Consider the following 137069-nt stretch of genomic DNA (forward strand, 5'->3'; position numbering starts at 1 on the left):
GTTACATTTACAAAGAGGAATATTTACTTTCAATGAAGGGAAGAAGGGGATGAAGATATGGTAATGGTAATGCTAATACTTTGTTCTTATCAGACCTGGGTAAAAGACGGAATATTATATATTGAAGGATAATTTTTTTTTCTTAATTTATAAAGAGGTAAGAAGGCAAGAGATAAAGATTGAAAGAGAGGATCTTCGAAGGGCATATAAATGAAGAAGAAAAGAGGCCAAGGGATATGACAAGGGAGGGAATAATAAAGATCATTTATATTAACAAATAAGTGGGTAAGACAGTGATTAGGGAGAGACTCATAGATAAACAACTAGGAGGGCAAGGGGAGGAGAAAAGAATGTAGGAGGAGGAAAATAAAGGTGGGACTGAAGAAGGTGTGGGGATTAGGGACGTAGTGGTTAGAGGAAAATTAGATTTCTGGGAGGAATAAGATAAAAAGAGAGATGAAGAAGGAAAAAGTGAAGAAAATTAGAATGGAGGGAAATTCATAACTAATAACTTTAACTTTAAAAGTGAATGAGATAAATTCACTGGACAAAAGAGAAATGGATAGCAGACTGGATTAATAACCTAAGCCCAATAATATATTGTTTACAAAAAACACACTTAAAGATAGGAGACATACCTAGAATAAAAATAGTGATGGAATAAAATATATTATGCTTCAATTGTCAAAAAAAGCAGGAGTAGCAATACAGATTTCAAAGTTGAAGGTGAAATAGATTTAATTAAAAGAGATAAACAGAGACACTACATTACGTTTAAAAGTAGATGATGAAGCATTATCAGTACTAAATGTATATGTAGCAAAATTACAGCATCCAAAATTTTAAAGGAAAAACTAAATGAGTTATGGGTAGAAATAGATAACAAAACTGTAATAGAAAGGGATTTAAACCTTCTGTCCTCAGAATTGGAGAAATGTAACCAAAAACTAAATTGGAAATAATTTAAGGGGACAAACAAAATCTTAGATAAGACAGATATCTGGAGACAATTGTATGGGGATAGATATACCTTTTTCTCAGAGGCACATGGTACTGTTATAAAAAATGACCATATATTAAGATGCAGAATTTTATAATTAAATGCAGAAAAGGAGAAATATTAAATTCATTCTTTTCAAATCATAAGAGATGATGGAAACACAGAATAACATTATTTGGAGACTAAATAACTTAATCTTAAAGAATGAGTAAGTTAAAAAACAAGTCATAAGGGGGTGGCTGGGTGGCTTAGTGGATTGAGAGCCAGACCCAGAAGTGGGAGGTCCTGGGTTCAAATCCGACCTCAGATACTTCCTAGCTGTGTGACCTTGGGCAAGTAGCTTAACTTCCATCACCTAGCCCTTACCCCTCTTCTGCCTTAGAACCAATACCCAGTCTTGATTCTAGGATGGAATATAAGGGTTAAAAAACAAACAAACAACAAATCATACGAGACAACATACCAAAACTTATAGGATGTAGCAAGAGCAGTCACTAGAGGACAACTTATATACTTAAATGCTCATATCAATCAAATAGGTAAAGAACAGATCAATGAATTTGGTATACAATTTTAGAAAATTTGAAAAGGAACAAAATAAAAACTCCTAATTAAATACTAAGTTGGAAATCCTAAAAATTAAAGGTGAGATGAGCAAAATTGAATGTAAGAAAACCAATGAATTAGTAAATAAAAATAAGAGTTGGTTTTATGAAAAATAAACAAATAGATAAACATGTTAGTAATATGACTAAAAAAGAATAGAAAACCAATTCAGTAGCATAAAAAAATGAAAAGAGTTAATTTATCACTAATCAATTTGAAATCAAAACAATTGTTAGGAGTTGGTTTTTTTTCCAATTATATGTTAAAAAGCTTAATAATTTAAGTGAAATGCTTAAATATTTACAAAACATATGTTGCCTAGACTAACAGAGAAAGAAATAGATTATTTAAATAAACCCATTTTAGAAAAAAAAAATTGAACAAGGTATAAATGAGCTTTCTAAGAAAAAATTCACAAGGTGCTGATGGATTTACAAGTAAATTTTATCCAAATTTAAAGATCATCTAATTCCAATATTAAATAAATTATTTAGAACCATTGGCAAAGAAGGAGTCTTACCCAATATCTTTTATGTAACAAATATGTTGCTGGTAACTAAACCAGGAAGAGAAAAAACAGAGAAAGAAAATTATAGGTCAATTTCATTAATGGTGCTAGATTTAAAAGTTCTAAAGAAAATATTAGCCAGGAGACTACAACACTACATCACAAAGATTATACTTTATTACCAAACAGGATTTATGCCAACTATGCAGGGATGGTTTAATATAAGGAATAGTATTAATATAACTGATTACATAAATTAAAAGTAACAAAAATCATAATATTATATCAATAGATGAGTATATGGGACAGAATTGAGTGTGCTATTCTCAAAATGAACATTCAGCTTCTAAAACCTGGATTGTCACATTTTTGCTGCTTGAGGACTCCAGGAAAAGGCTTGGGAGGGATACTAATGAAGGAAAGAAGGGGCAATAAATAGCTCAGTGCTTCACTTAAGTTGGGTTGGAAGCACAGGTGTTTTGATTTCCAATTATGATGGTGGTGGTGGGGTCTGAAAGGAGAGGGGGAAGGAGCCTTGTGTATATATTAACTATTTGCTGCCTAGTCAGTGGGCACTTCTTAGCCCATCATTGGAGTGTTCTCTTTCATGAAGGGGAATAAAAAACTGCCACTTTTTATTCCTACCTTCTGACTGATTTTGTTTATTTGTGAGTGAGACACTTGTATCTCACACAGACTAGTGAGGGAGTACTTGTGCTCATTTTTTTTTTAAATCATAAAAGGATTTCATTCCTGGGTATACTTTATTATGAGCATTAAAGAGATGAGCTCAGGATAAATTTTTTTTTTCCACAAATGCCACATTTAACCAGTTTCTCTCAAATGTTCACTCTCTAAACATATGTAAGGGTTAAATTAGTAGTTTTGACAAAATAAGAGAGTAGCTTTTACTAATTTAAGTTTTAATGAGAATATAGTAGTTATAAATTAATGTTATTCCTTTAAGCCAGAGAAAAGAAAACTTCTAGCAGCTTTTAATAATTAACCCATTTAGTTTAATTAAAATAAAGATAATAAAAGAATATAGTAAAATGAATATAGTAAAGGAGAGAAATATAGGAAAGAGGTAGAGAAAGAAAATTTCCTAATGTCTATATTAGTTATCCTATTACTACCTATAATTACTACCTAAAACTGTCTATATCTACCTATAACTGCCTATAACTACCTATAACTACTGCTAACAACCATTCTACAAATTTCCAAACCAATTCAGCCCAAACAAAACCAACCCAATCAGTGTTTAATCCAACCCCAATTATTTCTGTCAACAAAGGCCAGTCACCTCCCAAAAGGTTTAAGAAAAAAAAAAAGAAAAAAAAACTAACAGCCCACACCAAAAAGGTCTCTAAAGGCTAAAATCAAAAAGCCCTCTCAGTAAGCTCAGGCCCTATATTCCAACAACTAAACGCCAACCACCAACTCAAGCCCAGCAGCCAACTTCCCTGCAACTGTCAGCAATTTCCAGACTTAACTGTCAGCAAGTGACTCCTTTTATAACCTCTTCCAACCTCACTTCCTTTCTCTATGGTTCCTTCTTCCTGTCTCTATGGTTTCTACTTCCTGTCACTGTGGGCTGGTTAATCCCTATATATCTCTATGGTAAGAGGGCCTCCAGATCCCCCATTAAATTAAAAAAGGAATAAAGAATTCCTTTTTACACATAAATATCTGAATAAAGCTTTCCCCAAATTTCTTATAATTTCTCTACTGTGAACTTTCCTTTGAATAGTGAAGTCTATTCTCTCCTAGATATGTTAGTCAAAAGACTACATTTATATGGTGTCTACCATGTTTATTATCTGATTTCTATAAAAATCTGAGGACTGCCTGAATACTCTGGTGCAATCACTGTATACATAGGGTTTCTCTCTTTAGTGGACTTTTTAAGGGTCACTAAAAGTTATTCTTTTTTTTTTTAAACCCTTACCTTCTGTCTTAGAGTCAATACTGTGCATTGGCTCCAAGGCAGAAGAGTGGTAAGGGCTAGGCAATGGTATAAAGATTAAAATTTAGGGGAGACCGAGGCAGGTAGAAATTAGTTTCTCTCTGCAAGGAGTATTATATTTTTTAAAGAGGTTTATTGAAGATTAAGGATTAAAGAAAATACAGGATAAGAAACACGTGGTGCCTAGGCCACAGAGGCCTAGACAAGACCTCACCTACATTATGGAAAGAGCCACGTCTGCCCCAAAACGGAAGTCCAAAAAAAAAGACCTCAAAAGCCTTTGTAATCAGGTTAAATTCCTTCTTGATCTCGGCCCAGGTGAGATTACAAGGCATTCTGGGGAAGTGGAGCAAAGGCTTGTGGGGATTGAAGTCCTGGTTCCAATCCATTTTTACAATGGGGGTCAAGTGACTTGCCCAGGGTCACACAGCTGGGAAATGTCTGAGGCCAGATTTAAACCTAGGACCTCCCGTAAAAGTTATTCTTTGCACAAATCCTTTGCCACCCTGATCTCAAGCACAGGACCTACGGATATCTGTTATAGTGTCACCACTGTTGGCTGAATCTTCTACCACACTGTTCCCAGATCAGGAAAGGGTTTCCCTCTCTTCTGTAGCCTCAGCCACCTTAGGACACTTATGCTCATTTTTGAGTGAGGCACTTGTTATCAATTTTTATCCCCCACATGAAGAAAAAGCATTTGATAAAATACAACACAAATTCTTATTTTAAAAAAAAATCCTTGAAAGCATAAGTATAAATGGATTTTTCCTTAAATTAATAAGAAGTATATACTTAAAACCTTCAGCAAACATCTGTAATGGGGATGTTAGAAACTTTCAGGTGTGAAACAAGAATGCCATTCATCACCAATATTATTTAATATTGTACTATAAATCCTAAAGTAACAATAAGAGAAGAAAAAGAAATCAAAGGAATCAGAATGGGCAAAATGTAACAGAACGATATAACTATATATCTCTTTTCACAGATGATATGACGTATCTCTATAAAAAAATCCAAGAGATTCAACTGAAAAATTAATCAAAACTATCAATAGTTTCAGCAAAGTAGCAGGATATAAAATAAACACATATAATGTCTTATAAGAAGAGATAGGAAGAAATAACCCATTTAAAAATTAACCATAGACAGAATAGAATATGTAGGAATATGTCTTCCAAAACAAATCTGAAACTATAAGAACATAATGGTGAAATACTTTATAAAAGTATTATTTGAATAATTGGAGAAATATTAATTGTTCCTAGGTGGGCAGAACCAATATAATTAAGACAATAATCCTAACTAGATTAAGCTACCTATTCAATGCTATTCTAATTAAATTGTCAAAATATTTATTGAACTAGAAAAAATAATAAAATACATTTGGTCAAGAATATCTAAAGAAATAATGAAAAAATATTGAGGGAGGTTCTGAGAGCTGCTCACAGCTTTAGGGGTCCTCAGTAGGTGAAGTGGCATAGGCAGAAATGAATGACGGAAGACAGTTGTGTGTGTATCAACCTGGGGCCAGGCTTTGCATGGAATGTCTACTTCACTTGGCCCAGGTTTGGTTTTTCTTTTAATACCCATTTTCTTGGTACACAGCTACATTATTTAACATACTTATTCAAATTCAGATAATTGGGTAAGTGACATATTAACTTTTGACAAATCATTTGATTAATATTCTGTGATCTTTCTATACACTTATATTATAACTATTGATTCTGAAAGGATACAGAAAAGTTTTGTACACGATAAATGATTTCATCACAGGTGATTTAATTTTCTCGTTAACCTGTGAGGAGCTTGAGCTTATAAGTAATCAAGGAAAAAGCACTTATTGCCTTTAATAAAAATAGATTATCAATCAGAAATTCTAGAGACAATTAACAATCATAGTAATCAAGAGGAGAGATCAAAGGGGCACTAAAAACACAATTCAGATTTAATATTAGACTTATCATTTATCAAAGTTTAGTTAGGGAGTTTTCCAAGATGGATTTTGGTTAGTAAATCAAGTCACTGAGGCATGACGTACTAAGGCATATTGTACAAGCCTCTCCTTAGGAATGATTTATGTACTGGCTTAAGGGAATTAGTTTCTGTGCATGGGAGTTGGGAATTTCTGAACACAGCTTTTGTGGGCACAGATTTCATTAGGAATTATGTACCTAAGCAAAAGTTAACCCATGATAGTCTTTTGGGTTTGGTTTTGTGAGTCTGATCTCTTGGTGATATTTTGGGAGAATAGTGTGTAAGTATTTTGCTCTAATATTACTTTTTCTGAGACTAGGGAGAGGACAATAATCATATTAAATCCATTATTAAGGGGTATTAATGAGAGAAGTCACACAGAGAGGGCTGAGTGAGTGATTCAATCCTGCCAAGGAGCCACTTTGTGACCCCCTGGCCTCTACATGTGACTGTGTCAAGACAACTTGGCCTGATGGCTCCCTGCATCTCCCCCTTTTTTTTTATTTTTAGTTGACTTCAGTTCGATTTGAACTTGAGGTAGGGTAGAACCTAGGTATGGGCTGATGACTATTGTGCAGTGAGGACTCATTGAATAGGGGAAGGTGCAATGACAGAGATAAGTGCAGTAATACCCAAATAAGGGATGCAATGAAATACTTAGGGTGGCTTAAATTATGGGAAATTAATTGTAGGGCATAAATGCCTGGACATCATACTAGTCAGTAGTCATATTAACAGGAAGCATAATAAAAAATGGTTGTTTGACAACAAATATAGTGATAACAGGAATGGAGGGACTAAGACAATTTGTTAAAATACATCCTGAACAAGAAATTCTAAAAGTCATGGGGGAAAATACATTGTGTAATCAATGCATAGGGAGCTCTGACACAAGCTTGAATGGGTCTGAAATCATTCTTGCCATTAGAGTGCAGTAATACAGCAGGATGGTGAGAAGCAATGAGCTTCCATAAAGAAAAATGAGTAATGGGAGATAAGGGTTTTTCAATGGCAGAAATGGGGGGGGGGAAGGGGTAAGGGCAGCAGTACAATCAGGAGGTGTAAATTCTTGCTTGTCCATTCTTTGTCTTGCTTGGGCTGCAAGTGTCTTAATTTGTCCCCAAGTTGGTAGAGCATCTTGTTGTTTTAGCACAGTCTTTGTATCTGCATTCTTTCAAGTTTGTTGTTGGGGTGAGAGTCGTGGCAAGGACGGGTGAATCTTTCTGGAGTCCAAATGTGTGTGTGAGCACCTGAGGGGAAAACACAAACAGATCCTTGTCCGCAGAAGAGGGCTGGGGGCTACCAGTGATTAATAACAATATTTTTCCAAATGACCTTTTGTCTATGGAGTATATGGGATTCCTGTTTTTAAAATTAATTTTAGTGAGAGCTTTGGACATATATGCTGGTCCATTATCTGTTTTGAGGGTTTGGGAGATACCCATAAATTGGAATACAGAGTATACTGCTTCAGTAGTATGGATAGAAGCAAAACTTAGATTAGAAAATGTATCCACAGATATGTGAATGAAAGAGGAACATGCAAATAAAGAATAATGGGCAATGTCTATCTGCCATAGATAGGTAGGAAGGAGGCCCTTGGGGTTAATGGCAATATTTGATGGACTAGAGATAGTGTGGTTAAAAAGATGGGCAGGATTTAACATCTATTCCAAATAGAAATTAATAACATTCATGAAACTTTAGCTGAATCTTCTTTTATTTTAATCTTCATAGATATTGTTTGTCTGGACTGTCTGATCTTTGTGGTCCAGGTTGCTCCGAATATTCTTTTTATTAAGAAAAATTTTGATAAAACTAGCATATTGTAAAATAAATTCTTCTACCTCAGGATATATAAACATTCCTGAGGTTCTAACTTTAATTTGAAAATTTTTATTATATTTCCCTTGTAAATAGCTAAATTATACTTGTGACATTTAATTGTAAAGCCAATCAGAATCTCAGGAATGCAGGGGAAAAGATTTTGTTTAGAAATATACATGCACAGACCAAACAGCAAACATCAACAAATGCGAGGTACAATAAATGTGGTTATTTCCTTCTTAAAGGACAAAATATTCCACTCATAATCAATAATACTTGAATTCCAATGATTATCATAATTTGGAAATAGGTTGCATGCATGTTCACATAACCTAGCAATTGCTAAAATATTTACCCCAAATAGATATAAGGTTCTCACTAAATTTGCGGCATAAAAGCTTTATCTATGTAAATGTCACTTTAGAGGTGAAAATATGGTGAAAATAGCAGATTTTGAACTACATTATAAAGCAGTAATTATCAAAACTATATGGTACTGGCTAATAGATAGAAAAGTAGATCAGTGGAACAGAATAGACATACAAAAAAGTCATAAAAAGTATAGTAACCTTGCATTTGATAAAGGTAAAGATCCAAGTTTTAGAATGGGAATTAAAAATTTGTTAAAAATTATTAGGAAAACTGGAAAGCAGTTTGGCAGAAACTAGATAGAGATCAATATCTTGCCACTATTTACTAAGATAAGATCAAAGTGGATACATGACCTAAGTATAAGGGGAGATATATGCAAATTAGAAGAAAGGGAACATATTACCTTACATATTACATCAGATTTGTGGATAGAAGAATTTATGAATAAATAAGAGATAGAAAGCATTGTGAAATGTAAAATGGATAATTCTGAATACACTAAATTGCAAAGTTTTATACAAATAAAACTAATGTAGCCAACTTGAAAAGAAAAGCAGTAATTTGGGAAAAAATATTCTAGACAGTTTTTCATATAGAGAAGTCATATCTAAAATATATAGCAACCTTTTTCAAATATTTAAGAATACAAGCCACTGACCAACTGATAAATGGCCAAAAGATATAACAGACAATTTTGTATGAAGAAATCAAAGCTATATAAAAATACTAAATCATGATTGATTAGAAAAATGCAAATCAAAACAACTTTGAGATTTTATCTCACACTTGTCAGATTGGTTAGAATGATAAAAGGGTAAAACGACAAATCAAGGAAAGCTGTCCAGTCCAGTGGTCTCTCTGAGGGTCAGAGGTTTCTCCGTCTAAGTGTGACGATCTGGTAGGTCTAGTAATGGAGATGATAGACATTGTGCCCAGGCCCACGTGCATAGGCATCACACAGTGTTCTGCCATAGCACGGAGGTTCATTTATTATATAGGGTTTCAAGTACACACTTCTTTGGCACACAATCAATTTTCTACATATATGTTTCTATAGAATTCAACAAGAAGACACATAGCCTAAGGAGATAGTCAACGTAATATTGTTGCTATAGATGAATGACATAAACAGGGTGGTCTATGGGTTAGTTCTCCCTGACTTAAGAGAATCATTATTACTTTTGGTCAGCTTTCACAATCAATCACAATTACTTAGGAGATGGATAACAAAATATTTCATAGCTAGGTATAAGGTTAGAGGTGTGAATTTAATGACAGACCATATTTGGGGTTTTCCTCAATTTACAACTTCTATTTTTCTTGTGTTACTTTAAAGCACCTGGCAATGTTGCCTGGTTTCTGTCCTTAAACAGAATTCAGTGGAGTGTGTCTTGAAGGTGATTGATGTTCTTGGCTTGCCTGGCTTGTAGTGGGAGTGAATATAGTTCTGTGGAGAAGGAAAGGAGGGGAGTAATGATCTTTAGGTATTAATTCTGTGAATGTAATCTTTTAAAGGGTAATAACCTAGGGGGATTAAAGTGGGATATATATGTATTGATCCTATAAGTATTTGCTCTAATATTATTTCTCCTGTATTAGGAAGGGAATAATAATCATAACAAGTCCATTAGTAGGGTAAGTTTGAGAGAGAGAAGTCATAGAAGGGGATTAGTGTGGGGCTATGTTCTCAGGGGGCTGCTTTGCAGTTTCCCAGTTTCTCACTGTGACCATGCCAGCTCGTGGGGATCTATTGGCTCCCCACAACAAATGTTAGAGGGGATGGGGAAAAATGGGGACACTAATACACTATTGGTGGAACTGTGAACTGATCCAACCTTTTTGGAGAGTAATCTGGAATTACATTCAAAGAATTATAAAACTCTATGCTTTTTGATATAGCAATACCACTATCAGGATTATTTCCTAAGGTGATCAAGGAAAAAGGAAGAGAAACTATGTGGCCTTAAATATTGATAGAAGTTTTCTTTGTGGTGGCAAAGAACAGGAAATTGAAGGGATGCCCATCAATTGGGCATTGGCTAAACAAGTTAGGGCATACAATTATGTTGGAATACTTGTGCCATAAGAAATAATTAGAAGGTTAATTATGAAAAACATGGAAAGATCTAAATGGAATTATGAAGATCAAAAACAAACAGAGCCAAGAGGATATTATATACAGCAACAAAATTATTGTTGATGAATGATTTATCTAGGTCTATCTTCAGAGAAAGGACTGATAAATAGAAATAAATGACATAGTTTTATATATACATATATCTTTTTGTCAAATGATGTATTCTCTAATTGAGGGAGAAGATGGAGGGAGTTAACTGAATATCTTAATATTTTAAATGTTAGAAACAAATAAAAATGATAATCACAAATACAGTATATACACTCTTCCTAACAGATGGAAGGGATAATCATTATCAGTTCTCTTTTTGAGGAGGGTAAAGGGATTAGATTCATAGTTTAACTTGGTTCCCTTAGAATACACAGACTTAGCAATATGTTGAAAAAGCTCTGTTAGGCTTGAGTTCTCAGGGTTTCCATGTTGAAATGACTGACTGCTGCATCTCACCTCCTGTAGTAGATAGATAATTCTAGGGATGTAATTGATGTATACTAAATAACTAGTGGATCAAGTTTTTCTACCCTTCCTCCCTATACCTCCCATTTCCTCCCTCTTCAATCTCCCTTCCTCCCCTCTTCAGAAACCTTTCAGCTTCCCCTCCCCCTTCTTTCTCCTTTAAGTCACTCAGGGTAAACTATGATGCTTTAGAGGAAATACTCTTTTCTCTTCTTTAACTCAAGTAAGGGTTCATTGGGGAAGACAGGAAAGGATGGAGGATAAGGTAAAAGGGATGGGATTTCCCTATTCTCTAAAATGAGGATTAGGAGGATATTGGGAGAAATTACAATATAGTCACTCTTGTGAAACAGAGTCAGTCAGAGAGATATGAGGACAACTGTATTTTCTTCTTCTTTCAAACTCAAGTCTCAGAGATACAAATAGCTTCTTCTCCACCTCTGCCAAAAGCCCCAAAGCCTAAAGCTTCAGGGTCACCACCATCAGCCACCAGCCAAAAGCCAGAAGCCAAAAGCCCAGTCTAGCTCCGTTCAGCCCTTGGCTTGGCTCCAACTGCTTTCCTGGTAACATTCCAAAAGGAATCCTCATTTGATTGACAGCTTCTTGTCCTCAGCTTTCTGTCTTTCATGTATGTCTTGCAAATTCTCTCCTCCACACTCCAGAAATCCTGGCTCCACTCTCATTGCAATATATAAGAGAACAGCCAAAAATATGGTGAAAAGAAAGAACTACTTTAAAAATATTTTATTTTCTCCAATTACATATAAAAACAATTTTTAACATTCATTTAAAACATCTTTGAATTCCAAATTCTCTTCCTCCCTCATTCCTACCCCTCCAATATCCCTCCCTAAGACTGTGAGCAATCTTATATAGATATTATATATACAATCATGTAAAGTATTTTTCCATGCCAGTCATTTGGGGGAAGAAATCTCAATCAAATAAAAAAAGGCAGAGTAAAATGCAGTATATTTTGGTCTGCATTCAGACTTTGTCAATTTTTTTTTCTGGCAATGTTTGACATTTTTCATCATGTGTCTCTGAGATTGTCTTGGACTACTGTATTTCTGAGAACATAGGTTATTTACAGTTTATAAAAAAATATTGGTGTTACTGTGTACAATGTTCTTCTAGCTCTGCTCATTTTACTTTGCATCAGATCATTTGACTGTTGCATCTTTTGTCACAAAAATATTCCATTATAATTATATAAAACTTGCTCAGCCATTCTCCAACTAAAAATGGACAACCCTTAAATTTCCATTTCTTCACTATCACAAGAAGAGCTGTAATAAATATTTTGTACAAATAGTCACTTTCCCCTTTTTAAAATTTCTTTGGCACATAGACCTAGTAATGGCATTGATGGATCAAAAGGGATGCCATTTTAGAGCCCTTTGGGAAGAGCTCTAAATTGCTCTCCAGAATTGTTGGATCAGATTAATCACCCCATCAAGAGTGTTAGTGTTTTGGTAGAACTGCCTTTTTTATTGTATGTAATTTCTTTTTTAAATAAATATTTATTTTATTCCAGTAATAAATTAAAAAATACATTTTCTAATGTTGCATGTTCCATGTTGTCTCCCTCCCCTCTTCCCTCCCCTCTCTTGGACTTGACAAGCAATTCTACTGGATTATACATGGATTATCACTCATAACCTATTTCCATATTGTTCATTTTTATAAGAGAGTAATGATAGAACTATTTTAAAGGTGAAAAAAGACAATCAAGGAGGCTACTTTCAATCAGACCAGTTAGGTAATACTGTGGATTGTGCTGGGCCTGGGGTTAAGAAGACTCAAATCCTCAAAGAAAAGGGAGTATGAGATTATCTTAGATGTCTCTTAAGGAAACTCTAGGCTGGTCTAGAAGCCAGTTAGAACTAACTAAGGAACAAATGATTGGTTTAAGATTGTGAAAAGAACATGACAAGGCTATATTGTCACCTGATTAGTTGAACTTAAATGCAGATTATATCATGCAAAATGCCAGGCTCCATGAATTAAAAACCAGAATTAAGATTGGGAGTGGAATTATCAACAATTTCATATGTGTGGATAGTAGCCAATTATTGGCAAAAAAAAAATTAATAAGCCTCTTCATCAGGGTGAAAGACATGAGTATAAAAGCTTAAAATTTAGATTATGACAATTAGTTCCATCAAGTGATGGTATATAATGTGAGAAGAAATCAAAACAATTTCAGATTTTATATTCTTGGGTTTAAAGATCACTGCAGATGGCATGAAATTAAAAGCATGCTTGTTCTATGGAAGAAAAGCTTTATCAAATGTTGACAACACTCTAAATAGCAAAGACATCACATTGATGACAAAAGTCCATATAATAAAAGATAAGATTCTTCCCAACATAATGTATGAGTTATACTATAAGCAAAGCTAAGTGATATAGAATAGACATTTTAAAATTGTGGGGCTGGGAAAAACTTTTGAGAGTTCCTTGGACAGAAAGGAGATCAGATCAGGCGATCAAAGAAATTAATTCAGACTACTTTGGAAGGACAAATACTGAAGGTAAAGCTTAAATACTTTGGCCATGTAATGAGAAGATGGGAGGGTCTCTTTGGGAAGACTCTGATGTTGAGAAAGATTGAAGGGACAAAGAGAACAGGATGGCAGAAGAGGAGTAGAATAGATAATGTCATGGAGACAAGGAACATGAGCTTGGGCAGACTTTGGGAGGTAATGGAGGACAGAAGGGCCTAGCATGTTATGATCCATGCAGTCATAAAGAGTTTGACATGTCTGAACAACAAGAACAAAACCTTTATGTACATGGTAGGAGACACAAAGACACCTCGCTTAAACTAGGCTCAAATGAGGCAGGCTCAAAAACTATTTTTCAGTGGTCTTTTGTTCTCTTCTGAGAAATGTTTCTCTACTAGTGTAGTTTTGTGTTTTAAATTAGTTACTTTCTTTTTCAGAACCTCTGTTTCCTTGGAGAGATTTCCTATCACTGAGAGAAAGTGTGATATAGTAGAAATAATATTGGATTTAATTTATTTTTTAAAAAATGATTGATTGATTGATTGATTGATTGATTTTAACCAATTACATATAATGACAGATTTCTACATGAGTTTTCCAAAGCTATGGGACCCAAATTGCCTTTTTTCCTCCTTTCCCTCCCTATTCCTGGAGCTGGCAAGAAATTCAATCTGAGTTATACATGTATCATCATGCAAAACATTTCCAAATTGTTCATTCTTGTAAGTTAATAATCATATAAAACTAAAACCCCAAATAAACAGGTGAAAATTTATTTTTTTTTTCATCTGCATTCAGACTCCAACAGTTCTTTCTCTGGAGGTGGATAGTATTCTTTGTCATAAGCCCCTTAGATTTGTCCTAGATCACTGTATTGCTGAGAGTAACTAAGATTATCACATTTGATCATTCCACAATACTACTGTTACTGTATACAATGTTCTTCTGGTTCTACTTATTTCACTCTCCATCAGGTCTTTCTAGTTCTTTCTGAAATCATTCTGTTCCATCATTTATTATAGCAGAGTTGTATTCCATAATTATCATATACCACAGTTTGTCAAATCAATTCCCAATTGATGAACATCTTTTAAATTTACAGCTCTTTGCCAGCACAAAAAGAATGCTGGATTTAGAGTCACAAGATATGGATTCAAATCTTTGTTCTACTATTTACTATCTAAAAAAGCTTAGGTAAGTCATTTTTTACTCTGTAAACCATTGCTTTTTATCTAGGGCATTGAGGTTTATGAACTTTAAGATATTTTTGAGTTTGAAATCTGTCATCCCCCAATATTTCTCATTTAAACATAATTTCTACCCATTTTTCCTCTTCTAAAATTTGTATTTTTCCTTTGGGGAATTCTAGAGGGTCTTAACTATTTTGCTGTGATATCTTGGGAAACCCAAATTTTGTCTTTTTTATTGAGAATTTTGGAATTTCATTATAAAATAATGCATATGATATGTATTTTGTTTTCCCTGAATTTTCACCCAATTTTGCTCAGCATGAATTTTTCATGCTCTTTCTCTCAGGCTAGGAAGTCCATGAGTCATTTCTTATAACTAGCTACATGTTCTTTTCTTCCATTCCACTGCTACATTTTCCTTCCTACATTTGCTTCCCACAGCAGGGGAAGAATAAAGATCTTATTTCTTGCTGTGAAACAGTGAGGACACAAACCATATTATTTGACATGCAATTTTTTATTGTCAATTATAATGAAATTCAATTTTCAAAATTCATCACATATCCTAAAGGAAGGAAAGATCAATAATAATCTTGAGATTGTCAGAGTCAATTATAAGAATTAAAATAAAAGTAACATATATATTTCTCCTTAGAAATAACCTTCTCTTTTGTGGAAAGGCTAGTGAAAGAAAGAAGCAGTCTAACCTCAGATGTTGAGAAATAGTCCAATATATTTCTTTACAGTCTAGAAAAGATTCTGAATGAAAAATTTTTATTGTTGTTAGAGGAAACATTTCTGCTCTTTGAAATAATATGGAAAAAATTTCTACCTTTCAAATATAACCATATTATAAATCTCTAAGGAAGGACAGTCTCAATTCCACTCAAAAATTGTTGATTTGCCTAAGGTGCTCTAAGGAGTCAAGATTTGGTGATAATGATGAGCTTAAAAAGCATTGAAAATTGAGTCTTGCCTTTACGATCTATACCCATTCTGCCATGGAATAGCATTAGATTGGGAACGTAGTGATGTAAGAACAAATTTGACTTTTTAAGGCCTGAGAATCTAATCAACAAACTTTTTCGCACTGGAGATTATTGCACAAATAAAATATCAATGTAAAACTACAATGCAGTTCCATGAATTGTTTCCTAATGAAGAAAAACTCCATTGTTAAGTCAAGGATTTAATATACTAACTTTGTTTCCTAATGAATAGCAGACTGTATTTAGCTCTTTTTATTTATTACCCACACAATGTCCTAATAAAGAAAGCTATAAGATACAGTACGAAATGGCATAGCTAGAAGAAATCAAAGACAAATAGAAGGAAAATCACAAAATTTTATGTTGAATTGAAGAATGATTTAAAAAGATAATTTTGATTACAGAAGTGTTATGAAAGACATGGTCATGGCTTGTATAATTAATTTTTTCTCTTAATTCAGGGTCAGTTTTAAAATGGCCTTTAATAAGAAAACACCATCAGTGATTTAAGGTATAATCATTGTCAAAAATATATGAAAGAGTGTAAAATGAATAGATGCCCAACCAAAAGTGTTTCCTTTGTCAAAGAAGAATCAGAGAAATATGGTGTGTTTGATTTACTGTGTCTGCCAAACTAAAAGAAGACAATGGATTTGCCTGACGTAGAAGACTTCTGTGACCCAGAACTATGTCCTTTCCCTCCAGAGCTGTCCGATTTCCTCCCTGAGCTGGACCCCTGTCCTCTGTGAGAGGATGACTGCCCTGACTTTGAACCAGGTTTCCCAGAGCTAGAGGAATGACCTGATCTAGAGCCCCTTTGCCTAGAGCCTGAAGACTGACCAGAGCCATAATCTGAGCCATATTCAGAGTCTGAGTCAAAATCAGATCCAGATCCAGAGCCAGAGCCAGAGCCAGAGCCAGAGTCAGAGCCATAGCCAGAATGTGAGCCATGCTGGCCCAAACTGGTGGATTGTTGAGAACTGGAACTATGGCCTCTTCCTCCAGAACTGCTTGACTTGCCACCTGAACTGGTTCCATGCCCATGGCTGCTGGATGACCGCCCTGATCCTGCCCCATCCTTGCCAGAACTGGAGGACTGCTGGGAGCCAGAACTATGTCCTTTCCCTCCAGAGCTGTCTGATTTCCTCCCTGAGCTGGACCCCAGTCCTCTGTGAGAGGATGACTGCCCTGACTTTGAACCATGTTTCCCAGAGCTAGAAGAATGACCTGATCTAGAGCCCCCTTGCCTAGAGCCTGAAGACTGACCTGAGCCATGATCTGAGCCATATTCAGAGCCTGAGTCAGAACCAGATCCAGAGCCAGAGCCAGAGCCAGAGTCAGAGCCATAGCCAGAGTGTGAGCCATGTTGGCCCAAACTGGTGGATTGTTGGGAACTGGAACTATGGCCTCTTCCTCCAGAACTGCTTGACTTGCCACCTGAACTGGATCCATGCCCATGGCTGCTGGATGACCGCCCTGATCCTGCCCCATCCTTGCCAGAACTGGAGGACTGCTGGGAGCCAGAACTATGTCCTTTCCCTCCATAGCTGTCTGATTTCCTCCCTGAGCTGGACCCCTGTCTTCTGTGAGAGGATGACTGCCCTGACTTTGAACCATGTTTCCCAGAGCTAGAAGAATGACCTGATCTAGAGCCCCTTTGCCTAGAGCCTGAAGACTGACCTGAGCCATGATCTGAGACATATTCAGAGTCTGAGTCAAAATCAGATTCAGAGCCAGAGCCAGAGCCAGAGTCAGAGCCATAGCCAGAGTGTGAGCCATGTTGGCCCAAACTGGTGGATTGTTGGGAACTGGAACTATGGCCTCTTCCTCTAGAACTGCTTGACTTGCCACTTGAACTGGATCCATGCCCATGGCTGCTTGATGACTGTCCTGATCCTGACCCATCCTTGACAGAACTGGAGGACTGATGGGAACTGGAACTACCTCCTTTACTTCCATAGCTTCCTGACTTTGTTCTTGAAGGAGATTTAGTTCTTCCTATTGAGGAGGATCTTACTGAGGCAAAAGATGAGGACCATTCCGAAGTGGACTTCTGCCCTTGTCCTTTAGAACTGCTAGATTTGCCACCTGAACTGGTTCCATGCCCATGGCTGCTGGATGACCGCCCTGATCCTGACCCATCCTTGCCAGAACTGGAGGACTGCTGGGAGCCAGAACTATGTCCTTTCCCTCCAGAGCTGTCTGATTTCCTCCCTGAGCTGGACCCCTGTCCTCTGTGAGAGGATGACTGCCCTGACTTTGAACCATGTTTCCCAGAGCTAGAAGAATGACCTGATCTAGAGCCCCCTTGCCTAGAGCCTGAAGACTGACCTGAGCCATGATCTGAGCCATATTCAGAGCCTGAGTCAGAACCAGATCCAGAGTCAGAGCCAGAGCCAGAGTCAGAGCCATAGCCAGAGTGTGAGCCATGTTGGCCCAAACTGGTGGATTGTTGGGAACTGGAACTATGGCCTCTTCCTCCAGAACTGCTTGACTTGCCACCTGAACTGGATCCATGCCCATGGCTGCTGGATGACCGCCCTGATCCTGACCCATCCTTGCCAGAACTGGAGGACTGCTGGGAGCCAGAACTATGTCCTTTCCCTCCAGAGCTGTCTGATTTCCTCCCTGAGCTGGACCCCTGTCCTCTGTGAGAGGATGTCTGCCCTGACTTTGAACCATGTTTCCCAGAGCTAGAGGAATGACCTGATCTAGAGCCCCTTTGCCTAGAGCCTGAAGACTGACCTGAGCCATGATCTGAGACATATTCAGAGTCTGAGTCAAAATCAGATCCAGAGCCAGAGCCAGAGCCAGAGGCAGAGGCAGAGGCAGAGCCAGAGTCAGAGCCATAGCCAGAGTGTGAGCCATGTTGGCCCAATCTGGTGGATTGTTGTGAACTGGAACTATGGCCTCTTCCTCTTGAACTGCTTGACTTGCCACTTGAACTGGATCCATGCCCATGGCTGCTTGATGACCGTCCTGATCCTGACCCATCCTTGACAGAACTGGAGGACTGATGGGAACTGGAACTACCTCCTTTACTTCCAGAGCTTCCTGACTTTGTTCTTGAAGGAGATTTAGTTCTTCCTATTGAGGAGGATCTTACTGAGGCAAAAGATGAGGACCATTCTGAAGTGGACTTCTGCCCTTGTCCTTTAGAACTGCTAGATTTGCCACCTGAACTGGATCCATGCCCATGGCTGCTGGATGACCGCCCTGATCCTGACCCATCCTTGCCAGAACTGGAGGACTGCTGGGAGCCAGAACTATGTCCTTTCCCTCCAGAGCTGTCTGATTTCCTCCCTGAGCTGGACCCCTGTCCTCTGTGAGAGGATGACTGCCCTGACTTTGAACCATGTTTCCCAGAGCTAGAAGAATGACCTGATCTAGAGCCCCCTTGCCTAGAGCCTGAAGACTGACCTGAGCCATGATCTGAGCCATATTCAGAGCCTGAGTCAGAACCGGATCCAGATCCAGAGGCAGAGCCAGAGCCAGAGCCAGAGTCAGAGCCATAGCCAGAGTGTGAGCCATGTTGGCCCAAACTGGTGGATTGTTGGGAACTGGAACTATGGCCTCTTCCTCCAGAACTGCTTGACTTGCCACCTGAACTGGATCCATGCCCATGGCTGCTGGATGACCGCCCTGATCCTGACCCATCCTTGCCAGAACTGGAGGACTGCTGGGAGCCAGAACTATGTCCTTTCCCTCCAGAGCTGTCTGATTTCCTCCCTGAGCTGGACCCCTGTCTTCTGTGAGAGGATGACTGCCCTGACTTTGAACCATGTTTCCCAGAGCTAGAAGAATGACCTGATCTAGAGCCCCTTTGCCTAGAGCCTGAATACTGACCTGAGCCATGATCTGAGACATATTCAGAGTCTGAGTCAAAATCAGATTCAGAGCCAGAGCCAGAGCCAGAGTCAGAGCCATAGCCAGAGTGTGAGCCATGTTGGCCCAAACTGGTGGATTGTTGGGAACTGGAACTATGGCCTCTTCCTCTAGAACTGCTTGACTTGCCACTTGAACTGGATCCATGCCCATGGCTGCTTGATGACCGTCCTGATCCTGACCCATCCTTGACAGAACTGGAGGACTGATGGGAACTGGAACTACCTCCTTTACTTCCAGAGCTTCCTGACTTTGTTCTTGAAGGAGATTTAGTTCTTCCTATTGAGGAGGATCTTACTGAGGCAAAAGATGAGGACCATTCCGAAGTGGACTTCTGTCCTTGTCCTTTAGAACTGCTAGATTTGCCACCTGAACTGGATCCATGCCCATGGCTGCTGGATGACCGCCCTGATCCTGACCCATCCTTGCCAGAACTGGAGGACTGCTGGGAGCCAGAACTATGTCCTTTCCCTCCAGAGCTGTCTGATTTCCTCCCTGAGCTGGACCCCTGTCCTCTGTGAGAGGATGACTGCCCTGACTTTGAACCATGTTTCCCAGAGCTAGAAGAATGACCTGATCTAGAGCCCCCTTGCCTAGAGCCTGAAGACTGACCTGAGCCATGATCTGAGACATATTCAGAGCCTGATTCAGAACCAGAGCCAGAGCCAGAGCCAGAGTCAGAGCCATAGCCAGAGTGTGAGCCATGTTGGCCCAAACTGGTGGATTGTTGGGAACTGGAACTATGGCCTCTTCCTCCAGAACTGCTTGACTTGCCACCTGAACTGGATCCATGCCCATGGCTGCTGGATGACCGCCCTGATCCTGACCCATCCTTGCCAGAACTGGAGGACTGCTGGGAGCCAGAACTATGTCCTTTCCCTCCAGAGCTGTCTGATTTCCTCCCTGAGCTGGACCCCTGTCCTCTGTGAGAGGATGACTGCCCTGACTTTGAACCATGTTTCCCAGAGCTAGAAGAATGACCTGATCTAGAGCCCCCTTGCCTAGAGCCTGAAGACTGACCTGAGCCATGATCTGAGACATATTCAGAGCCTGATTCAGAACCAGAGCCAGAGCCAGAGCCAGAGTCAGAGCCATAGCCAGAGTGTGAGCCATGTTGGCCCAAACTGGTGGATTGTTGGGAACTGGAACTATGGCCTCTTCCTCCAGAACTGCTTGACTTGCCACCTGAACTGGATCCATGCCCATGGCTGCTGGATGACCGCCCTGATCCTGACCCATCCTTGCCAGAACTGGAGGACTGCTGGGAGCCAGAACTATGTCCTTTCCCTCCAGAGCTGTCCGATTTCCTCCCTGAGCTGGACCCCTGTCCTCTGTGAGAAGATGACTGCCCTGACTTTGAACCATGTTTCCCAGAGCTAGAGGAATGACCTGATCTAGAGCCCCTTTGCCTAGAGCCTGAAGACTGACCTGAGCCATGATCTGAGACATATTCAGAGTCTGAGTCAAAATCAGATTCAGAGCCAGAGCCAGAGGCAGAGGCAGAGGCAGAGCCAGAGTCAGAGCCATAGCCAGAGTGTGAGCCATGTTGGCCCAATCTGGTGGATTGTTGTGAACTGGAACTATGGCCTCTTCCTCTTGAACTGCTTGACTTGCCACTTGAACTGGATCCATGCCCATGGCTGCTTGATGACCGTCCTGATCCTGACCTATCCTTGACAGAACTGGAGGACTGATGGGAACTAGAACTACCTCCTTTACTTCCAGAGCTTCCTGACTTTGTTCTTGAAGGAGATTTAGTTCTTCCTATTGAGGAGGATCTTACTGAGGCAAAAGATGAGGACCATTCCGAAGTGGACTTCTGTCCTTGTCCTTTAGAACTGCTAGATTTGCCACCTGAACTGGACCCATGCCCATGGCTGCTGGATGACCGCCCTGATCCTGACCCATCCTTGCCAGAACTGGAGGACTGCTGGGAGCCAGAACTATGTCCTTTCCCTCCAGAGCTGTCTGATTTCCTCCCTGAGCTGGACCCCTGTCCTCTGTGAGAGGATGACTGCCCTGACTTTGAACCATGTTTCCCAGAGCTAGAAGAATGACCTGATCTAGAGCCCCCTTGCCTAGAGCCTGAAGACTGACCTGAGCCATGATCTGAGACATATTCAGAGCCTGATTCAGAACCAGAGCCAGAGCCAGAGCCAGAGTCAGAGCCATAGCCAGAGTGTGAGCCATGTTGGCCCAAACTGGTGGATTGTTGGGAACTGGAACTATGGCCTCTTCCTCCAGAACTGCTTGACTTGCCACCTGAACTGGATCCATGCCCATGGCTGCTGGATGACCGCCCTGATCCTGACCCATCCTTGCCAGAACTGGAGGACTGCTGGGAGCCAGAACTATGTCCTTTCCCTCCAGAGCTGTCTGATTTCCTCCCTGAGCTGGACCCCTGTCCTCTGTGAGAGGATGACTGCCCTGACTTTGAACCATGTTTCCCAGAGCTAGAAGAATGACCTGATCTAGAGCCCCCTTGCCTAGAGCCTGAAGACTGACCTGAGCCATGATCTGAGACATATTCAGAGCCTGATTCAGAACCAGAGCCAGAGCCAGAGCCAGAGTCAGAGCCATAGCCAGAGTGTGAGCCATGTTGGCCCAAACTGGTGGATTGTTGGGAACTGGAACTATGGCCTCTTCCTCCAGAACTGCTTGACTTGCCACCTGAACTGGATCCATGCCCATGGCTGCTGGATGACCGCCCTGATCCTGACCCATCCTTGCCAGAACTGGAGGACTGCTGGGAGCCAGAACTATGTCCTTTCCCTCCAGAGCTGTCTGATTTCCTCCCTGAGCTGGACCCCTGTCCTCTGTGAGAGGATGACTGCCCTGACTTTGAACCATGTTTCCCAGAGCTAGAGGAATGACCTGATCTAGAGCCCCTTTGCCTAGAGCCTGAAGACTGACCTGAGCCATGATCTGAGACATATTCAGAGTCTGAGTCAAAATCAGATTCAGAGCCAGAGCCAGAGGCAGAGGCAGAGGCAGAGCCAGAGTCAGAGCCATAGCCAGAGTGTGAGCCATGTTGGCCCAATCTGGTGGATTGTTGTGAACTGGAACTATGGCCTCTTCCTCTTGAACTGCTTGACTTGCCACTTGAACTGGATCCATGCCCATGGCTGCTTGATGACCGTCCTGATCCTGACCTATCCTTGACAGAACTGGAGGACTGATGGGAACTGGAACTACCTCCTTTACTTCCAGAGCTTCCTGACTTTGTTCTTGAAGGAGATTTAGTTCTTCCTATTGAGGAGGATCTTACTGAGGCAAAAGATGAGGACCATTCTGAAGTGGACTTCTGCCCTTGTCCTTTAGAACTGCTAGATTTGCCACCTGAACTGGTTCCATGCCCATGGCTGCTGGATGACCGCCCTGATCCTGACCCATCCTTACCAGAACTGGAGGACTGCTGGGAGCCAGAACTATGTCCTTTCCCTCCAGAGCTGTCCGATTTCCTCCCTGAGCTGGACCCCTGTCTTCTGTGAGAGGATGACTGCCCTGACTTTGAACCATGTTTCCCAGAGCTAGAAGAATGACCTGATCTAGAGCCCCCTTGCCTAGAGCCTGAAGACTGACCTGAGCCATAATCTGAGCCATATTCAGAGCCTGAGTCAGAACCAGATCCAGAGCCAGAGCCAGAGCCAGAGTCAGAGCCATAGCCAGAGTGTGAGCCATGTTGGCCCAAACTGGTGGATTGTTGGGAACTGGAACTATGGCCTCTTCCTCCAGAACTGCTTGACTTGCCACCTGAACTGGATCCATGCCCATGGCTGCTGGATGACCGCCCTGATCCTGACCCATCCTTGCCAGAACTGGAGGACTGCTGGGAGCCAGAACTATGTCCTTTCCCTCCAGAGCTGTCTGATTTCCTCCCTGAGCTGGACCCCTGTCTTCTGTGAGAGGATGACTGCCCTGACTTTGAACCATGTTTCCCAGAGCTAGAAGAATGACGTGATCTAGAGCCCCCTTGCCTAGAGCCTGAAGACTGACCTGAGCCATGATCTGAGACATATTCAGAGCCTGAGTCAGAACCAGATCCAGATCCAGAGTCAGAGCCAGAGCCAGAGTCAGAGCCATAGCCAGAGTGTGAGCCATGTTGGCCCAAACTGGTGGATTGTTGGGAACTGGAACTATGGCCTCTTCCTCCAGAACTGCTTGACTTGCCACCTGAACTGGATCCATGCCCATGGCTGCTGGATGACCGCCCTGATCCTGACCCATCCTTGCCAGAACTGGAGGACTGCTGGGAGCCAGAACTATGTCCTTTCCCTCCAGAGCTGTCTGATTTCCTCCCTGAGCTGGACCCCTGTCTTCTCTGAGAGGAGGATTGACCTGAGCTTGAGCCCTGTTTCCCAGACCCTGAATCTGACTCTGATCCAGATTCAGGGAGGGCACTATCTTTCCCTTTTCTTGAAGACCCCGAAAAGTCGTAAATTCCCTTTTGTCTTTCAAAAGTCACAAAATGGCACTTTTTTGTACATTCATTTTCTTCTGTATTAAATCCTTTTTTTGGAGCTTTGTTTGATTTATATCTTTTCCCACTCTTTTGAGTTGATTTCTCAGAGTCTGTTTCACTTTCTTCTCTTCCAAGTCTTTTGGAAGGGCTTTTCTCTGAATTATGCCTCTTTCCTTTAGATTTTCTTGGAATGATTCTATATTCATCTTCATCATTCCTTCCTGTATTGCTTGACTCAGTCCTGTGATGTTTCTTCTCTGAGCTCTTTCTCTTTCCTAAGCCCTGAGAATCTTCTCTTCTATGCACACTCTCCCTATCCCTGACTTTCTGCTTTTTCTTCGATTGACCAGTTCTGAAGGTCCCATATTCTTTTTCACTATTCCAAGTTGAATTACTGGAATCTGTGTCCCATCCTTTACCTTCTTCTTCTTCTTCTTGCTCTTCTTCTGATTCATTCTCATCCTCCCCATTATTTTTACTTTGCATGTATTTCCTCTTCAAGGCTTTGTTGAAGGACATTGTTATCTTGAATATCAGCAATAGGAATTCAGGAAAGTCCACTCTCTTATCCCGATCTTGATCCATATTAAGCATGATAACATCCACAGTATCAGGATCTTCTGGATTCTGTTCAAGAGCAAAATGCAGAAAGAAAACCACTGAGTCTCAAATACATCTTCACTAATGGAAGGACTGTCCAATGGTGTTTCGTATTATGCCTAGATGAACTCCAACCAATCTCTGCTACCTCCCATTGTTCTGCTCATTGACACTTGGCATAATGGTTTCAGGGAACAAGCAGCATGAGGGGGTGGTGGGATACTAATGGGTAAGAAATCAAGTGAATATATGACAACTGGTTCTTTTGGAACTTCTAAGAAACAAATAGAAACAGTATGCTATATTTGCATCAAATCTTTGGGGGAATCACCAATCAATAAATTTGATTATCTTTCTTTTCATCTTTTTTTTCTCTCACCCTCTGAAAAATTTTCATTTACAGTTGATAAAATGTTCTCTTCTACAAAGTGATTTGTGTCATTCAACCTCCCCATATGAGTTATTGATTACAAACCTGAAATTCTACCACTACCCATTTTCTGGCTTTCTCTAGAAGTTGTCTTTTCTCCTGTGCATAGTACTGGCTTATTAGTATGAATTAGTTTTGATTAGTTTTCCTAATTACAGGAATAATCACAATAAATAGAACACTGGTTTGTGGAAGTTTGCAATAGGGATGGGATTACTTAAGAAAGGCAGATAAAAATGGTGGACATCACCAGAGAATAAACTTTGCCTGTGTTCCAGTGGAACAAAATCTTTTTCTTCCCGTTCTCAGGCCTGTAGATTTCAATTTTCCAATTCTGTTCTATTGAATTCAATTCAATTCAACTCCATCTCACAAGCATTTACTTAATGTATAGCATAGTTATTGTATTTGTTAATTATTTGTGCTTAAGTTCAGAAAATCTGTGTTCATGTTCCTAACTTTGATACTAACTAACTTTTTGATCATGGGCAAATCACTTAATCATTTTCATCCTCAGCTTCTCATCTATAAAATGGGAGTAATATCTCTAGATGCTAGGTTTTTTTTCTGGAGCAAATAAGATTAGGTTTGTAAAATTCTCTATGCCCTTAAGACTGTCAGAGAACCACTGAATGTCTGCTCTCAAGTAAGGAATTCTCACTTTACTAATTCAGCTTAGAAATTTTACAATACATAGTCCTAGAGAGTTCTCTTTAATTTAGAGGTTGTGACTTGCCCAGGATCATATTGTCTGTATGTGTTAGTAGTGAGAATTGAATACAAATCTTTTTGAGTTCCAGATCAACTCATTATCCAATACCCCACTGGATTATAAGCTAGTTTCAAAACCAGCTTATTATCTACTACCTCACTCAACATCAGATACTATTATTGCTATGCTAAATTCTAGAATGACTTCTAAAGGAGTCAGAGATGGAAAAACAATTATGTGAATCTTTTGCTTCCTAGTTATTAGAAACAAACAACTAGCTATTCAGAGTATACTTTTATTTCATATATTTATACATATAAACACACTTTCATGGTGACCTTTACTATATCCCTGTAAAGTTGGTATTATTCCCCCCTCCCCAATTTTACAAATGAAGAAACTGAGACCGAAATAGGTTAAGTAAGTAACTTGCTCAGGTTTATACAACTTAGTCCCAAAACAGGATTTGATCTAAGTTCTTCCTTCCTCTAGTACTCACCTATTATACCACCCAGCTGAACATAAAAAAATACCAAAGGGAAAGAAAAAGGCCTGCTTGTTGTCATAGACCATTGGATCTAACAGAAAGATCTCACCTTCAGAATAAAGCGCAGTTCATTTTCCAGAAATTTCTTCAGTTCACTTTGGCTCATCGTGTCACACTCCTCGTCTTCACCACAATATTGATAGAAAACATCCAAGATGGTGGTAATGCTTGTCAAGAGTTGAGACATCTTGGTGCACAATTCAGTGAACCTGGATGAGGGAAAATTTGACTGTTATTCTTTTCCTCCTTTAAAAAGTCTCAGTAGTAATCATCAGGAATAATACTCTTGAATTTATTTCTCATCTCATCTCTTTCACCCTGGAAGCAGTCAGTTAGCTGGGACAAGATGGAGTAGGGATGATTCATCCTTATTAATCCAATGAAACCCTCCTAGACATATTAAGCTCCATGTCCTGCAGTAAGCCAGGACTGGAAGGAAATACTACCCTTTTACTAAAAATGGCCTTAAAGGAAAAAGTGAAAAGTAAAAGTAAAATCAAAGCCCCCAGGAGGTGAAGTCAAACCTCCAGTTTATGGTAAGCACATTATGTGCATTTCAACAGTCAGAGCTAGAAAGGACCTTACAGACTGTCTTGTCCTCTATCCTCACTTTACAGATAGGTAGAGTGAGGCTCAGACAATTCAAATGCCATTCTTAAGGGAAGAAGGTGTGCAAAAGGGAAGAAAATAGAATGAGCATTTATAAGGTGCCTACTATGTGCCCAGTTCTGTGCTAAGCTCACTGCAAATATTTTCTTTGATTTTTGCTACAAACTTAAGAGGTAGGTGCTATTATGATCCTTACTTTACAGATGAGGAAACTGAGGCAGATAGAGGTTTAATGACTTGCCCAGGCTCATTCAGCTAGTAAGTTTAAGAATTCAAATTTGAATTAAGGTCTTTCTGATTCTAGGCCCTGTGCTCTCTGCACTATGGCACTATTTAATAGCCTAAGGCCACATATCTAGTAGAAGAGCTAAAACTCTGTTCTTCTAGCTCCATTTTGGAGTTCCTGTACCACTCACCCTAATCCTAGGATTACTTCTGCATAAACCCGAGGTGCCTGAAATCTTAGTAAAACTGAATAGGTCCCCACTTACCTAATTCACCAAAGGAACAAGCAGGAAGAAAATTCAAGCGACCTGCAGGGTACCAAGTGTCTGAGATGCTGGGCTTTTTATACTGTGTTTAATTGTCCATCTTAGGATGGCAACACCCTTTCTGTGGGATGGTCTGATTCATTCTCAACCAAACCCGGTGCCACCTCTCCCTCCACCCTTGTCATCAGGGACCTTTGTTTAGCTAACTGCTTCTCACTTACTCATCTGTGATTACATTAGTAGTTCCCTAATTTGGGGCCAATATTAGCCCCTAGCTACCAGTGTATTGGGACATTTTGCACAAGGACCTCTATGGGTATCATAACTTCTAAGGCAAGGGTCATAGGATTAGAGGATGTAGAACTGGAAAGGACCATAGCAACTTCATAGTCCAATCTCCTAGTTTTCCAAATAAATAAATGACATAAACAAATGAAAAACATTCATTAAGCTCTTACCATGTGGCAAGCCCTGTGCTTGTTACACAAATACAACCACAAAATAGTACGTGCCCTAAGTCAGCTCCTATTCAAATAAGAGGGAACAATACCTAAAGGGGAGTTGTGGCTAAGAAAGGGTGTTATGATCTGGGAAGCCAGTGGGATGGGAGGGGAGCCATAGGAAAATTTCCTGACATGCTTTTGCCAGAAATAATGATAGTATTGATTTGATCATGGTTCCTAGATCAAATAACAGGAAATTGGGTGGAGAAGATATGGTGTGTAGAGAGAGGAAGGTGGAGTTGTGAATTGGACCAACCATTCTGGAGGGCAATTTGGAACTGTGCACAAAGGGCTTAAAAAGAATGCTGGTCCTTTGACCCAGCCATACCACTGCTCAGTTTGTACCCCAAAGAGAAAATAAGGAAAAAGACTTGTACAAAAACATTTATAGCTGCGCTCTTTGTGGTGGGAAAAAATTGGAAAATGAGGGGATGCCCTTCAATTGGGGAATGGCTGAACAAATTGTGGTATATGTTGGTGATGGAATACTATTGTGCTCAAAGGAATAATGAACTGGAGGGATTCCATGTGAACTGGAACGACCTCCAGGAATTGATGCATAGTGAAAGGAGCAGAACCAGGAGAACGTTGTACACAGAAACAGATATATTATGGCACAATTGAATGTAATAATTTTTCTACTAGCAGCAATGCCATGATACAGGACAATTCCGAGGGACTTATGAGAAAGAATGTGTCTACCTCCAGAGAAAGAACTGTGGGAGTAGAAACACAGAAGAAAAACATATGATCGATCACATGGTTCTATGGGGGTATGATTAGGGTTTTGATGTTAAAACCTCACTTTATTGCAAATATTAATAACATGGAAATATGTTTTGAACAATGATACATGTATAACCCAGTGGAATTGCTTGTCAACTCTGGGAGGGAGGAGGAAAGGGTGGGGGGTATCATGAATCATGTAACCATGGAAAAATATTCCAAATAAAAAAAAAGAAAGAAATCACATAGCAAATTATGGCTCTCAATAAGAATCCCAGGGTGATTTTTAGGATGAGACATAAAGCATGGTTTTGCCTAATCTGGGGCACACTAAATATAGCCAGCAAGCTTATTCTAGGATGCTGTTAAATGTTTTTGCATTAATAATCATTGGTGACATTGATTTCCCGAGTTCTGATGGTTACTCCTACCCCATACTCTTACTATGATCATTGAGCCTCTTAGGTGAAGTTATTCTCTCTTTGATTCTAGGTTCTTCCTACCATTTTGGATTCTCGCTGCCTTCCAGTGATCTATACTTTTCCTAGGATGAGATGAAGTCTTGGGAGGTACAATCTTTGCTTGAGATAATTCAGTCTCTTATTATGCTCAAATCAGTCATATGAAATTCATTATAAGGAATCTTTTTTCCAAGAGATCCACAGCCCTTCCCTCCACTCATGATATGGTAGTTATTTTTAATGGCATCTCAACTTCCCCTTCTAGGGTGAGACTTGATTTCTATTTCCTTCAACCCTTGCCTCCACTGATTTTATCTTACTCTCCCAAATTTTCCTTTCTATTGAGATATTAAAAAAAAATTATCTTCTCTTTTTACCACCAAGTCAGGTGGGGATACATCCCCAGATTCCCACTTTTTCCTGTCTCGCATCTTCCAATTATGCAATCCCTTTCATAAAAAATATTGGCTTTCATGGTAACATAGAATTTAGCTCATTAAATACTAATTTACTTCATCATTTCCCCCTTTTCTGATTAATTTAGGTCCTTCTTAAATCTTTAGCCCCTCTTTTTGAACCTTGACAATCACTTTTTAAAAAGTGCTCAAAGGTTTTTTTTTTTGGTTTTGTTTTTTAAAAACCCTTACCTTCCGTCTTGGAGTCAACACTGTGTATTGGCTCCAAGGCAGAAGAGTGGTAAGGGCTAGGCAATGGGGATTAAGTGACTTGCCCAGGGTCACACATTTGGGAAATGTCTGAGGTCATATTTGAACCTAGGACCTCTTGTCTCTAGGCTTGGCTCTCAATCCACTGAGCTACCCTGCTGTCCCCACTCAAAGTTTTTAAAAATTACTAAAACAAAAATGGCTTCAGAAACATGAGGGACTTGATTTCACTCATTACCCTTTTTGGGGATTGTCCTTATTTGCCTCTTATGTTTCTCGTGAGTGCCTTGAATTCAAATGTTTTCTCACCTTCATTTATACTTAGAAATTCTAAACTTTACTAACACCTAATAAAATATATATATATTCTAAAAGAGGAGAGCATTGCACATGAAACCATTACTCTCTAGCTTTGTTTGACTTTTAGGTAGACATAAATTTAATATGTGTCTTTTTAAAAAAAATACACGTAATTTTTAAAATGGTCAAGCATTTTTTTCTTTCCCACTTCCTTCCATTTCAGAAAAGAAAGAAAGTAGGGAAAGAATGAAGGAAAGAGTGGAAACTGGGAATGAAAGAAGGGAAGAAAAAAAGAAGAGAGAGAGAGAAAGGGAAGAAGGAAGGAAAAGGAAGGAAGAAATGGAGGAAACAAAGAGGAGAGTAGGAAGGAAGGAAGGGAAGGAAAGAAGGAAAGGAAAGAAAAAAGGCAGAGGAAGGAAAGCAAGGAAGAAAGAAAGGGAGGGAAAAATGAAGAAAAGGGAAGAGAAAAGAGGGAAAATAAGAGGAAGGAAAGAAAGGGAAGAAGAGAGGAAGGAAAATAAGAAAGAAGGGCAAAGGGATGAAATAAGGAAAAGGAAGGTATAATAATTAAAAATGGATTTGACAAATATTTATGAGTTAAAAACAAATTGTCCTGGTTGCAGTTTATAAAATTAGCTTAAGTAAACAAAACAAAACAAAACAAAAAAACAAAAAAGCCCTGTTAGTAGCGCTTAATAACTTAATTCTAATGTAAATTATGAAAAAGAGAGAAGGACATTAAAGGGGGAAGTAGAAAATATGGTCTAACTAAAAACGCCCTAAATCCTAATCCTAGTGCCTCCAGACCAGGAATGCGAATCCCAATGCGAATTTTACCAGAATCCAAAATCCGAATTAGGAAGCCGAAATCTGAAGAGCAGAAGACGCTGAAAAAAACCCTGTCGAGAACCCTCAGCACACACCGGGCTAAGACTGTCAAGGTCCCAAAATCCACGTGGAAGTTTGATCGCCCCTTCAATTTGGGTCTCACCAGTGTAAGCCTCTTCCTTCAGCTCCAGTTACTAATCCAAAGAGCCTCCGTGGCAGAATCCTCCTCTAGTTAAGTCTCTTCTTTTAGGTCTCACCTTTTATAACCCTTTTCCTCATGTCACTTCCTGTCGCTCCCTCATTTCCCGAGAACCAATCACAGTTTCCCAATTTGCCTAGCCAAAAAAAAAATGGTGGGGGACAGTGTTTATGGTCTTTGGAGGTATGAACTTTTTCTAGTAAGTGACTTGTGAACTCTTACTTTGTGACTTACTGTTAAGTAGGGGTACTTTAAGTTCTTGATTGATTAACTCAAAATAGACAAAGGGAGAGTTTATTCTCTCTTCACAAAGGAAAGATGAAGGGAAGGAAAGAAGGAAGGAAAGAAAGGAAGAAAGGTAAGGAGGCAGGAAAGAAGAAAGAAGAAAAACTAAATTCTAGGATCACATAAAACTAAGCAAAACATTCCCACATTGGTCAGATCCAAAAATGAGTTTATATTGGTCCTATTAATTCATTGTGCTTCTTTCATGAGCTCTGTACCATTCTTCATCATTACTCTGGAATCATGGTGGATAAGTTAGTTTTTTAGTTCTTTGGCACTCACTACAAAAAAGAGATGCCATAAATATTTTCGTATAGATGGGTACTTATAGTTTTTCTTCCATCTGTTTGGATCTAGTAGTGGTATTTCTAGCTAAAGGGCATAAACAGTTTCATCCCCTTTTGGGACATAGCTTCAAATTGCTGGACCAACCCAAATCTCCACCAAAAAAATTCATTCATGTGCTTGTTGATGAATAGTCAGTCCCTTAACATTTTTTTTTCATTTTCCTATTTTGGGAGTCACATTTGTAAATCTGGTGGGTGTGAGATGAAGTCTGAGTCGCTTCAATTCTTGTTTGTTTAATTCTTACTGACTTAAGAGTTAAAAAGTTTGGCTATTGGTAGCTTTTTTGTTTCTTTTTGAGAACTGCTTATAAACTTTGACCACTGGTCTATTTGAGGAGTGCAGGCAGGGAATAAGCATCTGTATAGTATCTACTATATACCAGGCACTATGCTAAGCACTTTACAAATATTATTTCATTTGATCTTCACAATAGTCCTGCAAGGTTGATACTACCATCATCCCTATTTTGCCAACGAGAAAACTGAGAGAAGCAGCTAAGAAGTGACTTGCCTTTTATTATTATTAATAATAAGCTATTAAGTATATAAAACCAAATTTGAACATAAAACTTCTTAATTCCAAGGTCAGTTCTCTATTCTCCCTACCACCTAGTTGCCTTGCAGCTAAAGTATCACTACCATTTACTCAGAAACGCAACAGATACTTTTTTTGTTGTTGATATTCCATTTATGATCATAATTTGGCTTGTCTTTGCAGCGTATGTTACTTTGGATTGCACCTGGAGATTGTATGCTCTTTGGAATAATATATTTAATTAAGTAATAGTGAGCTATTTAAAATAATGTTCTTTCATGGATGATCTTTCTCCTAGCAACTTTCACATTTTGTTGTTTGGTACTAGAATTGTGAAATGTTTACATTATATGATCAGGGTTTTAAGTATCAGGTTTCTCTGGAATTATTCTGAGGATTTGATACAATAGTTATTTTTGTCTATCTTAGAAAGTTATGGTCAATTTTCTTATACTATTCCATGCAGTACAGTTTTGCCATATTCTCTTGGAAGACATATGATTAAATTACTTATTGCAATAGCCCCCTAACTGGTTTCTCTCCTCAAGTCACTCCACATTCCAATTCATCTTGCACAAAGCTGTCAAAGTGATTTTTAATAAATCACATACTTGATCATGTTGTCCCTTTGTCACTAATCAGTAAACTCCAATGGCTCCCTAGGATCAAATATAAACTCCTCTGTTGGGCTATGGAAGCCTTTCACACCCTGATCCCTTCCTATCTTTCCAATTTTCTTACAAAATCCTTTTGCCGCCCATTTTATGGTCAAGTTATGCTAATCTGCTTGCTATCTCTACAGTCAATGTGTCATCACTGGTCTCTATGCCTTTACATTAGCTAACTATTCCTGATACTTTAAATTCTCTCCTTAGAATTCCTACTCTTCCTGAGTGTAACTCCAGGGCTTCATTTTGTAGTATTTTTCCTGGTTTCAACTTGTCACTCCTTACAACTAACACCTTTAACCTAAGGTTACTTTCATGGAACTTTATGTGTATTTTGTACATATGATTTTTCTCCCCATTTGGAATTTAAGGAGCTCAAGGGCCAGGACTACTTTTTGTTTTCCTTTTTAGGGAGAAGGGTGTTATCTTGAGCACTTAGCACAGTGTCTGGCAGATAATAAATCCTTAATAAATACAAACATTACAAATAGAAAAAATATAAATATTTCCTCTGTTGATTGAGCTATATTCTATCTTAAGATCCACAATTATGGCTTTTCTAGAATTTTTGTTCTTTCAATAATGTGGTATAAGACAATGGAATATTTACAAAGAACAATATTTACTTTCAAAGGTAAATCACAAATGTAGTTTATATACATCCCTCCAACAGTTGGGAGGCATAATCCTTTTACCCCTCTATACCAGCTCAGTTTCTGGGGAGGATAAAGGGATAAGGTTTATAGTTTAGCTTGGTTGCCTTAGATCACAGTCTCAGCTCCAAGACCAAAAGGCTCTGGTGGGCTCAAATCCTAGTCATGTAGGCTTCTGAGGATTTTCATGTTGAAAGGATTGGCTTCTGAATCATCTCTCCTGAAATCCTGGCTCCTCCCTGGGTGTAGCAACCAGGAACACAGCCAAAAAGATGATGGAAAGAGAGAACAAATTGACTCAGTGGAATTATTTTCAAAGGTGCAGTTGGCCAATCAATGAGGCTACCCTCATCCACTGCCTCTAGGTGGTCCAGTGGATAGAATGCTGGGACAGAAGTCAGTCAGACTCAAGTTTTCAGAGAGATGGGAATATTAGATGTTCCTTATTGTCTTCTGAATAACTTGTATGTGGGGCAAAAAACAACAGTTAGAATTGAATGTGAAACAATCTATTGGTTTAAGATTGCAAAACGAGGGAGTAGCTGGGTGGCTCAGTGGATTGAGAACCAGGCCTAGAGATGGGAGGTTCTATGTTCAAATCTTGACTCGGAAACTTCCTAGTTGTGTGATCTGAGGCAAGTCACTTAACCCCCATTGCCTAGCTCTTACCACTCTTCTGGCTTGGAACCAATACTTTAGTATTTAATCTAAGACAGAAAGTAAGGGTTAAAAAAATCGCAAAAGGAACATGGCAAAGGCTGTATGTTGTTGCTTGTTTTGTTTAACTTTTATGCAGAGAACATTAGGCAAAATGCCAGAATTTATAAAATAAAAGCAGGATTAAGGTCACTGGGAGAAATCTCAGATATGCAGATAATTCTACTCTTTTCTTGGCAAAAATGAAGAATGAAGAATCTTCTTGAAGAAGAATGTAAAAATTGACTTGAAGCTGTATAAAGGATGAATGGTTTGCAAAAACTGAGAGATGCAAACATCAGAGAGTGATTGACAGGAGCATGTGACTAAGGGTCACATGGGAGCCTGAGGCTTGAGATCTGGGAAAGATTCTAGTCCCAACAGACTTCATCAGAGTTCTCCTGGAAGGACCTGAGGTGGAAGCTTGGAAAGGCTTTCTCCTAAGACCAACAGAAGGAAAGAAATCTTTTGGATCTGGCTGCTGGCAGCTTGAAGATTGAAGATAGACTAACCAACTGAAGATCCTGGCCCATTTGATTGGACTCCTGGTGTGAGAATTTTCTATTGGGGATTTTACTGCTTAGCTTAATAAGATAGGTTTAGATAGTTTATAGATATTAGATGTTAGATAACTAGTATAACTTCCTCCTAAGCCCCTGCTCCTTCCTCCCCTTCCCAACAAATAAATCTTAATTATTTATATGTTCCCTCTTGTTCTTTCCTCACCCAAAATTCCAACATAACAGTTTTGGCAGAAACAGCCAGGGCTGTATGTTAATGAGATTAAAGATAGGGGGGAAAGGCTAGGTTTATTTGTCCGTTTATTATATTAGTATTTTTAAGTATAAAGAGAGCAGTTTTGTGAGAACATTCTACTCTATCTTTAGGTGGCTAGGAGCATAGGGGGTAAACCACATAGAATTCTAAGGGCTTGGCTTGCTCAAGGGGATTGTGAGACTGTACCACAGACCCCCAACAGCCATCTTGGAGTGGCCATCTTGAAAAAAACCTGTTTTTAAAAATTTTGTTTATTTCTTTGTTGTATGTAGAAATTACATTGTGCTAATATTGTATTGTATAAAAATTGAACTATGGAAGCTGACATGTCAGCAAACATGTTTAATAATATGATGATATTATTTCACTGTTATATATATTCCCTATTTTGTATTTGTATCCTTCCCTATCTACTGTCACTAAGTTTTGACATGGATTATATGAAGTCACTGATTGATCTAAAACTGTGTGATGTTATGGCATATGTACCCCTTGCTGTGATCCGTGGGTGTATTTTATACAAGTCTCATGCCTCTGTGTGCCTTTGTGTAAAGTGTCTTAAACATTTAGCAACCTGGTTTAGAATGGATTCCTGACTTAAAACTGATGGTTATACATATGAAATATCAAATGGACACACTGGAGCAATTTATAAACAACATGAATATGAACCAAGGCTGTGTACATGACAACAAAAAAATTAAAAAATAAAGGGAAAAATTAAATAGGCTAGAACAGGAAGAAGCAGCAGGAAGTAAATTTATGTCCACTAAGAGATATGCCAATGGTTAAGCAAAATGATGTACATAAGGTTAAGATGCACAAGAGATTTTCCCTGGAGAACCTTGAATCCGTCAAAAGGAAGACCCCAGATTTCAATGACAAGCCAAATAAAGTAATTTAAAAAATGCCTAGGGCAAATGATTTCTATGATCCTGATTTCAATGATTTTGCCCTATTAATGAAAGACATCTTGACAAAGAGAGAAAGGAACAAGTTTGTGGAGGAAAGAAGAACAGATCCTTTATTACAATCTTGGTCAGAGGACTTAAAGCTAAATACTATAGATGGTGGGGTTTATGATATGTTGGTTGAAGCAAGAGATGCAATCCTAGAGTTTATGAGGAGATATACTAAAAGGTCCAATGCATGGTCAAAATTTGAGGCTATAAAGCAGAAGATCTCTGAAGCTCCTACAGTTTTCCTGGAAAGGATGACCGAGGCAGCTGAAACTCTATTTGGGATGTGTTACAAGGGAATCACTTTAAAAGACTGATATATATTAATTTAAGGTCGCCAAGGAATTCAGCTATGTAATTCCTAAATGAAAACTCAAGTCAGCAGTCAATCTTTTATGGAGTTTAATTACAATAGGAGGAAGAAAGGAATTAGAGATAGAGAGAGAGAAAAGGGAGAGAAGGGAATAGGGCTTAAATACCCCTTCTGTTTAGGCTGGGCCAAAAGGCCCAAGCCCTTAGATAGCTGGGGCAAAGAAAAGAGATCAGTCCCTATTACTCACGTGACCAAAATGGAGAAACAGTCTCAGAGGCCCCCACCTTCAGCTTCCTTCAGAGCAAGCTTCTCAGAGCACACACCAACCACACCGACCAACTTCTCAACCCCCCTCGAGTCTTCAGACCCCCCTATCTTTAAGGAAACCATCCAAGTTCCCTTCCCTCAGTCCTCACATCTACCAATCACTGTCCCTCAATTTCCCTGTGCCAATGGAGGCTCCAGCTCAACCCAGGACCGCCCAGAGGTCTTCTGGCTCTGCACATGTCTGTTGAAGGTCATATTTTCAAATAATTAAATCTTTGATCCTTTGCTACAGCTCTTTCTAAATCCTGTTAACCTGAGTAGGGTAGAGATTGGAATAATCAAATTTTGATCTAGGCTGCAGCCCTTACTCAATCCTGTTAGGACTGAATAGGGTGGAGATTGATTCCAAGTATCTCCATTGTATCAATTCTAAAATCAATCATGACTCAAAGAAATTCCTGTTCTATGCTTAAGCATAGGTCAAAGTCCTTTCCATTGTTCAGCAAAAGGGTTTCTGTCCTAAAGTAATCTTAAGAAGGGAAGAGAAGGAACCTCCCATGCCAATGGGGCTCACATTCCAATAGTCAAGACCCACTATCAATAGGAAATTTTTCAAGTATGAAATTTCCCAATGGTGAAATTTCCAACATTTATAAGTCTAAGAAGTTTTGAGGTTTACAACCCCCCCTGATGATCATTGGGAGACTAGTCTCCCCATTGATCATTTAACATAATCATTTTGTAGTTCTAAATTCACTTCTAACTAAAGATATACACAATATTCAATTTTCTAAGAGAAATTAGAATAGTGAGAGAGGAAATAGAAAAGAAAAGAAAGCAAAACAAATGTTTACTAGGCGCATTGACAGAAAGCCAAATTAGGGGCAGTCCCTTTTGGCATAAATGTGTACAGTTACAATAAATGTTCAATCAAAAGTTCAGTCCAATCAATCACATCCAAAGTTCATTCTTGATCTTCTTGATGAAGTGTAGGTTTTCAGCATCTTTCTGCAACAGTTCATTCTCTGGATATAAAAGTTTCAAGCTTCTTTCTTGAAGATCTTTTCTCGAACAAAATCAAAATCTTTGAATTTTTTATAAAAGTAAAATCTTAAACAAAATTCTTGGATTTTTTATAAAAATACAATCTCAAACAAAAAAATTTAAAAATTCTTAGATTTTAAATTAAAATACAATCCCCCCTGAAGTAAGTATTTTAAAAAAAAATATCAAGTTTAGCTCAGAATGCAATGTTCAGTTATGGAGGTGTATGTGTCAATTATCAAAAGAATAGAAAAATAATAAAAAACATAAGAAAAATTCAAAATAGACCTTGTATAGGTCCAGTTTAAAGTAATTTCTATCCCACAAGTATGTAGGGCAGAATGCAGTAATATTTCACTTAGCCATTTGTAGCCAAGACTACAGGAAGTTGCCATAATATAAGAAGGAAAGAATTAGAATTCTATTTTGATGGGGAAATGTCATTCCCTTGTCTGATTTTTTCCTCAGGGATATAGGGAGCCAGCATGATAGTCAAGCTTTGTACTTGTTTGAGTACTTCGAAAACAGTGTAGATACAAGGAAGTCCTACGACTTAAACATAAGTTCAGCGTCACAACCTCGAGTCTCACTTTAATATTTCATGTGTGCTCTATTGGCACTATTCAGGTTTTGTCTGTGCTCCTTGTTTTTATCCCTTTTCCTGGAATCAGACACAAACATTAATCACAGTCCTATAATATTTTATCAATAAATGGCAGGTTCCCATAGTTTAAAGCTTTTAGGCATATATTGATATTATAGCAAGAGTATATATATTAACTTGTATTACTGCACTGGAAGAAAACACAATTGCACACATCAAAAGGGTCTTTGTAAAGAATGCAGTCCCAAAGGTCAGACAATTTTTTAAATCAAATTACTCCAACTGGGAAGAATTAGATCTTGATGAATTAAGGAGAAAAGCTACATATTTGACAAATGACCTAGAGGATAAAATTGATGAGAGGGATTCCATTGTTGAGGACTTGAAAAGGGAATTAAAGGAAGCTGAAATGAAGGTTAAAGACAGTGAAATTCAAGAAATAAAAGCTGTGGCTGCTTTGAGGTCTGTACAGCCAAGGTATAATAATAATTATAAGCCTAATGAGAGGAGATCAGGTCCTAGGCTTTGTTTCCTTTGTGATCATATTGAACATTTGTACTGGGACTGCAGATTCAGAAATCAGATTAGAAGACAATTAAATAGGAATAATGGGTTTAATAAATACAATAACTGGAGTAATAATAATAATTATTATAATAATAAAAATAGATGCAACAATAATAATAATAATCAAAATAGCTATGCAAATCATTGTCAGAATGCCTGTTGCCAGGGACAACAAGCACTGGATCTCAATACTATGCAGTCATGAGTAAATGCTAGTCATATGAAAATGAATCAAGAAATGAGTGTGGTATAAATGAAAGTGAGTTGAGGATAAATGAAATTTGGAGTAATGAAAATAAAATACATGGTGATACAAATGAATTAATTGAATCAAAGGAGGATATAATTGGTATAAATAATTGTACAGAGAAAGAACATTGTAATATAAATTTAATAGAAAATCCTGATGAATGTAGAATAAGAGAAATTAATGAAGAATATAAACTAAATAATAATAATGAAATTGTAAATGGGAACACTGATACTAAGATGGAGAATTTAAGGAGCAATGAGAGTAAATATAAGAGCTGATGACACAAAATCCTGGGAAAGTCATGTAATTCAAGTAGATGTAGACTTGGATGGACAGGAAATGACTGAGCTTTGTACTGATGAAACCTTCCAACCTCCAAATAGTACTGAACCCTATGTTGCTATAACTATAGGGGATCAGATATATGATCTTTTGGTGGATACTGGAGTCAGTAAATCAGTTTTGACAAGTTTTTCTAAAGATTGTAAAGCTGTTGTTACTATGGAAGTGATTGGAGCTACTGGAAAACCTGAGAGAGTAGCAAAATTATAACCTAAAATAATTACTCTAGATCCATTATCCATGGAGCACACATTTCTTTGTATGCCTGAATGTCCAATGAACCTTCTTGGGAGGGACTTGCTTTGTAAATTGTGAGCAATGATTCAATGTACTGACATTGGGGAATATATCATTACAACTCCCAGAAGAATCTCTGAAAGCTTTTCCATTGCTGTTCTTAGATTCAGTCAGTGCAGAGAATGAGTTGAATTCCATCTATCTTATTCCTGAGGATATACCAGAAGATTTATGGGCAAAGTCGTTCACAGATGTAGGCCTATTGAAATCAGCTATTCCAGTAACAGGGAGAACCAAAGAAGGACCAGCTCCTTGTGTTCCTCAATACCCTTTGAGTAAAGAAGCTATAGAGGAAGAAGACCTATTATTGAGTCCCTAATTCAACAAGGGATCATAATACCATGTTTCTCAGAATACAATACTCCCATATTGCCAATAAAAAAGCAAAAGCTGGATCAAGATGGCAGAATTGTCTATAGATTCATACAGGATTTAAGAACTGTAAATGATCATGTAATAAAGACATCCTGTAGTACCAAACCCAGCTGCTATAATCTCATCCATTCCAAGTCAAGCATGATATTTCATCATGGTAGATTTTATGTTCAGCGTTTTTCTTGATACCAATTTATGAGGATTCTCAAAATATCTTTGCTTTCACATGGGACAGTACCCAATGGATCTACACTCATCTTCCACAAGGTTTCTGTGCTAGCCCAAGTCAATTCTCACAAATTTTAAACAGAGACCTTAAAACAATAACATTCAAAGAAAGTAAAATAGTACATTTTGTAGATGATATCCTCCTAGCATCTCCATCTGCTAAAGTGTGTTTAAGAGATAACAAGATTCTTTTGATTGAATTACATAAATGTGAACATAAAGTCTCTAAAGCAAAACTTCAGTGGGTTTTGTCTCACATTGAATATATTGGCTTTGTGTTGTCAGAGGGTTCCAGAAGTATCATTAAGAAAAGAATAGCTGATATCCATAAACTGAGTTCACCTAAGACCAAGAAGAAACTCAGAGCTAATCTTGGAACAACTCTTGGAACAACTGGTTTTTGTAGACAATAGACACTTGGGTATAGTGAAATTACTAAATGTTTAACAGATCTAACCAGGAATACAGAACCAGAACCTCTGAAACTCAAACCTGAACATCTGCAAGCCTTAAGTAAGCTTAAGGAAGCAATTTTATCTGTACCAGCTCTTGGAATCCCAAACTATACTAAACCTTTTCAATTGTTTGCGAATGAGACGAAAGGAATTGCATCTGACATACTGACACAGACTTTAGGATAAAGTTATGGTCCAATTAGATACTATAGTTGTCAGCTAGATCCAATTGCTGCAGGTACAGTTCCTTGTTTAAGGGGTGTAGCTGCTGCAGCTGTGTTAGTTCAGAATTCATCAGACTTAGTTTTGGGATGTCGATTGATGTTATTTTGTTCACATCAAATAGAAGCACTAATGAGGAAATTTCGAACTCAGGGATATTCAGATCAACGAATATCTAAGTATGAAATTATAATTCTAGGTAGTGAGAACATCATATTGAAAAGGTGTAGTGTATTAAACCCAGCTACAATTCTTCCTGATTGGCCAAAGAATGATGAATCATTACATGAATGTGTAGAAGTAGTAGATCTAGTGGATATGCCGAGGATGGATTAAAAAGACACTCCAATTGAAAATCTAGATTTGGTTTTATTCACAGATGGTTCTTCATATTTGTGTAATGGAATTAGATGTACAGGTGCTGCAGTTGTCATTGAATTTGAGACACTGTGGTATGGATCATTACCTAGTAACAGTAGTGCTCAAGGAGCAGAGTTGGTCACATTAAAGCAAGCATGTCTTCTGGCTGATGGTAAAAGTGCAAATGTTTACACAGACTCACATTATGCATTTTCAGTGTGTCATGCTACAGGAAACATCTGGAAATAACGAGGTTTTATTACTGCATCAGGAAAGCCAATTGCTCATGCAGAAATAATAACTGAGTTGTTGGACGCTATCCAGAAGCCAAAACAGCTAGCAGTAATCCATTGTAGAAGTCATACTAGTAGAAGAGATTCAATTGCTAAAGGAAAGCATAGAGCTGACAACTGCTAAATTTGCTGCCAGAAATGCCCCAGTGTATGTTATGAACTTATTAACTATAGAATCTGATGATCTAGAAAAAGCTTATGCAGACTCAGAAATACAAAAATGGAAAGAGAAGTTTGGAGCAAGAAAAGAACATGGTATATGGTTAATAGATACTGGAAAGGCCATGTTACCAAAAGACCTGTATACCTATTTGTGTCAAGCCATTCATAAAAAAGGTCATTTTGGTACTCAAGCTGTAATTGACACTGTTAAGAGACAATGGGTTGCTCCTGGAATAAGTACTGTAGCAAATAAGATCTGTTCAAGCTGTTCTGTTTGCCAAAAATTCAATCAAGGAGCATTAAGACAGAAATGGTTAGGTGGTAGACTTTTACCATATTGTCCATTTGAGAGTCTGCAGATTTATTATTTTAGCATGCCAAAAGCTAGAAGATACAAGTTTTGTTTGTTAATTGTTGATAAATTAACCAAATGGCTTGAAGCTTTTCCATCAAATACAAATACAGCTAACTTTGTTGTGAAAGTGTTGATTAAGGAAATTATACCTAGATTTGGAGTACCAATAACAATAGACTCTGATAGAGGATCCCATTTCACTCAAGACATCCTGAAAAGAGTCTATGAAAATCTAGAAATAACTCCAAAATATCATGTTCCTTATAATCCACAAAGTTCAGGGCAAATAGAATGTGTAAATAAGGAAATAAAGACTATGGTGGGGAAGCTCTGTGCTGAAACTCATCTTAAATGGTCAGAGATTCTACCCAAGTGCTTTACAACAAAGACTAAAAGAATTACATGATATGGGAGTATTAATTCAAACTAGTCCTTTGGATTATTTTCTTCATAATTACAAACCAGGTGATATGGTCCATGTAAAAAAAATTGCTAAAATATCAACAACACAAGGAAGTTGGTTAGGTTCTTACACTATTGTATTAGTTTCTTCATCTTCAGTAAAAGTTTTGGGTAGACATTCCTGGTATCATTGTTCACTTATAAAATTAGCACATGGTTTAAATACTGAAAATGTACAAATCATTGAAGAAGAAGAAAATGAAGAAGATTGTAGAAAGATAGAATCATCAGTCAAATTGAGTCTACAGTCAAAAAGATCACTAAGGAGAGGGCCATTCCTGAGGAAGAGGAAAGAAGAAGACAATGCAGATGAAGAGGAGAAGTCAGGAATTAATGGACATTGTTAAAAGACTGAAAATGTATAAATTTAAAAGACTTTGTGAAATTTGCAATGAAGAGGATTACAGGATAAGTGGACTAATGAATTTATACTTTGGGTAATGTATTATGGTGAATAACAATATAGCACTTATTCACATACAAATACAAATATATTTACTACTATGGAATTGCAGAAGGATATTCAAAGAGGAGATGAGAAGAGAAAGCAAGATCTGAAGTAGGGGTAGTAAGTATGTTGCATACAGCAGTAACACAACTCTTACATAACAGTAACACTGACAAAATAGCAAAACAACATGACATAGCAAAAGTAACAACATAATAAAACATAAACATAAAACATAAACATGATTAGGTTACATTGATTCACTACTTAAGTGAGTGAAATAATGTATAGTTAGGGTACTAACAGTATTATGATTAGCTATAGATGAGTTATTTACTAACAAAATGTAAGTACATACTTAGATTTAGTTTGGGTAGAGAAATCTAGTTAGGCTGAAGTATTTTAAAGATAGGGATTAGTTAGGTAGGATTAAGTAAGATGAGAAAAGAAAATTAGATACTGATTTGCATTGCATCATACATTACACAGCACAAACAACATATTACATCACATATCAAACAAAATTATAAATAAATATGTAAATATATATAAATAGGGTATATAATAGGATTGTAAATTAATTGTATTATATTGTATATATATGTAAACTATGTGTAAATATGAAGTGTACATGAGCTTATATGTGCATATGTATAGCATACATGTATACATTATATGTATGTACTATATGCATATATATAAATTATATACATAGCTCACTAATATTTATTGTTACATGTATTTACATAAGTAAGTTTAATGTTTGGTTTAATTTTCAGTGTAAAACTTATGCAATGTCGTGTTTATTGTAATTTTCAAAAAATTTTCTCTAAGTTTAATGTTAATGTACTGCAATGGAAGTACAGCGTTCTGTATTAGATGATAAGAGTATTTTGAGTTTGATGTTTGCATGGAAGTTATGTTTATCTTTTGTTTGATGTTATTTGCTGTTTTGGTTTTGCTTCTGTTTGACATTTGTATTTGTTCATTATTTTATTCCTTTTCCTTTTTCCTTGTTAAAATTCCCTAGAATAGGTTAGTATTAGTTAGAGTAAGATAGCTGAGTGTAGGTTATTTGTTTTGGGGTAGATTTCTTAGTTTAGGCAATTGGTAAGTATTTTAGATTGTGCACAAATGCAAAAATAGTCTTTCCAAAACGATTTTTGATTCATGCAAAAGGGGGGAATGTGATAAAGGATGAATGGTTTGCAAAAACTGAGAGATGCAAACATCAGAGAGTGATTGACAGGAGCATGTGACTAAGGGTCACATGGGAGCCTGAGGCTTGAGATCTGGGAAAGATTCTAGTCCCAATAGACTTCATCAGAGTTCTCCTGGAAGGACCTGAGGTGGAAGCTTGGAAAGGCTTTCTCCTAAGACCAACAGAAGGAAAGAAATCTTTTGGATCTGGCTGCTGGCAGCTTGAAGATTGAAGATAGATTTACCAACTGAAGATCCTGGCCCATTTGATTGGACTCCTGGTGTGAGAATTTTCTATTGGGGATTTTACTGCTTAGCTTAATAAGATAGGTTTAGATAGTTTATAGATATTAGATGTTAGATAACTAGTATAACTTCCTCCTAAGCCCCTGCTCCTTCCTCCCCTTCCCAACAAATAAATCTTAATTATTTATATGTTCCCTCTTGTTCTTTCCTCACCCAAAATCCAAACATAATGAAGCTTAACATTCAAAACCTCTTATAATCATGGCAGCTGTTCCCATCATTTCCTGGCAAATAGAGGAAGAAGAAATGGAAATAGTATCAGATTTTATATTCCTGAGCTCAAAGATCAATTTAGATGGTGACTACAAACATGAAATTAAAAGATGCTTGGTCATTGGAAGTAACGTTATAGCAAATCTGTACTGCACTATAAAAAAATAGAGACATCAACTTGCCAACAAATGTTCATATGGTCAAAGCTATGTTTTTTCCAGTAATAATGTATGGCTCTGTGAGTTGGAGTATAAGGGAAAGGTGAGTGTTGAAGAATCAGTGCTTTTGAAATATGGTGTAGGGTAAGACATTTGAGAGTCTCTTGGATAGTGAGGAGATACGGTCAGTCAATACTTATATAACTTAATTCAAGAAGGATAAATAATTTGGAAGGATAAATACTGAAGATGAAGCTTTAATACTTTGGTTCTATAATAAAGGGGTGTATAGGATGTTCAGGGAGGGGTAGTATCTCTAGTATGGAGGGCTTGTCGTGTCCTCCTAGGGCAGCTCTCCAGCTTCTGACCTCCACCTGACACCTAGCTCTCACTTGTGGCTCCCAGTAGCTGCTAGCATGTGGCGGCGGCCACACCCTGGGCCACGGCTTCGACAGGCCAGCTAAACCTTGTGAGGGTAGCCATCGGGTCATTGACCCATGGTGAACCAGGTCTTTGCTTGCCCAGCATGTGAAGACTGTTTTGGCGGAACAGGCGGAAGAAACCAATAAGAAGGTTCAACGGCTGAGAGGGCGACGCAGCAAAGCACAGTGGAGTGCTTAGGGCGTGTTGGAGCACAAAAGACAACATGGCCATCCAATGCAGCTGAGGAAGTCTCCAGGTGTAACGACTTTTCATGCCACTGGACCCAGGCTTCCAACGCCAAGAAAGTGGGACTGTCTCTGTGCATCAACTTTTCCACTTAAATCTCTTTCACACACAAGTATCTTTGTGCACACTCATCTATCCTAACGCCGTCCACCCTCTTCAAGACCTGTGGCGATGAGGGAGTGGCGACGCAACAGGTGGAGGTGACTACTGGCAGTTGTAGTCATGATCCTGCACGTAGGCGGCCCACAGACCAGTGGTCGCTCAGCTCTGTAGGGCAGCAGAGACGTTCAGCAGCATCCTGGGTGACTGAGGAGCCCTCTCTAGGACGGCACTGCTCACCCTAATCAAGGGAGGGGACTAGAAAAGGTGTCCCAAACATGGCCTGCCCTACAAACACCCAGTCAGCACACCGTGGCTAGTGTGTCATCCCTTTAAGCGGTTGAAATAAAAGAAAACAAAATACAAAGACACTCCTACTAGGAGCATGGAACATCAGAACATTACTTGATAGAGAGAATACCCCAAGACCTGAGAGAAGAACAGCTCTAATTGGTAAAGAACTTGTGCAATATAACATGGACATCGCAGCCTTAAGTGAAACACACTTACCAGAAGAGGGATCACTCAGCGAACCCACCACTGGATACACCTTCTTCTGGAAAGGTAGAGCCTCAAATGAAGACAGAATCCATGGTGTTGGCCTGGCCATCAAGACCAGTTTGCTCAAACAGCTGCCAGACTTGCCTGTGGGCATCAGCGAGAGGATCATGAAGATCCATTTGCCTCTCAGGAAAGACTGGTATGCCACAATCATCAGTGCATATGCCCCAACACTGATCAGCACAGAGGAGACCATCGAGCAGTTCTACTCTGACCTAAGTGCCGTCCTGCACTCAGTGCCCACAAATGACAAGCTGATACTACTGGGAGACTTCAACGCCCACATTGGCCAGGACCATGAAAGATGGAAAGGAGTGCTCGGCAAACACGGTGTGGGCAAAATGAACAACAACAGCCTACTGCTACTCAGCAAATGCTCAGAGTTCAAACTCACCATCACGAACACTGTGTTCAGAATGGAGAACAAATATAAAACAATGTGGATTCACTCATGATCAAAACAGTGGCATCTCATTGACTACATCATTGTATGCTGGCGAGACATCCAGGATGTACAGATCACCAGAGCCATGAGAGGAGCTGAATGTTGGACAGACCACCAATTGGTTAGAGCGACTCTTCAAATATGCATTGTGCCTCGCCATCCAAAACTCACCCAGTCAGTTTGCGTCTCTTACAACATGAGTCGTCTTAGAGATCCATCTTATTTGCAAACATTCCAGTACTGCCTGGATGACAAACTGTCTGTCAAGGGACCACTCACTGGAATCTCAACCGAGAAATGGAACCAGTTCAGAGACACAGTGAAGGAAACATCAAAGGCAGTCCTAGGCCCCAAACAACGCAACCACCAGGACTGGTTTGACAAGAACAACACTGCTATTGAAGACCTATTGAGCAAAAAGAACAAAGCCTTTATGGAGTGGCAAAATAACTCAAACTCTGCTCCTAAAAAGGACAGATTCAAGTCTCTCCAAGCCACGGCGCAGCGTGAGATCAGGAAGATGCAAGACCGATGGTGGGAAAAAAAAGGCAGAAGAAATCCAGCACTTTGCTGATACAAAAAACTACAAACAATTTTTCAGTGCCCTCAAGACTGTCTATGGGCCATTAAAACCCACCACCACTCCCTTGCTATCCTCTGATGGTGACACTCTCATAAAAGATAAAAAAGGCATCAGCAACAGGTGGAAAGAACACTTCAGTCAGCTTCTCAACCGACCTTCAGTTGACCAAAGCACTCTTGACCAGATCCCCCAAAACCGCACCATTGAACAACTTGACGTCCCTCCTTCAATAGAGGAAGTCCAAAAAGCCATTAAACAAATGAGTACAGGCAAGGTACCCTGTAAAGACGGGATCCCAACTGAGGTGTACAAGGCCTTAAAGGGAAAGGTGCTTCAGGCATTCCACATAGTGCTGACCAGCATATGGGAAGAGGAAGACATGCCCCCAGAACTCAGAGATGCCTCCATCGTAGCCCTATACAAGAACAAAGGTGCACGAGCAGCCTGTGACAACTACAGAGGCATTTCACTACTCTCCACTGCTGGAAAGATCCTCGCCCGTGTTATACTCAACAGACTCCTGTCATCTGTTTCAGAGCAGAACCTGCCTGAATCACAATGTGGCTTCCGACCAGATCGCAGCACCATCAACATGGTCTTCACGGTGAGGCAAATGCAGGAAAAATTCCTTGAGCAGAACCTGAGTCTCTACATTGTCTTCATAGATCTGATGAAGGCATTCGACACAGTGAACAGGGATGCATCGTGGGTGATCCTCAGCAAGCTCGGTTGCCCAGCAAAATTCGTCAAACTGATCCAGCTCTTTCATGTTGACATGACAGGGGAAGTCCTATCTGGTGGAGAGACTTCCGAACGCTTCAACATCTCCAATGGCGTGAAACAAGGCTGTGTCCTTGCTCTGATACTATTCAACCTATACTTCACCCAAGTATTACGACATGCTGTGATGGATCTAAATCTGGGCGTCTATGTCAAATACCGACTCGATGGCTCACTATTCGACCTTTGCCACCTGACCGCAAAAACAAAGACAACAGAGAGACTCATCCTGGAAGCTCTCTTTGCAGATGACTGTGCTCTCATGGCCCCCCAAGAAAGTCACCTTCAAATCATTGTGGATAGGTTCTCTCCTGCAACAAAACTGTTTGGCCTGACTATCAGCCTCAGCAAAACAGAGGTGCTGTTCCAACCCACACCAGGGAGGCCAACTAACCAGCAGTGCATTACAATCAATGGCACGCAGCTTTCTAACGTCAACACTTTCAAGTACCTGGGCAGCACCATCGCCAAAGATGGGTCCCTAGACCACAAGAATAATGCCAGGATCCAAAAGGCCAGCCAGGCACTCGGGCGGCTGCTCTCCAAAGTCCTCCAAAACAGAGGTGTAAGCACTGCAACGAAGCTCAAAGTATATAACACAGTGGTCCTCAGCTCGCTCCTGTATGGTTGTGAGACATGGACACTGTACTGGAAGCACATGAAACAGCTAGAGCAATTCCACCTGTAAACCTTAAAATTTCTTAGACTTATAAATGTTGGAAATTTCACCATTGGGAAATTTCATACTTGGAAAATTTCTTACTGATAGTGTATTGGAATGTGAACCCCATTGGCATGGGAGGTTCCTTCTCCTCCCTTCTTAAGATTACTTTAGGACAGAAACCTTTTGCTGAACAATGGAAAGGGCTTTGACCTATGCTTAAGCACAGAACAGGAATTTCTTTGAGTCATGATTGATTTTAGAATTGATACAATAGAGATACTTGGAATGACAGAATCAGGTCTTGGAAAATACAATTTCCACCCCACTCAGTCCTAACAGGATTTAGGAAGGGCTGCAGCATAGATCAAAATTTAATTATTTGAGAATATGACCTCCAACAGACATGTGCAAAGCCCAGACCTCTGGGTGGTCCTGGCACTGATGGACAGTGATTGGTAGATGTGAGAACTGAGGGGAGGGAACTTGGATGGTTTCCTTAAAGAGAGAGGGGTCTGAGGACTGGGGGGGAGGTTGGAGAGTTTTGGCACTGAGTGGTTGGAGAGGTGCTCTGAGAAGCTTGCTCTGAAGGAAGCTGAAGGTGGGGGCCTCTGAGACTGTTTCTCCATTTTGGTCACATGAGTAATAGGGACTGATCTCTTTTCTTTGCCCCAGCTATCTAAGGGCTTGGGCCTTTTTGCCCAGCCTAAACAGAAGGGGTATTTAAGTCCTATTCCCTTCTCTCCCCTTTCTCTGTCCCTCTCTCTCTCTCTCTCTAATTCCTTTCTTCCTCCTGTCTGTAATTAAACTCTATAAAAGGTTGACGGCTGACTTGAGTTTTCATTTAGGAATTACATAGCTGAATTCCTTGGCGAACTTAAATTAATATATATCAGTCTTTTAAAAGTGATTTCCTTGTCACACACCAACGCTCTCTCTGGTCAATCATGAGGATCAGATGGCAGGACTGAATCACCAACCAGGAAGTCCTCAACAGAGCCAACTCCACCAGCATCGAAGTAATGGTCCTCAAAACCCAGCTACGATGGTCTGGGCACATCATCCGCATGGACCCAGAGCGAATACCAAGACAGGTATTCTATGGTGAACTGTCAGCTGGACTCAGGAAACAAGGCCGACCAAAGAAAAGGTACAAGGATCAGCTAAAGTCAAACTTGAAGTGGGCTGGCATTACACCAAAGCAACTAGAACTTGCTGCCTCTGGCAGAAGCAGCTGGCGTACCCACATTAACCATGCCACCATGTAAAAAATAGACTTGAATACAGGACTACAATCCCCACAAGCCTTTGCTCCACTTCCCCAGAATGCCTTGTAATCTCATCTGGGCCGAGATCAAAAAGGTATTTAAGCTGATTCAAAGGCTTTTGAGGGTTCTTGGACTTCCGTTTTGGGACAGGCGTGGCTTTTTTTCATAATGTAGGTGAGGTTGTGTCTAGGCCACTCTATGGCCTGGACACGTGTTTCTTATCCTGTATTTTCTTTAATCCTTAATCTCCAATAAACCTCTAAAAATATAATACTCCTTGCAGAGAGAAACTAATTTCGACCTGCCTCAGTCTCCCCATCTCCATATATCTCCAGTCTCCCCTAAATTTTAATCTTTACAGTTGGCGTAACCACTTTGGGAGAAAAAAACTCTCAATCTTCTGATTTAATCTTTAATATCTAGTACCTAGAAATTCTTTTTTTTTTTTTGAGCCATATCTCTCTGGCCAAGGTTTTCTACCCTTGCGAAGCTGCTACAGGCTCTGGACCTGTTGCTTTTGCTACCCACCCCACCTGGCTCGGCCCCATCGCTTCCTGCCTGCAGCCTGCAGCCCTGATCGTCCTCACCTGGTACCTGGTCCCGGCCTTGCCCACCCCAGCAGCCGCTCTAGCAATTGCTCCTGGCCTCTCACTGGCCCGCTGCCTGCCTATTTCTGCGCCCCAGACCCACGAGCATGACCCCAGTTGGCTCATCACCCAGATCCTTGGAGCAGATCGCTCAGGACTCATTGTGACCAGCTGGTAACAGTATTGGCCACGTGGGCGGAGGAGAGAGACAAGAGGGAAAGGAGAAGGGGCAATTTTCCCTTAGGCTAAGCCTCCACGTGGATGGGGGTATTGGCCACAGGGGTATCAGAGCAGGGGAGAGAGAAAAGGGAGAGGAGAAGAAACAGATTTTTCAAACAGAAACTTAAAAAGCAATGGGCTGTTTAAAAGGATTTTTGACTGTTCTGGTAATTTCATTGATTTTACCTGCCTGTCAGGGAGCAGACTCAGCCCAAAGATTCAACTTTAACTTTGGGGAGGAAAATGGGTGGCTCAGCGACCTGATAGCCAGACATAAAGACATTCGGTCCTGGGTTAAAATCTTGCCTCAGATACTTCCCAGCCTTGGGGTCCTGGATGGGTCCCTTGAAACCCATTGCCTAGTTCTTACTACTCTGCCTTCGGACAGTAGACATTTAAATGGATAAGAACCCAAGGAACTCTGAAGAGACTAAAGGTTATTTTGAGGCATTTCAAACTCCAATGGTTTATAAAAAATCTCTGTATTCTATTGCATTTTTTGTTATGGTTTAACTTTGTGATTTTAAGTTCATATATTACTGGATTCAATATTATTCTGCTTGAACTGAAGGTTGATTGAATTTATTTTGAATGTACTGAGTTTTAAAAATTCTGTTGTTTTCCCCCTATAACTATTGAACAAATATTATTGTGAATAAGCCCATATATGAAAAACCAGTTTTTCTATTTTGCCTTTGTAAAATTGTCATAGAGATAGATGGACTTCTTCAGAACTGGTTATAATTGTATTAACAACCTTGGAAAAATTTAATGTGCTAAATATCTCAAATGATTTTAAGGGTTTTTTAAATATGATTTTTGGAATTTTTTTTTTACAATCTGGTTATTTTTGCCAATTGTAGCTGAAGTGAAATTCATTTTATAACCCCCAACCTTCCCACATGTGAATGGAAGTTGGGCAGTTAATCTCAGGGCATTTCTATCCCTATAAGCCTCCGAAAAAGGAGCACCCCTTTATTTATACTCTTCAGCTCACTACTTTAATTGCACCAGAATGATATCTAGATTTCTTGATTATGTTCTAAACCCAAGATGAGTTTTACCTTGTTTAAAAAAAAAAAAAAAATATATATATATATATATATATATATATGTTTATTACCAAGGTTGAAAGAAAGATTGCTATGTTTGTAAAAATTGTGACAAATGTCCATCAATTCATAGGTTTTAAATATGTCATACAGCAACTTATGTGAAATATGAAAGTATGTTTGTTTGCTATTGTAATTAATTGGGCTATTAAGAATTTTGGGGATTTTGATATCTACATATTTGTACTACTGTATTTTTAAAAATGAAAAAAAATTGTTAACCTTGTTCAATTCATTTGCCTTCTACTCACAGTGATCATGGCCAGATATTAAGAGGAAATGGATCTCATTTTTGGTGAGAAAGCCTTGCATTTTATATTTTCTTAACTGACACAGAGTGTCAATGGTTATAAGCTATATTTTTGAATTTTTTAAAGCTCTTTTATTATTATATTTTCGTACATGTGCAATATACTTTTTCAGTTTTTTTTATTATTTTTTCTCTCCTTTTTATATTTGAAGCACATGTCACCAGCATTAAATTTTTCTTTAACTTTGTGACTTTTCAGTGCTACAAGTTTGAAATACATTTGCTAATGCATGCCCTAAAAGGCTTGTGACTATAAAAACGATGCCACTAATTATTTAAATAAATTATGGGACTTTGTTTAATGATTCTGTCTGATTCTAGGACAAGAGATACACACAAGAGCCATTGCACAAAGCCAAAGAAAAGCAAATCCAGGATGGATTGATGCACTTCTAGGCCAATACAAAGGTCTTGAACCTAGTGTGACGACGCGAGGTTACTATGTTTAACATGTGTTAAGACATAGGATTTCCTTGTGTCCACACTCACTCTGAAGATACTCACAGATGAGTATCCCCGAAACCTTGGCTCCTATAATCTGATCCCTTCCTTTTCTGCCTCTCATAGTGTGGTACCTTTCTGTAGTCCTGGCTATTGACTGGGTAAATGCATCATTACTTAGATCATTTTGATTGGGCCCTGATTGAAGGACCTGTTATAGATTTATTTTTCTTCTACTTGGAATTTTTACACATAAGACTTTGATAGTCTATATTTTCATCCAGAGATTTTTCTTTTCTTTTTTATTTTTCTGATGTCTTTTTAATATCTCTTGCCAATTGATTCATATACTTCATACCTCAGCCATACATCCCTAAGTGATCCTTTTTTTTTTTTAAATCACCCTCTTAATGGGGGGGGGGGAATGTAAAAAAATATCATTATTTAAATTGCAAAGTTTAGCTCAAATACAGGACTACAATCCCCACAAGCCTTTGCTTCACTTCCCCAGAATGCCTTGTAATCTCATCTGGGCCGAGATCAAAAAGGTATTTAAGCTGATTCAAAGGCTTTTGAGGGCTCTTGGACTTCCGTTTTAGGGCAGGCATGGCTTTTTTTCATAATGTGGGTGAGGTTGTGTCTAGGCCACTCTATGGCCTGGACATGTGTTTCTTATCCTGTATTTTCTTTAATCCTTAATCTTCAATAAACCTCTAAAAATATAATACTCCTTGCAGAGAGAAACTAATTTCTACCTGCCTCAGTCTCCCCATCTCCATATATCTCCAGTCTCCCCTAAATTTTAATCTTTACAGCCACCACCTTTGAAGATGAGTGAGGTCGACGTCTTGCCGCTGCACGTGAACGCCGACACCAGGCCACAACCACACCTTCCATAACAACTGGTGTTCCATGCCCCATGTGTCACAAACTTTGCGCCTCAGTCTTTGGACTCCAAAGCCATATGAGGGCACACCGTAGATGAAAATGCACAAAGACAATGTCATTCTCGGTCCCTGAGAGACTACTACTCTATAATAAAAGACAGAATTCACTTAAAAAGACTGCAGTTGGGGAGAATTGAAGGTATAAGGAGAAAGAGATAATAAAGGTTGATGTGGATAGATAGGTTTATAGAAACAATGAATATGAACTTGGACAGATATCAGGAGATGGTGGAGGATAGCATGAACTGGTGTGTTATAGTCTATGGAGTCATGAAAAGTTAGACATGATTGAATGAGAGTCAAACCATCACCCATGTGATAGGAGAGAGCTCCACCTTTCTCAAATTAGGCATGCTGAAGAGCTGGGTTCAAATTATCTTTTGCTTCTTTTTTGCCAAGTTTTCTACTACTTCTGTATTTTTGTATTCTAAAAATCAATCACTTTATTTTTCAGAACCTTTTTTTTTTTGGTAGAGATTCCCCATCATTTAGAAACAGAGTGGTGTAATGAAAAGAGTGATGGATTTAGACACATAGGCTATGGGTTCAAATTGGTTTTATGCTATATGCTCTCTAAAAAAGCTTAGGTAAGTTTTTTATACTCTGAAGACATTCTTTTTTTCCATTTAAAGAAGAAGTTGAACTTTATGAACTTTAATGTGTATTTGAGTTTTAAATGTCAATGAAACTCTCCAAGCCATCAATATTTGTCATTTAAACGCAATTTCTATTGTATTCTTTTAAAATTTATATTTCTCTTTTGAGGAATTCTGGAATGTCTTACTATTTTATGATGATTTCTGAGGATATGACTTTTATCTTTTTTAATCTGAAATTTGGGGTTCACTTTTATTGAAGTATAATATATATTCTATGTATTCTGTCTTCCATGAATATTCATACTTTTTCCTTTTTGTCACTGAGAATTTTACTGTTTTAAAAAAATCTGTTGGGAAATTGCATATCTTTCAGTCTATTTTTTTTTATTTGCAGCAATTAATCTTTGGTTGCTCTTCTCAATCTTTTTTGTTTTTTTTTTCCTTCCATGAATGCATTTTTTCAAAGGCCAAGTATCTGATAACTGAGAAATAGGGGGTGCTTTTCAGGAATACTGTAAAGGGCAGTGATGGTGAACTTATGGCATATGTGCAAAAAAGGGCATGCAAAGCCCTCTCTGTGGGCGCATGCCTGCAGTTTCCCATCAGAGTTCATTTCTAAAAAGCCAGAGAGAGGGCATATGGGTAGCTCAGTAGATTGAGAGCCAAGGCCTCAACATGGGAGGTCCTAGGTTCAAATCTGGCCTCAGATACTTCCCAGCTGTGTGACTCTGGTCAAGTCATTTAACCCCCATTGCATAGTCCATTCCATTCTTCTGCCTTGGAACCAGTACTAGTATTCATTCTAAGACTTAAGGTAAGTGTTTTAAAAATAAATAAATAAATACAAAATCAGAGAGACTTAGGGTGGAGCTATTTCCCTCCCACTCTCCTTGTACATGAGGACATTCTTCACTTTACCTACCCCTCTACCAAGCAGTTAATGGGAATGCTTTTTCCCTACACTGTCTGGGGTAAAGTGCTGAGTGGTTGAGGGGTATGTCACATGCAGCATGAAGGTGTAGTGCAGATGGGAGCCTGTTGAGTCTGTGGTGAACGTGATCTCCATTCTGGTGTTGGAGAGGAGCTAGGTTTGAGGGGAGCATAGCTTACAGTGTGGCACATAGCTGGAGGGGAGCAGAGCTACAGGGGAGTGGAGTGTTGGAGCTACTCCCCTATTCCTCTCCACATATGCCTCTCATTAATCACACCTCAGCCCAGCAGCCCAATGGGAGAACTTTTTTTCTCCCCTGCCTGGGGTTGTGTGTGTGTGTGTGTGTGTGTGTGTGTGTGTGTGTGTGTGTGTGGCAGAGCATGGCACTCGATCTCTGGGGTCCTGGACTGTGACACACCATCTGTCTAAAAGGTTCCCTGAATTGCCTCAGGATGAATTTTTCATGCCTTTTCTCTAACATATGGAAGACCTTGAATTATCTTTTATAATTAGCTACATGTTTTTGTCTTCAACTTCCTCCATAGTTTTACTACTTTGTTGCCCACAGTTGGTACTGTGGTACTTTCTGACCTTGTTTTTATGAAGCAGAGAAGATAAAGACATATTATTTGCTAATCAATTGTTAATTGTCAATTATAAAGTAATTCGATTTTCAAAATTTACCAAGTCAAAAAGTTGTCACAGTCAATTATAGTACCAATAAAATAGTAATATACATTTAATCTTCAATTTCCCTTTAAGATAACATTCATCAATGTATAACGGCTGGTGTAAGAAAGAAGCAGTCTAAAGTGAGAGGTGAAGGAATTATATCCTAAATTTCTTTATGATCAGGAATAGATGCTAGATGAGTAACTTTCAAAGGTATGAGGACCCATATTTCTGAACTGTGTATAAAAAAGCGAAAATTCCTGGCTTTAAAGTATAACCATTTTATCTACACTCCAGGGAGAAAGGTATGGGGCTAGTTCCATGGACAGATTGTGCATTTACTTCTCAAAGAAAGAAAGCAGGATTTAGTGACCATAAAAAGTGCTCAGGATTCATTGTTGCTTCTATAATCTATACTCATTTTCCCATGGCAACACGCGAGATTTGGAACATAGCATTAGAAGTACAAATTTGCCTTTAAAGACTTGGTTGTTGTCAATTATTTTATTTAAGCTTCTTGGAGATTGTTGACCAAATATAATATCAATTCAAAATTTCACAATTCACAAAAATAATCAAAATTCACAAAAATGATTTCCATATATGGAATTGTAAAATGAAGTAAAACCACAAAGCAAGGACACAAGATATTTATTAATATTGCTTCCCAACCAATAACAAATAATAATCAGATCATTTAGTATATGCAGTAAAATATTGTTATTGAGGAATACACAAGCAATATTGTTTAGTAGGAGAGTTAAAATAAATCAAAATAAAACAGAAAGTAAAGGACAAAATTCTATGTGAAATGGAAGGAAGATAAAAGAGATGACTCTGACCCAAGAAAGAAATCAATTCATTAACAGATTGAGTATATTTTCATTGATATTTATCTGGAAATTTATACTAGAATATGGAACAAAAAACTCAGAAAAGAAAAATTAGCAAAATATATCGAGAAAAAAAGAGGAAACAGATAGAATTACATGAAGAAATCAAACAATAAAAGAAAAAAGAAAAAGGGACAAAGGAATCAAGAGATCTGGCAAAGTAAAATGAGAATAAAATAAAAAGGAAAAGAATACGATGTAGAAGAAATGAAAAATTTTCCTAAAAATGTCTAAAAAGAAAATTTTTAAAATGTATATCAGAAAAGAAAAGAAAGAATTAAATTATCAGAAAAGGGTTAAAAAAGGCTATAGGACTTGTGGACCTGAGCCTGAGCTTGATTATTATTCAGATTCTGAGCCTGACCCTGAAAAGGATCCACAGCCAGAGCCAGAGCTATGTCTCTGAGAACTGGAGGAACTGGAGCTATGTCCTCTTCCTCCAGAGCTGCTTGACTTTCCACCTGAACTAGATCCATGTCCCTTGCTGCCTGATGAGTGACCTGAACCTGAGCCATATTGACCAGAGCTAGAGGACTTATTGGAGCCTGAGCCTGAGCCTGAGCCTGAGCCTGAGCCTGAACAGGATCCAGAGCCAGAACCAGAGCTTTTAGAGCCAGAGCCATATTGGCCAGAGCTGGAGGATTGATGGGAGCTGGAACTGCCTCCCTTGGCTCCAGAGCTTCCTGACTGTTTCCCTGAACTAGATCCATGTCCCTTGCTGCTAGATGACCTCCCTGATCGAGAGCCATATTGACTAGAGCTAGAGGACTGATGGGAGCTGCCACTACTACTTCCTTTCCGGCCAGAGCTCACTGATTCCTCCCCTGAGCTGGACCTGTGTCCTCTCTGAGAAGATTGGCTTGAGCTTGAACCATGTCTGCCAGAGCGGGAGGAATGACCTGATCTAGATCCCTGTCGCTTAGAGCCTGAGGAGTGACCTGAGCCCGATTCTGAGCCTGAGCATGAACAGGATTCTGACCCAGAGCCTGAGCCAGAGGCAGAGCCAGAGCGATGTCTCTGAGAACTGGAGGAACTGGAGCTATGTCCTCTTCCTCCAGAGCTGCTTGACTTTCCAACTGAACTAGATCCATGTCCCTTGCTGCTTGATGAGTGACCTGAACCTGAGCCATATTGACCAGAGCTAGAGGACTTATTGGAGCCTGAGCCTGAGCCTGAGCCTGAGCCTGAACAGGATCCAGAGCCAGAACCAGAGCTTTTAGAGCCAGAGCCATATTGGCCAGAGCTGGAGGATTGATGGGAGCTGGAACTGCCTCCCTTGGCTCCAGAGCTTCCTGACTGTTTCCCTGAACTAGATCCATGTCCCTTGCTGCTAGATGACCTCCCTGATCGAGAGCCATATTGGCTAGAGCTAGAGGACTGATGGGAGCTGCCACTACTACTTCCTTTCTGGCCAGAGCTCACTGATTCCTCCCCTGAGCTGGACCTGTGTCCTCTGTGAGAGGATTGGCTTGAGCTTGAACCATGTCTGCCAGAGCGGGAGGAATGACCTGATCTAGATCCCTGTCCCTTAGAGCCTGAGGAGTGACCTGAGCCCGATTCTGAGCCTGAGCATGAACAGGATTCTGACCCAGAGCCTGAGCCAGAGGCAGAGCCAGAGCGATGTCTCTGAGAACTGGAGGAACTGGAGCTATGTCCTCTTCCTCCAGAGCTGCTTGACTTTCCACCTGAACTAGATCCATGTCCCTTGCTGCCTGATGAGTGACCTGAACCTGAGCCATATTGACCAGAGCTAGAGGACTTATTGGAGCCTGAGCCTGAGCTTGAGATTGAGCCTGAACAGGATCCAGAGCCAGAACCAGAGCTTTTAGAGCCAGAGCCATATTGGCCAGAGCTGGAAGATTGATGGGAGCTGGAACTGTCTCCCTTGGCTCCAGAGCTTCCTGACTGTTTCCCTGAACTAGATCCATGTCCCTTGCTGCCTGATGAGTGACCTGAACCTGAGCCATATTGACCAGAGCTAGAGGACTTATTGGAGCCTGAGCCTGAGCCTGAGCCTGAGCCTGAACAGGATCCAGAGCCAGAACCAGAGCTTTTAGAGCCAGAGCCATATTGGCCAGAGCTGGAGGATTGATGGGAGCTGGAACTGCCTCCCTTGGCTCCAGAGCTTCCTGACTGTTTCCCTGAACTAGATCCATGTCCCTTGCTGCTAGATGACCTCCCTGATCGAGAGCCATATTGACTAGAGCTAGAGGACTGATGGGAGCTGCCACTACTACTTCCTTTCCGGCCAGAGCTCACTGATTCCTCCCCTGAGCTGGACCTGTGTCCTCTCTGAGAAGATTGGCTTGAGCTTGAACCATGTCTGCCAGAGCGGGAGGAATGACCTGATCTAGATCCCTGTCGCTTAGAGCCTGAGGAGTGACCTGAGCCCGATTCTGAGCCTGAGCATGAACAGGATTCTGACCCAGAGCCTGAGCCAGAGGCAGAGCCAGAGCGATGTCTCTGAGAACTGGAGGAACTGGAGCTATGTCCTCTTCCTCCAGAGCTGCTTGACTTTCCAACTGAACTAGATCCATGTCCCTTGCTGCTTGATGAGTGACCTGAACCTGAGCCATATTGACCAGAGCTAGAGGACTTATTGGAGCCTGAGCCTGAGCCTGAGCCTGAGCCTGAACAGGATCCAGAGCCAGAACCAGAGCTTTTAGAGCCAGAGCCATATTGGCCAGAGCTGGAGGATTGATGGGAGCTGGAACTGCCTCCCTTGGCTCCAGAGCTTCCTGACTGTTTCCCTGAACTAGATCCATGTCTCTTGCTGCTAGATGACCTCCCTGATCGAGAGCCATATTGGCTAGAGCTAGAGGACTGATGGGAGCTGCCACTACTACTTCCTTTCCGGCCAGAGCTCACTGATTCCTCCCCTGAGCTGGACCTGTGTCCTCTCTGAGAGGATTGGCTTGAGCTTGAACCATGTCTGCCAGAGCGGGAGGAATGACCTGATCTAGATCCCTGTCCCTTAGAGCCTGAGGAGTGACCTGAGCCCGATTCTGAGCCTGAGCATGAACAGGATTCTGACCCAGAGCCTGAGCCAGAGGCAGAGCCAGAGCGATGTCTCTGAGAACTGGAGGAACTGGAGCTATGTCCTCTTCCTCCAGAGCTGCTTGACTTTCCACCTGAACTAGATCCATGTCCCTTGCTGCCTGATGAGTGACCTGAACCTGAGCCATATTGACCAGAGCTAGAGGACTTATTGGAGCCTGAGCCTGAGCTTGAGATTGAGCCTGAACAGGATCCAGAGCCAGAACCAGAGCTTTTAGAGCCAGAGCCATATTGGCCAGAGCTGGAAGATTGATGGGAGCTGGAACTGCCTCCCTTGGCTCCAGAGCTTCCTGACTGTTTCCCTGAACTAGATCCATGTCCCTTGCTGCCTGATGAGTGACCTGAACCTGAGCCATATTGACCAGAGCTAGAGGACTTATTGGAGCCTGAGCCTGAGCCTGAGCCTGAGCCTGAACAGGATCCAGAGCCAGAACCAGAGCTTTTAGAGCCAGAGCCATATTGGCCAGAGCTGGAGGATTGATGGGAGCTGGAACTGCCTCCCTTGGCTCCAGAGCTTCCTGACTGTTTCCCTGAACTAGATCCATGTCCCTTGCTGCTAGATGACCTCCCTGATCGAGAGCCATATTGGCTAGAGCTAGAGGACTGATGGGAGCTGCCACTACTACTTCCTTTCCGGCCAGAGCTCACTGATTCCTCCCCTGAGCTGGACCTGTGTCCTCTCTGAGAGGATTGGCTTGAGCTTGAACCATGTCTGCCAGAGCGGGAGGAATGACCTGATCTAGATCCCTGTCCCTTAGAGCCTGAGGAGTGACCTGAGCCCGATTCTGAGCCTGAGCATGAACAGGATTCTGACCCAGAGCCTGAGCCAGAGGCAGAGCCAGAGCGATGTCTCTGAGAACTGGAGGAACTGGAGCTATGTCCTCTTCCTCCAGAGCTGCTTGACTTTCCACCTGAACTAGATCCATGTCCCTTGCTGCCTGATGAGTGACCTGAACCTGAGCCATATTGACCAGAGCTAGAGGACTTATTGGAGCCTGAGCCTGAGCCTGAGCCTGAGCCTGAACAGGATCCAGAGCCAGAACCAGAGCTTTTAGAGCCAGAGCCATATTGGCCAGAGCTGGAGGATTGATGGGAGCTGGAACTGCCTCCCTTGGCTCCAGAGCTTCCTGACTGTTTCCCTGAACTAGATCCATGTCCCTTGCTGCCTGATGAGTGACCTGAACCTGAGCCATATTGACCAGAGCTAGAGGACTTATTGGAGCCTGAGCCTGAGCCTGAGCCTGAGCCTGAGCCTGAACAGGATCCAGAGCCAGAACCAGAGCTTTTAGAGCCAGAGCCATATTGGCCAGAGCTGGAGGATTGATGGGAGCTGGAACTGCCTCCCTTGGCTCCAGAGCTTCCTGACTGTTTCCCTGAACTAGATCCATGTCCCTTGCTGCTAGATGACCTCCCTGATCGAGAGCCATATTGGCTAGAGCTAGAGGACTGATGGGAGCTGCCACTACTACTTCCTTTCCGGCCAGAGCTCACTGATTCCTCCCCTGAGCTGGACCTGTGTCCGCTCTGAGAGGATTGGCTTGAGCTTGAACCATGTCTGCCAGAGCGGGAGGAATGACCTGATCTAGATCCCTGTCCCTTAGAGCCTGAGGAGTGACCTGAGCCCGATTCTGAGCCTGAGCATGAACAGGATTCTGACCCAGAGCCTGAGCCAGAGGCAGAGCCAGAGCGATGTCTCTGAGAACTGGAGGAACTGGAGCTATGTCCTCTTCCTCCAGAGCTGCTTGACTTTCCACCTGAACTAGATCCATGTCCCTTGCTGCCTGATGAGTGACCTGAACCTGAGCCATATTGACCAGAGCTAGAGGACTTATTGGAGCCTGAGCCTGAGCTTGAGATTGAGCCTGAACAGGATCCAGAGCCAGAACCAGAGCTTTTAGAGCCAGAGCCATATTGGCCAGAGCTGGAAGATTGATGGGAGCTGGAACTGTCTCCCTTGGCTCCAGAGCTTCCTGACTGTTTCCCTGAACTAGATCCATGTCCCTTGCTGCCTGATGAGTGACCTGAACCTGAGCCATATTGACCAGAGCTAGAGGACTTATTGGAGCCTGAGCCTGAGCCTGAGCCTGAGCCTGAACAGGATCCAGAGCCAGAACCAGAGCTTTTAGAGCCAGAGCCATATTGGCCAGAGCTGGAGGATTGATGGGAGCTGGAACTGCCTCCCTTGGCTCCAGAGCTTCCTGACTGTTTCCCTGAACTAGATCCATGTCCCTTGCTGCTAGATGACCTCCCTGATCGAGAGCCATATTGACTAGAGCTAGAGGACTGATGGGAGCTGCCACTACTACTTCCTTTCCGGCCAGAGCTCACTGATTCCTCCCCTGAGCTGGACCTGTGTCCTCTCTGAGAAGATTGGCTTGAGCTTGAACCATGTCTGCCAGAGCGGGAGGAATGACCTGATCTAGATCCCTGTCGCTTAGAGCCTGAGGAGTGACCTGAGCCCGATTCTGAGCCTGAGCATGAACAGGATTCTGACCCAGAGCCTGAGCCAGAGGCAGAGCCAGAGCGATGTCTCTGAGAACTGGAGGAACTGGAGCTATGTCCTCTTCCTCCAGAGCTGCTTGACTTTCCAACTGAACTAGATCCATGTCCCTTGCTGCTTGATGAGTGACCTGAACCTGAGCCATATTGACCAGAGCTAGAGGACTTATTGGAGCCTGAGCCTGAGCCTGAGCCTGAGCCTGAACAGGATCCAGAGCCAGAACCAGAGCTTTTAGAGCCAGAGCCATATTGGCCAGAGCTGGAGGATTGATGGGAGCTGGAACTGCCTCCCTTGGCTCCAGAGCTTCCTGACTGTTTCCCTGAACTAGATCCATGTCCCTTGCTGCTAGATGACCTCCCTGATCGAGAGCCATATTGGCTAGAGCTAGAGGACTGATGGGAGCTGCCACTACTACTTCCTTTCCGGCCAGAGCTCACTGATTCCTCCCCTGAGCTGGACCTGTGTCCTCTCTGAGAGGATTGGCTTGAGCTTGAACCATGTCTGCCAGAGCGGGAGGAATGACCTGATCTAGATCCCTGTCCCTTAGAGCCTGAGGAGTGACCTGAGCCCGATTCTGAGCCTGAGCATGAACAGGATTCTGACCCAGAGCCTGAGCCAGAGGCAGAGCCAGAGCGATGTCTCTGAGAACTGGAGGAACTGGAGCTATGTCCTCTTCCTCCAGAGCTGCTTGACTTTCCACCTGAACTAGATCCATGTCCCTTGCTGCCTGATGAGTGACCTGAACCTGAGCCATATTGACCAGAGCTAGAGGACTTATTGGAGCCTGAGCCTGAGCTTGAGATTGAGCCTGAACAGGATCCAGAGCCAGAACCAGAGCTTTTAGAGCCAGAGCCATATTGGCCAGAGCTGGAAGATTGATGGGAGCTGGAACTGCCTCCCTTGGCTCCAGAGCTTCCTGACTGTTTCCCTGAACTAGATCCATGTCCCTTGCTGCCTGATGAGTGACCTGAACCTGAGCCATATTGACCAGAGCTAGAGGACTTATTGGAGCCTGAGCCTGAGCCTGAGCCTGAGCCTGAACAGGATCCAGAGCCAGAACCAGAGCTTTTAGAGCCAGAGCCATATTGGCCAGAGCTGGAGGATTGATGGGAGCTGGAACTGCCTCCCTTGGCTCCAGAGCTTCCTGACTGTTTCCCTGAACTAGATCCATGTCCCTTGCTGCTAGATGACCTCCCTGATCGAGAGCCATATTGGCTAGAGCTAGAGGACTGATGGGAGCTGCCACTACTACTTCCTTTCCGGCCAGAGCTCACTGATTCCTCCCCTGAGCTGGACCTGTGTCCTCTCTGAGAGGATTGGCTTGAGCTTGAACCATGTCTGCCAGAGCGGGAGGAATGACCTGATCTAGATCCCTGTCCCTTAGAGCCTGAGGAGTGACCTGAGCCCGATTCTGAGCCTGAGCATGAACAGGATTCTGACCCAGAGCCTGAGCCAGAGGCAGAGCCAGAGCGATGTCTCTGAGAACTGGAGGAACTGGAGCTATGTCCTCTTCCTCCAGAGCTGCTTGACTTTCCACCTGAACTAGATCCATGTCCCTTGCTGCCTGATGAGTGACCTGAACCTGAGCCATATTGACCAGAGCTAGAGGACTTATTGGAGCCTGAGCCTGAGCCTGAGCCTGAGCCTGAACAGGATCCAGAGCCAGAACCAGAGCTTTTAGAGCCAGAGCCATATTGGCCAGAGCTGGAGGATTGATGGGAGCTGGAACTGCCTCCCTTGGCTCCAGAGCTTCCTGACTGTTTCCCTGAACTAGATCCATGTCCCTTGCTGCCTGATGAGTGACCTGAACCTGAGCCATATTGACCAGAGCTAGAGGACTTATTGGAGCCTGAGCCTGAGCCTGAGCCTGAGCCTGAGCCTGAACAGGATCCAGAGCCAGAACCAGAGCTTTTAGAGCCAGAGCCATATTGGCCAGAGCTGGAGGATTGATGGGAGCTGGAACTGCCTCCCTTGGCTCCAGAGCTTCCTGACTGTTTCCCTGAACTAGATCCATGTCCCTTGCTGCTAGATGACCTCCCTGATCGAGAGCCATATTGGCTAGAGCTAGAGGACTGATGGGAGCTGCCACTACTACTTCCTTTCCGGCCAGAGCTCACTGATTCCTCCCCTGAGCTGGACCTGTGTCCGCTCTGAGAGGATTGGCTTGAGCTTGAACCATGTCTGCCAGAGCGGGAGGAATGACCTGATCTAGATCCCTGTCCCTTAGAGCCTGAGGAGTGACCTGAGCCCGATTCTGAGCCTGAGCATGAACAGGATTCTGACCCAGAGCCTGAGCCAGAGGCAGAGCCAGAGCGATGTCTCTGAGAACTGGAGGAACTGGAGCTATGTCCTCTTCCTCCAGAGCTGCTTGACTTTCCACCTGAACTAGATCCATGTCCCTTGCTGCCTGATGAGTGACCTGAACCTGAGCCATATTGACCAGAGCTAGAGGACTTATTGGAGCCTGAGCCTGAGCCTGAGCCTGAGCCTGAACAGGATCCAGAGCCAGAACCAGAGCTTTTAGAGCCAGAGCCATATTGGCCAGAGCTGGAGGACTGATGGGAGCTGGAACTGCCTCCCTTGGCTCCAGAGCTTCGTGACTGTTTCCCTGAACTAGATCCATGTCCCTTGCTGCTAGATGACCTCCCTGATCGAGAGCCATATTGGCTAGAGCTAGAGGACTGATGGGAGCTGCCACTACTACTTCCTTTCCGGCCAGAGCTCACTGATTCCTCCCCTGAGCTGGACCTGTGTCCTCTGTGAGAGGATTGGCTTGAGCTTGAACCATGTCTGCCAGAGCGGGAGGAATGACCTGATCTAGATCCCTGTCCCTTAGAGCCTGAGGAGTGACCTGAGCCCGATTCTGAGCCTGAGCATGAACAGGATTCTGACCCAGAGCCTGAGCCAGAGGCAGAGGCAGAGCCAGAGCGATGTCTCTGAGAACTGGAGGAACTGGAGCTATGTCCTCGTCCTCCAGAGCTGCTTGACTTTCCACCTGAACTAGATCCATGTCCCTTGCTGCCTGATGAGTGACCTGAACCTGAGCTATATTGACCAGAGCTAGAGGACTTATTGGAGCCTGAGCCTGAGCCTGAGCCTGAGCCTGAGCCTGAACAGGATCCAGAGCCAGAACCAGAGCTTTTAGAGCCAGAGCCATATTGGCCAGAGCTGGAGGATTGATGGGAGCTGGAACTGCCTCCCTTGGCTCCAGAGCTTCCTGACTGTTTCCCTGAACTAGATCCATGTCCCTTGCTGCTAGATGACCTCCCTGATCGAGAGCCATATTGGCTAGAGCTAGAGGACTGATGGGAGCTGCCACTACTACTTCCTTTCCGGCCAGAGCTCACTGATTCCTCCCCTGAGCTGGACCTGTGTCCTCTGTGAGAGGATTGGCTTGAGCTTGAACCATGTCTGCCAGAGCGGGAGGAATGACCTGATCTAGATCCCTGTCCCTTAGAGCCTGAGGAGTGACCTGAGCCCGATTCTGAGCCTGAGCATGAACAGGATTCTGACCCAGAGCCTGAGCCAGAGGCAGAGCCAGAGCGATGTCTCTGAGAACTGGAGGAACTGGAGCTATGTCCTCTTCCTCCAGAGCTGCTTGACTTTCCACCTGAACTAGATCCATGTCCCTTGCTGCCTGATGAGTGACCTGAACCTGAGCCATATTGACCAGAGCTAGAGGACTTATTGGAGCCTGAGCCTGAGCCTGAGCCTGAGCCTGAACAGGATCCAGAGCCAGAACCAGAGCTTTTAGAGCCAGAGCCATATTGGCCAGAGCTGGAGGATTGATGGGAGCTGGAACTGCCTCCCTTGGCTCCAGAGCGTCCTGATTGTTTCCCTGAACTAGATCCATGTCCCTTGCTGCCTGATGAGTGTCCTGAACCTGAGCCATATTGACCAGAGCTAGAGGACTTATTGGAGCCTGAGCCTGAGCCTGAGCCTGAGCCTGAGCCTGAGCCTGAGCCTGAACAGGATCCAGAGCCAGAACCAGAGCTTTTAGAGCCAGAGCCATATTGGCCAGAGCTGGAGGATTGATGGGAGCTGGAACTGCCTCCCTTGGCTCCAGAGCTTCCTGACTGTTTCCCTGAACTAGATCCATGTCCCTTGCTGCTAGATGACCTCCCTGATCGAGAGCCATATTGGCTAGAGCTAGAGGACTGATGGGAGCTGCCACTACTACTTCCTTTCCGGCCAGAGCTCACTGATTCCTCCCCTGAGCTGGACCTGTGTCCTCTGTGAGAGGATTGGCTTGAGCTTGAACCATGTCTGCCAGAGCGGGAGGAATGACCTGATCTAGATCCCTGTCCCTTAGAGCCTGAGGAGTGACCTGAGCCCGATTCTGAGCCTGAGCATGAACAGGATTCTGACCCAGAGCCTGAGCCAGAGGCAGAGCCAGAGCGATGTCTCTGAGAACTGGAGGAACTGGAGCTATGTCCTCTTCCTCCAGAGCTGCTTGACTTTCCACCTGAACTAGATCCATGTCCCTTGCTGCCTGATGAGTGACCTGAACCTGAGCCATATTGACCAGGGCTAGAGGACTTATTGGAGCCTGAGCCTGAGCCTGAGCCTGAGCCTGAACAGGATCCAGAGCCAGAACCAGAGCTTTTAGAGCCAGAGCCATATTGGCCAGAGCTGGAGGATTGATGGGAGCTGGAACTGCCTCCCTTGGCTCCAGAGCTTCCTGACTGTTTCCCTGAACTAGATCCATGTCCCTTGCTGCTAGATGACCTCCCTGATCGAGAGCCATATTGGCTAGAGCTAGAGGACTGATGGGAGCTGCCACTACTACTTCCTTTCCGGCCAGAGCTCACTGATTCCTCCCCTGAGCTGGACCTGTGTCCTCTCTGAGAGGATTGGCTTGAGCTTGAACCATGTCTGCCAGAGCGGGAGGAATGACCTGATCTAGATCCCTGTCCCTTAGAGCCTGAGGAGTGACCTGAGCCCGATTCTGAGCCTGAGCATGAACAGGATTCTGACCCAGAGCCTGAGCCAGAGGCAGAGCCAGAGCGATGTCTCTGAGAACTGGAGGAACTGGAGCTATGTCCTCTTCCTCCAGAGCTGCTTGACTTTCCACCTGAACTAGATCCATGTCCCTTGCTGCCTGATGAGTGACCTGAACCTGAGCCATATTGACCAGAGCTAGAGGACTTATTGGAGCCTGAGTCTGAGCCTGAGCCTGAGCCTGAGCCTGAACAGGATCCAGAGCCAGAACCAGAGCTTTTAGAGCCAGAGCCATATTGGCCAGAGCTGGAGGATTGATGGGAGCTGGAACTGCCTCCCTTGGCTCCAGAGCTTCCTGACTGTTTCCCTGAACTAGATCCATGTCCCTTGCTGCTAGATGACCTCCCTGATCGAGAGCCATATTGGCTAGAGCTAGAGGACTGATGGGAGCTGCCACTACTACTTCCTTTCCTGCCAGAGCTCACTGATTCCTCCCCTGAGCTGGACCTGTGTCCTCTCTGAGAGGATTGGCTTGAGCTTGAACCATGTCTGCCAGAGCGGGAGGAATGACCTGATCTAGATCCCTGTCCCTTAGAGCCTGAGGAGTGACCTGAGCCCGATTCTGAGCCTGAGCATGAACAGGATTCTGACCCAGAGCCTGAGCCAGAGGCAGAGCCAGAGCGATGTCTCTGAGAACTGGAGGAACTGGAGCTATGTCCTCTTCCTCCAGAGCTGCTTGACTTTCCACCTGAACTAGATCCATGTCCCTTGCTGCCTGATGAGTGACCTGAACCTGAGCCATATTGACCAGAGCTAGAGGACTTATTCGAGCCTGAGCCTGAGCCTGAGCCTGAACAGGATCCAGAGCCAGAACCAGAGCTTTTAGAGCCAGAGCCATATTGGCCAGAGCTGGAGGATTGATGGGAGCTGGAACTGCCTCCCTTGGCTCCAGAGCTTCCTGACTGTTTCCCTGAACTAGATCCATGTCCCTTGCTGCCTGATGAGTGACCTGAACCTGAGCCATATTGACCAGAGCTAGAGGACTTATTGGAGCCTGAGCCTGAGCCTGAGCCTGAGCCTGAGCCTGAGCCTGAACAGGATCCAGAGCCAGAACCAGAGCTTTTAGAGCCAGAGCCATATTGGCCAGAGCTGGAGGATTGATGGGAGCTGGAACTGCCTCCCTTGGCTCCAGAGCTTCCTGACTGTTTCCCTGAACTAGATCCATGTCCCTTGCTGCTAGATGACCTCCCTGATCGAGAGCCATATTGGCTAGAGCTAGAGGACTGATGGGAGCTGCCACTACTACTTCCTTTCCGGCCAGAGCTCACTGATTCCTCCCCTGAGCTGGACCTGTGTCCTCTCTGAGAGGATTGGCTTGAGCTTGAACCATGTCTGCCAGAGCGGGAGGAATGACCTGATCTAGATCCCTGTCCCTTAGAGCCTGAGGAGTGACCTGAGCCCGATTCTGAGCCTGAGCATGAACAGGATTCTGACCCAGAGCCTGAGCCAGAGGCAGAGCCAGAGCGATGTCTCTGAGAACTGGAGGAACTGGAGCTATGTCCTCTTCCTCCAGAGCTGCTTGACTTTCCACCTGAACTAGATCCATGTCCCTTGCTGCCTGATGAGTGACCTGAACCTGAGCCATATTGACCAGAGCTAGAGGACTTATTGGAGCCTGAGCCTGAGCCTGAGCCTGAGCCTGAACAGGATCCAGAGCCAGAACCAGAGCTTTTAGAGCCAGAGCCATATTGGCCAGAGCTGGAGGATTGATGGGAGCTGGAACTGCCTCCCTTGGCTCCAGAGCTTCCTGATTGTTTCCCTGAACTAGATCCATGTCCCTTGCTGCCTGATGAGTGACCTGAACCTGAGCCATATTGACCAGAGCTAGAGGACTTATTGGAGCCTGAGCCTGAGCCTGAGCCTGAGCCTGAGCCTGAGCCTGAACAGGATCCAGAGCCAGAACCAGAGCTTTTAGAGCCAGAGCCATATTGGCCAGAGCTGGAGGATTGATGGGAGCTGGAACTGCCTCCCTTGGCTCCAGAGCTTCCTGACTGTTTCCCTGAACTAGATCCATGTCCCTTGCTGCTAGATGACCTCCCTGATCGAGAGCCATATTGGCTAGAGCTAGAGGACTGATGGGAGCTGCCACTACTACTTCCTTTCCGGCCAGAGCTCACTGATTCCTCCCCTGAGCTGGACCTGTGTCCTCTCTGAGAGGATTGGCTTGAGCTTGAACCATGTCTGCCAGAGCGGGAGGAATGACCTGATCTAGATCCCTGTCCCTTAGAGCCTGAGGAGTGACCTGAGCCCGATTCTGAGCCTGAGCATGAACAGGATTCTGACCCAGAGCCTGAGCCAGAGGCAGAGCCAGAGCGATGTCTCTGAGAACTGGAGGAACTGGAGCTATGTCCTCTTCCTCCAGAGCTGCTTGACTTTCCACCTGAACTAGATCCATGTCCCTTGCTGCCTGATGAGTGACCTGAACCTGAGCCATATTGACCAGAGCTAGAGGACTTATTGGAGCCTGAGCCTGAGCTTGAGATTGAGCCTGAACAGGATCCAGAGCCAGAACCAGAGCTTTTAGAGCCAGAGCCATATTGGCCAGAGCTGGAAGATTGATGGGAGCTGGAACTGCCTCCCTTGGCTCCAGAGCTTCCTGACTGTTTCCCTGAACTAGATCCATGTCCCTTGCTGCCTGATGAGTGACCTGAACCTGAGCCATATTGACCAGAGCTAGAGGACTTATTGGAGCCTGAGCCTGAGCCTGAGCCTGAGCCTGAACAGGATCCAGAGCCAGAACCAGAGCTTTTAGAGCCAGAGCCATATTGGCCAGAGCTGGAGGATTGATGGGAGCTGGAACTGCCTCCCTTGGCTCCAGAGCTTCCTGACTGTTTCCCTGAACTAGATCCATGTCCCTTGCTGCTAGATGACCTCCCTGATCGAGAGCCATATTGGCTAGAGCTAGAGGACTGATGGGAGCTGCCACTACTACTTCCTTTCCGGCCAGAGCTCACTGATTCCTCCCCTGAGCTGGACCTGTGTCCTCTCTGAGAGGATTGGCTTGAGCTTGAACCATGTCTGCCAGAGCGGGAGGAATGACCTGATCTAGATCCCTGTCCCTTAGAGCCTGAGGAGTGACCTGAGCCCGATTCTGAGCCTGAGCATGAACAGGATTCTGACCCAGAGCCTGAGCCAGAGGCAGAGCCAGAGCGATGTCTCTGAGAACTGGAGGAACTGGAGCTATGTCCTCTTCCTCCAGAGCTGCTTGACTTTCCACCTGAACTAGATCCATGTCCCTTGCTGCCTGATGAGTGACCTGAACCTGAGCCATATTGACCAGAGCTAGAGGACTTATTGGAGCCTGAGCCTGAGCCTGAGCCTGAGCCTGAACAGGATCCAGAGCCAGAACCAGAGCTTTTAGAGCCAGAGCCATATTGGCCAGAGCTGGAGGATTGATGGGAGCTGGAACTGCCTCCCTTGGCTCCAGAGCTTCCTGACTGTTTCCCTGAACTAGATCCATGTCCCTTGCTGCCTGATGAGTGACCTGAACCTGAGCCATATTGACCAGAGCTAGAGGACTTATTGGAGCCTGAGCCTGAGCCTGAGCCTGAGCCTGAGCCTGAACAGGATCCAGAGCCAGAACCAGAGCTTTTAGAGCCAGAGCCATATTGGCCAGAGCTGGAGGATTGATGGGAGCTGGAACTGCCTCCCTTGGCTCCAGAGCTTCCTGACTGTTTCCCTGAACTAGATCCATGTCCCTTGCTGCTAGATGACCTCCCTGATCGAGAGCCATATTGGCTAGAGCTAGAGGACTGATGGGAGCTGCCACTACTACTTCCTTTCCGGCCAGAGCTCACTGATTCCTCCCCTGAGCTGGACCTGTGTCCGCTCTGAGAGGATTGGCTTGAGCTTGAACCATGTCTGCCAGAGCGGGAGGAATGACCTGATCTAGATCCCTGTCCCTTAGAGCCTGAGGAGTGACCTGAGCCCGATTCTGAGCCTGAGCATGAACAGGATTCTGACCCAGAGCCTGAGCCAGAGGCAGAGCCAGAGCGATGTCTCTGAGAACTGGAGGAACTGGAGCTATGTCCTCTTCCTCCAGAGCTGCTTGACTTTCCACCTGAACTAGATCCATGTCCCTTGCTGCCTGATGAGTGACCTGAACCTGAGCCATATTGACCAGAGCTAGAGGACTTATTGGAGCCTGAGCCTGAGCCTGAGCCTGAGCCTGAACAGGATCCAGAGCCAGAACCAGAGCTTTTAGAGCCAGAGCCATATTGGCCAGAGCTGGAGGACTGATGGGAGCTGGAACTGCCTCCCTTGGCTCCAGAGCTTCCTGACTGTTTCCCTGAACTAGATCCATGTCCCTTGCTGCTAGATGACCTCCCTGATCGAGAGCCATATTGGCTAGAGCTAGAGGACTGATGGGAGCTGCCACTACTACTTCCTTTCCGGCCAGAGCTCACTGATTCCTCCCCTGAGCTGGACCTGTGTCCTCTGTGAGAGGATTGGCTTGAGCTTGAACCATGTCTGCCAGAGCGGGAGGAATGACCTGATCTAGATCCCTGTCCCTTAGAGCCTGAGGAGTGACCTGAGCCCGATTCTGAGCCTGAGCATGAACAGGATTCTGACCCAGAGCCTGAGCCAGAGGCAGAGGCAGAGCCAGAGCGATGTCTCTGAGAACTGGAGGAACTGGAGCTATGTCCTCGTCCTCCAGAGCTGCTTGACTTTCCACCTGAACTAGATCCATGTCCCTTGCTGCCTGATGAGTGACCTGAACCTGAGCTATATTGACCAGAGCTAGAGGACTTATTGGAGCCTGAGCCTGAGCCTGAGCCTGAGCCTGAGCCTGAACAGGATCCAGAGCCAGAACCAGAGCTTTTAGAGCCAGAGCCATATTGGCCAGAGCTGGAGGATTGATGGGAGCTGGAACTGCCTCCCTTGGCTCCAGAGCTTCCTGACTGTTTCCCTGAACTAGATCCATGTCCCTTGCTGCTAGATGACCTCCCTGATCGAGAGCCATATTGGCTAGAGCTAGAGGACTGATGGGAGCTGCCACTACTACTTCCTTTCCGGCCAGAGCTCACTGATTCCTCCCCTGAGCTGGACCTGTGTCCTCTGTGAGAGGATTGGCTTGAGCTTGAACCATGTCTGCCAGAGCGGGAGGAATGACCTGATCTAGATCCCTGTCCCTTAGAGCCTGAGGAGTGACCTGAGCCCGATTCTGAGCCTGAGCATGAACAGGATTCTGACCCAGAGCCTGAGCCAGAGGCAGAGCCAGAGCGATGTCTCTGAGAACTGGAGGAACTGGAGCTATGTCCTCTTCCTCCAGAGCTGCTTGACTTTCCACCTGAACTAGATCCATGTCCCTTGCTGCCTGATGAGTGACCTGAACCTGAGCCATATTGACCAGAGCTAGAGGACTTATTGGAGCCTGAGCCTGAGCCTGAGCCTGAGCCTGAACAGGATCCAGAGCCAGAACCAGAGCTTTTAGAGCCAGAGCCATATTGGCCAGAGCTGGAGGATTGATGGGAGCTGGAACTGCCTCCCTTGGCTCCAGAGCGTCCTGATTGTTTCCCTGAACTAGATCCATGTCCCTTGCTGCCTGATGAGTGTCCTGAACCTGAGCCATATTGACCAGAGCTAGAGGACTTATTGGAGCCTGAGCCTGAGCCTGAGCCTGAGCCTGAGCCTGAGCCTGAGCCTGAACAGGATCCAGAGCCAGAACCAGAGCTTTTAGAGCCAGAGCCATATTGGCCAGAGCTGGAGGATTGATGGGAGCTGGAACTGCCTCCCTTGGCTCCAGAGCTTCCTGACTGTTTCCCTGAACTAGATCCATGTCCCTTGCTGCTAGATGACCTCCCTGATCGAGAGCCATATTGGCTAGAGCTAGAGGACTGATGGGAGCTGCCACTACTACTTCCTTTCCGGCCAGAGCTCACTGATTCCTCCCCTGAGCTGGACCTGTGTCCTCTGTGAGAGGATTGGCTTGAGCTTGAACCATGTCTGCCAGAGCGGGAGGAATGACCTGATCTAGATCCCTGTCCCTTAGAGCCTGAGGAGTGACCTGAGCCCGATTCTGAGCCTGAGCATGAACAGGATTCTGACCCAGAGCCTGAGCCAGAGGCAGAGCCAGAGCGATGTCTCTGAGAACTGGAGGAACTGGAGCTATGTCCTCTTCCTCCAGAGCTGCTTGACTTTCCACCTGAACTAGATCCATGTCCCTTGCTGCCTGATGAGTGACCTGAACCTGAGCCATATTGACCAGGGCTAGAGGACTTATTGGAGCCTGAGCCTGAGCCTGAGCCTGAGCCTGAACAGGATCCAGAGCCAGAACCAGAGCTTTTAGAGCCAGAGCCATATTGGCCAGAGCTGGAGGATTGATGGGAGCTGGAACTGCCTCCCTTGGCTCCAGAGCTTCCTGACTGTTTCCCTGAACTAGATCCATGTCCCTTGCTGCTAGATGACCTCCCTGATCGAGAGCCATATTGGCTAGAGCTAGAGGACTGATGGGAGCTGCCACTACTACTTCCTTTCCGGCCAGAGCTCACTGATTCCTCCCCTGAGCTGGACCTGTGTCCTCTCTGAGAGGATTGGCTTGAGCTTGAACCATGTCTGCCAGAGCGGGAGGAATGACCTGATCTAGATCCCTGTCCCTTAGAGCCTGAGGAGTGACCTGAGCCCGATTCTGAGCCTGAGCATGAACAGGATTCTGACCCAGAGCCTGAGCCAGAGGCAGAGCCAGAGCGATGTCTCTGAGAACTGGAGGAACTGGAGCTATGTCCTCTTCCTCCAGAGCTGCTTGACTTTCCACCTGAACTAGATCCATGTCCCTTGCTGCCTGATGAGTGACCTGAACCTGAGCCATATTGACCAGAGCTAGAGGACTTATTGGAGCCTGAGTCTGAGCCTGAGCCTGAGCCTGAGCCTGAACAGGATCCAGAGCCAGAACCAGAGCTTTTAGAGCCAGAGCCATATTGGCCAGAGCTGGAGGATTGATGGGAGCTGGAACTGCCTCCCTTGGCTCCAGAGCTTCCTGACTGTTTCCCTGAACTAGATCCATGTCCCTTGCTGCTAGATGACCTCCCTGATCGAGAGCCATATTGGCTAGAGCTAGAGGACTGATGGGAGCTGCCACTACTACTTCCTTTCCTGCCAGAGCTCACTGATTCCTCCCCTGAGCTGGACCTGTGTCCTCTCTGAGAGGATTGGCTTGAGCTTGAACCATGTCTGCCAGAGCGGGAGGAATGACCTGATCTAGATCCCTGTCCCTTAGAGCCTGAGGAGTGACCTGAGCCCGATTCTGAGCCTGAGCATGAACAGGATTCTGACCCAGAGCCTGAGCCAGAGGCAGAGCCAGAGCGATGTCTCTGAGAACTGGAGGAACTGGAGCTATGTCCTCTTCCTCCAGAGCTGCTTGACTTTCCACCTGAACTAGATCCATGTCCCTTGCTGCCTGATGAGTGACCTGAACCTGAGCCATATTGACCAGAGCTAGAGGACTTATTCGAGCCTGAGCCTGAGCCTGAGCCTGAACAGGATCCAGAGCCAGAACCAGAGCTTTTAGAGCCAGAGCCATATTGGCCAGAGCTGGAGGATTGATGGGAGCTGGAACTGCCTCCCTTGGCTCCAGAGCTTCCTGACTGTTTCCCTGAACTAGATCCATGTCCCTTGCTGCCTGATGAGTGACCTGAACCTGAGCCATATTGACCAGAGCTAGAGGACTTATTGGAGCCTGAGCCTGAGCCTGAGCCTGAGCCTGAGCCTGAGCCTGAACAGGATCCAGAGCCAGAACCAGAGCTTTTAGAGCCAGAGCCATATTGGCCAGAGCTGGAGGATTGATGGGAGCTGGAACTGCCTCCCTTGGCTCCAGAGCTTCCTGACTGTTTCCCTGAACTAGATCCATGTCCCTTGCTGCTAGATGACCTCCCTGATCGAGAGCCATATTGGCTAGAGCTAGAGGACTGATGGGAGCTGCCACTACTACTTCCTTTCCGGCCAGAGCTCACTGATTCCTCCCCTGAGCTGGACCTGTGTCCTCTCTGAGAGGATTGGCTTGAGCTTGAACCATGTCTGCCAGAGCGGGAGGAATGACCTGATCTAGATCCCTGTCCCTTAGAGCCTGAGGAGTGACCTGAGCCCGATTCTGAGCCTGAGCATGAACAGGATTCTGACCCAGAGCCTGAGCCAGAGGCAGAGCCAGAGCGATGTCTCTGAGAACTGGAGGAACTGGAGCTATGTCCTCTTCCTCCAGAGCTGCTTGACTTTCCACCTGAACTAGATCCATGTCCCTTGCTGCCTGATGAGTGACCTGAACCTGAGCCATATTGACCAGAGCTAGAGGACTTATTGGAGCCTGAGCCTGAGCCTGAGCCTGAGCCTGAACAGGATCCAGAGCCAGAACCAGAGCTTTTAGAGCCAGAGCCATATTGGCCAGAGCTGGAGGATTGATGGGAGCTGGAACTGCCTCCCTTGGCTCCAGAGCTTCCTGATTGTTTCCCTGAACTAGATCCATGTCCCTTGCTGCCTGATGAGTGACCTGAACCTGAGCCATATTGACCAGAGCTAGAGGACTTATTGGAGCCTGAGCCTGAGCCTGAGCCTGAGCCTGAGCCTGAGCCTGAACAGGATCCAGAGCCAGAACCAGAGCTTTTAGAGCCAGAGCCATATTGGCCAGAGCTGGAGGATTGATGGGAGCTGGAACTGCCTCCCTTGGCTCCAGAGCTTCCTGACTGTTTCCCTGAACTAGATCCATGTCCCTTGCTGCTAGATGACCTCCCTGATCGAGAGCCATATTGGCTAGAGCTAGAGGACTGATGGGAGCTGCCACTACTACTTCCTTTCCGGCCAGAGCTCACTGATTCCTCCCCTGAGCTGGACCTGTGTCCTCTGTGAGAGGATTGGCTTGAGCTTGAACCATGTCTGCCAGAGCGGGAGGAATGACCTGATCTAGATCCCTGTCCCTTAGAGCCTGAGGAGTGACCTGAGCCCGATTCTGAGCCTGAGCATGAACAGGATTCTGACCCAGAGCCTGAGCCAGAGGCAGAGCCAGAGCGATGTCTCTGAGAACTGGAGGAACTGGAGCTATGTCCTCTTCCTCCAGAGCTGCTTGACTTTCCACCTGAACTAGATCCATGTCCCTTGCTGCCTGATGAGTGACCTGAACCTGAGCCATATTGACCAGAGCTAGAGGACTTATTGGAGCCTGAGCCTGAGCCTGAGCCTGAGCCTGAACAGGATCCAGAGCCAGAACCAGAGCTTTTAGAGCCAGAGCCATATTGGCCAGAGCTGGAGGATTGATGGGAGCTGGAACTGCCTCCCTTGGCTCCAGAGCTTCCTGACTGTTTCCCTGAACTAGATCCATGTCCCTTGCTGCCTGATGAGTGACCTGAACCTGAGCCATATTGACCAGAGCTAGAGGACTTATTGGAGCCTGAGCCTGAGCCTGAGCCTGAGCCTGAGCCTGAACAGGATCCAGAGCCAGAACCAGAGCTTTTAGAGCCAGAGCCATATTGGCCAGAGCTGGAGGATTGATGGGAGCTGGAACTGCCTCCCTTGGCTCCAGAGCTTCCTGACTGTTTCCCTGAACTAGATCCATGTCCCTTGCTGCTAGATGACCTCCCTGATCGAGAGCCATATTGGCTAGAGCTAGAGGACTGATGGGAGCTGCCACTACTACTTCCTTTCCGGCCAGAGCTCACTGATTCCTCCCCTGAGCTGGACCTGTGTCCTCTGTGAGAGGATTGGCTTGAGCTTGAACCATGTCTGCCAGAGCGGGAGGAATGACCTGATCTAGATCCCTGTCCCTTAGAGCCTGAGGAGTGACCTGAGCCCGATTCTGAGCCTGAGCATGAACAGGATTCTGACCCAGAGCCTGAGCCAGAGGCAGAGCCAGAGCGATGTCTCTGAGAACTGGAGGAACTGGAGCTATGTCCTCTTCCTCCAGAGCTGCTTGACTTTCCACCTGAACTAGATCCATGTCCCTTGCTGCCTGATGAGTGACCTGAACCTGAGCCATATTGACCAGAGCTAGAGGACTTATTGGAGCCTGAGCCTGAGCCTGAGCCTGAGCCTGAACAGGATCCAGAGCCAGAACCAGAGCTTTTAGAGCCAGAGCCATATTGGCCAGAGCTGGAGGACTGATGGGAGCTGGAACTGCCTCCCTTGGCTCCAGAGCTTCGTGACTGTTTCCCTGAACTAGATCCATGTCCCTTGCTGCTAGATGACCTCCCTGATCGAGAGCCATATTGGCTAGAGCTAGAGGACTGATGGGAGCTGCCACTACTACTTCCTTTCCGGCCAGAGCTCACTGATTCCTCCCCTGAGCTGGACCTGTGTCCTCTGTGAGAGGATTGGCTTGAGCTTGAACCATGTCTGCCAGAGCGGGAGGAATGACCTGATCTAGATCCCTGTCCCTTAGAGCCTGAGGAGTGACCTGAGCCCGATTCTGAGCCTGAGCATGAACAGGATTCTGACCCAGAGCCTGAGCCAGAGGCAGAGGCAGAGCCAGAGCGATGTCTCTGAGAACTGGAGGAACTGGAGCTATGTCCTCGTCCTCCAGAGCTGCTTGACTTTCCACCTGAACTAGATCCATGTCCCTTGCTGCCTGATGAGTGACCTGAACCTGAGCTATATTGACCAGAGCTAGAGGACTTATTGGAGCCTGAGCCTGAGCCTGAGCCTGAGCCTGAGCCTGAACAGGATCCAGAGCCAGAACCAGAGCTTTTAGAGCCAGAGCCATATTGGCCAGAGCTGGAGGATTGATGGGAGCTGGAACTGCCTCCCTTGGCTCCAGAGCTTCCTGACTGTTTCCCTGAACTAGATCCATGTCCCTTGCTGCTAGATGACCTCCCTGATCGAGAGCCATATTGGCTAGAGCTAGAGGACTGATGGGAGCTGCCACTACTACTTCCTTTCCGGCCAGAGCTCACTGATTCCTCCCCTGAGCTGGACCTGTGTCCTCTGTGAGAGGATTGGCTTGAGCTTGAACCATGTCTGCCAGAGCGGGAGGAATGACCTGATCTAGATCCCTGTCCCTTAGAGCCTGAGGAGTGACCTGAGCCCGATTCTGAGCCTGAGCATGAACAGGATTCTGACCCAGAGCCTGAGCCAGAGGCAGAGCCAGAGCGATGTCTCTGAGAACTGGAGGAACTGGAGCTATGTCCTCTTCCTCCAGAGCTGCTTGACTTTCCACCTGAACTAGATCCATGTCCCTTGCTGCCTGATGAGTGACCTGAACCTGAGCCATATTGACCAGAGCTAGAGGACTTATTGGAGCCTGAGCCTGAGCCTGAGCCTGAGCCTGAACAGGATCCAGAGCCAGAACCAGAGCTTTTAGAGCCAGAGCCATATTGGCCAGAGCTGGAGGATTGATGGGAGCTGGAACTGCCTCCCTTGGCTCCAGAGCGTCCTGATTGTTTCCCTGAACTAGATCCATGTCCCTTGCTGCCTGATGAGTGTCCTGAACCTGAGCCATATTGACCAGAGCTAGAGGACTTATTGGAGCCTGAGCCTGAGCCTGAGCCTGAGCCTGAGCCTGAGCCTGAACAGGATCCAGAGCCAGAACCAGAGCTTTTAGAGCCAGAGCCATATTGGCCAGAGCTGGAGGATTGATGGGAGCTGGAACTGCCTCCCTTGGCTCCAGAGCTTCCTGACTGTTTCCCTGAACTAGATCCATGTCCCTTGCTGCTAGATGACCTCCCTGATCGAGAGCCATATTGGCTAGAGCTAGAGGACTGATGGGAGCTGCCACTACTACTTCCTTTCCGGCCAGAGCTCACTGATTCCTCCCCTGAGCTGGACCTGTGTCCTCTGTGAGAGGATTGGCTTGAGCTTGAACCATGTCTGCCAGAGCGGGAGGAATGACCTGATCTAGATCCCTGTCCCTTAGAGCCTGAGGAGTGACCTGAGCCCGATTCTGAGCCTGAGCATGAACAGGATTCTGACCCAGAGCCTGAGCCAGAGGCAGAGCCAGAGCGATGTCTCTGAGAACTGGAGGAACTGGAGCTATGTCCTCTTCCTCCAGAGCTGCTTGACTTTCCACCTGAACTAGATCCATGTCCCTTGCTGCCTGATGAGTGACCTGAACCTGAGCCATATTGACCAGGGCTAGAGGACTTATTGGAGCCTGAGCCTGAGCCTGAGCCTGAGCCTGAACAGGATCCAGAGCCAGAACCAGAGCTTTTAGAGCCAGAGCCATATTGGCCAGAGCTGGAGGATTGATGGGAGCTGGAACTGCCTCCCTTGGCTCCAGAGCTTCCTGACTGTTTCCCTGAACTAGATCCATGTCCCTTGCTGCTAGATGACCTCCCTGATCGAGAGCCATATTGGCTAGAGCTAGAGGACTGATGGGAGCTGCCACTACTACTTCCTTTCCGGCCAGAGCTCACTGATTCCTCCCCTGAGCTGGACCTGTGTCCTCTCTGAGAGGATTGGCTTGAGCTTGAACCATGTCTGCCAGAGCGGGAGGAATGACCTGATCTAGATCCCTGTCCCTTAGAGCCTGAGGAGTGACCTGAGCCCGATTCTGAGCCTGAGCATGAACAGGATTCTGACCCAGAGCCTGAGTCAGAGGCAGAGCCAGAGCGATGTCTCTGAGAACTGGAGGAACTGGAGCTATGTCCTCTTCCTCCAGAGCTGCTTGACTTTCCACCTGAACTAGATCCATGTCCCTTGCTGCCTGATGAGTGACCTGAACCTGAGCCATATTGACCAGAGCTAGAGGACTTATTGGAGCCTGAGTCTGAGCCTGAGCCTGAGCCTGAGCCTGAACAGGATCCAGAGCCAGAACCAGAGCTTTTAGAGCCAGAGCCATATTGGCCAGAGCTGGAGGATTGATGGGAGCTGGAACTGCCTCCCTTGGCTCCAGAGCTTCCTGACTGTTTCCCTGAACTAGATCCATGTCCCTTGCTGCTAGATGACCTCCCTGATCGAGAGCCATATTGGCTAGAGCTAGAGGACTGATGGGAGCTGCCACTACTACTTCCTTTCCTGCCAGAGCTCACTGATTCCTCCCCTGAGCTGGACCTGTGTCCTCTCTGAGAGGATTGGCTTGAGCTTGAACCATGTCTGCCAGAGCGGGAGGAATGACCTGATCTAGATCCCTGTCCCTTAGAGCCTGAGGAGTGACCTGAGCCCGATTCTGAGCCTGAGCATGAACAGGATTCTGACCCAGAGCCTGAGCCAGAGGCAGAGCCAGAGCGATGTCTCTGAGAACTGGAGGAACTGGAGCTATGTCCTCTTCCTCCAGAGCTGCTTGACTTTCCACCTGAACTAGATCCATGTCCCTTGCTGCCTGATGAGTGACCTGAACCTGAGCCATATTGACCAGAGCTAGAGGACTTATTCGAGCCTGAGCCTGAGCCTGAGCCTGAACAGGATCCAGAGCCAGAACCAGAGCTTTTAGAGCCAGAGCCATATTGGCCAGAGCTGGAGGATTGATGGGAGCTGGAACTGCCTCCCTTGGCTCCAGAGCTTCCTGACTGTTTCCCTGAACTAGATCCATGTCCCTTGCTGCCTGATGAGTGACCTGAACCTGAGCCATATTGACCAGAGCTAGAGGACTTATTGGAGCCTGAGCCTGAGCCTGAGCCTGAGCCTGAGCCTGAGCCTGAGCCTGAACAGGATCCAGAGCCAGAACCAGAGCTTTTAGAGCCAGAGCCATATTGGCCAGAGCTGGAGGATTGATGGGAGCTGGAACTGCCTCCCTTGGCTCCAGAGCTTCCTGACTGTTTCCCTGAACTAGATCCATGTCCCTTGCTGCTAGATGACCTCCCTGATCGAGAGCCATATTGGCTAGAGCTAGAGGACTGATGGGAGCTGCCACTACTACTTCCTTTCCGGCCAGAGCTCACTGATTCCTCCCCTGAGCTGGACCTGTGTCCTCTCTGAGAGGATTGGCTTGAGCTTGAACCATGTCTGCCAGAGCGGGAGGAATGACCTGATCTAGATCCCTGTCCCTTAGAGCCTGAGGAGTGACCTGAGCCCGATTCTGAGCCTGAGCATGAACAGGATTCTGACCCAGAGCCTGAGCCAGAGGCAGAGCCAGAGCGATGTCTCTGAGAACTGGAGGAACTGGAGCTATGTCCTCTTCCTCCAGAGCTGCTTGACTTTCCACCTGAACTAGATCCATGTCCCTTGCTGCCTGATGAGTGACCTGAACCTGAGCCATATTGACCAGAGCTAGAGGACTTATTGGAGCCTGAGCCTGAGCCTGAGCCTGAGCCTGAACAGGATCCAGAGCCAGAACCAGAGCTTTTAGAGCCAGAGCCATATTGGCCAGAGCTGGAGGATTGATGGGAGCTGGAACTGCCTCCCTTGGCTCCAGAGCTTCCTGATTGTTTCCCTGAACTAGATCCATGTCCCTTGCTGCCTGATGAGTGACCTGAACCTGAGCCATATTGACCAGAGCTAGAGGACTTATTGGAGCCTGAGCCTGAGCCTGAGCCTGAGCCTGAGCCTGAGCCTGAACAGGATCCAGAGCCAGAACCAGAGCTTTTAGAGCCAGAGCCATATTGGCCAGAGCTGGAGGATTGATGGGAGCTGGAACTGCCTCCCTTGGCTCCAGAGCTTCCTGACTGTTTCCCTGAACTAGATCCATGTCCCTTGCTGCTAGATGACCTCCCTGATCGAGAGCCATATTGGCTAGAGCTAGAGGACTGATGGGAGCTGCCACTACTACTTCCTTTCCGGCCAGAGCTCACTGATTCCTCCCCTGAGCTGGACCTGTGTCCTCTGTGAGAGGATTGGCTTGAGCTTGAACCATGTCTGCCAGAGCGGGAGGAATGACCTGATCTAGATCCCTGTCCCTTAGAGCCTGAGGAGTGACCTGAGCCCGATTCTGAGCCTGAGCATGAACAGGATTCTGACCCAGAGCCTGAGCCAGAGGCAGAGCCAGAGCGATGTCTCTGAGAACTGGAGGAACTGGAGCTATGTCCTCTTCCTCCAGAGCTGCTTGACTTTCCACCTGAACTAGATCCATGTCCCTTGCTGCCTGATGAGTGACCTGAACCTGAGCCATATTGACCAGAGCTAGAGGACTTATTGGAGCCTGAGCCTGAGCCTGAGCCTGAGCCTGAACAGGATCCAGAGCCAGAACCAGAGCTTTTAGAGCCAGAGCCATATTGGCCAGAGCTGGAGGATTGATGGGAGCTGGAACTGCCTCCCTTGGCTCCAGAGCTTCCTGACTGTTTCCCTGAACTAGATCCATGTCCCTTGCTGCTAGATGACCTCCCTGATCGAGAGCCATATTGGCTAGAGCTAGAGGACTGATGGGAGCTGCCACTACTACTTCCTTTCCGGCCAGAGCTCACTGATTCCTCCCCTGAGCTGGACCTGTGTCCTCTGTGAGAGGATTGGCTTGAGCTTGAACCATGTCTGCCAGAGCGGGAGGAATGACCTGATCTAGATCCCTGTCCCTTAGAGCCTGAGGAGTGACCTGAGCCCGATTCTGAGCCTGAGCATGAACAGGATTCTGACCCAGAGCCTGAGCCAGAGGCAGAGCCAGAGCGATGTCTCTGAGAACTGGAGGAACTGGAGCTATGTCCTCTTCCTCCAGAGCTGCTTGACTTTCCACCTGAACTAGATCCATGTCCCTTGCTGCCTGATGAGTGACCTGAACCTGAGCCATATTGACCAGAGCTAGAGGACTTATTGGAGCCTGAGCCTGAGCCTGAGCCTGAGCCTGAGCCTGAACAGGATCCAGAGCCAGAACCAGAGCTTTTAGAGCCAGAGCCATATTGGCCAGAGCTGGAGGATTGATGGGAACTGGAACTGCCTCCCTTGGCTCCAGAGCTTCCTGACTGTTTCCCTGAACTAGATCCATGTCCCTTGCTGCCTGATGAGTGACCTGAACCTGAGCCATATTGACCAGAGCTAGAGGACTTATTGGAGCCTGAGCCTGAGCCTGAGCCTGAGCCTGAGCCTGAGCCTGAACAGGATCCAGAGCCAGAACCAGAGCTTTTAGAGCCAGAGCCATATTGGCCAGAGCTGGAGGATTGATGGGAGCTGGAACTGCCTCCCTTGGCTCCAGAGCTTCCTGACTGTTTCCCTGAACTAGATCCATGTCCCTTGCTGCTAGATGACCTCCCTGATCGAGAGCCATATTGGCTAGAGCTAGAGGACTGATGGGAGCTGCCACTACTACTTCCTTTCCGGCCAGAGCTCACTGATTCCTCCCCTGAGCTGGACCTGTGTCCTCTCTGAGAAGATTGGCTTGAGCTTGAACCATGTCTGCCAGAGCGGGAGGAATGACCTGATCTAGATCCCTGTCCCTTAGAGCCTGAGGAGTGACCTGAGCCCGATTCTGAGCCTGAGCATGAACAGGATTCTGACCCAGAGCCTGAGCCAGAGGCAGAGCCAGATTGATGTCTCTGAGAACTGGAGGAACTGGAGCTATGTCCTCGTCCTCCAGAGCTGCTTGACTTTCCACCTGAACTAGATCCATGTCCCTTGCTGCCTGATGAGTGACCTGAACCTGAGCCATATTGACCAGAGCTAGAGGACTTATTCGAGCCTGAGCCTGAGCCTGAGCCTGAACAGGATCCAGAGCCAGAACCAGTGCTTTTAGGGCCAGAGCCATATTGGCCAGAGCTGGAGGATTGATGGGAGCTGGAACTGCCTCCCTTGGCTCCAGAGCTTCCTGAATGTTTCCCTGAACTAGATCCATGTCCCTTGCTGCTAGATGACCTCCCTGATCGAGAGCCATATTGGCTAGAGCTAGAGGACTGATGGGAGCTGCCACTACTACTTCCTTTCCGGCCAGAGCTCACTGATTCCTCCCCTGAGCTGGACCTGTGTCCTCTCTGAGAGGATTGGCTTGAGCTTGAACCATGTCTGCCAGAGCGGGAGGAATGACCTGATCTAGATCCCTGTCCCTTAGAGCCTGAGGAGTGACCTGAGCCCGATTCTGAGCCTGAGCATGAACATGATTCTGACCCAGAGCCTGAGCCAGAGGCAGAGGCAGAGCCAGAGCGATGTCTCTGAGAACTGGAGGAACTGGAGCTATGTCCTCGTCCTCCAGAGCTGCTTGACTTTCCACCTGAACTAGATCCATGTCCCTTGCTGCCTGATGAGTGACCTGAACCTGAGCCATATTGACCAGAGCTAGAGGACTTATTGGAGCCTGAGCCTGAGCCTGAGCCTGAGCCTGAACAGGATCCAGAGCCAGAACCAGAGCTTTTAGAGCCAGAGCCATATTGGCCAGAGCTGGAGGATTGATGGGAGCTGGAACTGCCTCCCTTGGCTCCAGAGCTTCCTGACTGTTTCCCTGAACTAGATCCATGTCCCTTGCTGCCTGATGAGTGACCTGAACCTGAGCCATATTGACCAGAGCTAGAGGACCTATTGGAGCCTGAGCCTGAGCCTGAGCCTGAGCCTGAGCCTGAGCCTGAACAGGATCCAGAGCCAGAACCAGAGCTTTTAGAGCCAGAGCCATATTGGCCAGAGCTGGAGGATTGATGGGAGCTGGAACTGCCTCCCTTGGCTCCAGAGCTTCCTGACTGTTTCCCTGAACTAGATCCATGTCCCTTGCTGCTAGATGACCTCCCTGATCGAGAGCCATATTGGCTAGAGCTAGAGGACTGATGGGAGCTGCCACTACTACTTCCTTTCCGGCCAGAGCTCACTGATTCCTCCCCTGAGCTGGACCTGTGTCCTCTGTGAGAGGATTGGCTTGAGCTTGAACCATGTCTGCCAGAGCGGGAGGAATGACCTGATCTAGATCCCTGTCCCTTAGAGCCTGAGGAGTGACCTGAGCCCGATTCTGAGCCTGAGCATGAACAGGATTCTGACCCAGAGCCTGAGCCAGAGGCAGAGCCAGAGCGATGTCTCTGAGAACTGGAGGAACTGGAGCTATGTCCTCTTCCTCCAGAGCTGCTTGACTTTCCACCTGAACTAGATCCATGTCCCTTGCTGCCTGATGAGTGACCTGAACCTGAGCCATATTGACCAGAGCTAGAGGACTTATTGGAGCCTGAGCCTGAGCCTGAGCCTGAGCCTGAACAGGATCCAGAGCCAGAACCAGAGCTTTTAGAGCCAGAGCCATATTGGCCAGAGCTGGAGGATTGATGGGAGCTGGAACTGCCTCCCTTGGCTCCAGAGCTTCCTGACTGTTTCCCTGAACTAGATCCATGTCCCTTGCTGCTAGATGACCTCCCTGATCGAGAGCCATATTGGCTAGAGCTAGAGGACTGATGGGAGCTGCCACTACTACTTCCTTTCCGGCCAGAGCTCACTGATTCCTCCCCTGAGCTGGACCTGTGTCCTCTGTGAGAGGATTGGCTTGAGCTTGAACCATGTCTGCCAGAGCGGGAGGAATGACCTGATCTAGATCCCTGTCCCTTAGAGCCTGAGGAGTGACCTGAGCCCGATTCTGAGCCTGAGCATGAACAGGATTCTGACCCAGAGCCTGAGCCAGAGGCAGAGCCAGAGCGATGTCTCTGAGAACTGGAGGAACTGGAGCTATGTCCTCTTCCTCCAGAGCTGCTTGACTTTCCACCTGAACTAGATCCATGTCCCTTGCTGCCTGATGAGTGACCTGAACCTGAGCCATATTGACCAGAGCTAGAGGACTTATTGGAGCCTGAGCCTGAGCCTGAGCCTGAGCCTGAGCCTGAACAGGATCCAGAGCCAGAACCAGAGCTTTTAGAGCCAGAGCCATATTGGCCAGAGCTGGAGGATTGATGGGAACTGGAACTGCCTCCCTTGGCTCCAGAGCTTCCTGACTGTTTCCCTGAACTAGATCCATGTCCCTTGCTGCCTGATGAGTGACCTGAACCTGAGCCATATTGACCAGAGCTAGAGGACTTATTGGAGCCTGAGCCTGAGCCTGAGCCTGAGCCTGAGCCTGAGCCTGAACAGGATCCAGAGCCAGAACCAGAGCTTTTAGAGCCAGAGCCATATTGGCCAGAGCTGGAGGATTGATGGGAGCTGGAACTGCCTCCCTTGGCTCCAGAGCTTCCTGACTGTTTCCCTGAACTAGATCCATGTCCCTTGCTGCTAGATGACCTCCCTGATCGAGAGCCATATTGGCTAGAGCTAGAGGACTGATGGGAGCTGCCACTACTACTTCCTTTCCGGCCAGAGCTCACTGATTCCTCCCCTGAGCTGGACCTGTGTCCTCTCTGAGAAGATTGGCTTGAGCTTGAACCATGTCTGCCAGAGCGGGAGGAATGACCTGATCTAGATCCCTGTCCCTTAGAGCCTGAGGAGTGACCTGAGCCCGATTCTGAGCCTGAGCATGAACAGGATTCTGACCCAGAGCCTGAGCCAGAGGCAGAGCCAGATTGATGTCTCTGAGAACTGGAGGAACTGGAGCTATGTCCTCGTCCTCCAGAGCTGCTTGACTTTCCACCTGAACTAGATCCATGTCCCTTGCTGCCTGATGAGTGACCTGAACCTGAGCCATATTGACCAGAGCTAGAGGACTTATTCGAGCCTGAGCCTGAGCCTGAGCCTGAACAGGATCCAGAGCCAGAACCAGTGCTTTTAGGGCCAGAGCCATATTGGCCAGAGCTGGAGGATTGATGGGAGCTGGAACTGCCTCCCTTGGCTCCAGAGCTTCCTGAATGTTTCCCTGAACTAGATCCATGTCCCTTGCTGCTAGATGACCTCCCTGATCGAGAGCCATATTGGCTAGAGCTAGAGGACTGATGGGAGCTGCCACTACTACTTCCTTTCCGGCCAGAGCTCACTGATTCCTCCCCTGAGCTGGACCTGTGTCCTCTCTGAGAGGATTGGCTTGAGCTTGAACCATGTCTGCCAGAGCGGGAGGAATGACCTGATCTAGATCCCTGTCCCTTAGAGCCTGAGGAGTGACCTGAGCCCGATTCTGAGCCTGAGCATGAACATGATTCTGACCCAGAGCCTGAGCCAGAGGCAGAGGCAGAGCCAGAGCGATGTCTCTGAGAACTGGAGGAACTGGAGCTATGTCCTCGTCCTCCAGAGCTGCTTGACTTTCCACCTGAACTAGATCCATGTCCCTTGCTGCCTGATGAGTGACCTGAACCTGAGCCATATTGACCAGAGCTAGAGGACTTATTGGAGCCTGAGCCTGAGCCTGAGCCTGAGCCTGAACAGGATCCAGAGCCAGAACCAGAGCTTTTAGAGCCAGAGCCATATTGGCCAGAGCTGGAGGATTGATGGGAGCTGGAACTGCCTCCCTTGGCTCCAGAGCTTCCTGACTGTTTCCCTGAACTAGATCCATGTCCCTTGCTGCCTGATGAGTGACCTGAACCTGAGCCATATTGACCAGAGCTAGAGGACCTATTGGAGCCTGAGCCTGAGCCTGAGCCTGAGCCTGAGCCTGAGCCTGAGCCTGAACAGGATCCAGAGCCAGAACTAGAGCTTTTAGAGCCAGAGCCATATTGGCCAGAGCTGGAGGATTGATGGGAGCTGGAACTGCCTCCCTTGGCTCCAGAGCTTCCTGACTGTTTCCCTGAACTAGATCCATGTCCCTTGCTGCTAGATGACCTCCCTGATTGAGAGCCATATTGGGTATTGCTAGAGGACCGATGGGAACTGCCACTACTACTTCCTTTCCGGCCAGAGCTCACTGATTCCTCCCCTGAGCTGGACCTGTGTCCTCTCTGAGAGGATTGGCTTGAGCTTGAACCATGTCTGCCAGAGCGGGAGGAATGACCTGATCTAGATCCCTGTCCCTTAGAGCCTGAGGAGTGACCTGAGCCCGATTCTGAGCCTGAGCATGAACAGGATTCTGACCCAGAGCCTGAGCCAGAGGCAGAGCCAGAGCGATGTCTCTGAGAACTGGAGGAACTGGAGCTATGTCCTCTTCCTCCAGAGCTGCTTGACTTTCCACCTGAACTAGATCCATGTCCCTTGCTGCCTGATGAGTGACCTGAACCTGAGCCATATTGACCAGAGCTAGAGGACTTATTGGAGCCTGAGCCTGAGCCTGAGCCTGAGCCTGAACAGGATCCAGAGCCAGAACCAGAGCTTTTAGAGCCAGAGCCATATTGGCCAGAGCTGGAGGATTGATGGGAGCTGGAACTGCCTCCCTTGGCTCCAGAGCTTCCTGATTGTTTCCCTGAACTAGATCCATGTCCCTTGCTGCCTGATGAGTGACCTGAACCTGAGCCATATTGACCAGAGCTAGAGGACTTATTGGAGCCTGAGCCTGAGCCTGAGCCTGAGCCTGAGCCTGAGCCTGAACAGGATCCAGAGCCAGAACCAGAGCTTTTAGAGCCAGAGCCATATTGGCCAGAGCTGGAGGATTGATGGGAGCTGGAACTGCCTCCCTTGGCTCCAGAGCTTCCTGACTGTTTCCCTGAACTAGATCCATGTCCCTTGCTGCTAGATGACCTCCCTGATCGAGAGCCATATTGGCTAGAGCTAGAGGACTGATGGGAGCTGCCACTACTACTTCCTTTCCGGCCAGAGCTCACTGATTCCTCCCCTGAGCTGGACCTGTGTCCTCTGTGAGAGGATTGGCTTGAGCTTGAACCATGTCTGCCAGAGCGGGAGGAATGACCTGATCTAGATCCCTGTCCCTTAGAGCCTGAGGAGTGACCTGAGCCCGATTCTGAGCCTGAGCATGAACAGGATTCTGACCCAGAGCCTGAGCCAGAGGCAGAGCCAGAGCGATGTCTCTGAGAACTGGAGGAACTGGAGCTATGTCCTCTTCCTCCAGAGCTGCTTGACTTTCCACCTGAACTAGATCCATGTCCCTTGCTGCCTGATGAGTGACCTGAACCTGAGCCATATTGACCAGAGCTAGAGGACTTATTGGAGCCTGAGCCTGAGCCTGAGCCTGAGCCTGAACAGGATCCAGAGCCAGAACCAGAGCTTTTAGAGCCAGAGCCATATTGGCCAGAGCTGGAGGATTGATGGGAGCTGGAACTGCCTCCCTTGGCTCCAGAGCTTCCTGACTGTTTCCCTGAACTAGATCCATGTCCCTTGCTGCTAGATGACCTCCCTGATCGAGAGCCATATTGGCTAGAGCTAGAGGACTGATGGGAGCTGCCACTACTACTTCCTTTCCGGCCAGAGCTCACTGATTCCTCCCCTGAGCTGGACCTGTGTCCTCTGTGAGAGGATTGGCTTGAGCTTGAACCATGTCTGCCAGAGCGGGAGGAATGACCTGATCTAGATCCCTGTCCCTTAGAGCCTGAGGAGTGACCTGAGCCCGATTCTGAGCCTGAGCATGAACAGGATTCTGACCCAGAGCCTGAGCCAGAGGCAGAGCCAGAGCGATGTCTCTGAGAACTGGAGGAACTGGAGCTATGTCCTCTTCCTCCAGAGCTGCTTGACTTTCCACCTGAACTAGATCCATGTCCCTTGCTGCCTGATGAGTGACCTGAACCTGAGCCATATTGACCAGAGCTAGAGGACTTATTGGAGCCTGAGCCTGAGCCTGAGCCTGAGCCTGAGCCTGAACAGGATCCAGAGCCAGAACCAGAGCTTTTAGAGCCAGAGCCATATTGGCCAGAGCTGGAGGATTGATGGGAACTGGAACTGCCTCCCTTGGCTCCAGAGCTTCCTGACTGTTTCCCTGAACTAGATCCATGTCCCTTGCTGCCTGATGAGTGACCTGAACCTGAGCCATATTGACCAGAGCTAGAGGACTTATTGGAGCCTGAGCCTGAGCCTGAGCCTGAGCCTGAGCCTGAGCCTGAACAGGATCCAGAGCCAGAACCAGAGCTTTTAGAGCCAGAGCCATATTGGCCAGAGCTGGAGGATTGATGGGAGCTGGAACTGCCTCCCTTGGCTCCAGAGCTTCCTGACTGTTTCCCTGAACTAGATCCATGTCCCTTGCTGCTAGATGACCTCCCTGATCGAGAGCCATATTGGCTAGAGCTAGAGGACTGATGGGAGCTGCCACTACTACTTCCTTTCCGGCCAGAGCTCACTGATTCCTCCCCTGAGCTGGACCTGTGTCCTCTCTGAGAAGATTGGCTTGAGCTTGAACCATGTCTGCCAGAGCGGGAGGAATGACCTGATCTAGATCCCTGTCCCTTAGAGCCTGAGGAGTGACCTGAGCCCGATTCTGAGCCTGAGCATGAACAGGATTCTGACCCAGAGCCTGAGCCAGAGGCAGAGCCAGATTGATGTCTCTGAGAACTGGAGGAACTGGAGCTATGTCCTCGTCCTCCAGAGCTGCTTGACTTTCCACCTGAACTAGATCCATGTCCCTTGCTGCCTGATGAGTGACCTGAACCTGAGCCATATTGACCAGAGCTAGAGGACTTATTCGAGCCTGAGCCTGAGCCTGAGCCTGAACAGGATCCAGAGCCAGAACCAGTGCTTTTAGGGCCAGAGCCATATTGGCCAGAGCTGGAGGATTGATGGGAGCTGGAACTGCCTCCCTTGGCTCCAGAGCTTCCTGAATGTTTCCCTGAACTAGATCCATGTCCCTTGCTGCTAGATGACCTCCCTGATCGAGAGCCATATTGGCTAGAGCTAGAGGACTGATGGGAGCTGCCACTACTACTTCCTTTCCGGCCAGAGCTCACTGATTCCTCCCCTGAGCTGGACCTGTGTCCTCTCTGAGAGGATTGGCTTGAGCTTGAACCATGTCTGCCAGAGCGGGAGGAATGACCTGATCTAGATCCCTGTCCCTTAGAGCCTGAGGAGTGACCTGAGCCCGATTCTGAGCCTGAGCATGAACATGATTCTGACCCAGAGCCTGAGCCAGAGGCAGAGGCAGAGCCAGAGCGATGTCTCTGAGAACTGGAGGAACTGGAGCTATGTCCTCGTCCTCCAGAGCTGCTTGACTTTCCACCTGAACTAGATCCATGTCCCTTGCTGCCTGATGAGTGACCTGAACCTGAGCCATATTGACCAGAGCTAGAGGACTTATTGGAGCCTGAGCCTGAGCCTGAGCCTGAGCCTGAACAGGATCCAGAGCCAGAACCAGAGCTTTTAGAGCCAGAGCCATATTGGCCAGAGCTGGAGGATTGATGGGAGCTGGAACTGCCTCCCTTGGCTCCAGAGCTTCCTGACTGTTTCCCTGAACTAGATCCATGTCCCTTGCTGCCTGATGAGTGACCTGAACCTGAGCCATATTGACCAGAGCTAGAGGACCTATTGGAGCCTGAGCCTGAGCCTGAGCCTGAGCCTGAGCCTGAGCCTGAGCCTGAACAGGATCCAGAGCCAGAACTAGAGCTTTTAGAGCCAGAGCCATATTGGCCAGAGCTGGAGGATTGATGGGAGCTGGAACTGCCTCCCTTGGCTCCAGAGCTTCCTGACTGTTTCCCTGAACTAGATCCATGTCCCTTGCTGCTAGATGACCTCCCTGATTGAGAGCCATATTGGGTATTGCTAGAGGACCGATGGGAACTGCCACTACTACTTCCTTTCCGGCCCGAGCTCACTGATTCCTCCCCTGAGCTGGACCTGTGTCCTCTGTGAGAGGATTGGCTTGAGCTTGAACCATGTCTGCCAGAGCGGGAGGAATAACCTGATCTAGATCCCTGTCGCTTAGAGCGAGCCTGAGGAGTGACCTGAGCCCGATTCTGAGCCTGAGCATGAACAGGATTCAGAGCCAGAGCCAGAGTCAGAGTCAGTGCCAGAGCCAGAGTCAGAGCCAGAGCCAGAGCCAGGTCCAGAGGAATGTGTTTGAGCACTAGGGGAACTGGAGTTGTATCCTCTTCCTCCCATGCTGCTTGCCTTTTTTCCTGAACTAGATTTATGTCCTTTGGTGCTAGATGAGTGCCCTGATTGTGAACCATATTGGTTAGAGCTTGAGGACTTACTCGTTCCAGTGTCATTCCTGTAGTCTGAGCAGGTTCCACATTCAGAGTCAGAGCCAGAGTCAGAGTAAGTTCCATTGATGTAAGGAAAACTGTATTGGCTAGATTTTGAGGACTGATGACCACTGGAACTCCCTTTCTTTGTTTCACAGGTTTCTGATTCCTTTCCTGACGTTGTTCCATGTCTTTTGCTGTTGTATGACTTCCCTGATCCTGACCCAATTTGTTTTGATTCAGAAAATTTATTTGAGTCGTTTGTTTCAATGTCACAATTTTCATTTTTTCCCATGGCATAATTTCTTCTATATATGTTTGTTTTTTCTTGGCATGTACGTTGTTTTTCTTCACTTTCAAATCTTACTGTCTGTCCCCTCTTGTTAGATTCATTGTTTCCCACGGTACTTTTCATATCTTGCTTCTTTCTTTCTCCCTCCTGCTTACTTGATCTTTCATAGTCGGTTTCACGTTTTTCTCCTCCACTCTTTTTGGAGGGTCTTTCGCTTTCTTTCTTTATCCTCCATCCCTGTTTTCTTGATACTGTTTTTTCATCTCCCTTATTGTTTCCTGCTTTGCTTGAGTTTGATGTGTAATTTTTCTTCTCTGAGTCTTTTTCTTCATCTGAGCTTGATACTGAATCTTTTCTTTCCTCTTCTCCGTGTAGTCTATACCTGACTTTCTCTGTTTCCAATGAATATTTACTTCTCCTTGGCCCATATTCCTCTTTCTGATTCCAATTTGACCTCATCAAATCTTTTCTCCACCTTTTCTCTTCTTTTTCAATCTCTTCCATATGATAACTGTTACCTTGACTAGATTCTTTCTTGTTGCATTTTTTCATTAAAAGTATCTTCTTTATTATCTGGAAAACCAAGTCAGTCAAGTGTCCTCTCCCACTTTGATCCAGATCCATATTAAGCATGATGACATCTACAGCTTCAGAGTCTTCTGAATTCTGTTTAAAGAAAAATGTCAAGGGAATATCAATGAGTTTCTAATCTATCTACTAATTGAAAGTTTGTTGTTCAATGGTGCATATTGGTCTACGTAGGTCCACTCTATTGCATCCCTCCTATCCTACTCTTTCTCTTTTTGTTTCAATTGACAGAGGAATTTGGGGGTATAACTATCATGGTGGAGCTGTCAAAATTGTTGGTTGAGAGGCTGAATGAATTCATGATCAGTTATGCTTTTGGATCCAGGATGAATATAATAGAAATGCTATGCCAAATTTGCATCAAATCTCTGTAAATACCTTAAGCAGCATATCTGAATGGCTTGTTCTTCATTTTTGTTTCATTGTATCTCTGAAAATTTCTCATTGTAGCCAGTTAGATTATCTCTCTACTTTAATTTGGGACTCATCACTTCTCCCTTTTTACCTCAGTGACCTCTATTATTGTAATTCTACAATTATAGTTTTTCTTGCTTTCCCTTGAAAAGTTCCCTTTTCCTTGAAGCAAAGCTGAATTAGCCAAATTCCATTTTTGTGAATGAATTTTGAATTTGTTTTCCTCTTCTCAGAAATAATTATTGTAAATGAACACTGGTTTATGGAAGTTTATAATAGGAATAGAATTACTCAAGTGCAGGTAAAAGTTATTAGTAGACTAGTTAGGAAAAATATTGCCTATTTTTTTATTTTAGCAAGGACAAAATCCATTCCCTTCTATTCCCAGGCTTTTGTGATCATACATTTAGTTATTTCAGTTCAACTACATCTGAGAAGCATTTACTTCTCATATGTTGTTAGTGTAGTGGACAGAGTTGCTTGTGCTTAAGGTTTGACAATTTATTTTTATCTTCCTCTCTTTGAGAGTCACTAGCTTTTTGATCATGGAAAAGTCATTTATCATTTCATCAGCTGCTTCTACTCATTCATACAATAGGGATAATATCTATAGGACCTCTTTGACTTTGTTCTTTCTTGAAGTACATGCAATAATATGTGTAAAATTCCCTGCACACTTGAGACCACCACTGAATCATTTAATGTGTGCTTTCAATGTATAGGGAATTCCCAAGTAAGGAATTCTCACCTGTAACAATGCAGGTTAGACACTTTTTAACATTACTTAGCCCGAGAGAGTTGCCTTTATTATTTAGGGGTTAAATGACTTATCCAGGATCACACATTTGTATGTGTTAGTGGCAAGAATTGAATGTAGATCTTTCTGGATTCAAGACCAGCTCATTATCTACAACTTAACTGGATACTTAAGAACCAATATACAGTATTGATTCTAAGATGGAAGGTAAAAGGAGGAAGGGAGGAAGGGAGGAAGGGAGGAAGGGAGGAAGGGAGGAAGGGAGGGAGGGAGGGAGGAAGGAAGGAAGGAAGGAAGGAAGGAAGAAAGGAAGGAAGGAAGAAAGGAAGAAAGGAAGAAAGAAAGAAAGAAAGAAAGAAAGAAAGAAAGAAAGAAAGAAAGAAAGAAAGAAAGAAAGAAAGAAAGAAAGAAAGAAAGAAAGAAAGAAAGAAAGAAAGAAAGGAGGGAGGAAGGAAGGAAGGAAGGAAGGAAGGAAGGAAGGAAGGAAGGAAGGGAGGAAGGAAGGAAGGAAGGGAGGAAGGGAGGAAGGAAGGGAGGGAGGGAGGGAGGGAGGGAGGAAGGGAGGAAGGGAGGAAGGAAGGAAGGAAGGAAGGAAGGAAAGAAGGAAGGAAGGAAAGAAGGAAGGAAGGAAGGAAGGAAGGAAGGAAGGAAGGAAGGAAGGAAGGAAGGAAGGGAGGGAGGGAGGGAGGGAGGGAGGGAGGAAAGAAAGAAAGAAAGAAAGAAAGAAAGAAAGAAAGAAAGAAAGAAAGAAAGAACTAACTGGAGTGTAAGCTTCTTTTAAGACTAGCTTAGTATTGTCTACCCCACTATATATCATTATTATTGATATGTTAGATTTTAGAATGCCTTCTAAAGGAGTCAGAGATGGAATATTGATTACATGAATCTTCTTCCTACTTCTTGGAAATAATAGTTAGCATTATATATATATATATATATACATATATATATATATTTTTTTTTAAGGATTTGCAATGAACTTTATATATACTCTCACGTTGATCCTCTGGCAGGTGCTATTTTCCCCTGGAATCTAATTTCACAGATAAAGAAATTGAGGTTGGAACAGGTTAAATGACTTGTTCAGGATTGTCCAACTAACTGGTTTCTGACCTTACTTCTTCTTTCCTCTAGTAGTCTGTGTCTTATATCTCCCAGTTCTATTTTTAGGCAAAGCTGAACATCATGAAGACCAAATAAAAGAAAATCATCCCATCTGTAGTCACAAGCCATTGGATCTAATAGAAAGATCTCACCTGCACAATGAACTGCAGCTCATTTTCCAGAAATTCCTTCAGTTCTTGTTGGCTTATCATGTCACATTCCTTGTCTTGACCACAATATTGGTTGAAAACATCAATGATGGTGGCAATTCTTGTCAAGAGTTGAGACATCTTGGTGCAGAATTCAGTGAATCTGGAGGGTGGGTGAGAAATGGGACCACTGCCCGTTATTTCTTTTTCTACTTTAAAAGGCCTCAGTAGTAATTATTAGAAATAAGATTCTCAAATTGATTTCCCATCTCTTAGCTTTTCACTTTTGAAGCAGTCAGCTGGGGAAAGATGGAGTAGGAATATTTCATCCTTATTGATGCAATGAAACACTCCTAGAATTCTTAATCTCCAAGATCCATAGTATGCCAGCAAGACAGGACTGGAAAGAAATACTGCTCTTCCCCTAGTGATGGCCTTAAAGGGAGGTGAAATCAAAGCTCTCAGGAGTTTATGATACCTAAGCACAGTAGAGGCATTGCAATAGTAAGAGCTAGAAAGGACCTTGCACATTGTCTTATTCTCTCTGCTCACTTTACAGATGAGAAGAGTGAGTCTCAGAAAGTCCAAATGATATGCTTAAGGGAAGGGGGTAGTGATGAAAAGGAATAAGCCTCTATAAAGTATCTTCTATATGCTAGACACTGTGCTAAGCTCTCTGCAAGGATATCATTTGATCTTCGCAACAAACCTGAGAGGTACATACTATTATTCCCATTTTACAGATGAGGAAACTGAGACAGACAGTGATTAAATGACTTGCCTAAAGTCTCTGAACTAGTAAGCTTTTGATGTCAAATTTGAATTCAAGTCTTCCTTTGCCCAATGCTCTGTGCACTATGGTGTCACCTAGAGGTTTATGGTCAAAGGCTACTAAGTGGAAGAGCTGGCATCTGAACCCTATTCTTCTGGTTCCAGTTTGAAGTTCCTGTACCACTCACGCTAATTCCTGGATTTATCCCTGGATCATTACCAGGTGCCCACAATTTTAGCAAGACTGTCTAGGTCTCCACTTACCTGGTTCACCAAAGGAACAAGTAGGATGGAGATGGGAGCAACTTGCAGGGTGCCGATTTTCTGGGATACTGGACTTTTTATACTGGGTTTAATTGTCCATCTTAAGAAGGAGACACCCTTTCTGTGGGATGGCCTGATTCATTCTCAACCAAACCCGGTGACACCTCTCCCTCCACCCCTGTCATCAGGGACATTTTGTTTAGCTAACTGCTTCTCACCCACTCATCAGTGATTACATTAGTGGCTCCCAAATTTGGGCCACTATGAGCCCCCACCTAAATGAGTTAGGACATTTTACATAAGGATCTTTGTGGGCATCACAAGTTCACAGTAAGTCAGAGTCATAGGATTATAGGGTTATAGGATTTAAAATTGGAAAGGACCATAGCAATTTCATAGTTCACATTCCTAGTTTTCCAACTTTATAAATGGAAAATATTCAGTAAGCTATAACCATATGCTAAGTACTGTGCTTGTTACACAAATGCAACAGAAAATGGGCACTTTCTCTAGGGCAGCTTCTATTCAGATGAGAGGGAACAATTCCTAAAGGGGAGTTATAGTTTTGGAAGGATGTTATGATCTGGGAAATCACAGGGGTGATCATAGGAGCCATAGGAGAATTTACTAGCTGGTCTTTGCCAGAAATAATGGTAGTATTGATTTGATCATGTTTCCTAGAAACGTGGTGGTGGGGAGAGGTTACCATTTGTAGACAGAAAGAGAAAGCACATGTTAAATGATGGATCTCAATAAGAATCCCAAGGTGGTTGTTTGGATGGGATATAAAGCTTGGTTTGGCCTGGTCTGGGGTAGGTTAGATGAAATGGACTAAGTAAATTCACACTCATTCCTCAATTGTGTCATTTTGGCCTCATGGCAAGAATTCCAAAGCTAAGTGGATGAAGTCCCCTTTGCAATAGTGTCTGATCATATGGTGCTTCAAAAGATTTAATGTAAGCGTGGTTGACAAGAAGATGACCAATGTGAAATGGGGATGGAGCCCTTTCTGACAAAGGCACCACAACCCTTCCCATCACACAGGCTCATGGCCCAAGTTATAATTGATATGGTGTTTTACCTTCTTCTTGTACCCCAGCCCCTCATCCTCATCTCTTGTTACGTATTATTGGAGTGAATAGTTGTTGAATTAACCGAATGCCAATGATAATAATAAATGGGAGACATTGACACCAGTTAATGAACATTGCTTATCTCCATTCACATGTTTTAAATGATTGGAAGCAATGCAATGAATTCAGCAAGAAAGATGATTAACATGTGACCCAGAAGACCCCTTTTATCTGGTGTAGAGGAGACACTCATGATGATATTTTATTCTTAGAATCCTTTGTGGTAACTTTCAGAGAGTAAGCGTTCCTGCCTAACCTTCTCTTGCTAGATTATCAACTATATGAGGCTAACCTTCAGCTCTGCGGCTGATCTGGGTCCAGAGACATAGAAAATGTCATCTTGTTTGATACGTGGAGTTTTTACAAAGTGATGCAAAGAGTAAGTGAATGAAACCACAGAATTCCAAAACATAGACACTAGGGTAGTACCACTACCCAGGAAAAATAGACTAGGAACAGCTGAGATAAAGGGGGTTGCTTTCAGTTCTTTTTTGTTACAAGGTGGTAAAAATTGAAGGCTCAGAGGAAGATTCCTCTTCTAAAGTCCTACTTTAACACTTTGGGCATGTGGTGATGAGACAGTGTTCTCAAAGTCTATTCCAATGATTCATAAAGTCTGACAGTCTCCACCAATCAAAGAAGTCATTAAGTCCTTGCTTTACACATGATGCTTGGTTTTTCATAGGAAGACCATTCTTACTATGTGCATTACTGAGCAGCAACTCACAAAGATTTTTTCCAAAGATGTAAAGGATCTCTTGCTTGCCTTAGTGCAGTGCAGACCCTCTCTGATGAAATCACAGAGCCCTGAAATGTGGAAGTCAAAGCGGCATTGGCAGCAAGATATTCTGTCTTTTTTTGTGTGATATGGTTTCATTCTGAGGCAATATGATATTTCTGAACATCTTTTCATTGTGTTGAATGTAGGATCAGAAAACATAGTGGGGTGCAGAGAGAGGAGTAGACTTTGTAAGAGACAGGTAGGCATATTATTTGGGTTATAGTGCTAGAACAGGGATTGAGGGAGTTTAAAGTAAAAATGTTGATGAAACAGCTAGGTGGCTCCAGTTTTGGAGTCTGGAAGAACTAAATCCAAATCTGACTTCAAGTTCGTACTGATTGAATTACCCTAAGCAAGTCATTTAAGTTTTGTCTTTCTCAGTTTACTCATCTGTAAAATGGGGGTAATAAGAGCATTTCTTTTCCAGGGTTGTTGGGAGGGTAAAATGAAAGAATGGTTATAAAATGCTTTGTAGTCCTTAATGTGCTGTATAATTACTAGCCATTATTAGGAATAATGGCAATAATAAGAGTAATAGCTTATACAAAACTATATACTTAATGATATGTACATGTGTACATATATATGTAATATATGCATGCTCACATAAATGAGATAAGAACATACACATGTGTATATGTACATAATATTCATAGATTACCACCATTCATAATAACAATAAGAATATACTGTAATATGCACATCAGTACCATATTTACACATATATACATGTGCCATGCACATTTATATACAATGCATACAAACAGATACATGTACACATATATGGTTGTATACACAAGAAGTAATGTAGCATGTATGCACGGACATGTGTAGATCATTACTGACATATAAACCCATGCATATACATGAATGTGCACGTATATATGAATATATAGTGAAGTTAGCTATTACTCTTACTATTTCCATTGTTCATGATAATAGCCAGAGTAATATATATATATGCACCTATCTACATCATTAAGATCTACAGAATATTCTACAAATTTTATCCCATCTGATCTTCATAACAGCCCTGTGAGTTAGGTTCTATAGGTATTGCTGTCCTTGCCATTTCATAGATAAAGGCACCGAGGCACAGAGTAGTAAGTGACTTGCTTTTCCTCACCCAGTTAGCAAGGGACCGGTAGAGGATATGTACCCAGGTCTATCTTAGCCCAATTCTCTTTCAACTCTACACTGGGTATCTGAGTGGTAGTTTTGGCCCCACGAGTGACGAACTGTGATTCTGAGCAAGTTCCCTTGGCTTTTGGTGCTTTGGTTTCCCTTCCACAACTACAAGGTGTTATTAGTGTCAAGGTGTATGTGGGCAGTTAGATAAACACCCAGTACCATCATCAACCATTATGTAGCACAGTCCTGGTCCACCCAGTGTTTGCCAACAAGTAGGAGGGTCAAGCAGGATGAAATCCAACACTACAGTCGTGAAGATCTTGAGAATTCAGTAATGTCTAGTAAGCATTTTGGCTACTAGGAGTTCTGGCTGCTAATTCCTGGGATCCAAAGGGTTGGGGTCAGTCTCTTTATATTCCGAGTGCTCTACTGATTTTCCAGAAACCACTTTGCTTCTCTTCTTGCACTTAATACATGGTGTGGACACTTAGAACTCATGCCTATTATACTTAATATTTCATTTATTAAAAGAGATAAACTTTCTTGAGGGAGAAGCTAGGAGGTCCTTGAACAAGTCATAAGCTATCTTCAGACAGGTTTGATTGAACTCATAAAAAAATCCTAGGCTGAAGATTCCTTATTGTACTAAGAAAAATGATTTTCTCCTATAATTCAGTTTCATTCTCTAACTTTACAAAGTCTCTGCTATTTACTGAGAACCTTGTACTAGGTACTGAGGAAGATCCGCTATTTAGCAAAGACATGATATCTGTTTTAATGGACATAATCTATTGTGGGGAGAGGGGAAACCCATAACTATTCTGCAAGATACTACCTGGAAGACACAGAATCAGTTAAAAGAGACCTCAGAGGTTTTTTACTGCAGCTACAACTTGAACAAGAATCCTTTCTATAAGTGGGCTTCTGGCTTCTGCTAAAATAATTCCTGTAATGGCTTTTCTATGACTTCCATAAACAGCCCATTCAATTTTTGAATAGCTTTGATAGCTAGGAAGTTTTCCCTTATAGTCAATCAAGATTTGCTACTGCAAGTTTTACTAGTTAGTCCAAATTCTGTGGTCTGGGGAAAAACAGGAGAAATTTAATCCCTCTTCCATATGAAAGCCCTTCAGATAGAGACAGCTATTATATCACATCCCAAGTCTTATGTTTTCCAGGCTAAAAGGCTCCATTTGCTTTAACCCATCCCAATTTAATGTGGTTCCAAGTTATCTCACTTTTTTGGTAATTTTTTTCTGGGCATGCATGTACCAATTTATCAATGTTCTTCCTAAAATGTAGTGGCTAGAACTGAATAGATCACTGGTGTAGTCTGACCATGATGTACAGTGGTGGTACAATCTCCATCTTTTTGGCTACAGTGTTTTTGCTAATAATGTCTAAAATTGCATTGGCTTATTTACTTCTTATGTTGTAGCTTTGACTCATGTTGAGCTCTCTGTACTCTTAAACCCTACGATGGAAAGCCACAACTCTTCCATCTTGTGAAATTGTTTTTGTATAAGGACTTTTCATGTATCCCTATTATGTCTCATCTTCTTTGATTTAGCTCATTGTTCTAGCCTGTTGACAACTTTGGTATCTTTAATTTTAGCTCTGGTGTCCTAACTATCTTTGTGAGTTCTGTGTCTTCTGAAAACTTGGTGAGCATATAATGTATAACATATTTTACATGCATTATACCTTATATACATGTATTATACCATATATATTAATATATGATGTATATAACCATTTTATTACTATACTTTTATTCGTCATTGATACAAGACTTTTCCAGAAGAGAGCCAAAAAATAGATGTCCATAGTACCCCACTAGAGACTTCCTCCTAAATTCACATGAATCCTTTTGCAACTACTCTAATCCAATCATTCAATCAATTTTTTATTCTTTTACCTGCACGATCATGTGGCCTACATTTCTCCATCTTTCCCACTAGGATATCTTGAGAGATTTTATCAAATGTTTTAATATTTCCATATCTACCTAACATACAGATTAATAATTATGTAAAAAGGAAATGAAATTCTTATGGCATTACTTGTCCTACTGAATCTAGACTGGCTCTTAGAGATTATTGCTTAAGCCAACTGGACAATGGCTTGAAGAATCCACTTTCTTTTTTTTAATTTTGATATTATATTCTTACTGATTTCTGACATCAACTCTTCTGCTTTCCTGAATTTTCCCAAGTGTATAGTAAAGATCCAGCCCAAGAGCTACTCATGATGTGAAAACATACGAACATACTCCTTAAAGGAAATAACTTTTAACATATTATTAAAAATAGTCATATGTTATAGTGCTTTAAGGTTTATAATGCGCTTTCTGTATTCCAACTGAAAACTAGGTTACCTGACATCAACTAAGGCAAGTATTTTTTTTAATGTTTACTTTTCTTTTTATTATGAGTTAACATTGTTAACTATTGTAAATTATTGTTAACATTAAAACACATGAATATTTCAATATGCAAAGAAGAACTAGTGACATGCATTGAATTGGTGGTTTTACTTCAGGGGACATGTATTAGAGCTCCTCTGGAGATTTCCAGGGTCTGGGGGGGGGGAGCTTGTATGACTTAGCATTGAAGAGCTTATACTTTGAGATGACAAGAGAGTCCCCTAATTTGCTACTGAGCTGAATGGGCTGTTGACTCAGTGGATCTTTCTTTTTTAAAAAAGAAAATTTTAGTGATGACTATTGTTGTCAGCCTGCATTTTCTACTTTACTTCTCCCTCTATCCCCTCCCAGAGAGCCATCAATAGGATACTTTTCAAAAAATAAATAAATAAAATAATTCATCAAAACTTCTTAACATATTGAAACAATCTGATGTTATGTGACCTATTCCCCCCACTCCCTCCCTGCTCCTAATAAACTCACCTGTACAAGGAACATGTCTTCTCATATCTCTTCTTTGGGGCAAAGCTTCATTATTATAATTTTGTAGCATTCATTTTCAATTCTTTTTGTTGTTCTTTTCATTTACACTATAGTAATTGTTGTGTATTATTTTCCTTTACTTTCTATCAGTCCGTACAAGTTTTTCTATATTTCTCTCTATTAAGCATATTCATTGTTTCTAAATCTATTGGGAATATTTCTAGCATTTTCTCTTAGTTACCTTTGTGTTTTACAGATAATTTTTGTAACTCCAGAAAGTTGTCCAAACTGCAATAAAACAACTGAGACAGAGATCTGATCCAATAACTATTTATTAAGGGGATCTGGCCTCCTTCAACAAAAGGGATCCCAGATTGTCCTCATGGTGTGAGAGCCCCTCTTGTTCCAGGGTACAACATTTATAGTTCTTAAGTTCAAGCAACCATCTGTTAGTGATGCTCCTTCTAGATTGGTACAACTGAAAATATACATTTTCATTAGTGGATTAAAATCAGACAGAAACAGGTATGACTGCTACTATCTCATTTCTCTGTAAACAAGGCAGGGTACCAGAGCTGGAACAAGTAGCCAGAGAACCTTGCAAAAGGTTGAAAAGGTCATGTTCTGCCCAAGATAGACCAATCAGGTAAATGTCTATGGACAGAGAACTCCCAGAGTAGCTAGGGACTATTTACCTAATCTTCTGACATTTGGTGCCATTAGGAATAATCTTGTGATGTAGTTTGCCATGAGGAATTTGGATGGTCAAAACTGGGGTGCAGTGGGGACCTCTTTAGCTATGGTCAAGCAAGAGCATATATGTCCTACGAAGTTTTATAATCTAAAATGAAGAGAACTTACTCAGCTGTTTTACCTAAGCTAATTACTCATAATTGTGTTGTGAAATCAGGGTTAGTTAATTATTCTTAACTCTTTAGATCTATATCAGTGATACAAGAGAATTGTTAATACAAGAGAATTAATTACTACATCTATGGGATCATGTTAAAGTGTATAATAGTGATTGGCAATTTACATAGCCATAAAATCAGTGATTTATGATGGGCAGTGGTCAATTAAAATAGGGTAGGGGTCAAATTATTTCTCACACTTTGTTTGTATAGATACTTTTTATAATCAGAAAGACAGTATGGTATAGTGGATAGAGAGCTAGTCAGGGAGACCAGTGTTCAAATCCTGATGTGACACATATTGGCTATTTGACTTACTTAACCTTTTAATTAAACCTCTTAGTGATCTATAAATAACTTTTTGAGACTTTAATTTGCAAAGCATACTTGAATATTCCCTTTACCAATGAAATCCTAGCTCCAGTTCACGTCACTTTTTTTCTAATTAAATCATATCAGACAGGAAGTTCTAGGCTTTGGTTCCTGGACATTTTCTATTATTCTGTTTCCTTTTTTTTCTGAGAACAAGTCAGAGACTAGAATTCCTGAGATTGGACTCTTTTAGCATTGGAGATTATTGGGAATCTGAGAATTTCCAAATTATTTTGTTGTTCAGTTGTTTTAGTTGCATCTAACTCTTCATGACCCCATTTAGGTTATTTTGTTTTGGCAAAGATACTGCAATAGTTTGCCATTTCCTTCTCCAACTCATTCTGCAGTTGAGAAATGGAGGCAAACAGAGTGTAAGTATCTGAGACCAGTTTTGAACTCAGATAAATGCATCTTTCTGACTCTAGGCCTGATACTCTATTCACTTTTCTACCTAGCTGCCCCTGTCAAATTATAGCTCCATAGTTTGGTGCCTAGAGATATTGCCAGCTCTAAGGCTAGGTTTCCCAGAGAATGGCTATTCAGGTTCAAGTTACTCTTTTGGTCTGTACTAAAAAAGCTAATTGAAGCCCCATGGATATTTCTGGGAGCCATCAGACCACAACGCCTTGACAGAGTCGCGCGTGGTACCTGAGGAGACAACAGAGTGGTCCTTGGAGAGATGTGATTGCTTACCCAGTCCCCCTTTTACATGACCTCTTTCATCAATGCCCATTACCTATGAACTGACATGATAATTATTCCTCCTAGTCTCAAAAGAAATAATGCAAGAGCAAAACACCTGTAACCTAATTCTCCAAAACATCACCAAAAAGATCAGACCCTTAAGCCCAATCCCAAAAAGACTATCATGGGTTAACTTTTATTTAGGTACATAATTCCCAGTGAAACCGCAGCTACAGGTCAAGCCCCAAACTTTCCCACTCACAGAAGCCTATTCTCATGAAGCCAGAACATAAATCAATCATAGAAGCCCATACAATATGTTCAGGTACAGTACAAGTACACTAAGCTTCAATATACCTCAGTGACTCAATTACACAAATCGGTAACTCAGAAACTCCCTAGTAAGCCACCTGTGAAGAAATCACTTATCTTGTATTTTGTCTGTAATCACAATACAAAAATATAGAATGTTAATCAAGTGATTTGTTAAAAGTTAATGTATTACTTTTCCAATTATCTCCCTTTGAACATGTGTGTTAGACAATGTAATCTGCATGCCAAGAAAATGGGTATAAAAATAAATCCCAGGCCTGGGAATGGTGGAGCAGCTGTCAAGATGCAAAGCAGTCCCATGGCCCTAATGATTAAGCTGTCTTCCTTTTGTTATTTATTTTGACTGATCATTTGCCACCTGTCGGGAACCCTGGCGTTGCAAGTGAGGCTGGACCCTAACTGTGGCAGGATATGATTACTTGTACTACTGTTCAGAAAACAGAATTCATTTAAAGCAAAAGCATCTAATAGAGCAGTATAATAATAATTAAAAACCCCAGTAGCATCACAACATTGCTCCTATAAGTCTAGGATTAACATTATAGGTTAGGTTACATTAAAGCAAATACACATATTAATGAAAAAAATGTACACACATAGGAAACATGTCTCATGTTAAATTATAGGATCATAGATGTGATCTGAAAGGAACATCAAAAGACCATTTAACCCAACTCTCATACTTTTTATTGGATATGGAAGCTAAAGTCCAAAGAGGTTGTCACTTGACTAAGGTTATTCAGGTACTAAGAGTAGGGGGCAATAAGTGAGTCCAGGTCCTATGACTCTAGAACCCATCCTCTTTCCTTCCTAGGGCATCATTCCATCAGCAAACATTCCCAAGTGCATATTATATGTGAGGCACTATGCTAGTCACTTATGGTACCAAACAAAAAATGAAACACCCTCTGCCTTCAAGCAGTACTTGAACCCATCCTCAATGGTCTTCAAATCCATTTCATTGATATTAATGCTGTTAATATCTCATCCCTTGCTTTCAAAATATGATTGACTTCATTATTTACTTATCATACATTTCCTGCCTATCTTTTATGCCTCTTCTTTTGTATTGATAATCACATCAGTGTTGATAATATGCTTCAGCCTTTTTCCATTGCCTTCCATGTATCTGTGATCATCCTGCAGGTCATCTAATATTTTGATACTTGGAAGACTGTATTCCCATGGTTCTTAGGCATGAATCTATCGGCAAAGTTAAGTAAAATATATTTATACCTTGATCATATCCAAAAAGTGAGTTTGTAATTTTTCATATGAATCTATAGTGTCACGAGCTGTCACGAGCTGGTCAACATTCTTCTCTGTCACTCCCTTGGAATTATTGTGGATTATTTATTTAGAATTCTTAAATCTTTCAAACTGGCTTGTTTTTATAATCTTGATATTCTAAATGGCTCTGGTCCTTTTACTTCACTCTATTAGTTAACGCAAGTTCTTTTAAATTTTTTTGAAACTATTCCTTTTTTCTCATTTCTTATAGGAAAACTGTTAATCTTCCATGCCATTTATATTCTACAATTTGTTTAGGTTCAGTTGATGAGCAGTCTGTAGCTTTTAAATATTTGTTTGTTTGTTTATTTATTTTTCAGTTGCATGTAGAAACATATATTTTTTGACATTTTAGAATTCAAGTTTTCTCCCTCCATACCATACCCCTCTCCCTGAGGTGACAAATAGTCTGATATAAGTTATATCCATACTTTCATATGATACATATTTTTATATTGCTAATGTCATGATAGAAGGCACATATAATAGAAATCTCATAAAGGAAATATAATAGAAGATAACATGATTTGATCTGCATTCAGACTCCAACAGTTCCTTCTTTGGCTGTAGATAGCGTTTTCATCAGGAGTACATTATGGTAATCTTGGAAACTTGTTTTGCAAATACTGGTTTAGTCCTTCACATTTGATCCTCATATAGTATTTCTGTTACTGTATTCATTATTCTTCTGGTTCTGCTCACTTAATTTTGTATCAGTTCATATGTCTTTCAGGGTCTTTTTAAAAACTCATCCTGTTCATTTTTTCTTAAAGTGTAATAGTATTCTGTTATAAGCATATACCTCAACTTGTTCATTCATTCCCCAAGGGATGGACAACACTGCAGTTTCCAATTCTTTGCTACTACAAAAAGAGCTGCTAAAAATATTTTGGTGCAGGTAGGTTCTTCCCCCTTATTTCTGATCTCTTTGGGATACAGAACCAGTAGTGATATTTCCAGGTAAAAGGCTATGTGTAGTTTTATGACCCTTTGAACCTGGTTCCATATTGCTCTCTAGAATGGTTGTATCATTTCAAAATTCCACCAAGAGTATATTAGTGGCCCAATTATTCCACATCCTCTCCAACAATCACCATTTTCCTTTTTGATCATGTTAGGTGGTATCTCAGAGTTGTCTGTTCATATCCTTTGATAATTTTTCAATTGGGGAATTATATCTATTATAAATTTGACTCAGTTCTATATATATTTGAGAGATGGGTCTTTTGTCAGATATTTGCTGTAAGATTTTTTCCCCCAAATTTGTTGTTTTTCTTCTAATCTAGGTTGTATTGGTTTTATTTGTACAAAAATGTTTTAATTTCATGTAATCAATATTATCTACTTCATTTTCTGTAATGTTCTCTGCTTTCAATGTCTTATTTAGTCATAAATTCCTTTTTTCATAAATCTGGCATGTTTTCCTATGTTCCCTTAATTTGTTTATGGTTTCATCCATCTCAAGTATGTGTTTTGACTCAATCCCGGTGTGTGGTGCAAATGTTTGTCCATGTCTAGTTTCTGTCATACTGTTTTCCAGTTTCCAGTTTTCCAGTGCCAACAATGGAATCTAGAGGCCCCCAAATTTGTAGCCTAGAATGATTTAAATCTGAGGCGAAAGCCTTGTGGCATGAGAAATCCTCCTTGAGGCAAAGTCCTACTTCACCAGTCTCAGATTAACAATATACTTTAAGGTAGTTTGAGTGGGAATAGCTAATCCTATAAAGTGTTAAGTGGTTTCTCCCTTTAGGCCAAAGTCCATTACCAAGATGGCCCAGCCATTGGCAGGGTCCTTCCCTTTTATGTCCATAGTAAAGCACCAACCCCTCACAGTTATTCCTGTCTGGAACTCCTCATTTTCCTTTGTTACCATTGTAACATCAATCAACTGTACCTCTCATCCTCAGCCCCCATGTTTCACCTAGAAAGATATTTAAGCTTCTCAACTTTAATGGCTCCTTGGAATTGTTCAATCTAACACGGTTGGCTTTCCCAGGGGTCAATGTCCAGAGCAACCAGAGTTCAATCCTCACACTCTGCATTGGTGTGTGGCATGTAGCTCTGTGTAGAGGCCTACTATCACACTGAACCTCTTTCCCTTGATTAAAGAGTGGTTTTTCTGACTATTAATAGTTCTGTGTTTTTCTAAGTCAACACTTAGCAATTTTTTTTTCAAATAGGGAGTTGTTACCTCCAAAAATTGGATCTTTACATTTATTGAACACCAAGTTGCTATGGACATTAACTGCTATGTGTTCATTACCTACTCTATTCCACTGATTTACCACTTTGTTTTTTAGCCAGTAGTAGATTGTTTTGATGATTATTGCTTTGTAGTGTAGTTTGGCATCATCAGGCCTCCTTCCATAATTTTTCATTAATTCACTTTGATATTATTGACCTTTTGTTCTTCCAGATGAACTTGGTTCTTTTTTCTAGTTATGGGAAGTAATTTTTGGATTGTTTGGTATGGCACTGAATAGGTAAATTAATTTAGGTAGGATTATGATTTTCACTATATTGGCTTGACCTATCCATGAGGAACTATTGTTTTTCCATTTGTTTGGGTCTGATTTTATTTGTCTAAAGAATGTTTTTGTTTTCATATATTTGTCTTATTTATTAGTTCAATGGTTTTCTTTCTATTTTATACATCTCTCCCTTGATTTTCAGGATTTCTAATTTGGTGTTTAATTGGGAATTTTTAATTTGATATTTTTCTAGTTCTTTTAGTTGAATGTCCAATTAATTGATCTTCTCTTTCTCTAATTTATTGATACCTCACTTAGAGATGAATTTCCCACTATGTACCACTTTGGCTGCATCCCACAAATTTTGATGTCTCCTTATTGTCATTTTCTTTAATAAAATTGTTGATTATTTCTTTAATTTGTTCTTTGACCTATTTATTTTTTTAGGATAAGATTGTTTGGTTTCCAATTGATTTTTTAGTCTTTCTTCTTTTGCTCTTTGGTTGAGTGTAATTTTTACTGCATTATGGTCTAAAAGGTATGCATTTAATATGTCTTTTTTTCCCCTACAACTAGATATGAGATTTATGTGGTTAATTTTTGTGAAGGTGCTATGTACTGCTGAGAAAAAATATGTTCCTTCCTATTCTTATTCATTTTTCCCTAGAAGTCTATCATATCCAGCTTGATAAATCTTACTATCTTTGTCTTTTCTTCTCATTTTTTGTGGCAGGAGATGGATTCTATTCTGAGCCTGATTGCCTTCCTATATTCCTCCCTCCAAGTAGGAAAAAAAAAGTGAAACACTTCTAAACAAAAAAACATATACTCAAATAAAAATTCACATATTAAATATATACAAAAATGTGTATATCATTTTACATCTTGAGTCTATTACTTCTCTGTTGGGTTTCCTCCCTCCCTCCCTCCCTCCCTTCCTTCCTTCCTTCCTTCCTTCCTTCCTTCCTTCCTTCCTTCCTTCCTTCCTTCCTTCCTTCCTTCCTTCCTTCCTTCCTTCCTTCCTTCCTTCCTTCCTTCCTTCCTTCCTTCCTTCCTTCCTTCCTTCCTTCCTTCCTTCCTTCCTTCCTTCCTTCCTTCCTTCCTTCCTTCCTTCCTTCCTTCCTTCCTTCCTTCCTTCCTTCCTTCCTTCCTTCCTTCCTTCCTTCCTTCCTTCCTTCCTTCCTTGTTTCTGCTAGTTTCAGTTCTTCCAAGCCAGCTCTGACTTCCCACTGCTGATTTAATCACTCCCTGAGACTGCTGGCAGCTCAAATTCTAGCCTCAGGCTTAGGTGGGAGCTTTTGGAGCTTTTGGTCTTACTCTGGCCTAGATCAGATCTAACACACCTGGGACTTCCCTGCCCTGGGGCTCTACCTTAAACTTTGGGAAGGGCCAGTCAGGCAAGAGTTTCCACAGGCCAGTACCCTGAGGACTACCCCCACTGGAGATTATGGGGCCAAGCTCTGTATCTACACTGACCTGGAGTGCTGCACAGACTGCCCAAGGCTGGAATTCCAGACCTCACTGAAGGTTTGTTTGGAAGTTTATGAGGTGTGCATTGGGTTACCCTGCTGTTGGATTAGACTGGGTCTCTATGTTGACAAAATACAACCTCCATTCCTATTAAAAACACTAGAAAACATAGGAATAAATGAATTTTTCCTTAAAAGGATAAGTAGTATCTTATCTAAACTCATCAGCAAACATTATTTGAAATGTGAACAAGCTAGAAGCCTTCCCAATGAGATCAGAAGTGAAATAAGGACAGGCTCCTTATCACCATTGCTATTTAATATTGTACTAGAAATGCTATGCTAGTTTTAGCAGTAAGAGAAGAAGGAAGTCAAGGAAATTAAAGTAGGCAAAGTAAAGTTTAGCAATAAGAGAAAAAGAAATTGAGAGAATTAAAGCAGGCAATAAGGAAACTAAACTATTACTCTTTGCAGATGATATGATGGTATACTTAGAGAATCCTAGAGATTCAACTAAAAAACTAGTTGAAATAATTGATAACTTTAGCAAAGCTGTAGGATATAAAATAAACCCACATAAGTCATTGGCATTTCTCTGTATTTCAAACAAAAGTTAGGAAGAGAAAAATGCCATTTAAAAATCACTCTAGATAATATAAAATACTTGGGAATCTATTTGCCAAGATAAGCACAGGAATTATGTGGACACAATTAAAAGCACTTTTCACACAAAGTTAGATCTAAACAATTTGAAAAATATTAGTTGCTCATGGGCAGACTGAGCTAATATAATAAAAATGACAATCCTAGCTAAATTAATTTACTTATTCAGTGCCATACCAATCAAACTACCAAAAAACCACTTTATAGAAATAGAAAAAATAATAACAAAATTCATCTGGAAGAACAAAAGGCCAAGAATATAAAATGAAAAAAAATGTGAAGAATGGTGGCCTAATGGTATCAGATTTTAAATTGTACTATAAAGTAGTAATTGTCAAAACGATCTGGTACTGGCTAAGAAATAGAAGGGTGGATCAATGGAATAGATTAGGGGTAAATGATTTCAGCAATCCAGTGTTTGATAAACCCTGGGTTTGGGGATAATAATTCACTATTTGACAAAAACTGCCAGGGGAAATTGGAAAACAGTATGGTAAAAATTAGATATAGATGAATATCGCACACTCTATACTAAAATAAGGTTAAAATACATATATACAATTTAGACATAAAGGGTGATAGTAAAAATGTTAGGAGAACATAGAATATTATATCTGTCAGATTTATGAAGTATGGAAGACTTTATGACCAAACAAGAGATAGAGAACATCACAACACGTAAAATGAACAATCTTGATTATATTAAATTAAAAAGGATTTGTATAAACAAAACCAGTATAACCAAGATTAGATGGGAAACAGCAAATTTGGGGGAAAATTTTTGTTTCTCTGATAAAGACTTTATTCTCAAATATATAGAGAACTCAGACAAATTCATAAGAACATAAGTCATTCCCCAATTGCAAAATGGTCAAAGGATATGAACAAGTAATTTTCAGAAGAAATCAAAGCTATCAATAATTATGAAAAATATTCTAAACCTTTGATTAGGGAGATTTAATGCAAATTAAAACACTCTGAGGTACCACCTCACACCTATCAGATAGGCTATCAGAATAGTAAAGGAAAATGATAAATGTTGGAAGGATTGTGGCAAAACTGAGACACTAATAAATTGTAGGTGGAGCTGTCAACTGTTATGAAGGGCAAATTGGAATTATGCCCAAAGGGATATAAAACTGTGTATGACCTTTGATCAAGTAATAACACTACTAGGTCTATATAACAAAAAGAGGGGAAAAAAAGAAGAGGGAAATGGATCTTATTGTACAAAAATATTTGTTGCAGCTCTTTTTGTGGTGACAAAAAGAATTGGAAATTGAAGGGATGCACATCAATCGGGGAATGGCTGCACAAATTGTGGTATATGATTGTGATGAAATACTATTATGCTATAATAAATGATGAGCAGGATGACTTGAAAAAAACTGGAAAAACCTATGTGAAGTGATGCAGAATGAAATAAGCAGAACCAGGAGAACATTGTATACAACAGCAATATAGTATGATGATCAACCATGAAAGATTTAGCTATTTTCAGTAATGCAATGATCCAAGACAATTCTAAAGGACTTATAAGAAAGAATGCTATCCATTTCCAGAGGGAAAAAATACTATTGGAGTCAAAATGTATATCAAAGCATATGATTTTTCACTTTAGTTTATTTGTGTTTTGGTTTCATGTTCCTTTATAATAATGACCAATATGGATGTAAGTTTTTCCTGAAAATACATGTCAAATTGCTTACTATCTCTGAGATGGGAGAGGGAAAAGAGGGAGAAATATAAAAGAAAATATATCAATATCAATTAAAATTATTTTAAAATTAAATTGAAACAGAGTTGCACCAGTAGAATATAAATTCCTTCAGGGCAGACATTTTTCTTCTTTTTTTTTTACTATTTTTCTATGTCCAGCATTTAACACACAGATTTTTCACGTCGGTACTCATGCATATATTATAATGAATGACATACAGCAGTGATGGCAAACCTTTTAGGGACTCAGTGCCCAAACTGCAATCCTCACACTTTAAGTGAACCTCCTGCCTTACCCTAGACAGGGAAGGGAGGAAGCACTTTATTATGGTCTGAAACACAATAAATGCAAAACCAGATTATAAATGCCAAATGTAATAGTCAAACAGGAAATTGTCATTTTGGCTTTGATAATGGGAATGTTTCCCCATTGGAAATTAGTTTCAAAGTTTTAAAAATGCACTAAAAAAAACACAAAATATTATGAACAAAGAATAATGAAATGTTAGGTATAAGTTTTGCAAACCTTGCTATATGAATTCAGCATCACATAACTGATACTGATTATATGTCATGAAAATGGACTGTATTTTTGTCACTTCAAGAAAAAAAAAAACCTTTGGAAATTTCCTATTAGCAAATTCACCAATAAGTCACCATGCTTCCCTGTAGCAGGAATTCATTTCTGCATGCTCTGAGGCTATGCCAGAGGCACATAAACTCTGATAGTTTGTCTTAAACTGGAAAGGCATAGAATATGGACCCAGTAATGCCTAATGCCATTGAACCAGCCTGGCTGAGTTCAGAGAAGCACATAATCAGGTATATCACAAGGTACTGAATTTTTAACCCAGAACAATTTTCAAAAGCCATCAAATGAATTATAGCCTAGTTGTGACCTGAGTCAGCAAAGAGTCCCCATACTGAAAGAATTATAGATTGTTAATCCATTAAAAGATTCTAATAAGAAAGCAGACCTGTTCAGAATTTGTAATTCTTGTCCCACTCATCCCTGCCTACTCCTGACTCACAGGAAGAATTATAGTACTCCTTCTTCCCTATTACCATTTTTATTCATTTGTTCTGACATTCATTCAACAATTCCTAAACTCCTTTGAAGTTCTCATCTCATTATGCCAATGTCAGTACCTCTACCAAATTTCAGGATGTCTTCCATCCTCCCTTTCTCATTGATTTAGTTCTTGGGTCATAGATTGTTTCTGTACTCTAATCCCCTTCTAACTTCTCTCTGCCACAATCCTTGAAGACTGCTGATTTATGACCCTTCTAAGATGCTTTCCTTATAATTCCTTGACCTTCATCATTTATGATTTCAATCTTTAATCACTCAGGGGACATAGTTGCATGTTGAATCTTATAGTCTCTCCAAATTGTTCTAGGTCTGAGATCTTGAGATCTCACACATCTATAACTAACATAAAACCTTCCCCTTTAATGCATCCTGCTTTTTCACCTACATGAACTTTGTTTTGTCATTGGATCCTCTGATATTTCAGTTCCCTTCTATTTTCTTTCTTCATGATTCCTTTTTTGGCCTCACTTCTCATTCTGATTTAATAGTCAGTTTTTTAATTAATAAACTTGCCTCTACCCTTGAATTGACCTTATGTTGACTCTGCCTTATTAATCTCAGATTTAACATCATGTTTCCCTTCTGCTTTCTCCTACTTCTCTGCTGTCTGATACTTCAGGAGAAATCACAAATCTAGCTCTGTTATAAACAACACATTTGTTATCTCATCCCTTCAGAGAAATTATTTTATTCCTTTTCTGGTTTTGTTTTTATTTGTTGATTCCCTAGAACATACATAGGAGTGACTAGTCCAACTCTTTTTTTATTCCTCAAGTTATAATCTTCACCTCTTTCATTTTCTACACATGACCTAGAATCCTCCTGTTTTGTTGAGAACATTGTAAACAAAAGTGGACACAACCTATGCAAATAATGATGCAACAAAAATATTTAATAAAAATTCTTTGGAGAAAAGATCAGTAATTAATTTCAGAGGAAATAGCAATGGAAAATAATTGCTTGGTGAAAGAACAAATCCAAAAAGCAATAGAAAATTTTACCAAATGAAATAACAATGATGAAACAAAACTTATGATATGCAGCTAAAATAATTCTTAGGGAAAAATTTATGTCTCAAATGTTTTCATTAAAAAAAGCCAGAAGGAATGGATCAATAAATTGGAAACACAACCAAAACTACCAGAAAAAGTAACAAAAAAGACAATCTACATACTAAAATAGAAATTCTGAAAAATTGAAAGAAGAGATTAACAAAATAAAACAAAACAAAAAAATTCATTTTAATTGATAAAACTAGAAGCTAATAAAAAAAACCTAATAAAATTAAAAACTAGGGGGTAGCTGGGTGGCTCAGTGGATTGAGAGCCAGGCCTAGAGACGGAGGTCTTATGTTCAAATCTGGCCTCAGAACTACTTCCCAGCTGCGTGACCCTAGGCAAGTCACTTGACCCCCATTGCCTAGCCCTTACCACTCTTCTGCCTTGGAGCCAATACACAGCATTGACTCCAAGATGAAAGGTAAGGGTTTAAAAAAAAATTAAAAACTAATCTGCTTTTAAAAAGAGAGAGGAAAACCAAATTGTACCAAAATTGGAAAAATAACTCACAATTTAGAATGAAATAAAACAAACCCTCAGAAACTATTTACCCTAATATATGCCAAAAAATGATAATTTATATGAAATGGGTAAATTTTAACCAAAAAAATTCAGATTAATAACTAAGTCAACATGCATTTATTCATTGCCTACTCTATGTGGGTAGTAAAACAAAAATATTTTATTTAGTTAATGTAATATGGGGATAAGATTTTGAACCAATTATAAACACAATACCAGAGAAATAATTGTTTGGATTAGATAGATTTACAGGAATATTTTATCAAACAATAAAAGAACAATTAATTCCAGTATTATATAAACTATTTGCAAAAATAAACTCTTTTTATGGCACAGATATTTTTGGATACCTAAACTAGGGAGAGAAATAGCAGAAAATGAAACTTTCAGATAAATTTCCCAAATGAACATCAACACCAAAATAGTAAATAAAGAATCAGGAATAATAGAACTCGATAACCCAGTATTTAAGAAACAAATTAGGGTAGAATTCTCTTTTGACAAGAACTATTGGAAAAAGTGGTGAGCAGTTGGGCATTAGAGTAAAATCTTACACCATCTACTATAATATGTTCATAATGTATATATGACAAAAATTAATCAACCTGTAACAAAATCAGAACAAAATAAGGATGATATTTCTAAAAGCTAAAACTAGCAGAGTTCTTAACTGAACAAGTATTAAAAGCCACCACAAAAGTTACGAAAGAGAATTTTGTTTATATAAAATTGAAAATGTTTGCCACAAATTAAATAATTAAGGCAAGATAAGAAGGGAAAGTGTTAATTGTAGAAAAACAATATTTCTCTCAAATTTTTCCTATAAGGTTTTAAATTCAAGATGTAAAGGCAATCAGTACAAATAAATAAGACCAAGTACTACACCGTCATAAATAAATGATCAAAAGAAAGTGATAAAACAAAAGAATAATGGAAAATATTAACAACCACTTAAAAGACTGCTCCAAATCAATTACAATCAATCAATCAACAGCAATTTATTATGTCTACTATAATATGTGCTGGATGTATAAAGATGAAAAGAAATCATCTCTTCCCTCAGGGAACTCACATTCTCCTGAGAGATTATATACAAAATAAATACATAAATACAAGATAATTTTTGGGTGAGGAAGGTACTAGACCCTAGGGGTATGAGAAAAAAAAAACAAAGGTAGTATATCTTCTTGAGAGACAATAGGAAGCTAGTGAATTTTATTAGGCAATGAGGTGTCATGGTCAGACTTATGCTTTAGAAAAATCACTTGGCAGAAATTTGAAGCAGATCTACTAATTAGAAGGCTATTGTAATTAGGTAAGAGATGATGTGCTGTATTAGAGATGTTTTGATGTTAAGAGAAAGAAGAGAAGTAGTACTAGAGATCTCATGGAAGTACAAATTCCTGGAAAATGTAAAGTATTTAAGTATTAAATATTTAAAATATGTTTAGTGAATTAGTGTTAAGAATTAGGATGACCATGTAGTATATTTGCTGCTTCTCCAAGATAAATAAATAGGAAATGGAAAAGATGAAGGGATACTGAAAAGTTTGATATATCATTATGGTATATTAAAGAATGTCATTTGAATGATACATTTAATAGTGTCAGTCCCCCCGCCCCCTTTTTGCTCTTGAAAGTTATGATCTTATATTGGCCAAAAATCCATGGAAGAATTGAAATAAATACAGTGATATTTAAGGGGAATATTGTAATTGAATGAAGATGGTCAAGCTCTTTTGTTCCAAATACTTCCCTCCCTTCCTTCCTTCCTTCCTTCCTTCCTTCCTTCCTTCCTTCCTTCCTTCCTTCCTTCCTTCCTTCCTTCCTTCCTTCCTTCCTTCCTTCCTTCCTTCCTTCCTTCCTTCCTTCCTTCCTTCCTTCCTTCCTTCCTTCCTTCCTTCCTTCCTTCCTTCCTTCCTTCCTTCCTTCCTTCCTTCCTTCCTTCCTTCCTTCCTTCCTTCCTTCCTTCCTTCCTTCCTTCCTTCCTTCCTTCCTTCCTTCCTTCCTTCCTTCCTTCCTTCCTTCCTTCCTTCCTTCCTTCCTTCCTTCCTTCCTTCCTTCCCCATTTAACTCCACAGGCATTTATTAAGTGCCTTTATGTTCTAAACACTGTGCTAGGTCTTGAGGATACAAAGAAAACAATAGTCATCTTATTTGAGCATGATAATGTGTCCTTGATGTAAGCAGAAATGAGACCTTCTGTTTTTAGAAAAAGAGATTATGTATGTAGGTTGTTTGTTTTGAATTTTGATCTTTAAGGGATCTAATGAGGTTTGAACTCATTGATCTTGAATTAATATGAAAGGATGTAAATTTTACACTTGTGTAAGATGTCAAAGGTAACATGAAAATAACTTGATTTCTAACATTTTAAAGTTCTTAAATAAAAGTGAGACTTTACCAGTAATCATTGTTAACTAGCATTTATTGCAGAGGCTATTATGTGTCAGATTTTTTGTTAATCTCTGGGAATCCAAAGAAAGGCCTCAGCTCATTCCTGACACTATTTTTTAACAAAATCATATAATAGTTAGGTATTTCTTCATGCCTCCTAGTACCAGGCCTGATGTTGAACTTTAGGAATACCAAGAAAGGCAAAATCCAGTCTCCACTCCTAAGAAGTTCACAATTGAGGAGTAATATTCAAACAACCATGTATGAACCAGCTATATATGTACATATAGATGTGTATGTTTGTATATAACTTAAATAGAAAATAATCTTAGAGGGAATGCTCTAAGATTGAGGAAGACTGAAAAAGGCTATTTGTAGAAGATGGGATTTTAGTTATCTTGAAGGAAACTGGGAGGTGGAGGTGAGGAAGGAATGATTTCAAGGTACAGTAGGTGAAAATACCTAAGGCAGGAGATGGAGTCTTGAGCAAGAAATAGCAAGGGAGGCCAGTGCTACTGGATTGCATAGTCCATGGAGAGCAGTAATGTATAAGAAAAATGGAGAGTTAGAAGGGACCCGGTTCTGAAGGTCTTTAAAAACCAAAAGAGGTTTTGATATGTGATCCTGGAGGCAATAAGGACATTATTGGAGTTGCTTAAATAACCATGGGAAATATCTGTCCTCATTCTTTATACTCTACTCTCTCAACATTCAATGTGTATGTTTAGGCTATTTGTTTGACTAGAAAGAATTGAATATTTGCTGGAGTAGAAAAAACAACAACTTTTTGTGCCAAGCACTATGGATGTAGACACAAAAATTGAGTTCCTGCTCTTAAGGAACTCACATTCTAATTAGAGGAGACAGCATATTTAGGAGGGTATAGTTGAAGGACTAATGAAAAGGAATGATGGTCCTTAGGGTGAGGCAGCAAATTCCATGTTTGGTTATCTAGAAAACATACTGGCAGAAAAAATAGAAAGGCTTTATGGGCCTTAGGAAGCAGTGACTGGGCAGATGTTAGATCCCAATGGTCCACCATCTTAACAGAAGGCTTATAGATGATGACTTCTTGCTCGCCCAAATGGGTCTCTGAAAACTGTTGGAAAGGGGTCATGAGCCTGAACTTAGAGTGAATCAGATTCAGAGACATCTTAGAGGGAGTGGTAGATATGAGGGAGTTGTTAAGCACTATAGTTAAGTCAAGAAAGATGAGGCTTGAAAAAAGTTGTTTTGACAATTAAGAAAGATATCAGTGGTTACTGGTGGTAGCAGATTCAGTTTTGTAATGAGATCAGAAGGCCCAATACAAGGGGTTAAAAATTATTTGAGGGGAGAAGTTGAGACATTGAATATGGGTAATTTTTCCAAGAAGATTGAGAAAGGGAAGAGAGAAATAGGACAATAACTCTAGGACATAAGATATAATAACTTTTCAGAATTGGAGAGACTAGCATATTTTATGGTTGTATTCAAAAATAGAAGGAATGAATAGAAAAGAAGACAGTGAAGAGAAGTGAATGAAGGATAGACAGAGATGCAGAAATAGAGACAGATAGAGAAATAGAGAAAGAGACAAGAGATAGAGAGAGGATGGTCAGGGGTCCATCTTCTGGGAAAGAATGGAGTGGGTTAAGTCAAAAGCCAGGTAGAAGGATTTGTCATGGTGAAGAGGACAATTTTCTGACTCCAACACTCTTTCTACCCCACCATGTTGGCAACATCCAATTTAATAAGCATTTATAAAGCATCTACAATGTACCATGGACTTTACAAAGTTCCAGGCTTCTAAAACAGAAATGGAAGGCATTGATCTCAAGAAGTTCTACTTTGAGAAATCAGCATCTAATCAGATAAATAAATGCAAAATAATTTTTTGAGGGGGAGTGAAGGAGAAAAGACAACTGGGAATGAAAGAAAAGTCTTGTAGGATATGGTATTTGAAATGGAACTGGGGGCAGATGGACATTCCAAGAGATGGAGATGAGAAGGAAGAACATTCCAGGAAATAAAAGGGAGGTAATGGCCTATCATACATAGGAATCATTACATAGATTTAAAGTGACTGGAATGTGCCTAGGATGAAGTAATGTGAAATGATTCTGGAAAGATAGGTTGGCAGAATGCTGTGAAAGACTTGAAATGTCAAAAGGAATTTTTATTTTTATTTTTACTTTGGAAGCATTGGGAGGGCAACTGAAAATTCTTGCCCAGGGTAATTACAGGGTAGGACTGGTGCTTTAGGGATATTATTCATCTGTTGGCTGAGTGGAAAATAGATTGGCAAGAGGAGAAAAGCCAGGAGGCTATAACAATGTCTAGAATTTTGGAAAGCCTAGTATATGCTGTTTGTGCTTATGTAAAAAGGAGAAGAAATGCAAGAAATATTGATCAATAAAACTTGGCATTTGATTTGCTATAATGGGAGAAGGAGAGGAAAGCATCTGGGGGGTTGGTGATAAGATTGCATATCTGCGTAAATGAAAGGAGGAAGGTGCTTTAAACAGAAATATGAAAGTTCGGAGGAATGGAGTCTTAGAATGAAAGTTAATGGACTTCATTTTGGATATGTTGCTTTTGAGTGATCTATGGGATATCCAGGTCCAATAAGCAGTTGGAAATATGGAACTGGAATTAAGGGAAAATATCAGGGTTAGATATATAGATTTTGGGAAACATAAACACATATAATAATAATAATAATAATAATAACTAATATTTATATAGCACTTTAAGATTTGCAAAGTACTTTTTATACTTAGATTTTTTGCAAGTGAGTCAGCATGCATATATAAAAGCAAATACAGAAAATCTACACAACAAATGATGAATATGAGGTAGTTTTGAGAGGAAAGGCACAAGCAACTGAAGAGGTCAAAAAAGGATTCACGTAGAAGGTGGCCCTTAAACTGAGTCTTAAAGTTAATTAGGGATGACAACATGTGGAGATGAGGAATGAAAGCACTTTACAAATCTTTGAGTGTGAGCTATTAGCATTATTATTGTTATTGTCATCATCATCACCATCAACATCCTCCATGAAGAATTTGTAGAGGACAGTGTCAAAAGCTGAAAAGGGGTCAAGAAGCAAGAGGACATGAAGCCATTACATTTAGGAAGGAAGAACATTTTCAGCTGTATGGTGGTATGGAAAACACCATTATAAGGGGTTAAGGAGTGAGTGAGAGGTGAGGAAAAAGAGGAAATGAATGTAGATTACTTTTACTAAGAGTTTGCCTATAAAAAGAGGGAGAGATACATCATCGTGGTTTAAAAGGATGGTCAGGTTAATTCAAAGTTGTAAGTAGTGGCAATAGACAAAAGTTGAAAAATTATGAAAGGGGAAAGACTTTTGTCTTTGTTCTTGTAAGACAGGGCTAAAATTGCCAAGTATTATCCCGATGTATCACACAGACTCCTGCCTCCTGAAAGAGTCTGGACTATTTATGAGCCTAAGTAAAGCAAGTTTGTGTCAAACTTGGCACATTGTGAATCTGTCTCCCTGTAGCCATCTGTATCTCTCTCTTTGCTACAGTTGCTTCACTAGAGTTCACAGGATCTCATAAGAACATAGATAGACAGTTTTTTATCCTCATTCCATGAGAAAGCTATCTGGCTCAATGCATGGATTGCTGGGCCTAGTCAGGAAGACCTGAGTTCAAATGTGACCTCAGACATTTACTAGCTGTGTGATGCTGGGAAAGTCACTTAACTATTTGTCTTAATTCAGTGGAGAAGGAAATGGATACCAGTGTCTTTTGTCAAGAAAACCCCATACCTCAACTAGAACAACAATTCTCATTCTATAGACAAAGAAACCAAGGTTTAGAAAGGTTCAATGACTTGCCAAAGATTACAAAGTGTGAGAGCCAGAAATCAAGGGAGGAACCCTGACTTAAACCAGTCTCTTTTGCACTGAATTTATCTTTTATGCACATATTGTTTCTCCCATGAGAATATGAGCTCCATTGAGAGTAGGAAACATGTTTTTGTCTTCCTTATATCACCAAGACTTAGCACAATGCCCAACACATAGTAAGCACTTTGATAAATGCTTCTTGAATTGATGACTTCAATTCTGTGAATCTTAAGTTTCCTTCTCCATAGAATGATCAATTTGAATTATATTATCTTTAAGGTCTCTTTAAGAGATAGGGAAGAAAAGAAAAAAAAAGTATCAATAAAACACTAAAAACACAGAATAAAACAAAAGTTAAAAAGGAGTCACATTCAGTAATTTTGTTTCTCTTGCTTTTTAAAAATTTATTTTAATTAATTCATTATATATTTCTCAATTACATGTAAAATTTCTTTAACAATCATTAAAAAATTTTTGACTTAAAAATAGTTTTCCTCCCTCTCATCTCCCCCCTCTTCTTGAGAGGGCAAGGAGGGCATTTGGTCCTCCAAATCTGTGATCCTAGCCTAGAATCATAGGTATGAGTAAGAAGATGAAGCTGAAAAGAGACAAGATTAGGAGTAAGATTTTTAACAGAACACATATGTGATAAGAATTCTGAAAAGCATAAGAATAAACATACATTTTCTTACTATGGTAAACATTAGCTATAATCTGTAATGGGGAAACACTAGAAAATTGACCAGGAAGATCATGGGTTTCCCTTGTCACAAATATTTAGTACAGTTCTAGAAATGCTAACTAAAACAAGAAAAAGAAACAATTAGTAAGCAGAAGAAAAAATGATTGCTATGTGCAGATAATATAATTTTCTTAGAAAATAATGGAGATTTAAGTACATTTAAATGGAATTATTTAGTTAATTGAAGCTTCATAAAAGTGGCAGATTATATGAACCTCACAAAATAGTCTTTTTGCAGAAGGAAATTTTTAAAAATCCTTCAAAACAGCAGCAAGAAAGTAAAATATCTGGGAGTCAATCTACCAAAAAATACTCAAGATTTACATGAATATAAATAGAAAACATTCTTTCCAGAAATAAAGGAAGATAAGTAGCAGGATAGATATTAATTGGCCATAGTTGGGTCATACCAATATAATAAAAATGACAATACTATGCAAATTAATTTTTAGATTTAGTACCATACCAATCAAACTAACAAGGGACTACTTTTTATTTTATTTTATTTTATGTCAATACTGTATATTGGCTCCAAGGCAGAAGAGAGGTAAGGGCTAGGCAATGGGGGTCAAGTGACTTGCCCAGGATCACAAAGCTGGGAAGTGTCTAAGGTCAAATTTGAACCTAGGACCTCCCATCTCTAGGTCTGGCTCTCAATCCACTGAGCTACCCAGCTGCCCCCTAAGGGACTACTTTTTAGAAACAGAACAACAAATGGCAAATTTTTTTCTGAATGAGAAAAAAGAAATAATGGAAGAAAGTAGAAATAAAGGAAGCCTATCATTACCAGTTCTCAAACTATACCAGAAAGGAGGAATCATAAAAATTATTTAATATTTATTAAAAAGTAGAAAAGCAGATGAATTAAGCAAATTAGACAAATGAAATAACTGAACATAGTAGGATAGTGTTCAATAAATCCAAGAATATCAACTATAGAGTCCCTACTTGAATTTGGGTTTTGACCAACTTCATTCTCCAAATGCCACAAATAGCTCTAAATGTATACATGAATAAAAGTCATAAAATAAATTAGAGGAAGGAATACCTTTCACAACTTAGGTAGAGAAGAATTATTCATTATAATTATAGTAATTATAATAATTATACCACTTATGATAATTATAATACTTAAAGAATAAAGATCCCCAAAGATAAAATATATAATTCTGATTACATAAAATTGAGAAGCTTTTGCATAAACAAAATCAGTGTTGTTCATATTTGAAGTAGACAAGTAAGAAAAGCCTTAGCAGCAAATATCTATAATAAAAGTTTTATGTCCAAGACATAGAGGGAATTGATAAAAATATGTAAGAACAAAGGGAATGTCACAATTTAGAAGTGATCAAAGTATATCAATAGTTGTTAAATGAAGATTCAATGAAATATTGTTGCAAGAGAAATGTAAATTAAAACAGTTATGATGTTTTACTTCATACCATTAAGACCATCAAAGATGACAATAATGAAAAATGGTAAATATTGAAGGGACTGAGAAATAAGAGGTATAACAATTGGCAAACCATCCTAGGAAACTGTTTAGCCCTATACTCTCAACATTACTCAATTATTTATACCTGATACCATTATCATACAGAGAGAAAGGATCTGAATGTAAAAAAAAAAATATTTACATGAATATTTTGTTACATCTAAAAGCTGGAAATGAAGCAGATTTCCATAAATTGGGGAAGGATTGTGCAAATTGTGATATATAAATATAATTAGATACTATTCTGCCATAAAAAGAGACAAATATGAAGGATTTAAAAACAGGAAGATTTATATGGATTGATATAGAATAAGATGAACAGAACCAAGATAAGAATTTATACAATTACCAACAAAATGGTAAGAAAAATAACTTTGAAAAATTGTGAGATTGTTGTTGGAACATGTCTCTGACCTGTTTAGAATGACAGTGATAGACCTGGTAGAATGACAATGGATTAAATGTACATAATGAAACATACATATTCAGGAAAAGAAAATGTGTTGATGTGTTTTGCTTGACTAAACTCATTTCTTACAAGGAAGAGCTTAAATTTCAGAAGAAAAAGGTTGTTAGTGGATAGTCGGGGGAAAAAAGAAAAACAAACACGAGAAAAGAGCATCAATAAAGCATTTAAAACACAGGGGGAAAAGCCAAAAAATTCAAAAGGACTTATATACAACCAAGATAATTTTATTACCTTTATTTAAATTTTATTTTAATTCATTAAATATTTTCCAAATGCATGTAAATTCTTTTCAATAATCATTAAAAAAAAAAATTTGACCTCCAAATAGCCTTCTTCCCTCCTATCTCTCCCCACTTCTTGAAAAGGCAAATAATTCAATTTCAATTACACACAGGAGGCCATACAAAACCACATTTCCATATTAGATGTGTCGCAAAAGGAAATAGAAACAAAATAAAACAATAAAAGTAAGGAAAGTTTAAAAAGTATGCTTCAATATGCATTCATAGTTTATCAGTTCTCTCTCTGGAGGTGGATAACAATTTTTATCACATTCATGTGGAAACTTTTGTGACCTCATTTGGAATTTTCTTGCTAAAGATATTGGAATGCTTTGTAATTGCCTTTTCCAGTTCATTTTATAGATGAGGAAACTGAAGCAAATAATGTTGAGTGACTTGTCCAGGGTCACACAGCTAATAAGGTTCTGAGACTGGATTTGAACTCATAAATGATGAGTCTTTCTTATTCAAGGCCTGGTATTCTATCCATTGTATCATTATAGCTGCACCATTTTTCATCATAGATACTTTGGAATTATCTTGGATCATTGTCTTAATCAGAGTAGTTGTCTTTTATATTTAATCATCCTTATAATCTTGCTTTTACTGCGTACAATGTTCTCCTTGTTTTGTTCACTTCACTTTGCATCAGTTCATATCAGTTTTTCTGAAACCATACTACTCATCATTTCTTAGAGTACAGTAGTATTCCATCACAATCATAACTTGCTCAGCCATTTCCCAATTAGTAGGCAACCCTTGATTTCAAATTTGCCACCACAAAAAGAGTTGCTATAAATATTTTGTATAAACAGATGCTTTCATATTTTCTTTGATCTTTTTGAGATACAAACTTAGTAATAGTACTGCTGGGTCAAAGGATATGCACAGTTTTATATTCCTTTGGGCATAATTCCAAATTGTTCCCTAGAATGGAGCTGAAACTTTATCAACAGTGATTATTGTCCCATTTTTCCGCACATTTCCTCCAGCATTTCTCATTTTCCTTTTCTGTCATGCTAGTCATCTTGATAGGTGTGAAGTTGTATCTCAGAGATGTTTTAATTTGTATTTCTCTAATCTATAGTGACTTAGAGCATTTTTTCATGTAACTATTGATAGTTTTGATTTTTTCCTTCTGGAAATTGTCTGTTCATATCTTTTGAACATTTATCAACTAGAGAATAACATGTATTCTTATAAATTTTACTCAGTTCTCTAAATAGTTGAGAAATGAGGTATTTCTCGTCAAAACTGACTGTGATTCTCCTCCCCCAGTTTCCTGTTCCCTTAGTTTTGGCTGCATCAGTTTTGTTTGTTCAGAAACTTTTAAATTTGATGCAATCCAAATAATCTGTTTTACTTCCCATAATCTCCTCTGTCTCTTGTTTGATCATAAACTCCTCCCTTATCCATAGATCTATTCCTTGCTCTCCTAATTAAGTTATGATATCACTATTTATGACTTGATCTCATGGTGTGAGATATTCTTCTATGCCTTATTTCTCCAATAAACTGATTCCCAGTTTTTCAAGCAATTTTTGTTAAATTTTGAGTTCTTAGCCCTCAAGCTTGGCTCTTTTGGGTTTATTAAACACTAGATTATTATGTTATTTTACTATACTATAGTGTGCACCTCATCTATTCCACTGATCCATCATTCTATTTCTTAACTAGGATCACATTTTTTTTTCATGCATACTGCCTGATAAAATAGTTTGAAATCTCTTCCTTACATTTTTCTTTGATTCCTTTAATATTATTGACCTTTTGTTCTTTCAGATGAATTTTATTACTATGTTTTTAAGCTCTATGAAACATTTCTTTGATAGTTTGGCATGACATTAAATAACAGGTAGAATTGCCATTTTTATCATATTTACTTGACCTACCAATGAGCAATGAATATTTCTCCAGTTGTTTAGATTTATTTTTATTTCTTTTTTTTTTTAAAACCCTTACCTTCCTTCTTGGAGTCAATACTGCGTACTGGCTCCAAGGCAGAAGAGTGATAAGGGCTAGGCAATAGGGGTGAAGTGACTTGCCCAGGGTCACACGTCTGGGAAGTGTCTGAGGTTATATTTGACCCTAGGACCTCCCATCTCTTGGCCTGGCTCTCAATCCACTGAGCCACCCAGCTGCCCTCCTGTTTTTATTTCTGTGAAAAATGTTTTGTATTTGTATTCATATAATCAATCCATAGGTTTGTCTTGGCAGTCAGACTCAAATATTTTATATTGTCTGCAGTTATTCTAAATTGAATTTATCTTTCTATCTTTTGCTACTTGGTTTTGTTGGTTTATAGAAATGCTGATGGTTTATGTAATTTTATTTTGTATTCTACACCTTTGCTCAAGTTGTTAATTGTTTCAGCTGGGGTTTTTGGTTGATTCTCTAGGATTCTCAAAGTATACTAATATACCAAAGTGATTTAAAATTTGCTCCTATTTTTTTAGTTGCATGCCCAATTAATTGATATGTTCTTTCTCTATTTTGTTGATGCATTTATTTAGAAATATAATTTTATATATCTAGGAAGTATCTGAGGCTAGATTTGAACCTAGGTCCTCCCAACTCCAGTCCAAATCCTCCCAACTCCATTATGCTACCTAGTTGTCCCAACTGTCCCAATCTACTCATCCTTTAGGATTAGATTATTTAGTTTATAATGAACTGAAGCTATACTTCATGGACCTGAATTATATGTAACTTTTATTGCACCATGATCTGGAAAGTGAGCATTTAATGTTTCTGCTTTTTGCATTCAATTGTGAAGATTAATGACTTAATATATGGCCATTTTTTGTGAAGGCATCATGGACAACTGAGGAAAAATTATATTTCTTTCCATTCCCATCCTTTTTTTCCAGATTCTCCATATTCTACTTTTCTAAGATCCTATTCATTAAGTCAAACTTCTTTCTTATTTCTTTTATGATTAGATTTCTCTAGCTCTGAGAGGGAAAAGTTGAGGTCTCCCACTAATATATGTTTATTCCTCATTTAGCTTTTTTCTTAAGATTTTGGGTGATGTGCCACTTGATGCAAATATATCTAATACTGTTGTTGCTTCATTGTCTATGAAGTAGACAAAAGACAAACTTTTTAGGAAGATATAGTTCCCCTCTATCCCTTTCAACTTGCATTTTTGCTTTTCTTTTGTCTGAGATATCATCCATGCCCTTTTTACTTCAGCTGAAATATAATATATTCTGAAATATTATATATATATATACATATATATGTATATATATATAACATATGTGTGTATTCTCTTTTTGAACCAATTTAGACGTAAGGTTCACACTTTGCTTGTACTCCCTACATCATTTCCCCTTTACTGTAGAAGCTTTTCTTTGCATATCTCTTTTATATGAGTTAATTTTCTCCGTTCTTCTTCTTCCTTTTCCCAGGGTATACCTCTTTTTTCACCTATCAATTTTTTTTACATTATCCCAATATGAATGATTCACTTCTGAATACTCTTTCTACATAGCATTCTTCTAACTACCCTAATAATGATAACATTCTTAGATGGTACATGTATCATTTTCCCATACAGAAAGGCAAAAAGTTACACCTCACTAGTCCTTTATAATTTCTCTTTCATGTTTACCTGTTTATATTTCTCTTGAATCTTATATTTGAAAGTCAAAATTTTGATTTAACTCTGGTCTTTCCATCAGGAATTCTTAAAAGTCCTCTAATTTCATTAAGTATCTATTTTTCCTTGAAGGATTATACTTGGTTTTGTTGAGTAGATTATTCTTGTTATAATCCCAGCTCTTTTGCTTCCCAAAATATTGTATTTCAAGCCATGTTTCTTTTAATTGTGGTAGCTGCTAACTCTTGTGTGATCCTCACTATGGCTCCATGTTATTTCAATGATTTCTTTCTGGCTCTTGAAGTATTTTCTCTTTAACAAGGAGCTCTGGAATTTGACTGTAACAATCCTGGGACTTTTCATTTTGAGATCTCTTTTGGGTGGTGATTGCTAGATTCTTTCAATTTCTATTTTACCTTCTGGTTCTAGGATATTGAGGGTAGTTTTCTTTGATAATTTCTTAATATATGAGATTTAGCTTCTTTTTTTATCATGACTTTCAAGTAATCCAATAAGTCTTTTAAAAATATTTTATTTCCCCGATTATATGTTAAAAACTATTTTTAATATTCATTTTAAAAATCTTGAGTTCCGAATTCTCTCCCTCCCTCTTCCATCCTCTCTGACATGGCAAGTAATCTGATATAGGTTATATATGGGCAATCATGTAAAACATGTTTCCATATTTGTTATTTTGTGGAAGAAAACAAAAAAAATAAAGAGAGCAAGATGGTCAAGAGAAGATTTTTAAAAATATTTTTAAAGTGAGAAGAGAGGAATGTGAAATAAGAATTAGGATGATGGATTGAGAGGAAAGGAAATGATGGCAGAACATGGAGATAATAAAGAGGTTTAGGGGGAAGAAGGTTCTAGGAAAAGGAAGAGAGCAAAAACTTATATTAAGATAGAAGAATTTTAGCATCCTGGAGGTAGAATGATTGTTTTTGATGATATTATTAAGGATTCTATCTACAAAGATCTGGAAGTAGAGAAAAAGACTATGAGTTAGATCTTGAAACTTTTGTACAACCTAAGGAGAATGAACAATAGAATAATGAAAATTAGCAATGAAAATCTGGGTCTATGCTGTCTTCTCCCTATAAATTCTTTGAGGCCAGGAACTGTCTTACTTTTTCTTATTTGTTTTCCCAGTGCTAATTACAGTTCCTGACACATAGTAGGCACTCAATAGATGCATTTTGACTTCAATTGATAGAGATTAATGGAATAGACATCATAGGATGAGAGACTGGGTAGTAATGTAGCCAGAGGAAGGGTGTAGAAAATGAAGGGGGAAGCAAAGGATATGCCAACTCATGCCCAGTGTATTGTGGGGAAATACACTCCAAGAAATGGAGAGGATAATTAATACTGTAGTATCTTCTGGAAGGATCTACTTTCTGTGAATGTGAGTAGATGGGAGAATTGTAAAGTGATGAGACATAAGAACTGATACTTATTATCAATTGGAGTTAGTGATAAGCCATAACTAGTTAAAACTAGTAATGAGTCATATCTTAAATACACTATACCATCTTTTTGAGGGACCTGCTTAAATTTATGCTCTAACCAATATTTTCAGCACAATATGGGACATAATAGTGGAAAACTGAAATTGAAATTGGAAAAGGGTTATTCTCTCTTCTAAATTTCTTTATCTTATTATAGTTGCAGAAGGTGTTATTGTTTAGCATTGGGGAAAAGAAGCTAATTTCCTTATCTAGAAAATGAAAGGGCCAAATTTTTTGATTTCCTAAATTTTCTCTCAGTTAAAATATTCATTGACCCTGTGAACTTCAGATTCTGTAATATGGATGTTCGCTCCTATTTTTCTTAATAACTTCTTGTCATTTTGAGGCTAGTGGAGAGGTATTTTTGTCTGATTCTTCCAGTAGCTAGAGGAATTAGGAAAGGTTTTGTGTAGGAGGTTGTGATTGAGCTAAAGGATTTTAGGGGCTCAAGAGATATAGGTAAGGATAGGATAAATTTGCAACATGATGGAGAGCCTGTCTAAAGACATTGAAAGAAAAGAGGGAAGTACCAGTTGATTGCCTTCACCAGATGAAAATGTAATTGGGAAATATTTAACAAAATAAACAAAAATACAACAACACAATATGTGGCTGTTTAACTAAATATCTGCTGGCAAGGATCTTTGTGTATGGTTTGGTGGCTTCCATTTCTATTTTAGTTTGATACCACCAGGATGTAGTAAAAGTTTGATTAGATTTCCTTGGTGATTTCTTCTTAGGTCTGGGATTCTCCATTTCTATACCACTGAAATTTGCTAAACGTATCTTCACTGTCTGATACAGTTTAGTATAAGGGTGATTTGAACCTTTTCACCCAGAGAGAGAAGGAGGTATAAGAAAACTGCTAGAATGACTATTGAGCATATAAGGGGAAGCCCTTGGCACCAAACTAATTCTAAGAACCTCTAACACCTCTAAGTGAAAAAGTTGACAAGTAGTAGTAGTCGTAGTCTCTCGGTAACCCAGGATGACGATTGCCTTTGTGCGTTTTCATCTATGATAGATGAGTGTGCACAAAGATACTTGTGCGTGAAAGAGATTTAAGTGGAAAAGTCAATGCACAGAGACAGTCCCACTCTCTTGGCATTGGAAGCCTGGGTCCAGTAGCACGAAAGGTCATTACATCTGGAGACTTCTTCAGCTGCATTGGATGGCCGTGTTGTTTTTTGTGCTCCAACACGCCCTAAGCACTCCACAGTGCTTTGCTGTGTTGCCATCTCAGGCGTTGAACCTTCTTATTGGTTTCTTCCGTCTGTTCAGCCGAAGCAGTCTTCACATGCTGGGTGAGCAAAGCCCTGGTTCACCAGGGTTCTAGGACCCAATGGCTAACCTCACAAGGTTTGGCCGGCCTATTGAAGCCGTTGCCCGCGGTGTGGCCGCTGCCACATGCTAGCAGCTACTGGGAGCCACAAGTGAGAGCTGGGTGTCAGGTGGGGTCAGAGGCTGGAGAGCTGCCCTAGGAGGGCACGACAAGCCTTCCATACCAGAGATACTACCCCTCCCTGAGCACCCCATACACCAACTTGGGAAGGTAGGGAGAGAAAATAGGTACAATTCCCTGGAATCAGAAAAAGAGATATCCCATTCCACCCTCATTTCTGTTAACATTCAAAGGAATATAGAAGAAGTCACCTGATTGGCCAAAGCTAGTTGTGACTCTGAGCAATCCATTGCCCTGAGCAAGTCACTGAACTCCATTGCCCTCACTGTTCTGAAAATATAAGTAACAAAGCTCAGATTTCTTGCCCTGGCTGGGAAGCTCTAGGAGGAAAGGAACCACATCTTATCTAAATGTTATATGATTGCTAGACCCTGTGTGAGGCTGGAACGGATGCTTCGACATCATTTCCAGCTCGAACCCAAGAGGATTCAGGGCCTAGGGGTCTGCTAGCCCTGCCAGGGCCACATGCTCCACACATTGTGGGGGCTTGATAAAGGGCACTGAGACAGGCCTTCTGCCAGGAGAAGCTGCCCACTCCATGGCATGGAATGGAGCACTCGCCACACAGTAGGCGCTACATAAATGCTTCAGCATGTCTCAGTGCCCTTTATCTAAGCTGACACAGATACAGCCTTAATTTATCTTCATGGTCTGTGGCTTTGGGGATCTCAGCCAACTCTGGATTAAACAAGTGTGTTTAATTCACATATGCTAAATTTCAAATCAAATGAGAGACTGTATGGGAAGCATTCTGCAAATCTCCGAATCCCCCCACAAAGGCTGGCTGTTATCCCCCTCATCAGCACTCTCATCCTGATTACTTGGATTCTTCTCATTTGGCAGACTTTTAGCCCTGGGTAGAATCAACCCTTTCTCTCCCATCCAACTCCTTTTTGAGCAGCATCCCCCGCTGTCCTCCAGCCCTTCCTCTTTCCTCATTCCCGTAGTCATCACACTTCCTCATGCTTCTTAGCCTTGGTGAGTGACCACTAACCATTGAAGGAGTTGGTGTTAACAGGGGAGCTCTAGGGGGATGGACCCCTCCCAAGAAGCCCACATTTGGGCAGGGGCCTTCTGGAGACAAGGTATCAACTCAAGGGGGCTGATCACTCGAATCCTACCCCAAGCATTTTGATTTTTCACAGAGAGCCTACAATAACTGCCCCCCTCCAAAGAGGAGCCCCAGGAATGCTCATTCCTGACATAGCTGTCCAAGAACCCCTTGGAACCCTGGGACAGCTCCGACCTCTTTCTGCCTGATGCTGTGGGAAATAGATTCTGAGATGATGAAGGAGAGGTCAAGGGCAGCAAACATGCTTTAAAAAAATCATACTGGAGAAATGCGATGAGGAAATCCGGGCCCCACCACCTTGCTGCCTCTGCACCAGGGAGTCTGGGCCAGGCGGTGCGGGGGTGGGCCAGGTGCTCTCCTTACCTGAACAGCTCTCTGATCTCCCACACGTTGGCCTGGAACGGGATGTTGCGGACTAAGATCTTAGATGTCCTCTGCTTGCGGGCAAAATGCCAAGTTAAAAGTAGAGATCTAGGGATATTTATTTTGTTTCTTTATTGCTTGAAACAGTTTCTAAGGGAACAAGATTTTAATGTCAAATTAGAGTGTTTTTCTGATCATATCTCCTGTTCTTGGTAGCTGCCACTATTGTTCATAGAGAATAACTCTACCCACTTGTAAGTAAGGAAGGTATGGTGCCAGTTTTTCCATACCAATTGTCAAGTTGCCTATATCAGCATGGAAGTGGTATCAGAGGAGAGAAGAGGGCATATTTGAGAGATAATGCCAATGTGTAATTCCATAGTCCAAGGCAATAGATAATATAGAGGAAGTGAGAGATAGTGAGGAGTCAAGACTGATGTCTTGTCAGCCTCAGAGACTGGGAAGATGGTGCTGCCTTCTACAATAATAGGGGAGGCATAAGCAGTGAAGGTTTAGGAATAGGTAATACATTTCATTGTGGACCTGTTGAGTTTAAAATGTCTATTAGGCATACAGTCTAGATTTCAAAAAGCAGTTGGAGACGTGAGGTGAGCAGAGAGTCTGGGGTAGGAAAGGCAGCTTTGAGAACCATCAGCATAAAGATAGTAATTAAATCCATGAGATCTGATGAGATCATCAGATAAAGTACTACGGAAGGAAAAGAGAAGATAATGTAGAAGAGAATCCTGTGGGACACATGCTTTCAGAGAGTTTGATCTGGATGACAATTTGGCAAAGGAGACTAAGAAGGAGCAATCAGAGAATGAGAAGAGAGTGGTGTCTGGAAATCTAGAAAGAAGAGAATATCTGGGAGAGATTTGGCAATCCAATTTGAAATCTCTGATAATTTTGTAAAGATATTTTCTTTTACAAATTACATGTAATCACAATTTTTCACATAAGTTTTCTGAAGTTATATGTTGCAAAAAACTCCTTCCCTTCCTTGCCTCCCCTTTACCAGAGATGGTAAGCAAATTGATCTGGGTTATACATGTATTATTATGCATAACATGTTTCCATGCTGATCATTTTTGTAAGAAAATACTCAAATAAAACCAAAACCCCCAAATAAAAACCCAAATAAACTAAAGTGAAAAAATATATGCTATGATCCATGTTCTAACTCCAACAGTAATTTTCTGAAGGTGGATAGCACTCTTTGTCATAAGTCCCTCAAAACTGTCTTGGATCATCGTATTGCTGAGAGTAGCTACGTTTTTCACAGTTAATCTTTTCACAATTTTGTTGTTACTGTGTACAATGTTCTCTGGGCTCTGTTTATTTCACTCTGTATCAGTTCATGTAGGTCTTTCCAGTTCTTTCTGAAATCATCCTGCCCATCATTCCTTACAGCACAATAATATCCCATCCCCATCACATACCAAAATTTGTTCATCCATTCCCTAATTGATAGGCATCCCCCCAATTTTCAATTTCCAATTTTTTGCCACCACAAAAAGAACTGCTGTAAATATTTTTGTACAAGTAGATAGGTCCTTTTCCTTTAAAAAAAATCTCTTGGGATTCAGACCTAGCAGTGGTATTACTGGATCAAAGGGCAGGCATTTTTATAGCCCTTTGACCATAAGTTCAAATTGCCCTCCAGAAGGTTGGCTCAGTTCACAACCCCACCAACAATGCATTAGTGTCCCATCATTGGTAATTTTGGAGAGAGCAATTTTGAATTAGAACTGTGTTTTTCATACCCGAAGGACTGATTGAAGTGAGATCCATGCTGTTGGTTGTTAAAAAACTGATGGAAATTGGACATCCTTGTCCTCCACAGCTCCGTGACTAATTGACCACCTGAGTCCAATCTATGCTTTCTTTGGTTGGCTAACTGACTTCAACTAGGTCAATTGTCAGAGGGCTTCCATAAGCCAGACTCATGTTTTCCACATGACTGATGAGTGGTAGAGTCAATATTATCCATAGCTAGAGATTAACATTAGATGCACATTTTTTATGCTAGAGGAATGATCTGAAACTCATTTATAGAGGGAAATTGACTTGAGCAAAGACTCATTCTGTGTATATATGGAAGACTAATGTGACCTTGAACTGTATTCCTGACCTTCATAATTTCTTGAGAAACCACTAGATTGATATTGTCTCTGATTGGACGACTGACCTGAACCAAGACCTTCTAGAACAGTGATGGCAAATCTTTTAGAGACAGAGTGCTGATCCCCACCCCTACTCCATGCCACCCCAACCCCCCTCTGAGCAGAGGAATGGGTGAGGTGAAGAATGTCCTCAGGTGCATGGAGGTGGGGAGGGGAGCAGCTACATCCTGAGTCCCTCTGGCTTTCTAGTAACAAACTCTGGTGGGTGACTGCAGGTATGTCCATAAAGAGGGCTCTGCATGCTCTTTGGGGCATGTATGCCATAGGCTTGCCATCATGGCTCTAGAACATAATAGGAAGACTATCCTTAGCCAGCTTCATGTTGTCCATGGCTAGCTAGCAAGGTGGCACAGTGGATAGAGCACTGGGCTTTAGTGTCAGGAAGACTAGTGCTCAAATCAGGCCTTACACTAGCTGTGGTACCCTGGGTAAATCACTAATTTCTGTTTGCCTCAGTTTTCTCAATTTTAAAATGAAGATAATAATAGTACCTACCTCCCAAGGTTATTATGAGGATCAAATGATTTATTCATTAGATTTATAAAGTGCTTAGCACAGGGTCTGGTTCATTCCTATGAACTATAGTTTCTTATATGTAGGTCCTATATATGTGCTAGATATTATTATTGTTATTGTTGAATTGAAACTTCTGAAGGGGTCAGTCCTTGTCCTTCACACACTGTTATTGATCTCTAGAGCTTATTCGATGTGGTTTTAAGCTGGATGAATGATCAGAGCCAATCTTATGCTATCCAAGCTGTCTAACTGACCCATGCCAGATCTACGTGGTCCCTGGTTGAAGGAATGATACAAAGTAAATATGTCTTTTTCCTTCTAAGATTCATGTTTTCCCTGGCTGAATGTGAGAAATATCTATATTGCACATGGCTAAAGGACTAATATGAAGTAGTAGAATTAGCCTCCAATTCTCCATAACCCCCTGATGGAATAGTTAAGTTTGATTCATGCCTTAAATGACTGGGTTATTGGGCTGAGTCAAATCCATGTTGTTCATAATTAGAATATCAGTATAAATTAGTCCTAGATCCTCATTCTTCCATAATTCTTTGACTCATCCTGATTCAGACTGCTGGTCCTGTATCTTAAATTCATCTGACTGATTGTACTTGGATTTGTCTTTCTTTTTCCCAGCCAACCAAGGGGCCAGAGCCAGACTCATATTCTTTTCCAAATTTTGTGGAGAGCCTCACTTTTGACATAAATATGCTTCCTTTCTACAGACCTGAGATTAAATCATGTTTCTCTTTGCTAATTTCCTGATCTTGATTTATATCATCTTTCCCACCAGCCCTTCATGTGCCCTGAGCTAGAGGAGAGACTTTGCCTTCCCTGATCAGTAGATTTGGACCTATGCCCACGGCTGGGAATTTTTTGTGATTATCCATAGCTGTGCAGCCTATCTTCCTCTCTGATGCTACTAGTTGGTACTTAAACGACTGGAATCTGTATCCTTCTCCATTGACTACTTTTCCTTTGATTCACCCTGACCTTCCGAGCAGGGTGATCTGGGCAGTGCTCTTTGTCAGAAGCTCTGTAGCTAGATCCATATCTTTGCTCACAACAACTCCATATACCTGAAATACTCTTGCCCTATTGGATCTGGATCCATTGGTTTGTACTCCACAACCTCGTAAGAGGACAGAGCCAGATTCATATTTTTTGATAAATTTTCTGGAGGGGTTATTACTTAATTTGAGTCTCTTCCCCTAAATGCTTGAATTAGACCCATGCTTTTAACTACTTATCCTTGAGTGGACTGAGCTTGATTTATGACATTTTCCCCCGACCTTTCACTGTGGCCTGAATCTTGCCTATACTGTCGTGTAGAGCTGGACTTGGGAGCATATTTCTTGGTCCCTTGATTGTCCAGATTTACATGACCCATATTCCTTGCCTGAACTTAATCTTGAATGATTGGAACCCATATATACTGTCTCTTGTCCATTGTTTTAATCCATTTCTATATCCCATCCACTGGGAATATTCTTTTCTATCTCATATACATCCCCCCTCCCCAAAGAGAATTTCCTAGCTTGGATTTCCTAGAGTCCATCTGGGATATATGACTGCGAACATGACTTGGATGACATGAGAGTTACCAATTTTCTATTTTCTGGTAAAATGAAGGACCATCACCCATCTGGTCTGCCACTCTTTCCTGTCTTACCATTTACTTGGCCACTCTGGCTCAAGAGCCACTGGAACTGTCATTTAACCTCCTATTTTTTGACCTATATTTTGACCTAAGGACCTTGGAGCTTGGCCATCTGGCCTGTTGCAAAATACTTAGAACTTCCATGTTCTTTTACCTGTAGCTGGACTTTCTTTTATGTCTTGTCTCCTCCAATTGCAGAGGAAGAGGGGAGGAAGGGTAAATAAACATTTATATAGTGCCTCTGTTAGCCAGGCTCTGTATTAAGGACTTTTTGAAAATATCTCCCTTAATCTTCCTGGAATGAGGTATGTACTATATTATATTCCCATTTTACAGTTGAGGAAACTGAAGGAAACAATTTAAGTAACTTGCTCAGGATCATATAGCTAGTGTATGAGGCTGAATTTAAACTCAAATCTTTCTAATTTTCAGGTCCCATGTTCTATCCACTTTGCCACCAGCTGCCTCTCTAATGAAAGTATGAGCAGAAACTATTAGGCCTTTTGCATTCCCCCCTCCCCCCAACACTTAGCAAGTTCTTAATGAAGGCTTTTTTACCCATTCATTCATTCATTGATTTGTTCATTCATTTCCATGAAAATAGGGGGAAAGGTCTATGACTGGCCCAGCAAATATAGGTTCATTTCTAGGGCACCAACTTTCACAGATCCTTCAGTGCTTAACCAAAGAAAGGTACTAAATGAGCAATACTAGCATCTAGTGAGGTGACCTGGAGGGTGGCCCTTTCTTAGTACTCTGCCTCTGCCCCCGTCTTCAATCTTAACCCAAA

The 137069-nt window shown here is 41.9% G+C and overlaps 3 protein-coding genes across 3 annotated transcripts; all 3 read right to left on the bottom strand.

Annotated features, from left to right (window-relative positions):
• Window positions 1-15078: 15078 nt before the first annotated feature.
• On the bottom strand, window positions 15079-27860 carry LOC103093607 (hornerin-like). The gene is made up of 3 exons (XM_056819435.1): window positions 27284-27860; window positions 26233-26392; window positions 15079-24521 (listed from the first exon to the last, which is right to left on the bottom strand). Exons 2-3 carry the CDS (start codon window positions 26368-26370, stop codon window positions 16182-16184), a joined length of 8478 nt encoding a protein of 2825 aa, XP_056675413.1. The 5' UTR covers window positions 26371-26392; window positions 27284-27860; the 3' UTR covers window positions 15079-16181.
• A 27167-nt stretch (window positions 27861-55027) lies between these two features.
• Window positions 55028-90227, bottom strand: LOC130456967 (hornerin-like). Its single transcript, XM_056814763.1, has 40 exons — window positions 90036-90227; window positions 88486-88658; window positions 88053-88228; window positions 87900-87989; window positions 87312-87722; window positions 86664-86861; window positions 86090-86519; window positions 84597-84772; window positions 84357-84434; window positions 84072-84212; window positions 83661-83978; window positions 83472-83603; window positions 83251-83387; window positions 81435-81510; window positions 80352-81284; window positions 79890-80231; window positions 79695-79820; window positions 79533-79610; window positions 79430-79454; window positions 79077-79294; window positions 78714-78893; window positions 78016-78590; window positions 76359-76602; window positions 75943-76295; window positions 75357-75681; window positions 75306-75326; window positions 75011-75236; window positions 73524-73699; window positions 72943-73373; window positions 72669-72744; window positions 71958-72518; window positions 71468-71927; window positions 70942-71005; window positions 70596-70758; window positions 69759-70445; window positions 69489-69608; window positions 69262-69398; window positions 68634-69000; window positions 68413-68585; window positions 55028-55174 (listed from the first exon to the last, which is right to left on the bottom strand). The coding sequence occupies exons 1-40, from the start codon at window positions 90225-90227 to the stop codon at window positions 55028-55030; spliced, it is 9936 nt and encodes a 3311-aa protein (XP_056670741.1).
• Window positions 90228-91519: 1292 nt separating this feature from the next.
• Window positions 91520-96174, bottom strand: LOC103105680 (hornerin-like). Its single transcript, XM_056814764.1, has 3 exons — window positions 96125-96174; window positions 95093-95252; window positions 91520-92743 (listed from the first exon to the last, which is right to left on the bottom strand). Exons 2-3 carry the CDS (start codon window positions 95228-95230, stop codon window positions 91520-91522), a joined length of 1362 nt encoding a protein of 453 aa, XP_056670742.1. The 5' UTR covers window positions 95231-95252; window positions 96125-96174.
• Window positions 96175-137069: the final 40895 nt, after the last annotated feature.

The sequence above is a fragment of the Monodelphis domestica genome, chromosome 2, assembly GCF_027887165.1.
Source record: "Monodelphis domestica isolate mMonDom1 chromosome 2, mMonDom1.pri, whole genome shotgun sequence".
Taxonomy (NCBI): domain Eukaryota; kingdom Metazoa; phylum Chordata; class Mammalia; order Didelphimorphia; family Didelphidae; genus Monodelphis; species Monodelphis domestica.

Bases quoted from the DNA above. Each gene is read 5' to 3' on its own strand.
- LOC103093607 (XM_056819435.1), bottom strand. From the start codon at position 26,370: ATGTCTCAACTCTTGACAAGCATTACCACCATCTTGGATGTTTTCTAT. The intron at 24,522-26,232 runs GTGAGATCTTTC...GCTCTTGAACAG, and splicing joins AACTGCGCTTTATTCTGAAG to AATCCAGAAGATCCTGATAC.
- LOC130456967 (XM_056814763.1), bottom strand. From the start codon at position 90,227: ATGGATCTAGTTCAGGTGGAAAGTCAAGCAGCTCTGGAGGACGAGGAC. The intron at 73,374-73,523 runs GTTCAGGGAAAC...GCTCAGGCTCAG, and splicing joins CAGCAAGGGACATGGATCTA to GCTCCAATAAGTCCTCTAGC. The intron at 72,745-72,942 runs TCATCTAGCAGC...TCAGGCTCAGGC, and splicing joins ATGGCTCTCGATCAGGGAGG to TCCAATAAGTCCTCTAGCTC.
- LOC103105680 (XM_056814764.1), bottom strand. From the start codon at position 95,230: ATGTCTCAACTCTTGACAAGAATTGCCACCATCATTGATGTTTTCAAC. The intron at 92,744-95,092 runs GTGAGATCTTTC...TTCTTTAAACAG, and splicing joins AGCTGCAGTTCATTGTGCAG to AATTCAGAAGACTCTGAAGC.